General features: G+C 37.5%; 2 protein-coding genes and 1 pseudogene across 8 annotated transcripts in view; all 3 read left to right on the top strand.

The window, feature by feature from the left end:
• The window catches only part of RORA (RAR related orphan receptor A), a 708,798-nt gene extending 653,208 nt beyond the window's left edge, over positions 1-55,590 (top strand). For both annotated transcript variants that reach the window (XM_027569193.2, XM_027569194.2), the window contains 9 exons: positions 12,905-12,990; positions 30,176-30,317; positions 33,509-33,904; positions 39,373-39,494; positions 41,000-41,132; positions 41,793-41,900; positions 43,374-43,484; positions 44,420-44,532; positions 46,161-55,590. In XM_027569193.2, the coding sequence (XP_027424994.1) occupies positions 12,905-12,990; positions 30,176-30,317; positions 33,509-33,904; positions 39,373-39,494; positions 41,000-41,132; positions 41,793-41,900; positions 43,374-43,484; positions 44,420-44,532; positions 46,161-46,325 (1,376 nt within the window). In that variant the 3' untranslated portion in view covers positions 46,326-55,590. The remainder of the gene's footprint in view (positions 1-12,904; positions 12,991-30,175; positions 30,318-33,508; positions 33,905-39,372; positions 39,495-40,999; positions 41,133-41,792; positions 41,901-43,373; positions 43,485-44,419; positions 44,533-46,160) is intronic.
• Positions 55,591-62,364: 6,774 nt separating this feature from the next.
• On the top strand, positions 62,365-126,900 carry ICE2 (interactor of little elongation complex ELL subunit 2). 6 transcript variants are annotated; one of them, XM_027572276.2, is made up of 17 exons: positions 62,365-62,429; positions 63,455-63,589; positions 65,566-65,670; positions 71,686-71,947; positions 73,020-73,139; positions 85,331-85,468; positions 86,057-86,173; positions 86,522-86,681; positions 87,563-87,744; positions 94,188-94,229; positions 95,871-96,864; positions 97,567-97,742; positions 101,997-102,126; positions 117,522-117,606; positions 118,916-118,966; positions 121,802-122,060; positions 125,805-126,900. In XM_027572276.2, exons 2-17 carry the CDS (start codon positions 63,549-63,551, stop codon positions 125,925-125,927), a joined length of 2,985 nt encoding a protein of 994 aa, XP_027428077.1. In that variant the 5' UTR covers positions 62,365-62,429; positions 63,455-63,548; the 3' UTR covers positions 125,928-126,900. The 6 variants fall into 6 exon arrangements, with proteins under 6 accessions (XP_027428077.1, XP_027428081.1, XP_027428076.1 ...); XM_027572275.2 differs by having other exon boundaries at positions 62,427-62,499; XM_027572279.2 differs by lacking the exon at positions 62,365-62,429 and adding an exon at positions 62,520-62,629.
• LOC113910652 lies at positions 91,945-92,027 on the top strand (annotated as a pseudogene).
• Positions 126,901-144,179: the final 17,279 nt, after the last annotated feature.

Here is a 144,179-nt window from a genome sequence, read left to right as displayed (position 1 = left end):
ACATTTCATTATGTTCCCTTTCCTAAGCCAAAAATGAGATGAAATAGACAACTTGGTTGCCACATGGGCTTCTCTTCCCCTTTGGATTACTACTTTCTCCCTGACTAGATGACATCTGTGGGGTCTTGCCATGAAAAAGATGTCCCCACTGTTGGAGAAATGACAGGTCAACTCTCCCGTAATCATCAAATCACAGCGTGGTATAGCAGGACTGAATGGGGAAGACTATCCGGTTCACCAGTGTATCTAAAAACAGATGAGGGGAGGGGAGCCCTGGAGAAAGATGCTGGCAGAGATTCTCAGGGGGGTTGGCAAATCGCACTCACTAACTGGTAGTTTTAGGTCGCTCAGTCTTTTTGCTATCTCACCACACAGCTCTTAGAAGCTTCTCCCACTTCCTCTGCTTACCCACCTCTCCAAGATGCCAGCCTTGCCGTGGGCTTTACCTAGAAAGTGGGTTGCTGACATAATATGCACTGGTGTCTTTCGGTTCTGCTTTTTATCTGTTTAGCGTTACTTCTCATCTTAGGCCTCTGCATTAGAAATAAAGCTCCTAGGGGCTCCTGGGTAGCTCAGTCAGTTAGGCATCCGACTCTTGGTTTCTGCTTGGGTTGTGATCTCAGGGTCGTGAGATGGAGCCCTGTGTCAGCAGAGAGTCTGCTTGAGATTTTCTCTCTCTCCCTTCCTCCCTCTGCCCCTCCCCCCTAAAATAAATCTTCAAAACAAAACAAAACAGAAAGCTGCTAAACTTTACCATGTCTTTATTTAAAAGGAATATGACCTATCCTTCATTCTTTTGCTAGTTCCCTCAACTCCAGTGGCAGACCTTGCCAGATACTACTGTCCTTAAAACGTGCGTGAGGAGGAGAAGGAATGCTAACGTTTATTAAGCACTTACTATGTGCTAGGCGCTGGCTCTACGGACGCTCGACCTGGGTACCCTTTTATAATGCGGTAGGGATCATTTTAAAGGAGAGGAGGAAAATCAGGCACAGAGAGAGTAAGAAAGCTGCCCACATTCAGATGGCTAGTAACAGGGCTGGGATTCAATCCCAGGCTCTAGAACTTGCAGATTTAACCTCTGCACTTCACCTTCAAGGTCATACTCAACTCTTTCCTTTCTTCTCCTTATAAAACAGTTTTCACTTTCATCCTTGGTTTGTACAGAGTGAAGCTAATGCCGTAAGGTGAAGTGTGCTAGTGGGTTCTGTGTATCCTCTTCGCGTCCCCGGTGTCTAACTGTGCAGGTTCCCAGCAAGTAGTGGTAGGACTTGCAGCTGGATGGACCTGTGTGTGAGCATGTGGCATGGGGTGTGTGTGTGTGATGATTTAAGATGGTGGCAGTCATGGGTATTAAAAAGGACCTGCTATTCTGAGCTCAGGCGGTGACAGTAAGATGTGCCCGTAGCAGCTGTTAGCAATCAGAGTGTGTTTCCATCTCATGTGAAATGTGCTGCCATCACTTGTGAAGTGGCTTTCAAAGCCTTGCCACACTGAAGTACCAGAGTGTGTGAATGGTGCACTTTTACTGCAAATTGGAAGAATTCACTTATTCCGATGATAATGTCACACTCACCCAAGCTATCTGAAGTGACAAAAGCATACGTGGCCAAATGCTGGGTAGCTGATAGGAGTCTGTGCAGGACGGTCATAGAATGGCCTCCAAAATGTTTGTCTGCAGGCAAAAGCAGCTCCTTGGACGGTAGGAGCAGAAACCGAAAGTCGAATAAGGACAGTGCCGTGCCCCTTACTGTGATATGGCCACATGGCTGCCGCATTCTTACCTCATCTCTAGTACATGACTCACATAAGAATAGGTAGCTTCAAGATAAACACCCATGGTATACCTTTGCTTTTGTTGGGAAAAATGACATTTATTAGATTATGTCATTAGTCTGTGAAATGATGCTTTGTCTGATGTTCAGACCTTCTTAAAATAAATCTGACAGTGTCTTAGCTTGGTCAGAACAGTCCTTCTCTGCCTCACAACTACTCAGTACCCCCAAGGCTCTGCTGCCTTTTACTGCATCTCCCTTTCCTACAAAGAAATAGCAACCAACTCCTGGTTTCTCCCTGTAGGAATAGACTTGGAAACAACTGTGCTTCAGCTCTCGGCAAATATTGTTAGCCATTCTCTGGTTGATCTTGTATAATTAAGAATGGAAATACTTCTTTAAAAAGCAAGTTTAGAGAGCCTGCAAGTAGAGAGAGAGTCAGAAGACACTCCTCAGGTCATTTGTCTGGTCGTTCCTATGCCCGGCTAAACTGGTTGTCTAAGAAAAGCATCATAAAAGATAATTGTAAAAAAAAATACTATTGAACTGCAATCCAGAAATACATCGGTGATGTATTTGAAGGCTTAGACTTGACATATTGGTTGTTTAGATGTCATTGGCTATGTCCTGGAAATTAGAGGTGGAGAACCCAGCAGAATTTTTCTTCCAGGAGTTGGGCACTAATCCTTCAAGATCTTACAGTCTTAATATGATTAATATGACTTCATCTACACTTCTGCTTCTGGCAAGTCTGAATAATTTGCTTATGACTTTTAATAAAAACCAGACCTTTCCCTGGCTTGTTGTCCAAACCTCCATTCTCCCTATTAATTCTAGGGAGATTTTGTAAAGTGGGAAATAGCACAGAGGTAGAAGGGGGGATCTGGGCTGTGGGATAATCCTTCTTTACCATCCTCACCCTAGGTCCTTGGACGGAGAAAGTTCTCGTATCATCGACCTGTATTCCTGTGGCTATGGATGTATTGTCATTTTAGTCCTCTTTGGCTTACTATGCAGGGATGTAAATGTATTTCCAAGGTTTAAAGTTACAAGTTATTTTCAGTCTTTTGCCATGAATCCAGACTTGATTTGGTTAGAGAATATTTCTTTAAATGACATAATCTACTATTCAATGAATAGTAACTGATCAAAAAAACAATCCAAGCTAATGGAAAGAAGCAGTGGATTCCTTGGCCTGGTAAACTTTGGTGATGTAACCTGGATTCTTGTTATTTTCACCTACTTCTTCATGTCTTCGTTCAGCTGATTTTTGTGGTAGCACCACTGGGGTGGGGGGTGGGGGGGTCATAGAAATTGTACAATCGAAATTTGCAATCAATGACTGACTTTTTAGGCAGGAGATTTTAGCTCTTTAAGGAGTGTTCTGAGGCAAACAGAATGTTTTGATTGATTTATTCAGTAAACTATGATGCCATATGCTAAGCATACAATGGATGAGATTCATATGAAGCCATAGAACAAATAGATTTAAACAAATGTCCTATTTGTTATAAGATCCATTTCTATGTCAATAGGTTGTTCTGTCCATGGACTGGTGGTTGAATCACCAGGTTTGTTTATTTTTATAACACTGTATGTACCTATTAAAAAAATAAATAAAAGCTTCTACATTGAAATACCAAGATTATACAATGAGGCTAGCCTGAGGTGTGCATAAGCAGGTGTGAGATTAAGAGAGCTGCTAAATGGAGGGTTAGGTGTGAGAATTCGGGAGCAATTGTGTAAAGTAAGATTATTTCATAAAATGCAGTAATTCTAATGTTTTGGGTTAAGCAGACACTAGATAAGATCTCCAGATTTGGTTTGGTTTTAAAGATGTTCTTTTCTGTTGTTGTGAAAAACAGACTTCGAATGATGAAAGCAAAGAGCTGACCCCATTGCTCTCAACTGCAAGCAGAGGAAGATTTAACCTAAATGGGGTGCAGTTGTTCTTGTTTAGGGGAAAAAAGGAATTGGTATCTAGAGTGAGGTTGATCACGAGTAAAGATTAGACGCAGTTCTGTTAGTCAGATGACATTTTTTTGGCCTAGTATTATCCAGAAGAATGTAAGGGACACACATCTATTGTTGGAAAAGAAGTTATTAGGGTTTACCTTAATCATAGTCTAACCACTTAGTAAAATAAAATAGATTTTTTCCTTCTGGTAGGAAATGACAGTTAACCCACACTGAGAGATTCAAGAGAAGAATTTTTATTAGATATTTCTGATCTCAAGGTCCTAAAAATCTTCAGGAATTAAATACTGAAAAGAAAAATATAGTTAATTCTAGAATCTTAGAGGAACCTTATCCCAACTGAGAATAATTGGCCAAGTGGCCAGTTACCTTTGTCTTGGTCCCTGATTGCACATAACCCTGCACATTCTCAACAACAAATATGTCTCACTATTTACAAAAGCAATAGAGAGGTTAGATTAGGGAAGACAAAACAGAGAGAAGTATTACTGATACTAATGTATCATCTTTTATTGAGTGAGCATTTATTTATTCAGTGTTTGCCCACTGGATGAGTAAAGAGAAGCTGCTTCTCTTGCCATTCAAGTATTTTATGCAAGGTTGAGGTAGTTACCAAAAGAGGTAAAAAGTCAATTACCTTAAATGTACGTGTTTTGTATGTTACCGTGTAGTAGGAGGGTTCTAGGTAGAACCGGATCTAAAAATCAAAGCCATCCCTATTCCTCTGTATGAAAAATCTGTTTCCTCTCTGGTTGGGCAGAATTTCCCTGTTTGGGGACAGAAGTGCTCATTTGGAGTGGGCTTTCAGCAAAGATATGTATGCATCGGAGAATGTGAGTCAGTTTCTCTGGAAAGCTTAATCTAATAAGGATAGAAGCATATTACAAAGGATTAATATTCAGTTCCCATTGTCAGAACTACCTGCATATTCACAGAAAGCCACATGAGAAGATATGCCTGTCTTCCTTTTTCTTCAGAGATTCCCTGCAAACCCAGCTAAGCTCTTTCTGAATTCATAGAGGGGATTCTGGCCCAGTGTTTTAACTCCTCTGCACTGAAGTCATATGTGTATAAAGTCTGAAGAAAATAGCCGAAGTTCCAAAATTCTACTTTTGACTTATTTTAGATTTAGTTTGCAAATGTTTGTTCTCTTGACTGTTTGAGGTTTGTTTATGTTTATGTGGCAGGTATAGGCACTACTTTTTATTAAAAAATCATTTTTAAAAAAGCTGTTAAGTTTTCAGCAGAAACCACAATCAATTTAAAGAAATGGCTTTAGGGGCACCTGGGTGGCTCAGTCGTTAAGCATCTGCCTTCGGCTCAGGTCATCCCAGGGTCCTGGGATCGAGCCCCGCATCAGGCTCTCTGCTCAGCCAGGAGCCTGCTTCTCCCTCTCCCACTCCCCCCTGCTTGTGTTCCCTCTCTTGCTGTGTCTCTGTCAAATAAATAAATAAAATCTTTAAAAAAAAAAAAAGAAATGGCTTTAAATAGTAGGTGAGATACAGGAGTTTTGTCAAACATGGGCTAGGGCTTTTTTTTTTAATGGCTCTAATTTGACAAGCTCCTTTGAGTCAGACATCGACTTAATACCGAGACTCAGAATGTCACCGTGTGACATGTATGTTTATGGTTTAACATGTGGGAATCCTTCCGTTTCCACAGTGCCTCCTCAAGACTGCACAAGCCCTGGTGAAAGTTTCGTTTCGGTAACTTTGCTTCTGACAGCCATCTATGTGTTCTTTTTCTTCTTGAGACTAACATAGTAACATCTGGACCTATTAGTCCCTCAGGAAGGCATTTTGGGAACCAACAATTAAAAAAAAAAAAAAAAAAACTAAGTCTGGCCAGCAGATGAAAATTACAGTTCTGTGTATTTTTCTTTATTCTCTTTGTGGAGGAGCCTGTTGTGGGTAGTGAGGGCACAGCGTCCTGGTCCTTGCCAAGAATGATATGCCAAGCTTCCTAAAGCTTCCTATTTATATAAGTCTTTTCATCTTCAAAGAGCTTTGCGAGCATTCATTTACCACCACCTGCCTGGGAGGTAAGAATTATTCCCATTTTATAGACGGAGGAAGTGGAGGTGTAAGTGACTTGCTTGAGGCCACCCAGCGAGTTGAGGGTCAGAGAGAGACTTGGAAGGATTGCCGACTCCACTTCTCAGCTGAATCAGCCTGCAGCTCTTTCTCTTGTGTGTCGTTTCCCCTTGGGAGCCCCAGATCGATGCTAGCATAAGTCTAAAGGCATCATATAATCCTGAATAGGGAAGAGACCCCAAGTCTCTCTTACTTGTGGCTGCCTCTACCATTGAAACTCTGGGAAATCCAGCCAGAGAGAAGCCATTTTACCCTCCTGAGATTCACTGTCTGCATCTGTAGATTGGGGGTGATAATACCCAGCGGCCTACTTCAGAGCTGCTGGGAGCACCAAAATCAAAATGTGCTGATGAGAACAAAAACTTTCAAGCCTGTTACAGAACTCTGCAAATATCAGACATTCTTATTGCTGCCAGAAATGACCACGAGGTTGCAGTATCAAAGGGGTAGGGCTTTTCTAATTAGGTGGCTAATTGCTTTGGTGATGTTCAGTGAGGATTAAATACTGTTTTTATGAAAGAATCCACAATCAGTGGAAGGAAAGACTGTATCAGGGAAACATACTAGTATGATAACTAGTATATAGTTAGCAGACAAAATGGCAGAACACACTGATGGTTAGTTGGGACAGTATGCTGCTGGAACTTGGCCTTCGCCACCCCCGAGGATCATCAAACATGCCTGGGCTGCGGAACATAGCCAGGCTGTACCCTGAGCCATGTGTGCAGGACAACTGAAGGTGCCAAACTGGTCAAAGCCCACAGTCTATTCCCCTCCCACCACGGAGATGTAATGAGAGCTCTCTGCAAATCCTCTGGTGGCCTGTGGCTTCCAGCAGCAGCCCTGAGAGAGTGGAGGAGAAGCATTTTGCTCCCTGAATTGTTCACCACTAGTATGCACGGCACCTTCGCACAGTATAAAGAAGGCATCAACCCGGCAAGGATGCTTTGGAAAAGAGGTGCTTCTCTGGGCAGACAAATGAGAGCGAGGCTCCCTTGCTCCGGACTGTTACAGCCTCTCTGTAGCAGCCTCAACAGCCAGGTGAATTTCAGCCCCTACTTTTGTCCCCTCGGCGGGGCCCCATTGTGCAGGGCACAGTGTCCTTGGAATCAGGAGATAGCCAGACCCAGAGGGGCTAGAAAATTCTAGAAGCCGGGAGCTTTGAAAGCTGCTCCAGGTAAGCAGGTGAAGCCTCTGCCATTCTCCCCCAGCCAGCCTTGACATGCAGGCCTGGCCACATCCAGGCAGCTGCAGAAGCCTTTAATACCCCAGCAGTTTTAAACTGGGGATAAAATAAAGTGACTAATCCATAAAGGACTCAAGCCATTTTACTGAAAATAAAATCAAATGCCTTGGGGTTTTTCTTTTTAATCTTTATTGGTTTTTCTGCTTACAAAAGTAATACATGCCGATTGTAAAAAATTCAAACGTTGGAGGAATATGGAACATAGCAAGTGAAAAGCCTTCCATATTCTCAGTCCTCCCGAAGAAAGACTGTCAACAGATTGGTGTAAAAGATAGTTGTTTTTGGGTTTGGGTTGTTTTTTTTTTTTTCTTTTTTTAAGCAGTAGTTCTCTATGGTTTTTGCAAGACACACAAAACTGTGTAACATTCATCTGTGTCACATACTCTCATGGGTGTACCCAAGGTTTGGCTATTTCCTGGCAAGTCAGCAGTAACCCCACCCTGTTCAGTCCAATTCAAGAAAGTATATGGTTATGCATGTGAGCTAGAGTGAAAGATATTATTGGGGTAACCATAGGTCCCTATTAGTTTGTTTTTTATATGAACCAATAAAAAAAATTTTTTTTTTTTTTTACTATTATTAGTAGCACATTCCTTGGGACACATACCACAACTGATTGCAATATACTGCTGGGCTGTAGCAGTTAAGTGCCAGTGTTGTAAAGGATTGCTGTGGTAGCTTGTATGAACTGCCTGTCATATTATTGGGAGGATAAGCAGCTTTTCTCTATCCCCACTTTGGAAAGGGCTTAAAGTCTGGAGAAAAGAATTTCATTTCGCTATAAGGCAGGATTTCTTATCAACAATAACAATAATAATAACTACTATTTATTGAGTGCCAAATATATCTAACAACTGTATGATGTGCATATATATATAGAGAGAATACATATATAAAATAATCATTTATGTGCTACATCATTTATACATTGTATTACCGAATCTTCAAATATAAAACTCAGGCTCAGAGAGGTTAAGTAATTTGCCCAGCCTTAAAAATTGTTAAACATTGGTGTCAGTCGTCTTAAGGTCAAAAACTCCACTCAGAATTTTATAAAATGGAGAAGAATGGTCTAGAAGGTTGGTGATTACTTACAGTTATAAAATACTAATAAGTGAAGTAACTCCCAGGAAGATATCTTGACATCAGTTCTGAGTAGTTATCAAAGTTTAACCAAATTATTTGTGCTTAGTCCTTTGTATCCTTGGTTAATGGTAGCGTACTAATAGCAGTCTGTTCCTGATGTTGTTATTGGAGCAATTTAGCTTGGCTGTGAAGTATGGTGGGAAAAGGGGAAAAAAACTATTGAGTTAAACAAAGACAAAACGTGTCCAAATCCCAAACTTACCTCTTCCGAGCGCTCTGACTTTGTGCAGGTTGTTTAGCCTCTCTGAGCTTCCATTTTCTTACCTGAAAAATGCACATGATGATGATGATGATGATAGCACCCCCTCCCTCATAGGGTATTGGAGGAATGGATATAATGCCTAACACATTATAAGCCTAAATACATGTTGCATATTATTGGTTATTATAAATCCATTAGATTATCATGGCATCACCTTTCACCCATAGAATGGGTACAACTCTTGTACAATTGTACTTTTTAATTCTTCGGGAGAATGGGTATTTTTCTCTGGACCAAGATATCTCCCCAAAAAAAAGGTCCTGAGGAGTCAATGAGGTGTTAAGAATGCCATTGTCCATGTTCTTGTCCCTTTTATAACTAAAAGTAAAAAGCCAACCTTTTACAGAAGTACAATGCTAAATGACAGCCCAGCCCAAGGACCACTTGGCTAATGAGCATACTTGCATTCCAGGATTTCCTGACTCCCCGGTGCCACTTGTTGTCAGCTCCTTGAAGCTGCAGAAATTTGCCTCTGCAGGTGTGGAGAGCGTGCTTGAATTACTTAGGGTGCATGAGAGAGCAAATTATTTAGGCAATAGAGCTGAAAATGTGGGCAAATTAGAATTTTTCATAGCAAGATTGTGCATTGTTAAGCCAATTCATGATTATATGTGTGTGTCTTGCTTCAGATATTCCGCTACACAATAAACCTCTTTGCTGCGATGAATATGTATGGGGACTAATTTAATCAATATACTTGTGACAGTAGTGGTGTCTGACAGAACTCATCCTTTGAAATTCTGGCTGAGTTAATCTGTGCAGTATATATATGGGCCAAGATTCATAATTTGTGTTAAAAGAAGATTATTTTGAAAAGAAACAACGCTGCCTGTTAGAAAATGAAAAAAGCCTGGGGGATAGAAAGCAAAGGGCAAAGGGACTTTTGTCCTTTTCCCTCTTATTGGTCTGAAAACTCAAATTTAAGGAACTAAACTGCTCTTTTTGAAAAAATATGGCAAGGCATTTTTTTTTCTCATTGATACATTTGAATTCTGTTAATTGACTAAAAGGTGGAGGGAAGTAGCTTTTATGCATTGTTGGATTAAATGGAAGATTGAGTAAGTGCCCTGGTCGAATCTGCAAATGTTTGCTTTCTGGAAATATCAACACATGTGATCAGATCACATTCAGAGAGTTTGCTTTTTGGAGCAGGTGGATTTTAATCATTTCCTAAAGAGCACTTGCAACTGAAATTGTCTTCTGAGATAAGAGAGTCAACCCAGAGGGTAAGCTAGTCGAATAGTTGCATCTGACCAATCAGAATACTTGAACTTTGCTTTGGAGAACCCTCCCGTCACCTTACCATGAGATTCCTGGTGAAGCTTTTCTAATTCCCATTCTTTGGCCAACATTGTCCACGGGAGCTAAGCACAAACACAGTGGGGGTTAAAGGTCTAGGCCAATGGCCCCTGCTTGAAAATACAGGTCAGTCTCCAGTGAGTCCATTCATACTAAGCACCTTGGCCTCCATAAATCTTGGGAAATACGTCTCAACTTGAGTGCCCTCCAGATGCGAAGACCCTGGGAGCTGAAGGAAGGATGAGTTTGGAAGCCTGACTCAGGCCAGCAGTCCTATGCAGTATTAGGCACCAAACTCTGGGTCTGTGCTACAGTGACCCTCCTGGCTTCCCCTCCACCACCACCTTCTGCCCCCGCAGCCAGGCCATGAGTCATTCCAAGGGTGGAGATGCCAGGCTAGGATCCCAGGGCCACCGCCATCATGAACAGACCCCTCCATGCCAGATCTCCATATCACTTGTAGGATTGCAGGAAGCCACTGGCAGGCATTTTGGTCCTGTCTTAAACATCATCATTTCACTTCTCATGCATAATCCACTATGAGCCCAGGCAGAATGAACAGCAATACGTTATTCTCCATCCAATCCAGATAGTTTTACTCAGCATTCCCAATATGGTCTGCCCAGGGCCTTCATATCTTATAAAGAACTAAATAGAGGTGCTTGATCTCTCCATTGTTAAGCTGGAAGGAAGGTAAATCTTGAAAGGCCCAAGTTCAGCACTGAGGTTGCTTTAATTGCCTCACATCGTTTTGATGCTGACTTAAACTACAGGGTTTAGCGAAGTTTGTCTGTGTCTGATTTCTGTGATTACGGCTTGAGGTGAGACATAAGCAGAAGCAACTCAGTGTCGGTCTTTTTATTTCACATATAAATTTTGCTTAATAGATGGTCCAAGTACTTTATGTTGCCTAATTATTCTATTCCTTAGGGGTTAGGGTGGGGGAGGCTGCTTCTCATTACAGACTAGTTAATTCCTGTGGGAAAATCCAGGCCATCACTCTCAGCTGATAACACCTTTCAGAATGTCTGTACCACCGCTTGGCTTTTGTGTCTCAGAAGTGTTGGACGTAACTCTTATCTAGAGCTACAGACAATATTTGACACAAAACTTGGCCTTGACTATATTAAAAAATATCAGAGGGGCCATCAATGTGAAGCATTATTAGAGTTCAGATTTCATAAAGAAGTTCCTTGAAGAAATCAAACAAGATACTAAGATGAGGCAGACTTAGAAATTATCATTTTTGTTAAATGTGACCTTATAACACATTAAGCTGCAGAACTCAGAATGGACAGTATACAAAGAAACCATTATTGAGGTATTAGAAACCTACCCATTACGAAAAATATATCTGATGTAAGATTTTGAACAGTCTCTAACTCTGGACAATGAAGCTCACTATGTCAACACTAAAAGTGATTGATGTGAGGGGCGCCTGGGTGGCACGGTCGGTTAAGTGTCTGACTCTTGGTTTCGGCTCAGGTTGTGATCACAGGATCGTGAGATCTAGCCCCGTGTCAGGCTTTGCACTCAGCGTGGAGTCTGCTTAAGACTCTCTCTCCCTTCTTTCCCTCTCCCTCTGCCCCTCCCCTCCCCTCCACGCTCACTCACTCTCTCTCTCTCTCTCTCTCCCCCCACTCTCTAAAATAGATAAATAAATCTTTTTTTAAAAAGTGATAGACATGAAAAGGGACTCTCCTTCTAGAATAGCTTGCACTCCCTAAAAGTCACCACAGTACTTGTACTGGTCCCCTTGAAAGGAAGTTAGCAGGTACACATGGTTTATAATGAGGTTAAATCCAGTAATTTAATGTATACTGTTTCTGAGTATTGAATGCAAACATCACATCAAATCCAAAGTAAGTGGTTGTGGAAATTACTCCAGGATATGGGATTACACCGGAAGAAAGAGCGGGCTGTATGTATGTGTGTGTTACTTACATTGTGCAACATATTCCTTGTTGATAAGTCATTGCTATGTGTAAGGCTTGGGGTTAGGTAGGGGCTATATGAAAATGAAGTATACTTATGCTCTTACAGTTGTGTTTGTGTGTGTGATTAAGTAATCTGACATGATATCCATAGTGAAAACCATGAAAAATAAAACTTAGCGTAATGGAACATTCCGGGTACCCTGGTGAACGTTGCCATCCTGTGTATACAGCTCAGTATTGGTCTTCTTTATTTCACATGTAAATTATATTTAATAGGTGGGCCAAGAACTTTGTTTTGCCTAATTATTCCTGAGGTTATTTTTTTAATCCTTAATTATGTTCTTCCCAACCAACTGTGCCCAAGGTATATTGGGTTTGCTTAGAAATGTGCTTTGTCATATTTGAGAACTTTGGTGTGATATCTGTTAGTTATTGGGTGGTCTTCCAACATGAAGCATCTTCAAATGATCAGTTGGTTAGAAATGTATGCACACTATACCAATCAGTTTCCAACATAAAGAACTGAGAAACTGCATATACTATTCATCAGGATTCACCATTATTAAATTCAGATAGGATATTAACTTTATGGTTGAAAGGTTTTGATCGTACACAAATGGACTGATTTTCAACACATGCCAACTACATTAATTAAAAAAGATAATTAAGGCATTCTTAACTTGCCAGCAAATGTAACTTATTAATATTCTGAATTGAATCATTTTCCTAAGTAGTCTTGACTTTTTGGAGTATATTTTTTCCCCTACCAGTGGAGCTACAATGCTCAGCCAAGACAGATTTATGACCTTTTAAAAATAATGATGGAAAATGAGATCGGAGGAAACATTTTAGTATCTGCTTTGCTCTGAGGCCTAAACTGCGAGCTCTCCAGTTCTTGAAGGCTTTGAAATGCTGATTCCAGTCTTCTTGTGGGTTCTTAAACACCTTCTCAAATGACCCATTTTAATAACCCGAAAGCTATTATATAACGAGCAGCCATAATTTAGTCCAGGGCTCTAGGGGGACCCTCACAGTTCAGCAATGAATAGTTAATGCAGTATAATGTTTAGCAGGTTATTAGTTTTCACTATACAAATGCTGATCAGGGAACGCTTTTATAAGGTGTTTAAAAGAAAATGTAATTAACTGGTTGCGTGCTTCTGTTGCAGCTCAAATTGAAATTATTCCTTGCAAGATCTGTGGAGACAAATCATCAGGAATCCATTATGGTGTCATTACATGTGAAGGCTGCAAGGTAAGCCTTTTTAATTGTTGTTGTTGTTTCTATTAATGTTAGAATGTATCTTTGTGATGTGACTTCTACTATGTCTGAAAATTCAGCTCCTCGGCATTTTGAGTGAAGAGAGATGACAGGACGGTAAATATTTTGGTGTTAAATTACAATTAAGAAAGTCATATATATTTTTATGTCTTCCATCAAAATAACAGGAGGCTAGAGAAGAATATTTGAACATTGCTTGTTTGTCACCTCCAATCCTGGATTTGATGGAACTGATGAACAATCCCTTTGGTTATCTTTTTTAAAAAAGAAATGATTCTAGATTTCTGTAGTGTCGCTATTACAAGCTTTTTGTAAGAAGGTATTTCCAATAGTTTAATCAGAATGTGATTGAAAGTCTTATTGTTGGCACACATATGTTGTTACATCTGGCCAAATTATGGGAAAGCCATTGGAAAGAACTGGGTTCTGGTCCTAGTGCCACCACATGTCCCACTTGTTGGGGGCTTGTCTTAATCTTTTAGTGACTCAGTTTCTTCATCTATAAAGTAGGCGTAACACCTGTTTTTCCTACCTCTTAGAACTATTCCGGGGATAGAATGAAAAACTGTAAATAAAAGTCCTTATAAACGGAAAAGTGCCATTTAAACCTAAGTATTATCCTTCTTACTGCTGTTGATACTATTTTAATTATTACTGATGCTGATCGAGGGCAATGCATTACAGCACATGCGTAATTTGGGAATGGGAATAGAGATGTTTATCCTAATCATTCAAGACCTCCAAGCCCAGATTGCCTCTGTTATTCAAATCTCAATTTATTAAGATTTAAATCCTCCTGCTTATATTGGAAGGGCCTTGAGACAGCTTACAGGATAAAACAGTACAAAATAAACAGGCGAGAAGCTATTTAAACATGCAGGCAGCTTCTGAGACAGCTGATTGCCACTGAACCAGGCCTGAATAAGCCCTAAGGCATTTTGAGGCTGCACCAAAAAAAGTAAGTAAGTAAGTAAGTAAGTAAATAAATAAATAAATAAAATCCACGCATTTGGTTAGCTTTCCTTCGGTGAAATTAGAAAATATAATGTCATAAAATACAAAATCACCACAGACACAAATAACTACTGAGAGACTTCAGGGAAATTTGCCTTGTAGTTTCCTTAAGTCTTTGTTTTACTGTTAATCATCGTAATGTGCGGCTTTGTACATGTACAGATGCTTCATATTGATTCCATCTTGGTGACTTTCTGCACGCCGCCAAACACACTCTTTTTCTTTGTCATTACCTGCCTTTTAGAAATAGGGGGCTTGCCACTTAAAGAGGATTTTGAATTGTTCATCTTATAGCAACCCTCAAGGCCTCAGGTTCTGGATTACCAAGAAAAAAAAAAATGATGTCCTTTTACTTCCTCAGCTTGCCTTCCCTCAAAATTAATCAATTAAGTAAATAAAAGTCCACAAAATGAAATCAGTTGCCTGGCTTATGCCATCCTGGGACAACTGTCATCCCGTTGACTTTCAGAGTTAATTCGGCTGATGTGGCTGGGCACCTGTCACCCACCCTTCCCCCTCACCCGAACCTTCTCGTCCTGGTCCAAGATGGCACAGCCTTTCTTGGTGAAGGGCATACAGACCGCAGTGCCCCTGCCCCCCCTTCCCCAGCAGAAGCTCCAGGCAAACTTGATTCTGTGCATTGCATCTCGCCTAGTTATGTTCTTCAGTGGGCAGGGTCCTGGGCATTCACCACATGTCCTTTCATTCTGTCCTGAGAAACTGACCACTCTCTCTGAGTCTTCTAGGAATGCTACGTGTGGTTTTAGGTGCTGACTAAAGCAAGCACCTCAGATCGGCGTCTGAGGCTGGGCCAGGGTTGGGATGAGGTCTGCTTTGTGCAAAATAACGCACCAGTGCAGAAGATTCATGAATAACATGCTGTTCAGTAAAATCTGGACTGTCTGAGAACTGCTGGGTTCACACACTGCAGAAACAGTGTGTGTTTTCTTTTACCCCCAATGTTTATTTATGACAAAAATTAAAGCCGTAAGAACACAAGGGGCAGCTATTATTTTATCATTGTCATTTTTCTAGATCCCCGCCCCAATCTTGTACAGCCCCGATGCCAAAGTGTATTTTGGTTATCTGTGGCTCTTTCTTCTGTCCTATTGACTTTATACAATGGAAATCACCAGACAATTAAAACTTAATTTTATTGACAGATTGAGCCTAGGCCCAGTCTGGGACCTATACAGTGGTGTGTGTTTATATTTGATGCATATAGTATTTGGTATGCAATTATAGTTTCCCTCTGCTATAATTAATATTTTCACTTCTGGCTGTGGTGAAATCAAGAGACTTCTGCTTTTGCCGTTGATGTTAATGATTTATCATGCTCTAACCAGGTGAGGGTGGTTATAGCATCATAAATTACAAATAATTTATCTCGGTGATAGGATCACTAGACATTTGGAAAATTTCTAATTATATATATGTAAATAGATATCTAATGAAAAGAAAGAAAGTGACTCAGTCATTTTCTGAGCTAATCATTTTATGAATGTATTTTATTTATTTTTTATTTTTAGATTTTATTTATTTATTTGACAGAGAGAGAGAGATAGTGAGAGCAGGAACACAAGCAGGGGGAGTGGGAGAGGGAGAAGCAGGCTTCCCGCGGAGCAGGCAGCCCGATGCGGGGCTCGATCCCAGGACCCTGGGATCATGACCTCAGCTGAAGGCAGACGCTTAACCGACTGAGCCACCCAGGCGCCCCTTTATGAATGTATTTTAAATTGCATTTTAAAGTCAACCACCTGAAACCCTAAGAAACCAAAGAACCTATTTAATTGCTGAAATGATGATTTATTTTACCACATATTTGCTCGGGTAAACATTGCACATAAACCGCAAAAATGATGCCAGTTTGGTAGCTCTTTTCTCTGGTTTCTGGGTATTCCCAGCCCACCCTCTCCAAGTCCCCTTTGCTACCTGTAGAGAGACAGTATTGTGAAATGCTTATGGTCTGACTTTGGAACCAGACTGCCTGGGTTTGAATCCTAGTTCTGCTTTACCAGCCTGAGCACCTGCCCAACCTCTCTGTGCCTCTGTTTCCCCATCTGTAAAATGAGGTGGACATTGTAGTTACTTCCCAGGGTTATCATACATTTAGGTAAAGCACGGAGAAAAGTGCCAGGCATGTAACAATCGTTCAGTAACTGTTGGCTGTTGTTACAGTCATTGCTAGCCAAATTCCATACAGCTTGAGTCATGCTGCTCTAGTCAGATATCATTTCCAGAACATATATGGGTCCAGTCTTGATTTTTTTGTGACCATTTGCTTATTTATCATGTAGACTCTTCTACTAAAAACAAAAATATGAGCACCCCCTTGGGGCCAGGCACTACATAAGCACTGTAAGGGATCCAGAGACATAGAAGACCTGAGCCACCTCAAGCAGTTCATGGTCTAGTTGTAGAGATGAGGTCTGCAAAGGAGCAATGCAAGAACTAAACCCTAGGTTTAATAAACCAGAAAAAAATTTTAAAAGGGAGGGGGTGGTTCAGAAAGAGATCCATGCATTTAAGGTCAATTAAATTTTGACGAAGATGCCAGTTGAATTCAATGAAGAAAAGATAGTTATTTCAAATAATATTGCTGGAACGACTGGACATTCATATGAAAAAAAATGAACTTCACATTTATACCTCTCACTGAAAGTAAATATTAACTTAAAGAATATCCTAAGCATAAAGCGTAACTCTATAATATTTCTAGAGGAAATCATATATTTTTGTAACAATAGACATACAAATATTTCTCAGACCACACACTGAAGTCCTTACTTTATTTTATTTTTTTTTTTTAAGATTTTATTTGACAGAGAGAGATACAGCAAGAGAGGGAACACAAGCAGGGGGAGTGGGAGAGGGAGAAGCAGGCTTCCCGCGGAGCAGGGAGCCCGATGCGGGGCTCGATCCCAGGACTCTGGGATCACGACCCGAGCTGAAGGCAGATGCTTAGCGACTGAGCCACCCAGGTGCCCTTATTTTAAAAAATAACAAATTGGACTTAATCAAAATTAAAAACTTGTACCCTTCAAAAGGTATCATTAGTAAAAAGAAAAGGCAAGCCATATACTGGAAGAAATAAAACAAAAAAATAAATTTTAAAATAAAAGGACAAAAACAATAAAAAGGAACAATAACTTGAACAATCTCGTCACAAAAGCTGGACAAGGAACCAGTGAACATGTGGATATATTCTCAACATCTTTAATCATTAGGGAAATGTAAATAAAACCACAGTGAAATACCATGACATATTCATCTGAAAGGCTAAAATTAAAATAGAACAAAACACGAAGAAGAACAAAAACACTGCCTAGAACAAACATGATGAAGATTCAGAGAAACTGGTGAATTTTTCAGTCTCCTACATTACAGGGGGCGGGGGGGCTGTGACATGGGACAGCCCCTTTGAAAAAAGGTGGAAAATAGGATAAGTTATTAGCCCCACATATGACCTAATGGCCCATCCTAGGTATTTACCCAAAAGAAACAAAGCACCTGTCCTAGAAAGACTTTTATATGAATATTTGTAGTACCTTTATTCATAATGGCCATCAGCTGGAAACAACCCAAATGCCCATCAACTGAAAAATGGATAAAAGTGTGTGGTGGATGGTTGAATAAGATCCATGGAATGGAATGCTGCTTAGCAATAAGAGAGGATGTACTATATGTGCACAAAACAACATGATGATGAATGAAAGAAACCAGAAACAGAAGAATAATTAATGTATAACTGCACTTATATGTCATTCTAGAAGAAGCAAAAATTTTAAAGCTATAATGGCAGAAAGCAGATGTGGTAACCTGGAACCGCGGTAAGGTATCACCATTACTGAGAGGGACACTTTTTGTGGCTTGTGGCAATGTTCCGTCTTGATTGTGGTGGTAGTTCCACAGGTGTACACAGTGTCAAAATTCACGAAGGTGTACTCTTCACAATGGTTCGTTTTTGAATTGAATTTATGCCTCGATGAAGTGTATTTAAAATATATATTAAAAACTAAATCCCGGAGTAAGACTGTAATCTGTGGTGTGGCACAAACAGCACATACCCACGAGGCAGCAAGAACCTAGAGGTGGGGAAGTCTTGGTTGTCTTTTGGGGACAGCATATAACCCGGTGTGACTGGAGCAAAGGGTCACTTTCTGTGGATAATGGAAAATAAGAAGGGTATGCCATTCCCAAACTTTTAAAGGCTCTATTATACCAAGGTTTTTATTAGGAGGGTACTTTGCTTGTTCTTTTTTTTTTTTTAAGATTTTTAAAATTTATTTGAGAGAGAGAATGCACATACAAGCATGGGGGGCAGAGGGGCAGAGGGAGAGAGTCTTTTTTTTTTTTTTTGGATCTCAGGGGTTTTTTTCCATTTTTATTGTTATGTTAATCACCATACATTCCATCATTAGTTTTTGATGTAGTGTTCCATGATTCATTGTTTGTGCATAACACCCAGTGCTCCACGCAGAACGTGCCCTCTTTAATACCCATCACCAGGCTAACCCATCCCCCCACCCCCCTCCCCTCTAGAACCCTCAGTTTGTTTTTCAGAGTCCATCGTCTCTCATGGTTCGTGTCCCCCTCCGACTTACTGAGGGAGAGAGTCTTAAGCAGACTCCATGCTGAGCGCAGAGCTGGGGCTCCATCCCACAACCCTGAGATCACGACCTGGACCAAGAGTCAGAGGCTTAACCGACAGAGTGACCCAAGAGCCTCTACTTGTTCTTTTGAAGTAATGAAGGAACAGTGCACCAGCTTTGGTCATGCCTTGAATATTGCATTTCAGAAAAACATAAAATCTAGGCCTGCAGGGGCTTAGGTCTGTCACTGAAGATGTTTCCGAGCTCTTGGAACAGAATTTAGTCCCAGCTCTGGGTGAGCTGTAGGAGGGTGTGTGGGGTAAGCTGAGGCAGGCCTGCCTGGGAAGTGGGGCCAGGCCATGGAATGGGCAGGCAGAGGAAAGGGCCAGAAATAAAACAAGAGATTGTGGATGTTGGGGGTGAGATTCTGTCTTCAAAGTGAATAACAATGCTGAAGTGTTTATAGAAAAATGACACCGGTTAAGATTTCCTTTGAGAAGTGGTCCTATTTTTCATTCCACCTCCGTTCCTAGCTTCATCATTAAAGATTTTTTTTTTTTAATTCATTAGAGAGAGAGTACAAGCATGAGCGGGGGGGGGGGGGGGGGGGAGGGGCGGGGAGGAGCAGAGGGAGAGGAGAGAAGCAGACTCCCTGCCGAGCAGGGAGCCCGATGCAGGGCTCGATCCCCGGACCCCGGGATCACAACCCGAGCTGAAGGCAGACACTTAACCATCTGAGCCACCCAGATGCCCCCCTAGCTTCATCATTAGATACAGTGATGATGATGATGAAAAATTTATTTCCCGATAGAAACAGTTTTTTATCTTTATCCTTTAGACGTTTTGGATCTACAATTTCAATTATAACTTTTTAAATGATGATGTACAATCAAGTTTTAGGCTTGATAGGATTGATTTCTGATTACATTTAAGACCTTTTGCTCTTAATAGGACAAGAACAGAGTAGCATTCGTTTGTCAAATACTTATTCATCAATTAATTACACTTAAGACGATGTCTTAGGCAAAGTTTCCTTTTCCATCCAGTGAAGGAAGAATTTGGAGTAGTTTCTTTGCATTAACAACATATGAGAGTCTTAACTATAGGGAACAAACTGAGGGTTGCTGGAGGGGAGGTGGGTGGGGGGGGATGGGGTAACTGGGTGACGGACATTAAGGAGGGCACTTGATGTGATGGGTGTTATATGAATCACTAAATTCTACCTCTGAAACTAATAATACACTATGTGTTAACTAAATTGAATTTAAATAAAAACAAAAAAAAAGAAAAAGAAAACCAGTATGCTGTCTGAGATTAACAGTGAAAAGGCTTTTCAAAGATATCCAGAATGCAAAATTGGTACTTTTCCCTTCCCCCGCTTTTTTTTTTTCCTGAAAGAGTTAAAGCAATTTCTGGAGGTTTGTATGTATTAGGCTAAAAAGAAATGTCCATAAATATTCCATTTAGGCTCAAATTGTTTTTTAGAGGATTCTAATATTTTTATTTCAGTCGTGAAATGTCACTAGCTTTGGATCAATTTTAACCGCTTTTCAGCATTGATGTATTCATGCCCAACATTTTTATTTTAATGTTTTATAGCACCTGGCCCCAATATTAGAGCTAGCCATTTAAAATGAAAATTAGACTTGGCTATTACTGCATCCTGTGACATCAGCGTTTCAGTTCTGTTAAATACCAGGTGATAAGAAAAAACTTCCGTTTCACTCACTCTTCCAGTCCTGTGATGAGATGCACAAGTAGTAGAATGTGTGAAACCCCAATGTGCATCAAGATGATTTGGATTTTTTTTTCCCTGTATTTTTTGTTGCTTTGTTGTGGTCTTAATCATGTCTCAGTAACTGCTGTCCTTCCTCAGCTCATAGACAATGCTGGGCTTATGGCCTTGTTGTCAGTAGGGCTCTAACATAGTGTGTGGCTAAGGCAGGGCTCCTCATGCTTGCCTGGGGATCACTGCTGTTGAGTGTGTTCATTTGAATTGAGTCTGAGTGTGGCAGATCACAGTATGGCCAAGCAGACATCTACACTTACCAAATATGACACATGAGGTCAGCTTTAATCAGAGATCATTTGCACATACAATTCTACAGGGAAGCCAGTCATTATTCAAGGGGAAAGTAGTTCAGGAGATCTATGATTCCGTGATTTATTGCGGTATGAGTGTAGCGCTGTACCAGCTAACTTTTGCAAAAGAGGTTGCCTATTCTTTCCTAAAGAACAAATTCCCTTCTTCATTTGCTTCCTTGAGGACTATTATTGCTGTCCCCCCCTTTTTAATTCTATCATTTCTTCTGCTTCTTCCTGTCTCTTGATTTAAATCTATTTATGCCCTCTCCTTACCCCTCAGTAAAATTAAATCGACATTTTTTTCTTAACTTTAAAACTCTCTGCCCATGTTTATCCATAGATATTTCTTCTTCCACCCCAGCCCCATACCTCTGAATGTTCTCAACAGAAAATTCCCCGAGAGAAATAAATTTGTAACAGTTTATCATTTACAGAAGGGATTCTCCGCTGTGAGAAGGAGACATACACCCGCTTCACTGGTCCCCCCAAATTCCAGTTTTTCAGTTGTATTGGAAAATACAATAATTCTGGGTGCCTGGGCGGCTCAGTTGGTTAAGCGACTGCCTTCGGCTCCGGTCGTGATCCTGGAGTCCCAGGATCAAGTCCCACATTGGGCTCCCTGCTCAGCAGGGAGTCTGCTTCTCCCTTTGACCCTCCCCCCTCTCATGCTCTCTCTATCTCATTCTCTCTCTCAAATAAATAAATAAAATCTTTAAAAAAAAAAGAAAATACAATAATTCAGGCAGGCATAGGAACATTCATAATAAATCATAGCGTTATGAATAAATCTTGGTTGTCAAAAGCAAATGTGTAGCCGTTCCAAAGCGTCTGCCATTAGAATTCAGCAAGGCAGCTGTCAGCTGCTTTCTTGTAATTAAACAGCCAATGAACAGCTAATTAAGACATATGTGTATACAGAAGTGGAAGTGGGTATGTTAATGAACTGTAGGAATCAATTCATTAAGTGAAAATTGTCAAAAGACCAAACATCAGATCAGCATTTCAGCCTCTGCCTTACTGAGAAGGAGCCCCAAACAGGAGGGGAGCCCCCTCAGAGCAAGACCCTTAGAGCACTTCCCCAAGCACACCCATCGTTCTCTGTCCAGCCAGCCCTCACTTTTGGGCAAAACTACTAATAACTCTGATAGGAAACGCCACGTATATTTCAAAGCTTCTTATTGAGTAGATCTAGCAAATGACCATGTTTTCCTACCCATATGTAAACATGGTATTCGACACCCTCCGAAGTGTCACCTCCCTCTCCTGTGTCTAAACCATTATATGGAACTTTGACTACAGAACTGAAAAAGTGGTGGCTTTGGGGGTTGTTTGTTTGGTTTTGTTGTTTATCTTGTTCTATTCAACCTGCCCTGCATGTTTGTCTCGATGCTTTTTTGGTACTGTATTAAGAAGTCTATGGCATTTGGAATAAGATGCACCAGCGTTCAGCGATTCAGATCCTGGCTCCTCCCCTTACCTGCTGTGTGACTTCCAACACATGGCTTAACCTCTCTGCACTTGAATTTTCTCATTGTAAAACAGGTAGAGAAATACCTACTTTGCAAGGTTGATGTGAATTGCAGATCAGCAATGTTGCCAAGTGTTCTACACGGTGCCTGGTATTGAATAGGTGTTCAGGATATGATTGCCACCACAGTTTTTAATCAGTACAGTCATTTTTCCCTCTGGTCATTCATTCAGCAGGTATTTGTTGATTTCTCTAAGAACTGGGGTAGCTCCTGGAAACAAAGAAACAAAGAAGCAAAGCAATCAGTGAGGGAGACCTGGCCATAAGGGTACACATGGGAGGGGCCCCTCAACCAACCTTGGGAGGGGCAAAGTCAGAGAAAGTGATTATGTCTGTGAATCCTGAAGAGAAGGGGAGAGCTTCTGGAAGTGGGGGTGGAGTGGGGGAATTGGGGGGTTGCCCTTGGAGGAACCGTGAACACAGCACAGCAGTTCAGGCTTGGCCAAAGTGTGACTTTGAGAAGAGGACTGAACGTAAGAGACAGTTGCCTGGACAGGTGGTCGTAGCCTGGTCATCAGTAGGGAGCCATTGAGGGCTAAGAAGCAGGGAAGTGACCCGATCGGGTTGATGTTTGAAAAAAGGTCCCCAGTAACTGTGTGAAAATGGATTGGAGGGAATGTGAATGGAGGCAGGCTGTATAATAACCAATTTGAGAGATGGTACGCATGTAAACTTGAAAAAATTGCAGTAAAGATGGAGAACAGTAGAAGGATTTGCGAAATAGGAAGATGGTAAGAAACAGCCTAATATGGTGACTGCATGGGTACGGGAGGGCAGGAGGCAAGGATGAAATGAAGCCTATCGTTCTGCCTTGAGTACCTGGGATGAAGTTGGTCCCTCGACTGAGCAAGCAAACATTGGAGGAGACGAGGCCAGGAAATGGGCAGTGGGCTGTGTTCCGTGCTGTTTTGGAATGAAGATAACACCATTCAGTTGAAGTGACTGAAGAATATGTGTGTCTATGTGTGGGGGGGTGATAGGGTTATAGAAAATCAAACCACAACTTTGGGTAGAGGCCCATCTGAAGCAGGGAGGATTCATTCAGATAGCCTGATGGGAACCTGCAAAGGGGCTGTGCCCCGTGCAGTCATGTGCCAGTCAGTTTTTAACAACTGAGTTTGGAAAACAGTGTCTATCTGTATGTACATAATTTCAATGTATTTGTCACTGATGTAATGTCACACAAATAGTAAAATCTACAATATTCTGCACTATAAACTTCACACAGACCAATGATTCTCGCTAAGTGCTCTCAGTAATTTTTGCGCAACTCCTATATCTGTACCTGTGGTTGCAGTTGATGAAAGACTGTGGTGCCAATGTGAATGTTGATATTTTCATTTACATTAATGAACAAGAGGAAAGTGAAATAAGGAAGATGTGTTTTGGAACTTCACTCGTTCACCAGTGATGACATGAACGATCTCTTTCCTGAATCAGATGATCAGATAATGGTTTTTAAATACTGGAAGAATATTTCCTCAGATTTGTCGTGCTGTTCACAATGTGATGGCTATACACATATTATATTTAATACCTTTAACCCTCACTATTGTTTTATCATTTTTTAAATCTAGACAATAAACATAACAAATCAAGCCCCAATCTGTAGCTCTTGCCAGTTTCTGTAATACAGATACTCCCAGCACATGGTCAATTTCAGGCCTCCCGGCATGACCTCTCACTGAATGCAGAGCAGGGAAGACGTAGCACACCGTTATGTAGTATCCCCACCATCCAGATATCATTGATGTAAATATCCTCGGGAACGTGGATAATAGCAAAATAACAAAATCAATAAGTTAATTTTTAATAATGCTTATGTTTAATGATTGGTTCACAAAACTCCTGAAATTTTAACACTAAGCTCTTGCGATCTGGAATGAGCCTTTTCCCATACACCATGGCCTCAGTCCCAGTCCCAGGGAACTCCAAACTAGTAGGAGTGAGGGATAATTTCATAGAGTAAAGTCAAAAATTAGGCATTGGAAGTTTCCAGAGGATGGAAGGCAGAAATTAGAAATAAAACTCAATGAAAGGCACTTGGAAAGGCTAAGGGAGGAAACACTGGAGAGTTCTCTTGGAGTCTGTGGAAATCGATATAGTTGGTGTGTATGAGGAAGTCAGGATTGTGTGATGTCACTTCTCTTAGCCCAACACTTCAGAAGAGATACTTAAGTGAGAGGGGACTGTATTTAAAATTAGGACACTGACTTTGAGTGTCAGCACTAATATATACCAGGCATGGCCACTAACCATTCTGAGCTTTATTTTTGTTATCTACAAAATAAGAATACTAGAGTAGATCTGTGGTTCTTAACATGGGGAAGGCAGTGGAGTCTTCAAAGAAGCTTTGTTAAAATATTTATCATATAAATTGATATCCTTTTTTTTTTTTTTTTTGGCCTGCAAAAATGGCACCTTCATATTGTTCAAACTCTATGTATGTTCAGGACTATATCCCCAAACGTTCTGGTTCAATAGATTTCAGGTGTATTTTTTAAAGCTTCATGGGTGATTAGGATGCACCGTCTGTTTGAGAACGTCTGAACCTGATAATCTCTCAACTTCTTCAGTTCTAAAGACCTGTTTGTATCATTCAAATTAACTATTTGCAGTAGCTGCATGTTGGTATGCTGCCACTAGGTGGTGGTAGTGTGCCACAGTCACACCGAGTTCTGCTACCCTGAAATTCATCATGGTGTCTCTCTGCTCAAGCCCACCATGTTCACAGGGGCACATCTCCATGTATTTTGACATCCATAAAAAGTGAACTTTTAAGAAAGCCAAAGAAGTAATTAATTAGCTCATCTTTTGGCAATAAAGCTCTAAAACTGTGAATTTAATATCTCTTCTAGCTAACTCATAGCTTCAGCAGTTTCTTCTTAATGCCTACCTCTTCAATTCCACCTAAAACTCCATGCACTGGCTTGTGCTGTCCCTGCTTTTTGTGTGGCCTCAGACTCCCCAACCCCTAGAACTTGTATCTGAGCTCACTCATTTCTCACTGGGACCCTTTCCAGGATTGCTCCCCAGTCAGTAGAGATCCTGCTTCTGCATTTATGAGTATATGTTTACCTTTAGGTGGGAAGATACCTACCATATTTTCTACCTTTCTTCCTCATCCTTCTTGCTCCTCTAATCCTCCTCCCTCTTAATGTGTTCATTAGCTTTAAGTATTTTAGTTTAACTTCCCAAATCCTTAAGCCCCTGAGAAATCACCAGGAATGCCGAAATGAAGAGAAAGAACAAAAGAGAGAGAGAGAAGGAAGACCAAGCCCTCATTCTGTCTGAAATGTAAAGTTCAGGGTTTATGTGAGTCACACAGGCTTACCCTCTCTCTCTCTCTCTCCCTTCATAGCTCTCACCTTATAACCCCACTTGACCCATCCCACATGGTATGTGATAACTCTCCTTGTGGGCATGACTCTGTTGCCTCAGTCCAAAAGCAGGATCTCTTCTCTGGATCTTGGCCACTCCCAGAACTTTCAGCAGGCACTTGCTCAGCTGACTCAGTATAGAATAAATGGTGTTGTGAAGAGCAAGGTGTGTCTATTTGCTCACCTACTTTCCCCAAACCCTTCAAAGCTGAGCCATCTAAAGAAGTATAGGTCTCTTCCAAGTTGACAGCATGGAAGCCAGACCTTAGTTCCAGCCTCGGTGCTCAAAGCCCATGTGGAATGCTTCATGGATTTGCCTTGCAATTTATGGCATAATTACTCAGACACCTCTCATGATAGAGGTCTTTAGTGATGCTGTGTCCTTGACGGAAGTTTGTTGTTGTTGTTACTGTTTTATTTGTTTTCCAAGTGAACCCAAATAAATTAGAAATAAGGTGAATAAAAGGAGACCTAATGGCTCTGGTCAGAAATGAGGGAAAACGGTGAGCTCATGAGACTGGTTTTCTCATGTGACTCCAGCCCACATCAGGCTGTAGGAGAAGAATCTGTAAAATATCTGGGCAGTGGCCTTTTAGGCCTGCTAACAGGGCTAACCTGAAGGAAAACAGCAATTTCAGAGCAGATCAGTCTTGCTACTTTATTCATACCTGTCTCTTTGTCTAATTTAATGGTTGCCCTCTCTGAGAACAACCAAGTGGGAATCCTTTTGACACGCAAGGGCAGCAGAAAAATAAAAAGGATAAAAGTGTGCATTCTAGAATTAAGCCCATGAATTCATATCCCGCCTTTACCCCATGCTAGAGGTGGGGCTCTGAGAAGGTCACTGTACCAAAAACCAAGGAAATGGTAGTACCTTCCTCATACTTTAGAATTACAGGATATCATCCACATAAAGCACAGGGGCACCTGACACATAATAAGCACTGTTTTAACGATACCTGGGATTAGTTTTAATCAGGTAGGCAAGACACACAGACACAAAAATGTCATGAAGGAAGAAGGCTTTATGCTCACAGGTCCCTAGAAACAGGAAGGGCCACAGTGGGAAGCAGCAGGATCAGTTAGGTAGAGAGAGAAGGGGAAAATATGCATAGGAGGCTTTGTTGTGATTTCCCTTAGTAAGGAATGGGCAAGGCAGGGTAAGCAGATTTAAGGTTGACTAGTTTTAGCCAGCCCTGGAGTCTAGGGCCATCGTAGTTGTCTGGTACCTGGTCCTGGGATAAATTGGGCAGGGGACAATAGTGGCTCAGAGTGTGAGAGCCTCATAGAGGAGGTAGTTGGGTATATGGATTAGTTGGTTTGCCTGTGAAAAGTGTGCTCCCAGGCAAGTTGTTTGCAATCTCTAAGAATTAGCAAGCCCTGGGAAATATAATCTCTCCTGGGTCACAAGGACCCAAGAGATCAAAGCATCAAAAATATGGAATAAAAATATATGATTAATACAAGCACTAATTAAAAATTTCTCTGTCATCATTATCATCGTCATCATCATGCCTTCTCAGCATTCCCTGGTAGTAGAGCAAACTGACTGGTGTTTGTTTGTTTTTTTTTAAGATTTTGTTTAATTTATTTGCCAGAGAGAGAGAGAGAGAGCGGCAGGCTGAGGGAGAGCAGGCTTCCCGCTGAGCAAGGAGCCCGATGTGGGACTCGATCCCAGAACCCTGGGATCATGACCTGAGCCAAAGGCAGACGCTTAACCGACTGAGCCACCCAGGCATCCCTAAACTGATGATTTTATATGGCTTCTATGCCAGCGTCCTGGAACTCATTAGTGGTGGTTGATGTTATAAGTGGAAACTAAAAAGTAGCATCTTTTTTGTTAATGACCCAGCCATTATTCAAGAGCTGTATCTAGTTCTGGATTTCATATTTTTGAAGGAAGTGGAAAAACCGGAGAGGATTCTGAGAAGAAATTCTTAATGGGGGGAAAGAACCTAGGAGGAAAGGTGACAGATGCTGTGATTTGGTCTACAGGTGAGGGGTCGGGAGATAGCCTGGCAGTCCATTCAAATAAGAGGAGATCACTCAGACATTCCCTATATTTGATAATCATAGAACAAAATGGAGCAAGGTTCATTGTGAAGCAAGCAAAATTCAGCCTCAACTAAAGGAAAAGCAAGTAATTCCTGATCCTTGGCACCTGTAGTGATAGCAAACACGGAGGGTCTGAAGAAAGGTAGAGTCTCAAGAAACAGACACCTTTCAGCTTTGACAGAGATTACATATCTCAGACAAACTGAATACCTAAACCCATGACCTCTTTGTATCTCTTTCTAAGGATTATCTGCCTCTGTTACCATTTTTATCTTCTTGAATTCTCTTCATTAAGCTCCAAAGAAAGCTTTACTTCTTCTCACTTCCATTTCATAGAGGAAAAAAACACACCAAACAAACAAAAAGCCCACAGCTTTAGATATTTTGAGAAAAGTGAGATTGCTTCACAGAAGAGGCCAGACTTAATATAAGGGAGATTCAAAGCACATCACACAGTCTGAGACCCTGGGCCACCAGCCCTGCCCATGTTTAGGCTAGTGAGTAGTTCGACAGACAGCCAAGAGTGTATGATAGGTCAGTGCCCTGCCCCCTCCCATTCTAGGTTGGCTTCCAAAACAAAGAGGTGGAAACTGATGTCATATCCATCATTACCATTGACTTAACCCACAGTCACCAACTCATCACAAAAGAAAGCAGATATACTAGATTGCTCTTCCCATGTAATTCACATTCCTTTCCACCTACATGCTGTAGAAAAATCAGAAAGCACAGATAAACAGAAAGATGTTTATTTTTATCACCTTTTTATGTCAATAATTATATTTCTGAAATACCATTTTTACTGGTTTCTGAATATGTGGATATCCAATATGACTCTTGCAACTCATTAATGTAGGACGTTTAGCATCTTTCCAAATTATTTTTATATTTCAGACTATACTTATGATGAACATCCTTGTAGATAAGTCTTTATAGTCTTATATTCCTTTAAAATATATTCCCTAAAGGATAATTATTGATTCAATAAATAGACATATTTTTAAGGATTTTGATACAACTGCCAAGTTGATCTCCAGAAAAATATTTTGGTGAGAAAGTACCTTTGTCAGGGTGCCTGCTACTCTGTCAGTTCTTCAGGACTTTACTTCTTCTCTCTCCACTGGTGTCCCCTTTACTGGGGTCATGTTACAATCTTTACCATTAAGGATTTGAAGGTAATAATGTTCTTTTGTACCCTTCATGGCCCTGCATCATGCAAAGGACTTTGGTTACCTTCCTTTTCTTCAGCACCTTCCTAGCTTGCAAAACCACTAAGAGATAAGTCAACAATAAGACAATCAACCCCCCATATGTTTGGAAATTAAGAAATGTGCTTCTAAATAATGTATTAAAGAAGAAATCTATTGAAAATTAGAGCATGTTTTCAAATGAATGGTAATGCAAATACTACATAGCAAAACTTATTCTAAAAGATAACCCAAAAGGAAAATGTGCAGCTTTAGGAAAAGAATGAACACAGAAAGTGAATGATGTAGTAAGGATCCAGCTCAAGAAGTTAGCAAGAGTGAATGAATGAATAAGTGGATGAATAAATTAAATTCTTGAAGTCAGTAGCTCCTTAGGCATCTTTGCACACCCTCTCATTCCCAAAACAGTGCTTAACAAGTAAGTGGGGGGCGCCTGGATAGCTCAGTTGGTTAAGCGTCAGACTCTTGGTCTCGCTCAGGTCATGATCTCATGGGTCCTGGGATCGAGCCCCAAGTCGGACTCCATGCTCAGCAGGGAGATTCTCTCTCCCTCTCCCTCTGCCCCTCCCACTCATGCTTGCTCACTCTCTCTTTCTCTCAAATAAATAAATCAATTTTTTAAAAAAGGCAAGTAAATGGAACTCGATGACCATGGGATTGGATTTGTTAAATAAAGGCCATGATTCTGAATACCTGGTATTTCCAAACTCTCAAGGGTTGAGGAGTATTCCCATTCTGACTTCTCTGCCAAGATAATCCATCCAAGTATCATTTAAGTTCTTAGGGCAGGAGATTCTATCTTAGGGAATGCAAGATGCCTGGAGTGTGGTAGAGTTCAGTGGGCTAGCAGAGATAACCCAGGATAGCAGGATTGTAGCTACCATGAGTTACAATGAGACAGCATTTTCCTTGTCTCTGGACATCTCAGAGAAGTGTTTTGTGTTTATTCCACTAAAAATATTTTGGAGATAAAGGTTAAAGATAAGTGCCTTTGTACCGATCCATCAAGCACACAGTTTGGTCATGAGAAGCCAAGAACAGGGCCTGATCACATAGGCAGCCATCTGTTGGAGTTAAAGTTTCACATGTGTAAGGGACAAGGGATTAGGGTCTAGGGATCAATTTTACCCAAGAAAAAGAAGTGACTTTAATGTCATTAATGGTCTCCTAGATGATCTGCTATAACTTTAATTCCCCGTTAAACATTAATGCCGTTCAGTGCTTAGTATACTGTCTTTAGTATCATATGGCTCAAACTGACACTAATCTGTTTTCTGTCTTATAACTGAATCACAGGGCTTTTTCAGGAGAAGTCAGCAAAGCAATGCCACCTACTCCTGTCCTCGTCAGAAGAACTGTTTGATTGATCGAACCAGTAGAAACCGCTGCCAACACTGTCGATTACAGAAATGCCTTGCCGTAGGGATGTCTCGAGATGGTGAGCACTCATAGTTTCAGTTGTACAGTAGCATGGGCTTGTGAAGGGGCCTCCTGAGCCCTGGACCCAGATCTGCCCCTCCCCCACTCCACCCCACCTCCTCTGGAGGCCTTGTGGGTGCCACGAAACCTGTTACTTCCTCCTCCGTAATCCACTGGGGGTCCGCTGGGGGTGAGGGTGACATGGAGGAAAAGCATCTGTGTGGTCAAAACACCTTCCGATTTTAGGCATTCAAGACATTACAGGTTGATGAATTGATTGAAGGTAATTGAAGGTACATGTCATCTGAGGGCCTTAATAAATATACCTCTTATAGGCATTTTCCCCAGTAAGAAGCACAAGCCAGAGCTAATGGTTAAGGCTAATTGCTAGTGCTTTACACTAACTAGTAAAGCTTATTGGCAGTTGGAATGAATTAGCTTTTATATTAACTGGATATTTTGAATCACAAATCCAAAGTCATATATTTGGGGTTTTTTAAAAAATTTTTAATTAAGTTTTTAAATTTTAATTCCAGTGTAGTTAAACATACAGTGTTATATTAATTTCAGGTGTATAATATGGTGATTTAACATTTCCATATACTCCTTGATCCCCATCAACTGTTTCACCCATCCCCCGACCCTCCTCTCTGCTATGCTTTATTTTAAAAGAGTACCCTCAGTTAAAGTTATTATTTCTTTTTCCAACAAGAACATTTTTTACTTAGGGCATACTTCAGAATATATGGTTCTGTAGGATACACATTAAGACATTCCATCCAAGAAAAATAGAATACACATTTTCTTCAAGTACACACAGAAGAATCCCCTGGTTAAGTCACATAAAAAGAGACAAACAAATATCACAAATTTAAATCGCACCAAGTATATTTTCCAACCACAATGGTACAAAACTAAAGATCAACAATAAAACAAAGCTGGAAAATCTATAATGTAAATATTAAATATTTAATACATAAAAACTATACAACACACTACTGCATAAGCAGTAAACCAAATAAGAAATCAAATGGCAAATCAAAATATGTCTCAAAACAAAAGAAAGAGTCATGTATTTGTACATACAGAATGTGTGAAAACAGTGCAAAGCATGGCTCAATGACAAATGTTCTTTTCCTTAAAAGAAGCTGTTTTAAGAAATAGAGTCCATCTATCACTCAATTGCAAAACATTTCAAGATCTTCCTGGAACACTATCTTAAGTGCATTGAATAATCAACACCAGATTTCAAGACAGTTATTCTTATACAAGGAAACTGGGCAGAAAGTATTGCGGGTACATTTTAAGGACTTTTACGAACATACAGGCTGGCTGGCTCTCTTAAGAGATCCCCTTGAAGGAAACATCTCTTCCAATGGAATTCCAGCCTGTGGAAAATATTTCGGAATGCTGGGCAGGCATTCAGAAAGCCTGCCTTCCCCATAATCAGATGTTCTTGGGGCCCGCAGACCAGCCCAGGCATGAGTTGTGGTATACGTCGGTAGCAACGCACAGGATGGCCACTAAGAATACGTAGGCACAAAAATAAAGTTTGGGACATTGGAAGATGCAAGTCACAGAACTTATATACACAGAAATTCCTGTGATATGCAGCTCTGCAGATTTCATCTTTCAGTGACACTAAACTAACAAGGTCAGGTATATCTCTTGTGAACTTGTAAGCTAAAATCACAGGTTGTGTGTGCATTTTCTCAAGAACTGATCCTTTCGTTTCACTTAGAGGATAGTATAATTACTCTTGTTAATATTAAGGCAAAAATTGAAACACAGTTCAGAGTCACAGCAGAATGAGTTTCACCTATGGCTATTAATCCCTTTGGGTGTTCTGGAGTATTCTTTAAAAGAAAATCTATATATATGCCTTCAGTATACCTCTTGGAAATTTTGCACAGAGGTAGCAACACATGTTATGGCCTTGATGTGAATATCGGGGCTTGTACAATGACAGGCCTGAAACCCAGAGCTCAGAGCAGCCTGATTGCTGCCTAACCAACCCCAAGTTTGTTACCTGAGCCATGGAAGCTGGAGATTGACCCGGATCCCACTCACTTGTTTCCTGTGTATGAAGGGACAGCACGTCCTCCTTGGCAGGAAACAAATCTGCCAGCTGACCCAGGTGGTTGTCCCTGGTTCCCAGCTTAACTTCCATGTCTCTTGCTTCCTACCCTTAGACTCATAGAATTACAGTGACGGTCAAATGGCTGACTTCAACCACCCGGTCAGGTATCAGTGTAACCACAATCAGTTAGGAGGTCTTAGTCCCTCCAGCAGAGGCTTTCTCTGCATACCCAGAATCGGGCTGAGAGAAAATGGGTTAGTGGGAGAGTTCGGACCAGGAAATCATAAGGTTCTTTTATCAATTATCCAGTGTTTTAGGAGAGATCATTTGGGATTCTGAATGAACAGGAAAGATACTACACTCATTATTCACTTTAAATATGGGAACACATCCCAGGGAGAAACATTGCAAACACAAATTTGCCCAACAGGGATCTTACACAGTGTTTGCCCTTCTCAAAATTCTGATACTCTTTTTACTTGAGGGTGAATGAGAAGAGCAGAAGGTCACTTAAAGGTGGGCCCAAGGGTTCCGCGGGGGTCACCGTGATCCAGGAGGAGGAGAGGGGGCTTCTTAGGTCAGGTAGACTCAGAGATATAAGTCAGGAAATTGCAAAGAAGCCTCATTGTTGAGGTCTCACAGCAAAGCCCCAGCTTCAGCTGTTTGGGAAGGAATAAGTGAATGAATGAGTGAGATGAATAAAAGTTGAGGTTCAGCTGCTTGTGCCTCGATGTACCCCTGTGAGTCTGCATCCCTGCACATCGGTCTGAACCCTGGGAAGAGAAAGAGGTGGTCGAGGCAAGCGGCATGGGCGGAGAATGAGCAAGCCCATCAAGTCACACATGAGCGATTCCCACTGAGCGTCGGGTTATGTGACAGCAGGAGGACAGACGTGGTCATTGCCCTTCCACCAGTCCCAGGTCTGTTTCTGAAACGTAGCTCCTCTGGGATGTGGAGCAAGCCTGTGTGGGGTGGGACCGTTTTCACCTCTGGATCATGTCCTTATTTTTGTGGCAATGTGGTTTTTGATGGAGATTGTCTGAGACTTAAAAGGAACCCCCAATGCATGCTGGAGAGAATAACAAAGAGAAGCATATTGTCTATGGTGTGGTCTGGCTTTTCTCTTCCAGCTGTAAAATTTGGCCGGATGTCAAAAAAGCAAAGAGACAGCTTGTACGCAGAAGTACAAAAACACCGGATGCAGCAGCAGCAGCGAGACCCCCCACAGCAGCCTGGAGAAGCTGAGCCGCTGACTCCCACCTATAGCATCTCAGCCAACGGGCTCACCGAGCTTCACGAGGACCTCAGCAGCTACATCGACGGGCACACCCCGGAGGGCAGCAAGGCAGACTCGGCCGTCAGCAGCTTCTACCTGGACATACAGCCTTCCCCAGACCAGTCAGGTCTTGATATCAATGGAATCAAACCAGAACCAATATGTGACTACACACCAGCATCAGGCTTCTTTCCCTACTGTTCGTTCACCAACGGAGAGACTTCCCCAACTGTGTCCATGGCAGAATTAGGTAATGGCCTCCGTGTGTCCGTTGCGACGTGTTACTCGTGCCCTTTCAAGTAAATGGGGGGTGTTTGACTTTCCCTTAATGAGTTATGTTCTTAAAATGATACTAGGAGAGCAATTCACCTCTACCATCTGGACCCCTTCGAAGTTCCACCCTGCCCCCTTGCTTTTGATCGTCGACTGTTTCCCTTCGCATATCCAGGAGACACGTTGACCTGTCCGTATCAGAGATGGGGCAGCATTGAAGCTGTCTTTAAATGCCACAGAAACTGTAAACTCGGGGGATGGCCCCATTAACTCTGTTCATCATTTCCTTTAGTTATGATCCAGGTGTTGCTTTACACCTGAAGTCATAAAAATGGAAGCCCACACACTGTGCCTGGGCCATACACGTTTTTTTTTTTTTTGACCTGCACAGAGTTTTAAAAATTTTTGAACTGGTTGCTAAAGTTTTAAACCTAGACAATCCTACCTCAAAGTTCAGATTTTTCAGCTTCTTGTGAGAGGGGAGAAAATGACCTAGTTATACTGGACCAGCGTTGGTGAATGGCAATAACCAGTTGGTACCAGTAAGGCCCTAACACCTTGACATGTTTTCCCATTTTATATCGCTGCCCAGCTCCTGTAGGCATCTAGGTTTTGCAGCCCTGAGGTATTCTATGAATGTTAAAGGGAAATTGGCTTCTTTATTTGCCAAAATGGTTTGGTGATGGATATTGGGGACAAAACTGATACATTTCATAGAAAACTCACCATGCAAAAACAAACAAACTTGTCATCTCCTTAATCCTGTGTGACATTGTTGCTTTTTGGGAGGTGTGACCTAGAAATGTTGAAAACACAGACACTGGAAGACTTGCCATTTCAAGGAAGTTGTGTTAACAACCCCTGTTGTAACATTTAATCGATTTTTAGGTACAACACTATATTAGCGAAACTTGGATAAGAAAGTTTGCAGTTTTAGAATTTGATGTGCTCCTCCCCGTGACTCCTCACACAGGGTTATAATCCTTTGGGATATTTCAATTAGTCGATGTGGAGGTGACTAACTTAACACGAGGAGAGAATGAAGACTTCAGATGGAAAAGAACCAGCAGGTTCTGACTTGAGCACAGACATCCTTAGTTCACAGAAATAACGGTTGTGTTCTTTAGATGGTTTCTCCACCTCTGTACCCCATAAAACATTTTTAAGTGAAATTTATATTTCCAGTAAAATCTTTCTCCAAATAGAACAAATTGAATGTTCTTTACGGTTTTTACACAAGCACCTCTTTATGGGTCTAAATTTAAATCCTCAAGAGCAGGGACATTTTAAGCGTGGTCTTTAACCACTGAACAGCATTAAAGGTGGATTGTAGCTCTTTTGATTAACAGAGGAACCTCTGAACTAGAAGCCAAGCTGAGCAGAGGTAGGTTTGATATTTTTTTCTTGAACTAGAACAAAAACCTTCCGTTTTTGTCGTGAAATCTTGGTTGGCTGCGACTTAAGCAGAACTGTAATGAAAGTAAAATTTTCAGAAATGAGTAAGGATTTGATTGAAAGCTGACATGATATCATGAAAAATGACCTGGCTCACTTTCAGTTTGCTTCCACCTTATCATAAATACTAGCAGATCTGTCCTGTTTGCTTGTCAAACGTTCAGCCCTAAAATAAATCCATGGGGCTTAGCCAAAGTGTTGCCCTTAAATATGGCCCTTCGGCTAAATGTGCACTAATACCTGAATGGGGCCTGAAATGGCGAAACCAGTGCCCCCTGGGCCCCCTGGTCAGTGTCTTCCACAACTGTTACCTCCCGCTACAGTCTGGGAGCCCTGTGCCCTCAAATGTTCTCCATGCTCTCCTAAATTGGGGGCTTTTCACGTGTCTTGTGGCATTTTCCAGGATCAGTAAAATTAATTCATCACTAGGATTAGTCCCAAACCCAAAACTAAATAAGAATTTGTCTGAAAAGAATATAATTGGGCTCTAATTTTCTTTCCCATTTACCTGTACAAAATATTTGGAGGAGCTGAGCAACATAGAAGTGGCCAAAGACTGCTGTTCCTTCTTCAAAGCTATCTGGGGTTCTCTGATATTTCCTTTGGGGCCTCAAATCCTGCTATCTTTTTTTTTTTTTTTTCCAATTCCAGTGTAGTTAACATACAGAGTTTTATTAGTTTCAGGTGTACAATATAGTGATTCCAGTCTTACTATCTTTTTAACTAACACCCTTGACTTCATTTTAGGCAAAATTTTGTCATCAGATTTTAAACCAATGAAACCAGTTATACAGTTGGAAAATAAATTATAAATTGACATATCCTAACCTCAATTTTCTCTTTCAATAATAGTATCTACAATCTATTACGTTTAGTGGAAATACATCTGCATTCCTGGCTAGGAGATTTTGCCCTTGAGGTACAATTAGTACCTGAATTATACATTCCAGATAAACAACCTAGGTTCACTTAAAAAAAAAAAAAACTAACTGCGTGTGTCACTGTAATTGATAACTAAAGCCTTGTGCAGAAGAGTCACCTGATTATTGGACAAAGGACTAGTCAAGAAGACAGCTTATATGTTTTGTGGTCCTAGGTTTGCTATAGGTTGTACAACCCATTTTAAGTCATGTACCTGGCAAGCTTCAGTTTCCCTACTTATAGAATATAATGATTAAGCACAGACTGGCCCCAAATTATGTATGTTTGAATCACTTGCCACTCGTCTGCTATGATACCTTGGAAAAGTCACTTAACCTCACTTGGGTTCATCATCTGTAAAAAGGAGATAATACCAGCGCTTTCCTCCCATGATTGTTATGAAGATGAAGAAAATATACATATTCAGAATATATGTGTATATATAAGTTATATGGGGCTAGCACATAGTAAATGCTATTAAATATTATCATCATTATTAATGGTGTTATTATCTGTAAACTGAGGAGAGGTCGGACCAGATGTCCAAAGGTCCTTCCCACTGTGAAAATCTGTGACTAACTCAGAAGTCAGGATTTTCCATCTGAAGTACCTAGACCTTAGCCGTGTTGAAGAAGCAATCATGGTTGGGAAGGTGAACTGATTTGTCCATCACAAAGTGAATTTATCTGCTGAGTGCAAACCAGAAACCAGGTCTCCTAACTCCTAGTTGCACGGTATTTCACTATTCCAGAGTGTTTCTCTAAGAGACCACGCTAACTTAACTTTTACTCAGTCTGACCGTATTGTCCTTTGCTGAAATGGAGATTTAAAAATAGTAAAGTGTCTGAAATCTTGACACTTGCCAAATCAACTGTGAATTGTAAAGGCAGTTGGTGAGAATGCAGCCACTGCCCTCTACTGGTTCGACATGTACATTACGCCATTCCTTGTCAGACTTCCGAATGCTGGGCTCAAATAGGTAGGGATGGGTGGGAACAATTTTTAGGGTGAGGTAAAGCAAGATGCTGACCCATATTAACGGGAAAAGAAACATGATCTGGAAGGGAATACCATGAGCCTCTTCCCATTCATCACTTCATAGGATTCCCCCAGCTTCCGTGCAAACACTTCATCTTCATTTTTTTCGTATCTGCAAAAATTAGTTTATACAATTTTTTTTTCTTGTTTCTGACTCATTGTTTTTGTCTTTACTCCCCTCTTCCCTTCACAAGCATCACTGATTCTAAGACACATAAATTACTGTCTTCTCCCTCTTTTGGTCATTGTCTCTCTGTTTCTTTCCTTTAATTTTTTCCCTTCTGTTTATGCTTTATTTTCCTGGTATTTATTTATGTTATGTTCATGTCTGTGTGTTGCCAAATAGGCCTGTTAAGATTTATTGTGTTTCAATGTCTCTAAGGAGACTCTTGTTTAAGCTTCATTTAGGTGAACCCACTCTTTTCACACAAACAAGTCTGATGCTGTTTGCTGAAAGCAGTGACAAATTTCCAAACAGACCCTCTTACTACCATTCTTTGAAAAGACTTTCCTGGTATATCATCAAGACCCTGGAAGGAGATCCCTTTGTGGTATGGTTTCATATTCATGGAATCTTGTCAGTTCCCTTAAAATACTTCCATCGTCCTTCCCTGCCATAACGTTTATCACCAACTTACCCAAAGTGCTTAGTCCCGCCCATGTGGATTACAGCGGCCTTTCATTGGTGCCTCCAGCACCGGCCTCTGCTCCAATCCACCAATCACAAGACTGCTTGTTCTGTTTCCCTGGATACAGCCTTCCGCGTGTCAGCTCCCCTGGAGAATTCCACTGACTCCTTTCGTTAAGCAGGTCCAAACCCTTAATCCTAATATTCGTGATTCTCCAGAATGTGGACTCTGACCTACTCATGTTTCTGTCTTGATACTATCACTTTTATCACATCTGCCTGTCCCCTGTAAATGCCATTATTTGCTCCTTCATCTGTCACCCCTCCAATGTGGAACTGGCTCACCTCTTCACACTGCTGGCCTCTGCCTGCCAAATCCTCCCCTTCCTTCAGGGTCCACTTCAAATGTTCCTCTCCTGCCAAAAAGCATCCCCTAATACTCCTCGTCTCTCCCTTCCGTGGCAGGACCCGTTCTTTCTCTCTCTCTCTCGAGATCTTTTTCTCTTCTGATATAATTCAACTTGATGCATTATTGTCTAATGTCTTGAATTGTCCTTTCAACATGTCCATACATGTTCCCCAGATTATAAGTTCCTAGAGAAACTTCTTTGGCATCTATTTGTTTTAAATATCCTCAAACCACCTACACTCCAGTATAATAAGAACAAATGTTTATGTAGTGCATACTAGGTAACCCTCCCTGTTCTAAGTGCTCAACTCATTTAATTCTCACAAGCCCTATGAAGTAGGTACTGTTTTCCTCATTTTGCAAATGAGGAAACCAAAACACAGAGAGGTTAAGTAACTTACCCAAGATCATACAGCTAGTTGATACAAGAGCTGAGTTTCAAACACAGGCCATATAGTGCCAGAGTCCATCTCTTAATCACCACCCTATACAGAGTGACATAGTAGGCCCTCAGTAATGCTTCTTGTGCTATTTGCTGGAAAAATAAAAGAAATAAGTAGTTGTTTTCACAAAAGCATACCATTTCCTAAGTTTTCAAGAGTAATCCTCCCCAAGTCAATGTACACAGCCGGTGTGTCTTCGTCAAAATGCCAAGAAGAGGCTGCGTTGGTCATTTCCCACACCTGCCCAGGCTAATAATTGTTCATTCCCACACATTGGTGTAAAGCCACAGAAGAAGGTCAAGGTCAGGAGGGTCTTTGAAGTCACCAAGACTTAATTCTAAGTATTTGGCTTTGCCTGTCCTTCATCTTCATGTGCCAAAATACAGAATAGTTCCAAATTGCTTATTTAAAAATGTAAAGATAATTAAAACTGGTTCAGCATGTTTCTTTGTACTTGCTACTTTTTAAACCAAAGATTAAGCAGGGAAAACCCTGATTATCCGGAGAAGAGCTTGGCTTTTCATGTTTATGACCTCCTGTTTTCTCCTTAGAACACCTTGCACAGAATATATCTAAATCACACCTGGAAACTTGCCAATACTTGAGAGAAGAGCTCCAGCAGATAACGTGGCAGACCTTTCTGCAGGAGGAGATCGAGAGCTACCAAAACAAGGTACATACTCTGAAGATTTTTACCCAGGATTGAGGCAACAGTGGGAAGGGTGTTTATGCAGGACGTCTGTATTCAGGTATCAGATTTCTGTTTAAAATCTTTCTTCTGGAGATGATCATATACTTGGGGCTTTGTCTTACTGAGGTGCAAGTGTGTGAAATTCCAGCAATACAGTAACAAACAAATTCTCTTGTGCCTGTGATTATATACACGTATCTCCTATCATTTGGCCATGGGGGCTGGAGGAAGCAGTGTCCAAAAGCCTGAATGAATTGAGAGTTGTCCTGATTTCAAGGTCTGGAAGTTGAATGTAAAATAATCTCAGCCTCCTGTTTCCAGAGGTTCAGAGGGTGTGTACAGAAAAAGGTTTGGAAGCTATTATCATAACTCCAGTCTGAACCTAGCAATGCGAGGCTGACAAAGGGTGCCGCTACTTGCCTTTTTCTCTACACGCTGCTCAACAAGCCGTCAGAATGGGAGGGCAGGGCTGGAGAAGGGGAAGTTTCAATTACCTGTTCTGCCTTGGTAAAGGGAAATGCTGTGGTTTTCCCCAATAATTATAAAGATGTAGGCCTAGGAGGGGGGACAGAGATTATGCAGACTAATCCTCCCCTTCATTTTACATATGAGGAAATTAGCATCCCTTGGCGTCTGGCAGGAGAGTGAAAATACCAGGACCAGACCATGACTACTGGCTCCTAACTCAGTGGTTCCTTCACCCCATCATATTGGTGGAAACAGTCTTAAAGGAAGCTTGGGGGAACAAGTGAGCGATGTAACAGATCCGTGTCCCCCTATAACTAAATTAAAGAGTGGGTATATAAAAGCAATTAAGACAGGCTGGGGAATAGCAACACATCACTTTATTTGCCTTTGAGATAGCAGGTAACACCAGCAGCCAGCCAGTGTTGTTAGAAAGGGAAACCAGAAAGCAGTAAGAAACAGCCAGGCACGTGAGATGGGGTTCAGAGTCAGAAATGCTGGGATTTGCATCCCAGCTCCAACACCTCCTAGCTCTGAAACCGCTAAGAGAATTTGTGTCCATTTATGGAAAATGGGAAAATGAAACAAGACAAGGATGTCATACAGCATCTAGCTTGAAGCAGGTGCACAATAAATGTAATTGACTCCCCTTCTTTTCCTTATCCCCAGGAAAGTGGTATTAAATTCCCCAAGGTAAAATAATGGCTCAAAAGAAGATCCTACTTTGCTGCTCTCCGAGGCCCACGGGTAAAGCGGTGGCATGTATTGGTTTTCTGACTCATGTTTTCACCTGCTCGTGACATCTTCCCCTGTCCCTTTGCCACCAAAATGGTAACAGAGGAATCAGAGGAGACGAGAAAGGGACTTGGAAGCAATCATTATAACTCAAACGTTTATTTTTAACCCTCTAGACTTTTTGAATCCATTTCCAAAGGAGGCTTTGCCGGAACAGGGGCAGCTGAGACACCTGTGTTGGGGCTGTGGGTGACCGTGTATGTTGACGTGCGTTTGCTCCTCTACAGCAGCGGGAGGTGATGTGGCAGTTATGTGCCATCAAAATCACAGAAGCTATACAGTACGTGGTGGAGTTTGCCAAACGCATCGACGGATTTATGGAACTGTGTCAAAATGATCAAATTGTGCTTCTCAAAGCAGGTATGTGCTTTGCAAGTGAATTTTGCGATCTCTTCCTAACCTGCTTTCACCCGCCTATTAGAGAAATGCTTGGTAAGGAAGGTGTTGGGAACAGTTTTCCCCCAGTGTTAATCACTCGGGTTTCTTTTAGCAGAAACTGAGTCCTTTTTAAAGGTTTCTGAGCCATCTGCAGGCAACCTTCCCTCCATTTTGCTTCTCCTCTGAGTGAAATGATTAATTTGAAGGACACCCACATTCCCCCATCTTACCATCACCTGAGTTTTGTTTCTATCACTCCAGACCCTCGGGAGGTAACAGTAAGTTGCTAGGAACGTTATTTGTGGAACTCAAAGGGACACCCCTGGTTTCTTGGTTTGTTTTAATAAATATGAATCGATAACGTTTTCCTGGCAACTCTGAGACTCTCTTGCAAGACAGAAGAATGCCAGAGAAGTAATTTGTAACCCCGTCTCTCTTCAGGAATACAGGCCTTAGTTAGCTTCAGCATAAATCTTAAATTACGCTAGTCAACTGTGCCCCTTTAAATATAGAGAGCTGATGTGACTGAGAGCATGCAACCCCACTGTGCTGAATCAGAAAGGGGTCCCTACATTAATGCCTTCACAATAGACAAATATTCACCACGATAAGAAAATCCACACCATTTCTGTCTCCGCTTAGGTTCTCTAGAGGTGGTGTTTATCAGAATGTGCCGTGCCTTCGACTCTCAGAACAACACCGTGTACTTTGATGGGAAATATGCTAGCCCCGATGTCTTCAAATCCTTGGGTAAGGAAATCCGCGTGCTCTGTCTTTGAATCAGGGCCATAGGAAAATATGGGAGCCCCACCAAAGAGCTAACTGAACAGAATGGAAACTGTTATTTGGAAACAAAAACGAAAGGATTTTATGCTTATGTTACTTTATAGTCACTGCAGAAAATTCACAGTTTTTGTCTATAGTACATTGAAAGATTTTAGTGTTTTGTTTTACCTAGTTTGTAATCGAAGAAATTTATATTTATATTTCTTTATATTTATATTATAAAATTATATTGTCTTTCCCTTGCAGATTTTAAGAACCAGATTTTCATAGGATAAATTATTCAGATAAACTAGAGAATGTGATTTGATACATAAAATCAAGCAAAGAGTACTTCTCGAATAACAACCATTAATAAGAATGAAATGTAGATATCAAAGAAGAAAACTATAGCTAACTGAAACTGACATATACTAAAAAAATTATTTTGGATTTCTATAATTTAAATAAAGTGGGATATAATCACTAAGAAGAATGAAACAGTATCCAAGATAAAGTTAAGTGATTTTGAAAACAGTTAAATGACAGAAGGTCTGTATGCTTTAGGAAAGCTCATTGCCATTTAGATACGTACACATAATATGCAAATCTGAAAGAGTAGACGTCAGACTTAACCAATTTTTTTTTAGGATTTTATTTATTTTTTAGAGAGAGAGCGTGTGCGCAGTGGGGAGGAGCAGAGGAAGAGGGAGGAAAAGATGCCCCGCTGAGCAGGGAGCCCAACTTCGGGGCTCGATCCCACAACCCTGAGATCATGACCTGAGCTAGAGGCAGACACTTAACCAACTGAGCCACACAGGCACCCCCAAACTTAACCAGTCTTTTGAGGATGGATTATTATTTTATGGGACTTTCACATTCTATGTTTTCAGTTTTTAATAGCTATAATGATTTTACCACCATACTGTGTCATTGGTTATCATTTTTAAGGGTGGCTTAGATCAAATAGAGTAGAAAACCAAAAATCAGTGAATGTAACATCTCAGTTACATTGTAGATGTTTGACTCTGTTGTTTAAGATTGTAGGTCCTGAAGTCAGGCAGCCTTGCTTTGAATTTCAGGCTGTTTCTTCCTACCTGTCTGAACTTTAGTAATTTTTCTCTCCAAATCTGTTTACTCACCTCTAAAATGATTATAATAATCCCTCCCTCATAGAATTGTTATGAAGCAATAAGGTACCCAAAGGAACCTCTTAGAGTGGTACCTAATAACATGCTACCCTTGCAACAAAAGTTCACTCTCATTATTTTGAATAGTGAGGTTGGTGGTGGTAGCGATGATGGCTAAACAGATTTTTCTTTTAAGATTTCAAATTGTTAAACTGTAGAAATGTTATTCTTATCCCCTTGGATCTTCAAGTACTAGATCCCTCTTCACCTTATTCCATATTTTTCTCCAAGGATAATAACCAAAATCTTAAACTGTCTTTAACTTTGGCAGGTTGTGAAGACTTTATTAGCTTTGTATTTGAATTTGGAAAGAGTTTATGTTCTATGCACCTGACTGAAGATGAAATTGCATTATTTTCTGCATTTGTACTAATGTCAGCAGGTAAGATAACCAAATAACAATGAAATGCTTTAAAAATTGCCCAGGTAAAGAATTCTTATGAGGTACCTAAGTTGTAATGGCCATAGCATATTCGGGTGCCTACTGAGACAGTGCCACCCTTATTGAATCTAATTTTAAGTTTTATCAAACAGCAAGCCCCCCTCAACCCCCAACGCATACATGTACCCATTTAAGAAGACCTCATGCCATTCTGATACAGTCTTAAAAAATGAAAGTTGAGGAAAACCCAGTCCACAATTAACCTCTTGATATCATGAGAAATGCTCTGGGCGAGTAGGGTTGCCCTTCTTAACACAAATCTCCAAGAGAATATGGTTTTTAAGACATCCTACTTTTTCTTAAGATTCATTTGGATGTCATCCACAAGTTTATCTGAATTTAATCTGTTTTCAACTAGTACTGCCTCCTGGGGATAATCTGTTTTGCAAATTTACTGTCTTCTGTTTGGCATTCTTAAAGAAAGACCAAATTCATAACCCTTAAGTCATTTGGAATGATCTTGACAATTTTAGTTGCCTTAGATTATAAGGCAATTTTCATATTTGCCAGAAAGGCTAGCAGGATTGCTATGAGTATTTCATCCAGAAATATACTTATTAGAAAGATTTGAGCGTCCATGGTGGTTTCATTTGCCCTTGTGTATGGCCTTAGATTTAAATTTAAATGTCTATCCTTTTGGAAGGAGAGGACTCTCCCCTCCTTTAAGGATCAGTAAAAATGGAAAGCTTTACCACTCTATCTTAGATCAGTCTTCCACTGCTTTAGGAGCAAATTTTGAACAAGGAATAAAACTGGCCTATTGTTCTCTAATTCTGCATTGTGGCATAATAATCTGTGTCTAAGAGTCCGGAGGAATTGGGGTGTCCCAATAGCACGTAGGAGAAATACTAAGAAGTATCATTTTTAATGTTTAGATCGCTCATGGCTGCAGGAAAAGGTAAAAATTGAAAAACTGCAACAGAAAATTCAGCTAGCTCTTCAACATGTCCTGCAGAAGAATCACCGAGAAGATGGAATTCTAACAAAGGTAAAAGGGAAAGGTGTCTGGTTGGCATGGCCTGAACTATCCCTTGCCACAGGTCTTGCTGCCAGCCACCCTTACAGGTCATCTTACCGGCCCCCAGAGGTATCCGTAAGCAATAGGCTACTGAAGAAATATCTCCATTTCGATAAACTTGGTTGGGCCAAAATTCGGGTTAAGTTCTACTTCCTATGATTGGTTGTGAAGTGTCCTGCAATAATAGGAAAATGGTAGAAATTTTTTTTTAAGCATTAATACGTTCTGGAAATCTTCCTCCTATTCCATCTAAGTTGTGCATAAAGCAGAGTTAATGTTCTGCATTGATATAAATTAGAAAAAGAATCTTCGAATTTAGAAGGAGGAAGTTATAAAGGACTAAAACAAGCAGGATAATCACATATTCTAATATTAGTTCTATTTCCATTACATTCATTAGTAATCAACAGAAAGTGACTTTTGTATTTTCTTCATCAATTTCCCATTACTGCCCCGTATTCAAAGCATAAGGCTTCATTTTTGCTAATTATTACCTTTTGCAATAAAAATATGATTAGGATGTCAATTTAAAGTATGCTAATTTTCTTCAGTGCTAATGCTAGTAGTATGTATTTGGTCCTTGAAAAATCAGCCTTATTCTTTCTTAGACTATTTTATGTGTTTTGTTGTTCAAGAAGATGGATTTGAGAGGTTTGGGTTTCTCTTCCTGCTTTCTTTTCTTTTCTTCTGATAGCTAGATTAGGTCGGAGAGGGGAAGTTGGGCGTTAATTGCTGCTTTGTTTTTATTTTGTACCTGTTCAATGAGAGATTGAGGCAGGAATGGAAAACAGAAGAACTCTCCAGACCCTTACCTTCTTCTTCATCTTCTTGCCCCAGTGCAAGGATACAATTAGGTTCTTTCATTTTGGAGAGCACGTAGCACATGGACAAGATCTGTCAAACATGTTTCTTAGGATTATTTTGGCTGAAATAATACATCATTTGTACAGTGTTTTGGAGTTTAAAAAAGCATTGTTTCAAGCTGTTACTGTCTTCAACTGGTAAATGGTCAATGCTGAGACTTCCGTCCAGGCCTTCTGACTATTCTTTCTTCTGAGCCTTCTACTCAGACCCAGAATTGGTTTGTCCAGGCCAAGGTCTTTCCAAGAAGAAACTCGTTGTCATTGGAGTTGGCTAGTCCTGGTTCTGCATAAAATGTGTAGGGGACGCGCTCATCTGCAGTTGCAGTGACCTCACCTGCCCATGACTGCTTCCTTGTCTTCTTCTCTGTCACCAGACGTCTTCTTCCTCCACAGCAGTGGAGGGCAGGGTTGGGGATGGGAGAGCAGAAAGCATGTTGGAATAGGAGAAGGAGGTGAGAGGCTTGGGTTCTTATCTCACCTCTGCCACGTTTGCTCATGAACATCTTTTCAGATTATTGTATTATTTGTCTTCAAAATTGTATTTAATGTATACCTGGTATCCCATGATATGCCTAAAATTTGTTTTTACCAATCTTCCTTCTGGGAAGAACACGTTAAGCCACTTTGAGCGTGTTTCACCTTTGTAAACAATGTTGTAAAGATCATCCAGATTCCCTGATTTTTGATGCTTATGTCTGTTCTCGCCTCACAACGTGTCCTTTCTTCCACTTACAGTTAATATGCAAGGTGTCTACATTAAGAGCCTTATGTGGACGACATACAGAAAAGCTAATGGCATTTAAAGCAATATACCCAGACATTGTGCGACTTCATTTTCCTCCATTATACAAGGAGTTGTTCACTTCAGAATTTGAGCCAGCAATGCAAATTGATGGGTAAATGTATCACCTAAGCACTTCTAGAATGTCTGAAGTACAAAACATGAAAAACAACCACAACAAAATTAACCGAGACACTTTATATGGCCCTGCACAGACCTGGAGCTCCAACACACTGCACATCTTTTGGTGATCGGGGTCAGGCAAAGGAGGGGAAACAATGAAAACAAATAAAAGTTGAACTTGTTTTTCTCATGCATATGATTTCCATTATGCCTACAGATATGGACCCTTTTTCTGTCTCAACTTCTTGATCATTGACCTCTGTTTACAACTGAAGGAGGGTACTAAAGTCGGAGGATTTCCTTTTCTTTGTAGCTCACTGCCCACAGACTTTCTGCAGAGTCACCAATCTGTTGGTACCAACAGAGAGCCCTGCAATAATCGGTACCTGGTGTGCATAGCGGAGGTGGCGGCATGACTTTGCACAACTTGCTCTTTGTTTCATGAAGGAAGTCTTTATGTTTTTCCACCGATTATTGCCAGTCAGCAGGATGGTATGAAAAGGGTCCATAGCACTAGCAACAATAGCATTATAATATATTACAGGGTAAATGGGCATGAAGACTATATATAGCTAAAAGAGATATTGTTTATATATTGTTTTAATTAATATAAAATGTAGTTACTGGTGTAGCTTTTCCTGTTGAATTGATAAGGCACTTTCATTTTGCACCTTTTTCTTTAAATGAAATGCTAGCGTGTTCACTGTTGTGTCGCATGTGCACCAGAAACACAAGTTTAACTGAGAAGGCTTGGAAGGAACGTCAGGAGGTATTTATGCTGCTGTTTACAAAGGACTTTGAAAAGACTGGCTGGTCATATCTAGAAATCATGATGTGGATTATTATTATTTTTTTTTTTACACTTCATTTGGAATTAGAAATGGAACTCTCCCTAAATTATACTTTGCTTCTTGGTAAGCTTAAGGATAGATGTGTTTATGCTTCATACAAAGTTGAATGATCGATTGGTGCTATGGACTTATACCATCATGCACATTATTTTTTTTAAAAAAGCTTTTTTAAATGCCACCTCATGGAGGCAGGGAGGGAAGGGAGGCTCATTTCACACAATTCAGTACTTATATGGACTCAGTCTCCACTTGGAATTCTTATGCTTTGAGAACAAATCAGTAACCCAAATATTTATTGGAATTCAGCTTTTATTATAAGAAGGACCCAAAGATTATATCTGGAGCAAACACACACTGCCCATGTGAGGACATGAAGCATTTACTTTGTGAATGGTTATGTTCTTGGTATAATCTAGGAACCCTAAGAGTATATCTCAGAGTGAACTAGCTCTAGACTAGCTGCCTCTAGATGCTATAATTCTAGAATATTGCGCTCCATATTTCACAGACAATGGATAGAAGGGTGAGGGAGGTATGTAACACTGAAACAGTTTCTCTTATTTAAATATTAAATATTTTAAGCATTCAAAGTGAAGTTGATGCTAGCCGCAAACATTTACTCTTGTATTTATCTTCATTAGAAAACTGTGGACTATAATTTATTTTATTAAATATTTAGAAGATTGTTTGGCTTTTGTGTTCAGGTGAGAAATATTGAATGTTTTGTTTAATTTCATGTTTTGGAGGGTTTTTTTAATTTTAATAATTCCCAGTGGGGGAAGGGCGAATGAACAGTCTGATATACACGTGTGCATATTTTAAAAATAAGTGCCCTTTGGAAACGTAGGCATTAGAAGATGATTTTAGTCAGTCGGGGTGGGATTCAAACTTCTGGTCTGACATGAGAGACCATGTTTATACAGAAAAGGGAACATCTTCTCATAGCATAAAGGTGGGAGTTTCTAGGCAGCCCTTTATAGCAGACAAAGTGTCTCTACCACCAGGGTCCTTCTGAATCTTCCCTAGGAATTGTGGCTCCTGATGTCGTGTGGATCACAGCACGGGCTTCCCAGAGCCCTTTACTCTGGCTTTAACTCCAGCTGATTTTCTGACTTGTTTCCTGGGGGATTTGGAAAAGAGGAAGGAATTTTTCACACAGAAGTGTGTATGAAGCCTAAATAACATCTTAATTTTTTTTTCAAAAATATACTAAGGGTTTAACCATAAATAGAAGACGAGAGTAATATTTACTTAAATTTCTTACAAGTATATTAAGCTTTATGTGAGTGTTTATATAGAGAGGTTAACTATCAGCATATAGTATTTATATTTGGGCAAGAAGGGTTAAATCAAATTTTTTAATTTAAATAAGCATAGTTCCTTTAAAGATCAATAGTATTTATACTCTGAAAAGAGTACCAAGCTTAGTTCGGTTATTTATTTGTCCATTTTTTTTTTCCTATTGTTTCTCCTGGGGAGGGGGGGGAGATGGTGTGTTTTTATTTTGGTTTGGTTTTTGGTTTTTGTTTTTTGTCATTCTGAGTCACTAAATTTGGGGATGGTTTTATTAGAGTATATTAACTTCTTTTTAACCAAAGCTTTCTGAATATGACCAGCCTCAGGTGCTAGTGCATTAAAGAGCAACTAAACCGAATTCCAGTGTCCATTTGTGAAGTGATAAGAGTTAATTGAACTTCTCTAAGGGTGAGAGAGAGAGCATAATGTTGAGCTTAAAAGAAATTCCTTTTCCCAGAAAGGATTTTGCATGTACCAAATGCAAAAAAAGAAAAAAAAAAAAAAAGATGCTTGATCTCAGTAGTCGTCACGCCATGGTGACATTGCTTTTAAAATAAACCAACATACATTGACATGATGCTGCTACCAGGTCTTTCTGAAAGAAAAGCAAGGTGAGGACTTTAAGAGCAAAATACGTTGCCAGTGTAGGGACAGAGCAGGGGAGGCGTGCTCAGTGAACAGAGGGAACAACCATTATTTGGATCAAAGTTGGGATCTGAAGTTAAACAATAAATTCAGTTTAAAAAAATGACGTATAGAAAAGGATGTGAAAACCTTTGCGTTTTTATTTTCTTCTTATAGAAACACCTGTGTGATGACACAGACTACTTGGTGATACAGAATAATGATTGTTTAAGACTTCTTATAATTAAAGTTTCCTAAACTTAAATATCCAGTAGTCTTTTAAAGATTGGAATCACATTATTGTTATCCCAGTTGCTATGATGCCTTTTATATAGTTTTTTCATAGAGGGTGCATAAGGCTTTTTGTATGAAGTCTGAATACCTTTGGTTACAGTGGTGTCAGATGGTGGCATTATATTCTGAAGAACCTGGCCTTGGTCACAATGAAAACAAAAGTGCAGATGAAAGTGCTTTTTTGGACAGTTTGCAAATTGTGTTAAAGCTATGGATTTTTTTTTAAGTGTTCAGCATCCTAATTTGCGTTAAAGCTATGGATTTTTTAAAAAGTCTTCAGCATCCTAATTCACCCTTCCTAACTTAAGGAAAATGTAACTTAAGACACTGCTTCTAAGTTTGGTTGTTCTTTAGAGTGTGGATACCCAGATCTCTGTGAGCATATGGGGGTGGGCTGAGGGCCAGGTGAGGAGGGAGTGTGTGTGTGTGTGTGTGTGTGTGTGCGTGTGTGTGTGTGGTTTTCGTGTGTATGATGTGCGTGTGTCGGACCGCTTCTAGGCTACTAAGTGTCAATGGAAAAGAAAATGTATTCAAAATACTTAAATCAAAACTAGAAGATGGGGAAAAAAAAGATTTATTCTATACAAAGCCTTGTCTGGACCACTTTAGAGAGACTTCTATTTTTTTAACCCTTCTATAAATATTTGATGGCACTTGAAATATTCCTGCAATAAAATGTGATTTGTGTAAAGAAAAAAAAAGATTTTGTAATGTGAAACAAAGAAAGAAAGTAATGTAATTTTCTAAAAAAAAAAATACAAACAAACAAACTTTGTATTATTTTCTTGATGGAATTTGTCTATCTGTCTTTGGAAAACTTTTTATTTCATTGAATGTGCCATAGTAGAAATATGTGTTTTTAGTTTTAGACTAAGGAATAGCTGTTTGTGTTCCGACATTCCAAAATGCAAAACAACCTAGTAGAATCTTTAATGAAAAGGTTTAAGTAGGATGTAAGCTTCTCTCATTGTTGCTTTTTTGCACATGTTCTTCATTCCTCTCTAGTGCAATATGTACATAGAGCACTTGCGGGTGTACCTTGATCCCTCAGGGAAAAAAATACATATTTGTACAGTTTTGGTTTTTTGGTTGGTTTTTTGTTTTTTTGTTTTTTGTTTTTTTGTTTGTTTTTTGCCTTTTGTTTTTGGCTAAGGAATGTCGATTGAATCACTTGTTATTGTTGAGGGGCAGCCAGATAATAATCCTAAAGCCACTGTTTTCAAACATTGATTGTTTAAATCATGTGTCCTTCCAGTGCTATTATTTTAAGATAATAATAATAATAAAAAGTTATTTTCTGACAGTTCTTTGTGCTGATTGGTGAAAAAAAAAGGGTAAATAAGCACCTTATGATTGACTTACTGTGAATGACAATCCATCTTGATATCAACAATAGAAGCCCTATCACTTTGGAGTTGGGGTTAAGAGTCAGAAACAATGTGCTCAGGGATCTTCTAAAACTCTTCAAACAGGGTGGCCAGTACTACTGGGACAAATTGTGTTTTTTATTATTAATAATAGTGATAATAATACTATCCCTCAAGGCACAAGTGAACTGTATAGAATTGCGTGTGTGTGTGTGTGTGTGTGTGTGTGTGTGTGTATAAACTCTTCACTATAGTCTTATTTTGTTGAGTTCAAAAACGTATGTGTTCTTCAGTCCCATGTGGTTAAAAATGTTGAATAACTTCCAAAGCAGTATAAGGTTATGCCAGTATGTTCACAAGATAAATCAATAGGCAGCATACCAACAGAGAGCATCACTTCAAGTGCAGTCCTACCTACTCCATTTACTTCTAATAATTAAAATATTCATGCTAAATATATTCATAGCATTATATATTAGAAACTTTCCAATTCTACATGGTATGCAAAAAATTGTTTAAACCAGTAATGAGACAAGAGCCCTGCCTATCAGTGCAGTAAAAGAGGTGAAAGTTTGAACACATTTTTTTCAAATGCCAGCAAATAACTTATCTTGATTGTGTTCTCTAGAAGCAAACCAAAAAATCCCTTTATTGAACACAATTCTTCTACACTTAACAGTTTTCGTCTGTTGAATTAATACAAGAGCTAATGTTTAAAGACAAACAAAACCCAACTATGTAACAGCGCCACAAGCCGGCTTTTAGGGTTACATTTGACATTTTTGCAATATAGCTTCGTTCTCATGTTTCCATGTATTTTCATAAGGTCAGTGAACCTCAGTATAATTGTTGGCTTTGATTCTTCCATACCTGGAATACACATTCAGAAGAAGCTTTTACATATATTCTTACTACCATAGCAGAGTATAATTTGGGAAAACTTTCCATGTTGTTTAGATGAAAAAGAAACTTTGACCTTGTTGTTTTTGATAATAAAGACTATGGAAAATGGCAGAAATCTCTCTCTTTTCTCTCTCCACCTATATATATACATGTATACATATATATATACATATATTCATACACACACACAGGTTATTGACATTTTCACATACTGTAGCACGTGATTGCCACATCTTATAAAGATATGCTACAACAGAACCCTATAAAAACAACTTTATACTATGGATCAGATTAACAGAAATATAATTGCAACAGTAAATCTTGATCTATTGCTAATAGTCTATGATACAAGTCTTCATTCTATCCCTAAACACTAGTATTATTAAAGAGGTTCCACCAGATTTGATTAAAGAGGACTTCCTATTATTGTTTATTCTTAAGATATGAGAAGGCTGACGACAATGTCTTTACAAAGCAATCGGTTTCACTTCTGGGTTAGTTGCTTGTTTGTGTAAGGAAGATCAGTTTTGTCAGGCTCTCAGAATAATTTTTAAAGTAATCCAGAAGCCTGGCTTTATACCAAGGAAATATAGATGGAGGGATCTCCATGTTTAACCAGACCCTCAGATCTTAGAGCAATAAATACATTCAGTCATTTACTTACTTATAAATGAATGACAGAATATTCAAAACAAATAAACAATGTTTTTATCAGCAATGCAATATAACATGGAGGAAAGCATGTTAGAAAAGTGAATATGAATATTTTAAATAGATGCCTATAGAATCCGTGTTTGCTGTTTACACTTAGTGTGTCTGCCACATTTTCTTCTACTTTTTTCCTTCTGAGAACTAATGAAAGCTTGCTATTAGCTTTGACACACTGCACACGCCATTATGTTGTTCTCTAAGAGCAACTAAATTCTCTCCAGTGTCCCGTGTGTTTCCTTTCTCACTCATTATTACTTTAACGTGGATGAAAACTATTTCTAGGAACTTGGTTATTATTGAACAGATTGCATATGTAAATGCAGATAATTCTCGAGCAATATAGTGAATATGATTTCACACACAAAAAAATCCGTATGTACTGTACACATCTTCCTGAATCCAAAATTCTCTTATCCACAGTGGTTTGAAATCTCATATAAAACAGTGGTAAATTTTTAAACATTAGGACATTAGCTGGCTGCTTCTTTAAATGTACCTGTATTGTCTTCCTGCTCCTTTTGTGGAGATGTGTTTTTGTATTGGATGTTTGGGCCAATGGGAGGCTTCAAGCTACAACATATTTTCCCAGTTTAAATATATTTAACATATGACAAACCCCAGACAAGGCTTTTAATATGTATAAAGAACTGCAGTGTTAGGTGGTTTATTTGCAAACCGTTTTCAATGTTGTCCATTTTTATGGCACCTTTAACAATATTCTTGTTTCCAAAGTACAAAAAAAAAATAGGTTAAATAATCTAGCCATAACTGAATGTCAAGCAATAAAACAAATGACTTTTGTGCATAGACTTAAAAAAATACAAATCTTAGACATCTGCATGTAAATGCAATCTCTTGTTTACTGCTTTCTTCAACTTGAGCAATTGATTCCTTATTTACTATTAACTTAAGAACTTGTAATGGCCTGTACACATTTTCTCTCTTACTCTTCTTTCAAATTTACCTTCGTCCCTGCTTTTAAGTCATAATATTTAATGTTGTTCTGCACATCTCTATACAGTTAACTTTTGGGCTTTCATTCTGTATAGATAAGAAAATGTTATATTATAAACAGCCTACTCAGTGCAAATATTTATCTGTTTATCAAATCCACAATATGCTGTATAATACTGGTTTTACTATATAATCTATTTTAGACATAGCTGTTTAGAACTAGAGTGTGCTATTTTTGTGTTTTTCTGATGTGTGGTGCTAGATAAGTTACTTTTGTGAACAAAAAAAAGTCCCTTTTATTCCTAGACAATACCACCTTTGGGTCTTGTTAATTTCACTGAGTATAACTCTATATTTGTATATATATATACATAAATATATATCTACCTGTTCCCAACTAGCAGCTGTATCAGAGTGCTGGATTTGGGACATGCTTTTCTCTTTAAATACATAATATCATTATATAAATTATTCTAGAGTGTATTTAATTAGGATAAAATTACTTCCTTAGTATGGATATTTGACATCGATAGGGTGAATTTGTTTATAAATATGGATATATGAAAACTTAGCATTTACTTTATGTTTGCTACTTGGCTTTATACCATATCTCCTGAGCTGAAAAATAATTTGCCAGGCCTTCGAGATCTAAAGAAACACTCTAGTTTAATGGAGTAATATTTTTTTTTTCTTACTAAGGAGTTATATTATTGGCACCTGACAGAGTTGTGTACTTAGCTCCTATTATAGATAATAGGCATTTCTATAAAATATCCTTGGTGGCTTGATGGCAGAATAAACCTTTCCCCTCCTACCTGAGCCATGAGAAGCATGGAGACATCGGCTATCATGGCAGAACACGGGCCATAAAGCAAATTTGACAAGGGACGTTCTGTTTCAATATGACCTCAACCCAGTTCCATGAACTGAGTGAAAGACCTTCGTTTTAAAAGTCATTTAATAATGAGCTTAAAACTCTTTCACCTCTTCTCCCAAGACCTATTGGCATTGTTAAAAATCAAAGTATATCAAATATCTAACTAAGGATGTAGTTAACCTTATTAAATATTGATTAGAATTGTTCTGTAATATTACTGAATTTGTAAGATCTTTAGCAAAGATTTTTGAGCAATTTATAAATATAGAGCAAATGTTTCTGTTTACTGCACTTTTTGTAATTGAAGGTGATAAATTCTCAAGCCATGGTTATTGGCTTCCATGCACTGCATATTTACCCACAATTCTAGACATTTTCCATTTTTATGGAAGAGTTGCTGTTACCTTAGTTATAAATGCAATCATGTGGTTAATGAGAGCGAATGCTAATAGTTAACCTTTTGAAGTGAATTGGCTACAGTTTAGGGAGAAATCTCTTTTACTACAAATCACGTCATTCCTTATTGCTTCACTTAGAGATTGAAACCTATTGGGTTTTTTTTGTTTTGTTTTTTAAGCACCATTTAGTATCCTAAACTTCCTGAGAGTAGAGATTGTATCTCTTTGTGTCTACACAATGGCCAGCACATGTCAGCATTTGATAATTGTTAAATGACAGGTGTGCCCAAATTAAAATTTTTTCCTGGGATTTTTTTTTTTTTGGTAAATTTATAAAGTATGTCAAGCCTTATGGTTGACAGTTTCTTCTACAATCAAGTATTAAAGCCACATTTAAAAAGACCACATGAAATGCTGATTCTAATTGTGTGTAGGTCTTGAAGATTAAGCACACAAATTTCACAAAACTCTGTGAGTAACGAACTCAGCCTTCTGTAAATATACATGCAAGTTTGGAAACAGTAATACTGTACCTATAAATATATGCTGTCTGTTTTGTGTACAGTATGTAAAAACTCCTTTTCTGCCACACTAAAAATGCAAGCCATTTATGGGAATCCTAAAAATAGTATTGTACTAAAACTTTGCTAATGATCTTTATTAGAGGATCATCCAACTTTTCACTTACATTGGGTTTTCTTTTCAATTCACTCTTAACGGTAGTCTGCTTATTTCCAGCTGTTTGTTATTTTATTGAGTCCTCAATTTAAAAAAAAATATTTTGATTCATTTTGTAAATACAAGCTGTAAAAAAAAGAGAGATTTAATGTTGTCTTTTAAATACTCCGATTTTCATTCTAATATGAATGTTGTTATATTGTACTTAGAAACTGTACCTTTAATATTACATTACCTTTATTAAAAGTGCATTGAACACATCAATTTTAGATGTGCTTTATGTACTATTATCCTATAATAAAATTTCAGCTTCTAATGGAACACTTGCCTTGTTTTTATTCTTTTTTCCTGGTTGTTGAGTTGCCTTGTACATAGTTTTCTAGCTCACATTTTGTCTCCAGAAAATGGGCTAGTAGAACCCTGCTACTCAAAGTGTGGTCCACAGATCAGTAGCACCAACATTACCTACAACCTTGACCTTATTTGAAATGCAGAGTTCTTGGTGCGCCTGGGTGGCTCAGTTGTTGGGCGTCTGCCTTCGGCTCAGGTCATGATCCCAGGGTCCTGGGATTGAGCCCCACAGGGGGCTTCCTGCTCGGCGGGAGGCCTGCTTCTCCCTCTCCCACTCCCCCTGCTTCTGTTCCCTCTCTTGCTGTCTCTGTCTCTGTCAAATAGATAAATAAAATCTTAAAAAAAAAAAAAAAGAAATGCAGAATTCTGGACACCTTCCCAGACCTACTAAATCAGAATCTGCATTTTTATAAGATCCCTAAGTGACTGGTTTGCATACTAAAGTTTGGGAAGTACTGGTCTGTAGTACAGTACTTTTTAAAAAATAATTCATTTCCATTTGCTGAGGGAGAAATGTATAGAAGGATCGAACTACCTTTTGGATCAGAGAAGTCAAGGAAAGAAGTTTTAACTTGTGAGATAATATCTATTGATTGGTCATAGCCACCAGAAATGCAGAATTGAGGATTCTTAGGCTGCTTGCTGTCTCAAAGAAGGATGCCATGACTGATTAGTGGTATCTGCCCTGATATATGGGAGGAGAGAAATTCTGAATGCATACCATACTTTGTTATCTTTGCTTTGGAAATCATTAAAATGGAATGTCAGAAATGATGCCAAACACTGTAAAAAATCTGACTTTACCTGAGCTGTCTTTGCCCTACCCCAGCCCAACCACCTCTTGAATAGATTATATAGGCATAAACTAATACATTTTAAATCAGCTAAGTATCACACTGTTTTCATGATGCAAAACACCTCATCATAAATTATTTTGAAAGTAATGTCACGGACATCCAAATTATAAAATATCCTGAAGTCAGAATAAAGACAACTGCATTGGCATTTTCCTCCACATGCGTACTACAATACCTGTGTCTCTTGCACTCAGGAAAATAAATATTTGAACTGATCCCAGAAGTTGCTTCCTGTGACAGTCCCTAATCCTGCTTTTATTTCCAACTGCCTCAGAAAAGAGGAAGAATGAGATTATGCATGTGAAATATTTGTAGACTGTCAAGTTCTATATAATTATAAATATTCACCACATTCCAGTATCTCAGGAAATTGGAAATGAATGAAAATAATGGAGTTCAAGTTATGAAATCCATCACCTCCAGGCCTTTGGCCAAATGCATGCCTAAGCTCCTTCTGATAAAAACAATGGTTTACACTCACTTCTCCATCATGGATTAACTTGCCCAGCTTCAAGAGGGAACTATAACTGGAGCATAAGAGGGATTTCTTACCATTCTGTATATAATGATCTCATGGGAGAATTAGAAAGGAAAACAGATGTCAGGTTAATAACCTCTTGGGGAAAAGCAAAAGCAATAATCATAGTAAGACCTGACCACAGTGTGTCTTGGTTGGTACTGTTACTACTAAGCTTTGTCTCATGAGGCAAGATCAGTCTAGCCCCCCAAAATTAGACTTCTACTTTTAATGTGCCCTTGGATCAAATGGACCAATGCAGAGCAGGCCTTGGCTTCTCATGACAGGTCTGTGAAAAGACCATGTGCTGGGGAAGGTAACTGCTGATGTGCTGAGATGCAGCTCAGCACATTCACTTCCCCTTTTGAACAAGAAACTGGAGTTGGGGCCCAGTACTGTTCAAAGCCATGGTTTAAAAGAGACTGTTAATATCATATAAGTCGCCAGAGACAAGAATAAAAACATTCTTGCCTAGGGGATTTCAGGAACATTGGGAGGAAGGAGGGAATTTTTGTCAAGAGAACACGCCTGGATCCCAGAAGAATCATACTGATGGATCCTCAACTTTTCTTAAGGCAAGCCTAGACTCTCAATATTGGCAGAAGCCTACTGCTAAATTAACAGGCACTCTAATTTCACTGTATCACTAGTTATGAGCTAGAAAAAAGTCCTTTTTTAATTTTCTAGTGTCATTTATCTCTAGCCTTAATACATTGACTTTGTCTCTGGGTTTTTTTTGTTTTGTTTTGTTTTTTTCTCCTCAGGAGGGGGACTACTGTCTCCAGTCAAATATAGTCATGTCTCAGCAATCCATTTATTGCTTATCCACTTGATGGGCTTCTCAAACAACATTTTTAATTCCAGGATGATTTCCTCTTTGTGGGGGAGAAGTTGCTTCAACTATTTATTGCTTAGAGAATAAAAACTAATTTTAAGATTAGCCTCACCCAAAATTATGATAGTAACCTCCTAACAAATCTCACATCCACCTTTTCTACCATTCTTTCTTTATCCCTCCAATAAAATACATACTGTATTCCAAAGACGAATCTAAATAATTGCTTGCTTATCTTACTTGAAATGATCTCTTCAGTCATCAGCCTCTCTCCCTCTCTCTGTGGGAGAGCTAGAGGCTTCCCATAAAAGACCAGCATTCAGCTGAACAATTAGTTCCGGTTTATTTTGGCTTGTTTGTTTTTAATGCAGGGACCATGCAATACAGAACACTATGAAATATACTTCACAAAATATCATCTTCTGAGTGGAAAATTTTGAACATGTTAGCCATTCTCCTCTGAAACAGGATAGCCTGGGCCGGAGCATTATGCTGGTTTTCAGGAGTAATGATAATTCCCTCCCCACTTGAAATACATTTATTGTTGAAAAGCCAGGTTTGAACAAACTGCTTTTGGCAACAGTATTTCCCCCAATAGCTCTGAATCAATTCCTAGATCAAAATCTCTTTCCTAGAGAACTATTTCTGAATTCTCATTTTGAGAGGACCTTATGGATGATTTTAAGTTCATGAAACAATTCCCTGAGTGAAGTAGTTGCCACACAATAAACTCTCCAAGGCTTAGCTCATCCCAAATCAAGCAGAGGAAGCTCATTAGCTGAAGGGTAGGAAAATGACTTGGTACTAATAAAAAATAGATGATCATGGATATTTCTCTGTCTTGGTCCACAAGAAGAAAGACACATCTGGAAGCAACTGTAGTAACTTCATTTAGCCAGGTGGTTGCTGTTTTTAAGAGTTCTTTTTGAAATTTGGTTCAATAAAACATTTTATAAACTCAAAATAAGTACCTACAGTTATAAATTCTTTTAAAATGAAATTGATTTCGGGGCACCTGGGTGGCTCAGTCGTTAAGCGTCTGCCTTCGGCTCAGGTCGTGATCCCAGGGTCCTGGGATCGAGCCCCGCATCGGGCTCCCTGCTCCACGGGAAGCCTGCTTCTCCCTCTCCCACTCCCCCTGCTTATGTTCCCTCTCTCGCTGTCTCTGTCAAATAAGTAAATAAAATCTTTAAAAAAAATAAATAAATAAAATAAAATGAAATTGATTTCTCATTCAACTTCTGAGTTTGTTTTTCAGTTTAGCAAGAATGGAAAACCAAATCTTTCTTCTGCCTAAAAATCCACAGAATAAAATGATACGATCACTTTGGAAAACAGTTACACATAAATTTACATACAGTCGAACAATTCCACTCCTTGGTTTCTGCTCAAGAGAAATGAAAACACAATGTCACACAGAGATTGGTAAACAAATGCTCATAACAACATGATTCATAATAGCCAAAAAGTGGAAACCATCTAATGTCTGTCAACCATTGCATGGATAAACAAAATGAGGCATATCCATAAATGCACTACAATTTAGCAACAAAACTACTAACACCTACCGCAACATGATCTTAAAAAATATTCTGCCAAGAGAAAGAATCCATATTGCATAATTTTATTTATATGAAATGTTCAGAAAAGGTAAATCTATAGAGATGGAAAGCAGATTTGTGTTTGCCTGGGGCTGGAAGGTGGGAAGAGAGATTAACTGCAAAAAGGCACAAAGGATTTTTCAGGGTAATGGAATGTTTTAAGATTTGGCAGTGTTGACTGATGGCTGCAAAACTCCATACATTTACTAAAAATCAGTGAGTGATACAAATAAAATGGATGAATTTTATGATACATAGATTACACCTCAATAAAGCTGTTTTTTAAAAGTATGCACACACACACACACAGAGAGACACACAGACACACACACACACACACACACACACACACACACACACACACACACACACACACACACACACACACACACACACACACACACTGGTTTCTCCAACACACAGAGAGTAAAGTCCGAAGTCCAGATTCTCTAACATAGCATGAAAACTCTATCCCCTTCTCCCTTTCCAGTCCAATGGCCTTCATTTCCCACAAACACAGCAGTGCAATAGATTTTCCCTTCCCCAGAACATGCGGTGCTGTTTCACATTTCTGCACTTGAATTCCCCACCTGAAAACCCACAACCCCTTCTCTACCCAGGGAACTCCTACTCATCTTTCAAGACGCAATGTAAATTAAACTTCTCTGAAGTGGTACCTTAGCTGTCTCAATCAGAATAAGTTCCTTCCTCGTCGTGTTCCCATAGAATCGATGCATGTGTATGTGTGTATGTGTGTGTGGTGTGTGTGTATGTGTGCATGTGTTGTATGCGTGTGTGTGTGTGTACCATTTCTTATTTGTATTATAATCATTTGTTTACAATGCCACCTCCACTGTGGGTTTTTGTGTTTTTCTGGAAGGCAGAAAAAAAAACCCTATATACTAATGGCTATTTTATGTTGAACATTTACTCTTTGCAATGTGCTTTTCACATGTTACTTCTAATCCTCATAACAACCCTGTAGGTGAGAAATTACTGTCTCCATTACCCAAATGAGGAAATCAAGGCTCAAAGAGGAGGCACAACATGTGTAGGATCACACTGGCAGTAAGCAGGAAAACTGAGATAAAATCCATATCAGCTAGACTCCGAAAATCCATGTACTTTTAACTAAAGTGCTTCTGGTTCACAAGTAGAACATAAAGAAGAAAGGATACATATATTCAATGTATCATAATGGCAAGAGTTGTTAAGACCTGATTATTAGTATCCATTCTATCACTGATCATTTAATGTTGGAAAAGTCATTTGACAACCTGGGACTCGGTTTCTTTATCAGGAAAATAAGAAGTTGGACAAGATAATCTCCAAAGTTCCTTCTGGTTCTAAGAGTGCTGATTCTATGTGCCATCTTGCAACCACTGGAAATCAAATATACCAAACCAGCGCATGCTCTTTGATGATAATCTGTAATCTCAACACAGGCCATATCTGGTGATGTTACCATAACACACTACCATGGGCTGATCCCAGCAGCATAAGTGCTTGAACATTTCTTGTGCTATTTCTTAAGCAGCTGTTAAAGAGTAGGACAGGGCTCCCAATTCTCTCTGACTGCATGCCTTATGAGATAGTACCCAACACTTGAAATTCTACACTGCCTTAATGTCCACCTCTGTCCTAGCACAGGCTGTCAACATTACTCACCTAATAAATGCTACCTGCACAGCGCCAGGCATTGCTCCAGCTGATTTGCAAGTATTCACAAGTATTCTCCTAACCTGCCTCTTCCCTACAATTCATTCAATACATTGCCAGATAAAGTTTCCCGAGACGTAGAAACTCTCACTGTGTCATTCCTCTGCTGATAAGCAACCTCCACCCCCCAAGCCCAGCATTTCATTTCTTATAAATAAAGTCAGAATCCTAAGTCTGGCTTATATGTTCTGTGGTTTAGTCCCAATCTATTTTTCAAACCCTTTTCTTCCACCACTCTTTATAGTCCTTGCATTCCAGGCAAAAGAAACTACCTAAGGGTCACTGTATTCAACGGAGATTTTTAATAGAAGTATAATTTCTATGTAAACATAGTTTTAAACAATATCATAAATCACTGTAAAATTTAGAACATGCTTTCCCGCTAGCATACAAACTGGACTCTGTCCATGCAATAGGTTTATGCAGCTTCTTGTGCTTGTCTCTTTCTAGAATGCCCTTTCCCATCATCTACATATTTCAAATTCTTCAAATGAGCTGCCATGTCAAGTGCCCAATGTGGTAACTGACATGTAAGTATTCAATACATATCTTTAGCTATTCAAAGCTGCTTTCTGTCCCTCTCACTAGTAATTTCTCTCCCTCTCTGAACGCATACAATCTCTCTCAAGGAGCTACTTTCTATTTTGTTTTATATTATTGAATATGAATGAGAATCCCAATGATCAAAAGCTCTTGGAGAAGAGGGGTATTGGGCCTTAGTTCTATGTGTACCCAGCACCAAACACAAATTTTAAGTGCTCAATAAATATTTCTTTAATGAATGAAAATAAAAGTGGGAGCCACCAGAGTGGCTGACATTAGGAAATGGAGTGGGGTTGGAGTAGAGGTGCTATTATGTGCCAAGTACCATGCTGAGCACAACTTCATCCATTATTTCATTTACTCCTTTAAAAACCCTAAGTAGGTGCTAATAAAATCTCCATTTTACAGAGGAGGAAACAGGGTTAGGGAAACTAAGACATTTGCCTAGGTCAAACCAAGTCTATTTGGGTCTTCCCAGTACTGTACTTGTCGGCTGTCCCTCTTCTAATCTTTCATCCCCTCAAGGATGTTTCTAGGACAACACAACGCTCCTAGTCCCTTCCGCGGGGCGAGCCCCGCAGCTTCCTGCCGAAATACCCGGAGCGCGAGAATGAAGAGAGCACGGACCCCGCCCGCTGCGTCGCTGGTGACGTCATTACGCAGGGCCGAGGCGGCGCGGCCACGTCCTTTAAATAAGGCCTTCCGAGGGCGCGCGCGAGACAGTGTGAGGAGTGGGGTGGGGCGTGTGTGGAGTGGGGGTCGCGGCCCGGGCCAGAGCCGCCGCGGACCACGAGGTGGGAGGAAAGGATGCTTTGCAGCCGAGACGCGGAAGGGAGGGCGCTGCCTTGCAGGCGGGCACGCTCGTGAGGGTGGGAGGAGGGAACATGGCGGCCCCCTCGGTCGGGCCAGGACCCTACGCTCCAGGTTTTGGCGCGGCCCCCTCCCTCTGGCTTTGCTCGCCTCTTTACTTGCCTTACTGGAACCTTGTTTCTCCTACCGTTCCTTTTCCCTCAGCCGTTCCTTTTGTCTTCATCAACTCTCCCTCCCCAGCCCCAGACGGGGTCATAATGTGAGAGGGGGGACTATGTGGGGGCAGGTCAGAGCCGTCAGGTACCGAGAGACCGACTTCTAGATTTGCTAGTTTCTCACATACCACTTTGTCAAGTATTCAAGGGAGTTTGGGCTGACCAGGGAAGCACAGAACATAGAGTGGTCAAAGCAGATTTGCAGTCCTGGTGATTCCTCTGTATGATTCTGTGAAATGTCATTTAAGTCACCTGGACCTCAGTCTCCTCAAAAGTGAGGTTCTTTTTGAAAGATTCTTGATATCCAGGGAGTTTTTGTCCAGCATTGCTTTGCCAGAATTTGTCCCATAACCATGTATGGTTGGGAAAACGGAAGCAAGATTTATCTGGGCAGTAAGAGAATAGAGGGGAGCTGAGTTAAGACCTAACAGCCCCATGCCCTTAAGTGATCTAGTATGTAAGCAATGAGAACATTCAGTTTTGACTCTTATTTCCACAGTGAGTGTCCTGAAAGTTACGTTACTGGAATAAGTTAAATGGAAAAGGATTCCTACCTCAGCATTGCTGTTCTGGAACCTTGGGAATATTCATCTGTGTGCTGTATTCTGTTTTAGGTGTCCCTGTCAGTTGAGGATAGATGTTACAGGTTCTTCCCCACCTAAGTTAACAGCCCCTGGCCCAGCCAGTCACCTGCTTTTGATCTTGACCTTTTGTTTTTCCTCAGTTGAGTGTAGATTCTGGAGAAATTTTGCCTCCGCTGGAGTCTGCACTGCGAGGCAGCAGAACTGTGAGCTAGAGTGAAGCAGAAATCTAGGAATATGACCTCCATGATGGCCATGGGTGAACCAATGCTGAACTGGTGAGTTATGTCTATTTGAAATCTAAAGAGGAGTGAAGTGGGACTGGCGGCTGGATTAGGAAAGGAGGGTTTCTGGCCTGGAGAGATTTGGAGGAAACAAAAGGAAGATACAAGTTCAGTGGCTCAGAATGTACCCTGGTCTTACCTTCACATACTGAGCACTTTTGAGTCATAGCTGATTGCACTTCCTCTCCTAAAATGACAAAAGTTCATCACTCAGATTACTACTAGGTGTAACTCCATCATGTATTTATTATTTATTGTTGGCCTCTTAGTGAAGGAGAGAGGCTAGAATTCTCTTGCGTCCAAGAACCTTGCCCATTTCTGTACAGCTAACAGAAAGACCCTCTTTTAAGAATAGACAAACTTCATTTTGTTATATGAGAATCTACATCAAGTGATAATATAAATGCATACACTGTGTTTTAGAAGTGTATGAGAACTTCACAAATAGCACACTTGGTAATTGTAGTTTTGTAGGGATCTAATACATGTGCTGCTTTAAATCAATTTAACACAAATTTACTGAGCATCCACTCTCTACTAGACAAAGAGAATACTAAAGTTACAAGAGATTACAAAGATGATTTAAATAGTACCTGACTCATAAGATTCAATCAGTATGAGCTCAATAAGTATTTTTTTTTATATTGCCAACAGTGCTCCCTTACCCCAAGGAGCTCACTGTCTTTGAGTCCATGAATTTGTTTTTGTATGATATGCAAAAATCTTGTAACTTAATGAGCTTTCACAGATACAGTACCATAACAAGTAATAAGAAATTACACTGTTGCATAGCAAGTAAGACATTCTAATTTTTATCATTTATACTTTAACCATAGTTGTGGGGTTTTTTTTTGATAAACACCTTTAAAAACAATGGGTATGGAGCAAATACGCTAAAATTTTCTGTTTTGGGAAGGGGCCAGCCAGAAGTTACCATTTAATAGATTGTTCTGTTGTAAGTTTTAGGAGGTGTATACATTTATGCTCCTTGTCACAAAGAACGTGTTCAGATGCAGCACAGATGCTCTTAAATGCTATTGACATTATGAAACCAAGTGTAGTTTACAGCCCTTGGAAGTACCTTTTCCCACAGAATTTTAATAATTTTTGTCCTTTCTAGGTTATGGTTCTCACTGTTTTTTTTTTTTTAAGATTTTATTTATTTATTTGACAGAGAGAGACATAGTAAGAGAGGGAACACAAGCAAGGAGACTGGTAGAGGGAGAAGCACGCTTCCCGCAGAGCAGGGAGCCTGATGTGGGATTCGATCCCAGCACCTTGGGATCATGACCTGAGCCAAAGGCAGATGCTTAATGACTGAGCCACCCGGGCTTCCCGGTTCTCATTGTTTTTAATTCCTTCAACCAGCATTTATTGGCTCCTTACTATATGGAAACCACTGACTATAATATGTTAGTCTCTAATTATGATGTTATGGAAAATCATATAAGACATTAGAAGTGGTTTTAGCAGAGGCACACCATTTATCACATTTGCCAAGTTCATGAAAATAGGTGGGATATTTAGTCTTTGTAGTGTCTTGTGACCTGGCACAATAATGCCTGAAACAAAACTAAGTGGAGAAGCATTTTCTTTTAGCAACCAAACATCTTAATGTTATACCACAGAGCCTGAGGTGAGCCCTGCCCCTGACAGAATCTTATTGTACCTCAGTCTGTTCTATCTTTAACTCTTAAGTATCTCTGATATTTAATTGGGTATTAATGGAAAAAGCAAGGCTGATTATTTGAAATGGAGAATTTCAGAATTGAGCCTAGGCTAAAAGCTATCCAAGTAAAACATCTAAACTCTTAACATCTGATATATGAGATTAAAATTATTAAGAGGTGATTGTCTAGGAAAGGGGCTATGGAGGCATGTAGTTGTAAACTACAGTTGTATCATTATGCTGCTTAGTCTAGCATGAGATTTTGAATTGTCAAATATAAGTAAGTTACTTTGTTTCACAGGGATGTTTCCTCAAAAAATGGCCTTAAGACATTTTTCTCTCGAGAAAATTATAAAGACCATTCCATGGCTCCAAGTTTAAAAGAACTTTGTGTTTTATCTAACAGGTAATATATTTATTTATTTGGTTGTTTATTTTCATATTTGATTGTTATTTTTCTGGCAATTGAAGTTTTATATCTGTATCCACTATTAAACATTCAGATTATAAAAATGTAAAAATTAGAAAATGGAAGAACCCAGTACCCAAGGATGACTAGTCTTGGGTATATGTGTATTTATATATAGAGGTATAGATGTAGACAGATAGATATAGATATATATGAACAAATCTTTTTGGACCTTTCTCCACATAGATATAAAAACAAAAATGAGATCATACTATAAATAATACAAAATACTATAAAACTGTTTTGCAGTTTGCTTTTTCTTTTAAAATAATATTTCAAGTATCTTTCCATGACTCTCTATATGGCTGAATCTTCTTAATTGTTACATAATACTTCATTATGTAGATATACTTTCAGTTCATTTGCCTAGTCTGATATTGCAAAATGTGTTCCTCTTTTTCTGTTACTATAAACAATACATTGATGAAATTCTTGTAATAATTTTTATAAGATAAATTCATAGAAATTGAATTGTTCAGTCATATGGCATATGCATTTTATATTTTAATAGATACTGCCAAATTCCCAGAGATTTTTTTTCCTCTCAGATATGAACGTGCCTATTGAATGATAATTTTCCCTTTTCACTGTTTGCCTGCCTGTAACTGCTCTTCTTTCCTTTGTGATTGGCTATTTCTATTGTGAATGAGTCTTGAAACCAAGTAATTGGGTTTACTAAAATGGACTGTAAATATGACAGGTGAGGAACTGGGGAGCTTCTCTAGAGGAGCTCAACACTTACTTTCATCCTTCCCCACTCATTTTGCAATTGAGGAAGTATATTTCCAGCCTCTGTTTGGAATGGGTCTCCATCTGTTCCTGCCTTCTCAGTACCCTTTCTGTCAATTAGCACCTCTTCCTACCTGCTATATTTTCATTCTCTCCTGATAGGTGTTTAAAGGTGCTCAAGTTTTTCCTGTCTCAATCCCTGGACTCCATTGTTACTTTCTTACCACTTCTGTTATTTGTACTTAGATTTCTTTAAAAACTTGTATGTTTTTGCTGGGAGGAAACTATAAGACATGCAAAAAATGTTTAACAAAATGGCAATAATAATAAGTCCCTCCCTGTCAATAATTACTTTAAATGAATTAAACTGTCCAGTCAAAAGAGATTGGGAGAATGGATTAATAAAACAGGATAAAACACTTCACTGCACATCTCACTACATTTGCTTTCACTGAACTTCCCACTCTAATCTGGCCTCCACCTCACTAGTCTACTAAAACTGCTCCTCTCAAGATCATCAGTGACCTCTCGACTATGAAGGTATCTCACTTTCCTAGTTTTCTGGTGATGGTGGTATTTCTCAGTCTCTTTTACCATCTTCATTTTCACGCTTGCCATACTGACTCATTATACTCTCTGGAGCTTTTAAGAAATACTGATTTTGTACTCTCAACCCATGCTTTTGAATCTGAACCTTTAAGGATGTCTGTGGAATCAATTGACCCCACTGATAGTCATTTAGGTTGTTTCCATTCCTTTCCTATTAAAACAGTGAGCATCCTTTTATGCTATCCTTATATGCTGATGATGTAAGTAGGATAAATCATATAAGAGGAGGTATGTATATGTTTTTTATTTTGATAGATACTACCAGAGTGCCATTAAAACATTTTTTAAAAAGTGCTTTTTTGATTCATCAGATGAATAAATAAATTCACATAAAAGCAAGTAGATGTTGTAGTAAAGAGGCGATTTTAAAAGCAACATTCTTGCCTAAGTGCATAATTATAATGTCTTTGCTAATACCTGTAGAAGGTTGAGTAGATCCCATATAGATGGATCTATGGATTTTTAAAGCTATTTTTGTTATTCAACTTACACCATTTCTTGATACCAATTTCTTTTTTTAATTTCTTAAAACTTACTATCAAATAAAGAATTGCCTTTGTTTATTTGAATCAAAGAATGCCTACCAATTCTAGTATCCTGGAAGAGGAGGGTAAAAATGTATATCTTTACCTTTTTTAAAGGTAAAAGGAACATGTATCTTAAAACAAAACAAAAACTTTTCACCACTCTATATACTTTTATCTCAGCCTTCATCTTTTCAGACTAAAAATTTTTAATATTAATCTTCATCCTGCCACTGCTTCTTAATTATTTTAATGGTTCTTCTCAAGTTTAGCTCTAGTCAGCATGTTGTAGGTGTGGATTATAGTCTGAATTATGTAAGGGAGATGACATCTTGCTGGCAGTTGGGTACAGCTTCTAAAATATTTTCTTCTTAGAATATGCTTGTTTTTCCTTTAGATTTCTGTACAGCATAAAATAATATATTAGTATAATTTACCTTTTGGCATAGAAAAAAGAAAGATATAAGGCATTGATTACGTATGTTTCTAGTCTTTTTTGCTCACATTAAATTTTATTAAGTTTTGTTAAGGAATGGATTTTCAGACTATTAATTTACGGGTATTTTCTTGATGGAAAAATTAGAAAAAAATGTAAAATTTTTATTAACCCTAATTTTGTGTTTTTTGTGTTCTCTAACATATTTGGGGAAATACTTCTAATTACTCTGCTTTCTGCAATAGGAGGTTTTTATTCAACCCTTCTCCCTCTACTGGAAGGTAAACATTTACCTTTTTCTAAATTAAAATTTTGGTTGTAGACACTTGTAACTGAGTTTTGAGCCAACAATGGGGAAAATAGCTTCAAATAAAAATTATGAAATTTCAACATGTTTAATATAGAAAAGTATAAATCAAATTCAGGAGGTACAGGTAGACTTTAGATGGGGGCTAGAAGCACCATTTCCAAATGCCACTTAAAGAAGCCACCCAAACCAGTAGACTTAAAGCATAGGAGACTAAAAGTTTGAATTCTGCCTTTTTTTTTTTTTTTTAGAAACTTTAAGCAAAAAAGGAGAATGGATGGTTGACAAAATGAAGGGGGAATACTTCAAACCATCAACTAGAATAAAATATAATGCTGTAAATGTGGCTAGACAAACACTGTCAGATGCTTTTGGCTTGCACCCTGATGAAGATTTTGACAGCACTGCACTCGGAAATGATCTTGATGTGCTGCCATTTCATTCTTTGCTGAATGTAGCCAATTTAAACTGCTAGAATTTCTTGACATTCCTACTCTGGCATATCTGAGTCAGCATCTTGTTGCTGCAGCAGCTTAATTAAATTTGCCAGTTTGTGCCACAAGGACAGACATATTCTCATATTCAGAGAGACAGCTGTGAAGCAGTATTATTAAGAGTTGCGGACACAATACTGTTAGGTTTGAATAGCTCTCAAGACATTTTCTAGTGAGAAATCAATTTGCTGTAATACATTTCTCCCAAGATCAGCAGTTAATATTCATTTTGTTAACCTAAAATATGCTTATTTTTATACAGTTATTGGAGAAACTTTAGTAGCTAAGTGTGTCTTCTTTCACCTGTATTATTTTCAGAGCCAATCTAAGCATCCTTATTTTAATTTCCAAAATTCTTTTCCCATTCACTAACCAGCTCTCTTGATTAGTTTTCCATCTTTAGTTTAGCTCTTTAAGGGTGGGGCTGGATCTTTTGCTTAATTTTGGGGCCTTAACCTTTTTTCTAAGACTCTTGGCACTTTTACCGTAATTATTCTAGTATTATAAAGCTGATTTAAAATAAATTATCGGTAGTTTTGGATGGGGTGCAGCCTTTGTCCAGACACAGATCTAGATTGATAATTCTCAGCCTTATCAGACCAACACCCTCCCACTTTTCATTACAAATATGTATGAGAAATAATGTACCTCCTTTGCTAGCCTGAATTAAAATTCGTAGATAATAATATTTAAAAAATGTCTTAGATTATAAATGTGAAATCAAAGGAAATAATTTATATTATTTATTTTAATATGTAAATGCATAGATACTGTACTAGGAGATAAAATGAAGTAGGCAGATGCACCAGCTAAAATGAACAAGGTTGGATTTTTTTTTAAGATTTTATTTATTTGAGAGAGAGAGAGAGAGAGAGCGAGTGCATAAGCAGGGGGAGTGGCAGAGGGAGAGGGAGAAGCCGACTCCCTGCTGAACAGGGACCCAGATGCAGGGCTTGATCCTGATCCTGATCCCCGGGACTCAGATCATGACCTGAGCTGAAGGCAGACACTTAACCAACTGAGCCAGCCAAGCACCCCAACAAGGTTGGATTTAAGAGAAGTTAACATAAACTATGCCACAGAAGAATCATAAAAATAGAATAAAATGTATTGTTAGGATAAGTAATAACAGACCAGATTTGTTTGTATATGATTAAAAGAAAGCCTAAAGGAACCTTTGAAAGTTGTATAGCATACTCTCATACATTACATTACAGGCAGCTAGTATTCCTCACCTCTACGTGCCTTTAATTCTTCCCTTCTTTTTTGACAACCCAGATGCAACCGTGGTCTTCTAAAATTCCCCAAAGAAATTAATACTGTCACAATTGAGCCCTTCCCCATTCTCCCTCTTTTTTTTTTTTTTTTTTTTTTGATTTTATTTATGTGACAGAGAGGACAAGCAGGGGGAACAGCAGGCAGGGGCAGAGGGAAAAGCAGGCTCCCCGCTGAGCTGAGCAAGGAGCCTGATGTGGGACTCCATCTAAGGACCCTGAGATCATGACCCAAGCAGAACGCAGACACTTAACCAACTGAGCCACCCAGCAGCGTTCCCACCCCCCACTTCTCTTCTCCCTCTTAATCCCTGATCATGTTATCCTTAGGATTCTTGGTCACCTATTCAGTAAGTTCAGTTTGGAAACTCGAGATCTCCATAGTTACACTCTATTGATATACATATATACATATTTATTTATCTTTCTTCCCCATTTATTTGTCTGATCCACTTGATTGTAAAGTTTTAGAGAGTAGAGACTGTATTGTTCCCATGTCCGGCATAAGACTGACACAGAGTAGTCACTTAGTAAATATTAATGAATGGGAGGATGAAGAATGAATCAGCAGACCTCCATCATTCTCATTAGTTTCCCTTCTCTTATGTACTGTTGTTGTTTAATTTGGAACTAAATCATAGGGAACAGTTACTGTGGTGGAAATTAGAATTGTGGAGGCTAAGGAAGTGTAGTTGTGTGTGTGTGTGTATGTATTTGTGTACTTAAAACTCTTATTGAAAATGTAGATTGCTACAATTGAATACTAGGAATAGTGACAAATTATGAACAAGATAAGAACTTTGTATTCATGTACCTCACTATTGCAGAAAGGTGATTTTTTTTTTTTTTTAGAAATTGGGGATATCTTTTCATAAATATGGTAACAGGTTCTCTAGTTACTACTTTCTCCTCTAGTGCTTTTCTTTATAGATATGCCACATTTTCTCTTTTGCATTCATTCAAAGCATAAAGACATTTCCATGGACTCAGCCATGTATGAGTGATAGAGGATTGTTCAACTTTTCTAAAACCACTATTGCTTCCATAAAATATGGCACACAGTGTTCAAATTTTCTTTTTAAATCTTGAGATAATTAAAGGAAACTAGAAAATTTAGAATCTCAGTTTGTGAACCTGTGACCTAAGCATATCCTGCTTTTAGTGGCTTTTGTTCACCATATTAACTAATACAGCTTACTGAAGAACTTAAGCTTTTGAAAACAACTTGCATTGTAATAAAGGTGAACATGAAATACTTGCATCTGTAATGGCAAGAGCAGTTTTCCTCTGTTGAATAAAGGGAAAAAAGTTCCAAATTGAATAACTTGTCTAAGGATTTTGCCTCTTCCTCTCTGTCAGATAATTGAAGGTAAACTTGTAGTATGATCCTATCCTGCAGAATACTTAATTTACACCAAATGGCTAAACATCAAAATGCAGGTGGCAGAGTTAGATAATAATCCAGAATTTACTATGTTAATCACGCTATATTCTCCCCGGTGATTGAGAATCATGAAGTTCCATGATAGTAATCTTCATGTGAAAAGCACATATTTGTAAATTGTATTTTTTTTTCCAGACGTATAGGAGAAAATTTGAATGCATCAGCAAGTTCTGTAGAAAATGAGCCGGCAGTTAGTTCAGCAACTCAAGCAAAGGAAAAAGTTAAAACCACAGTTGGAATGGTTCTTCTTCCAAAACCAAGAGTTCCTTATCCTCGTTTCTCTCGTTTCTCACAGAGAGAGCAGAGGAGTTATGTGGACTTGTTGGTTAAATACGCAAAAATTCCTGCAAATTCTAAAGCTGTTGGAATAAATAAAAATGACTACTTGCAGTACTTGGTATGTATTCTATTCTTCAGCTTCAGTAAACAGTATTTAAAAGTTAGGAAGTATTTTAACTTTGCTTTTATGTTTCTGGGTGCAGTTGTATTAACAAAAACGGAAAATTTAAGGAGTTTAATTGACAGAGCATTGGTGCTTTCATTCTTTTGTTGGTTCTATTTTAGTTCAGGCATTTTGCTCTGGTTCTGAGCATATTTCACTCCAGTTCATCTTAAGTACTAGCAGAACAATTTTACATTGCTCATTGAACCAATTTTAAGTTTTTGTTGGATTACTTTAATTAGTAGTTTCAAGTTCTCAATTATATAAATGATGCTGTGTTGAACATCTTGGTTGCAAACTCTTTGTTCATATCTATAATTGTTTCCTTAAGATAAATTCTTAAAAATAAGATTGCCAGATCAAAAACTATACATATTTTTTGAGGCTTAGATCTGCATTTACACATGGGAAAATTGTTATGCAAAAAATTTAAGCCAATTTGTACCACTATTGCATGAAAGTTTTCTTTAAAAAAAAAAAAAAAATCTTCACCAATCCTGGATATTACCTTTTTGCCTCTAATTTGATATGGAAAAAATGGTGATGCCTTGTTTTATATTAATTTACAGTGTTTACTAATGAAAATAAGCCATTTCCATGTGTTTATAAGCCATTTCTATTTCTTTTGTAACTTGCCTATTCATGTTGTTTGCACATTTTTCCATTTGAATGTTTGTCTTTTATGTTAATTAAGAGCATTTTGTGGAGAAGCTTATTAATTCCTAAATAGGTAGTGTGATATTAGTCATTTGCTCTTTTTACGGAGTTAGGTTTTTTTAAAATTGAAGTGTAGTTGATAGGCAATATTGTATTAGTTTCAGGTGTTCCACATAGTGATTCAAGATTTATATACATTTTGGAGTTTTTAATAATAAGTTTGTCATTATTATATAATAGTGTGTACTCTTTCTCTGATTTCTGCTTTGGATAGAGACTTTAATTAGTCTTTAAGTCCAAATTATTAGAGCAGTGATTGTTTTTAATCAAGCTTCTTATTTCATGACATGTCTACTTTTTTAAAAATCAGGATATGAAAAAACATGTGAATGAAGAAGTTACTGAATTCCTAAAGTTTTTGCAGAATTCTGCAAAGAAATGTGCACAGGATTATAACATGCTTTCTGATGATGCTCGTCTCTTCACGGAGGTAAAAAAAAACAATCATTTATTTCAACTGGCAAGTAATAGGCAATAACAGCGTTTTAAAATGTGTGATGATCCTGCCACAATCATATAAAGATATCAGTATTATCAATTTAGAGACCAAATTATGTGTAGGTCTTTTATTCAGCATGTATTTTAATAATGAAAATACTAGCACCTCAAAATCATATACACTAGTAGAATACTCATATTTGTTTTTTTTAATTCTACTGATCCAACTACCAAATTTGAATTATATTTTATTCACATGGATGGTTTGATCTGATTCCCTTGTGAGAGAATGGGTGTTTAAGGAGTTACCTTGGTCCTTAAAAATCTGAATGGTCATTTAGTACTTAGTCATATAAATTTGTATTTGTTATCTTTATGGTAACCAGCTACCAAATGGAAGAATTTCAACTGTGAGTTCATTTTTTGATACTTAGATCATTCATGCAAATGTATTAGCAAAGCATGTAAACCACTATACTTTGTACCCTACCATAATCCAGTAGGCTTAGGAGAAATTCAAAATACACTACTTAAATGGTAACTATTAAAATATATTATTGTATTAGAGTTTATCTACACACACCAAAATCAGTATGAATTTTTTTGAAGTCTTTAAAACTAATCATTCTATATAGCAGTGTGATCCACTTGACACTACTGAACTCTGCATGTAAAATGGTTAAAATAGTAAGTTTCGTATGTATTTTACCACAATTCAAAACAAAACAAAACAAAACTGGTCCTTGTAATTTAGGGGCAGCAGAGGATATTAGTTTTACCATTTTTAAACATATTTTAAGGTGAAATTTTGCTGTTAATATGAACCAGAAGAATGATTCTTCTAAGCAAATGGAAGAATTGCATTTTTATTTTCTCTGAATCTACATGTGATGTGCTCAAACCAAGTGTCCTATTTTTCCATATGGAAAAGGAATTGTAGCTGTTTCTATTTTATAGTGACTTTGAAGGAACCAGAATGATGGTTCTAAAATGTCAGTCACATCCCCTCATGTCACTGGTTTAAAATAGTTTCTCAGTTCACTCAGAAAGAGAGGGTATTTACAAAGTTGTACAATGCCCTACATGATCACCCTCCCTCAACCACCGCCCCCCAAGCCCAGCCTGCTTCATCTTCTACATAGCTCCCTCTCAGTTCTCCTCCAGTCTAGTGGCCTCTTTGTGTTACTTGAATACTCCAAGCATGGTCCTGCTTTAAGACCTTAGGCTCTTCCCATCTTTCTGGCAGGCTGTTCCCCAGATAAGTGCATGGATTAGTTCCTTGATTTAAGTCTCTCACTGTTCAGATGCCGACTATCAATAAGGATATCCCTAATTACCCTGTAACAAATAGCATCACTTTCAGGGTTCCCTTTACCATGTTTTATTCTTTTTTATTGTCTTTCTCCACAACACCTATACATAAGTGCTTTTTTGTGCACTGCTGTGCTCCCAATGACTAAGTAATGCCGGACAAACATTAAGTTCTCAAGTGCTCATTGTAATTATTTAGCGAATATAAAAGTGTTTATTAACAAAGTACATTATTTGATAGGGAGTGTGATAGCTAATCAGCATTAAGTCTTGTTTTTTAGTCAGATTGACTTGGCAGTATATTTTGTCTGATTTATATTTTACATCTCCACCCTAAAGGTTCACTGATATTTTTCTGATTTTTTAGTGTTTTAAAATTTTAATTTTATATTATGAAGTGCAGTATACTTATAGAAAAGTATATAGAACCAATATATACAGCTTAACAAATAATTATCTAATGAACACCTATGTAAATCTCTTACAAGTCAAGAAATAAAACATTACCAGTAACCCAGAAGCTCCCTGTATATCCCTCCTAATAATAATATTCTCCCTTCTTGAAGAAGTAATCACTGTCACAAGTTTGGTGTTGATAATTTCCATGTACTTTTTTTGGTAATTCTTCGAGCTCACTTTTGCCTGTTTTTGAGTTTTATGTGAACAGAATTCTTCCTTCACTCATTATGTTTGGGTGAGATTCATCTGCATGTATGTGTGTAGTTATAGTTCATTCATTTTCATTTCTGTCCATTATTACATTACATAAATAAACTACAATTCTGTTGATCACAGTTTGAGTTGTTTCCTGTTTGGAACTTTTCTAAGCAGTGCTCCTATGAAAATTCTCATACATGTCTCTTGGTGCACATGTGCACACATTTCTACTGGGTATATACCCAGGAATGGAATTGTTGAGTCATAGAGTATACACATATCTTTAACTTTAGTAAGTAATGTCTAACTGTTTTCCAAAGGGTTATGCCACTTTACAGTCTACCTTTGAGAGTTTTGTTGGTCCATATCCTCAAGTTAATACATACATGGCAGTCATTTCAGTTTTAGCCAATCTAGAGGATATGGTATTATATATGTAATAAGACTTTGCATCTTTTCATATGCTGATTGGTTATTTCTTATGAATCAGCTGTTCAAGTTTTGCCCGATATTCTAATGGATTTTCTTTTTGTTGTTGATATGTGGGAGTTCTTTGTATATTTGAAATATACAAATTTTATGGGTTATGTATGTTGGAAATTTTTTCTTTTATTTGATAAAATGGTCTCTTTTAATCTACAAGTTTCCCCTCAATTCCTTTCTTTTCCTTAAACTTTATCTTTTCAAGAACTTGGGTCATTTGACCTGTAAAGTTTCCTGTGGTCTAGATTTTGATGAGTCCTTATTCACAGTGACATTCAACATGTTCCTCTTTTCTCTGTATTTTTTACAAATTGTTGATGGGATCTGGAAGCTTGATCAGAATTAGTCTTGGCCAAATGGATCCAACACATAGATGTTGTATTCTTTAATCAGGTGGCACACATGTCTGGTTGTTTCTTTTTTGTGGTGGTTGCAGCTGTTCACGTTCAATGCCTAGATCTAGTCATTCACTGGGGTTTATAAAATCGTAGGATTCTAGTTGCATCATTTATTTGTATTTATTAGTTGGAATAATTTTATTAAGATATGTTTTCCCTCATCTATGTGGTTTCCCGATTCTTGTAGCAGAAAAAACTGCTAGATTCTTTCCCTTTATATGCCAGTTTTGGGAAAAAATTGATTCCTTCTTCTCCGATGTTGGTCAATGTTTTCTTTTTTAAAAGTATTATGGGTTTTAGTCCACTGTAATTACTCTTTTTGAAGCTCAAATAATACCAGCTTTAGCCAGTGACCGCCCTTCATACTGGCTTTTGAGTCTTTTTGAGTCACTGTGGTAGTCTTTGAGGCTTGTTTTGTACATTTCCTGTCTCAACCCTGGAATCAACAATTCTCCAGAGCCCTTGTTTCTTTCAGTGGCAAGTTTTATTTCAAGACTACAGTCTGTGTCCTGGGGATGCTCATTGCTCCTGGATTGGTCATTGTTTCTGAGAATATTTCAGTAGATGGAGCTAGGAAATAGTTATTTAAAGAAAAAATGCCACATGTATCTCATTTACTTTATACCACATTATACTCACAACAACCTTAGAATAACAGTACTGTCAATCAATAGGATACTGAAAATAGTTTGGAAAAATTTTTTGTATGTTCTCCCTATTCTCCCCTACCTTTTTTTTTTTTTTTTTTTAAGCTTTTATCCACGGGCACCTGGGTGGTTCAGTTGGTTAAGATTTTATCCACTTATTAGAGAGAGAGCATGAGCAGGAGGGGCAGAGGGAGAGGGAGAAGCAGGCTCCCTGCTGAGCAGGGAGCCCGATGTGGGGCTTGATTCCAGGACCCTGGAATCATGACCTGAGCCGAAGGCAGATTCTTAATTGACTGAGCCACCTAGCACCCCTCCTCTACTTTTTTTTTTTAAAAGTTTGTACTTTATCTATGTTGTTAGAGCATATAGTTATTATATACTAAATAAGCTCTTCCTTTTTACCATATTTAATTTTAAATCAATTTTACTGAAGTATATATAATTTACATATAATGATCCATTTTAAGTGCAGTCACTGAGTTTTCACAAATGCATATACCTGTGTAACCATGACCACAATCATGATAGGGTATGTTTCCATCACACTTAAAAGATATCTATGCCTCTTTCTATCTGTGGCCTAGGAAACCACCAGTATGCTTTCTGTTTCCATGGATTAGGTTTGCCTTTTCTAGAGTTTCATAAAAACTGAGTCACACACAATGTATTCTTATGTCTAGCTTCTTTCATTCAGCATTTTTTTTGAGATTCATCCATATTGACACAAATATGCATAATGTGTTCCTTTTTATTCCTTTTTGTTTTATTGTATACACCAAAATTGGTTTATCAGTTCCACTGTTGATGGACATTTGTGTTATTTCCAGTTTGGGGCAATTATGAATAAAGCTACTATGAGCATTCTTATATGAGGTTTCTTGGGAACATATGTTTTCATTCTTCTTGGGTAAAGAACAAGGGGTAGAATTTCCAGATCATATGGCAAGTGTAGTTAAATGTTATTAGAAACTGCCAAACTTTGTCATAATGGATGTACCATTTTACACTCATCACAAATGTTTATTTTTATCTTATTTTCTTTAAAGATTTTATTTATTTATTTGACAGAGAGAGACACAGCGAGAGAGGGAACACAAGCAGGGGGAGTGGGAGAGGGAGAAGCAGGCTTCCTGCCAAGCTGGGAGCCCGATGCGGGGCTCGATCCCAGGACCCTGGGATCATGACCTGAGCTGAAGGCAGACGCTTAACGACTGAGCCACCCAGGTGCCCCTCATCACAAATGTTTAAAAGTTCTAGTTGCCCTGTACTTTTGCTAACACTTAGTATTGGTGGTCTTTTTTTTTTTTTTTTTTTTTAGAAAAGTAAAGTTTTGACCTCAGGTTTCATCTTCTTTCCTGTTGATGACCTTAGTCGCACCCATGAAATTCTTTTTTTTTTTTCTTTTTCAGATTTTTATTTATTTTCTTGTTAGTTAACATAGAGTCTAGTATTGGTTTCAGGAGTAGAATTTAGTGATTCATCACTTACATATAACACCCAGTGCTCATCATTAAAAGTTCCCTCCTTAATATCCATCACGCCTTTAGCCCATCTCCCACCCACCTCCTTCCATCAACCCTGTTTGTTTTCTGTCATTAAGAGTCTCTCATGGTTTGTTTCCCTCTCTCTCTCTTTTTTTCCCCTTCCCTTATGTTTACCTGTTTTGTTTCTTAAATTCCACATATAAGTGAAGTCATATGGTATTTGTCTTTCTCTGACTGACTTATTTCACTCAGCATAATACATTCCAGCTCCATCTGCATTGTTGCAAATGTCAAGATTTCATTCTTTTTGATGGCTGAGTAGTATTCCATTATGTGTGTATTATATATGCTACATATATGTGTGTATATATACGTGTGTGTGTGTGTGTGTGTGTGTATACACACACCACATCTTCTTTATCCATTCATCAGTCGATGGACACTTGGGTTCTTTCCATAGTTTGGCTATTGTTGATAATGCTGCTGTAAACATCAGGGCACATATACCCCTTCCAATATATTTTTTGTATCCTTTGGGTAAATACCTAGTATGTAATTGCTGGATCCTAGGGTAGTTCTATTTTTAACTTTTTGAGGAACCTTCATACTGTTTTCCAGAGTGGCTGCACCAGTTCGTACTGGTAATCTTTTTACATTTTAACAGCCTCGTGGGTGTGTAGTGGTATCTCATTATGTTTCTAGTTTGCATTTCCCTAATGAGCGATGATGTTTTAAAATCTTTGCTGATTTTATTGGTTTTTATTTTTATTGAGTCTTGAAAGTTCTTTATATATTCTGAATACAAGTCTATTATATATGTAGTTTTCTCCAGTTTGTGACATGTTTTTTTAATGTTTTTAAGAGTGTCTCTCAAAGAACAGAATTTTAATTTCAATGAAGGCTCATTTTTCAGAAATGTTTTGTGGTTGGTGCTTTTATGTGTTCTAGCATAGAAATCTTTGCTGACCCCAACTGGTTCTCATCTGGGATCACTTTTACTTCTTTACCCCTGCCCCATGGATTTTAGCAATGTCTGGAGACAATTTTGGTTATCACAAGTGGCAAATCCTACTGGTATCTATTGACTAGAGGCCAGGGATACTACTGAGCATCCTACAATGCACATGTCATCTCCCACAACAAAGAATTATCCAGCCCAAAGTGTCTGTAATGCTTCTGTTGAGAAACCCTGATCAAGAGGGTTTATAGTTTTAACTTTAATGTGAATGTCCATTTCAAGTTTTTATGGTGCAAGATAGGACATTTGGATCAAAGTTCATTCTTCTTTCTTTCTTTTTTTTAAAATTAATTAATTTATTTATTTGTCAGAGAGAGAGCACAAGCCGGGGGAGCAGCAGGCAGAGGGAGAAGCAGACTCCCCGCTGAGGAGGGAGCCCGATGCGGGACTTGATCCCAGAACCCTGGGATCCTGACCTGAGCCGAAGGCAGATGCTTAACTGACTGAGCCACCCAGGTGTCCCAAAGTTCATTCTTCTTTCATATGGATATCTAGTGCAAGCATAGTGATTCTCACCTGAGAGTCATTTTGCCTCCCAGAGGACATTTGGTAGTGTCTGGAGACATTTTTGGTTGTCACAACTGAGGAAGGAGTACTTCTGGCATCTGGTGGGTAGAGTGAAGGATGTCGCTAAATATCCTTCAGTGTATAGGATGACCCCCCCCACCCCAAAGAACTATCTGGTCCCACATGTGGGAAGTGCCAATACTGAGAAACTGCCTAGCACTGTTGTTTGGAAAAGCTATTTTTTCCCTCATTGAATTGCCTTGTCACCAGTGATATGTGTGTGGGTCGATTTCCTGACTATTTTATTTCATTAATCTATAAATCTGTCTTTATGCCACTATCACCTGGTCTTGTAAGTTTTGAAACCATGTGGGGGAAATCCTGCAACTTTGTTCTTTTTAAAAATTATTTTGGTTCTTTTTAGTCCTTTGCATTTCCATGTAAAATTTGGAATCCACTTGTCAATTTCTACAGAAGATTTAGGTGGGATTTCAGTAGGATTTCTTTGCATCTGTAGAACTTGTATTTTACAGATATCTTTTAAAATAGTGTTTAACTGTATTGCCTTTCTTCCTTTTCTTTTTAAATAAAATCTGACATCTCTTGTCTTTTAACTAGAAAGACTAGTTATTTACATTCATTATGATACTTGACATACATGGACTTGTTTGTGATTTCATTTTTTTCTAAAGTTCTTTCTGATTTTACTTCTTTTGAGGGCATTGACTTTTTTTCTCCTTTTCCTCTCCTTATTGATTTGGAATTTATTCTTTGTTTTTCTGTTCTCCTAATGGTTACCCTTGAATTTTTTTTTTTAAGATTTTATTTATTTATTTGAGAGAGAGAGAATGAGAAAGAGAGAGCACATGAGAGGGGGGAGGGTCAGAGGGCGAAACAGACTCCCTGCTGAGCAGGGAGCCTGATGCGGGACTCGATCCAGGGACTCCAGGATCATGACCTGAGCCGAAGGCAGTCGCTTAACCAACTGAGCCACCCAGGCACCCTACCCTTGAATTTTTACAGTGATTTTTTTTCCCTCATCGAATTGCCTTGTCATCATTGATGTGTGGGTCAGTTTCCTGGTTCTATTCTGTTTCTATTAGTCTGTGTATCTACAGAGACCATAGAGCATTTTGACTGATGTTGTTTAATGCTGTCTCTAAAACCTATGTTATTATTTTATATGAACAATGTTTTAGTTTATCTACAAATTCTGACGATTTTTGGCTTTCCATTTCTTCTTCTCAAATATACATTCTGAGATCCTCCTCATTCTTCCTGAAATGCTTTGTGTTCTAGATGTTCCTTTGATGACCATCTCTGGGTGATGAACAATCTTTTGGTTTATCTGAAAATATTTTTGTTTTGTTCTCCTTCTTATATGATAGTTTACTCCATACATAATTCTAAGTTGACTGTTTTGTTTCTCAGTCTGAAGATATAATTCTACTTTTTCTGGCTTCTGTTTTTGAAAAGTGTGTCATCTGTTTGTCCTTTCTTTTAGGGAATCTGTCTTTTCTCTCTGACTGCTCTTTATTTTTGGTATTTTACAGTTTCACTACAATTTGTGTGTGTTTAAGTCATACTTGGTTCATTATGTTTCTTGTATCTGTATATTCCTATCCTTTATCAGTTCTGGAAAATTCTCAGCCATTTTCTATTATTGCTTCTCCTTCATTTTGTCAACTCTGTCTTTCTGGGATTCCCATATTCCCTAGGCTAGACCTCAGTCTATCTTCTCTTCCATCCTCTGCCCCGTCTCCCTCTCCCCCCCTTTTAACTGTGGTAAAATATACATAACATAAATTTTTAACCATTTTTAAGGACAGTTGGATGGCATAAAATACTTTTTATACTGTTGTAAATATAATTCTACCATCCACCTCTAGAACTTTCTCATCTTCCCAAGCTGAAACTCTGTACCCATTAAATAATAACTCATCATTCCCTCTTCTCCCCAGTCCCTGGCAACCACTGTTCTACTTTCTAGCTCTATGTATTTGACTTTTCTAGGTACCTCACATAAGAGGAGTTTTTGTCCTTTTGTGATTTTTATTTCACTTAGCATATTGTATTCTTCAAGGTTCAACCATGTTGTAGGATGTGTCAGAATTTCCCTTTTTTAGAATTTATTTATTTATTTATTTATTTATTTTTTAAAAGATTTTATTTACTTATTTGAGAGGGAGAGAATGAGAGAGAACACGAGAGGGAAGAGGGTCAGAGGGAGAAGCAGACTCCCTGCTGAGCAGGGAGCCCGATGTGGGACTCGATCCTGGGACTCCAGGACCATGACCTGAGCCAAAGGCAATCGCTTAACCAACTGAGCCACCCAGGCGTGGTAAAATACACATAACTTAAAATTTACTATCGTCATTATCTTTAAGTGTGCAGTTCAGTAATATTAAGTACATTCATATTGTTATATAGCCAGTCTCCAGAATTCTTTTCACCTTGCAAAACTGAGACTCTCTACCCATTTCTGAACCGTTTCTGCTAACGACATTTTTGATACCAAATACATGTTTTGTTTTGTTTTTTTCCCCACACCAACCAGTTCTCCAACTCTCCGGAAGGCAGCTATATTCTCACCGCTATCCACCAAAACAAGTTCTCCAACTCTCTGGACAGTAGGCCTAGAGTTCCCATGACGTCCTCCTCTGGTTCAATAATTTGCTACAGAACTCAGGAGAACACTTTACTTACTATTTCTAGTTTATTATAAAGGCTACAACTCAGGAACAGCCAAATGGAAGAGAGAGATGCATAGGGCAAGAAATGGGGGAAGGGGCACAGAGGTTCTCTGCCTTCTCCAGGCATACCACCCTCCCAGCATCTATGTGTTCATCAACCTTGGAGCTCTCTGAACCCCATAGTTTAGGGGGTTTTATGGAGGCTTTGTTTCCTAGGCATGATTGATTAAATTATTGGCTATTGGTGATTAAATCAATCTCCAGCCCTCTAATCATGCCCTGGTCTTTCTGGCAACCATCCCCCATCCTGAAGTTATCTAGGGGCCATGAGTCATTTCATTAGCATACAAAAGACATCCATTCTTGTCACTCAGGAAATTCCTAGGGTGTTAGGAACCAAGGACAAAGACCAAATACGTATTTCTTATTTTATCCATTAAACAATAACTCTCAATTCCCATCCCTCCCAGTTTGTAGCAACCACCATTCTTCTTTCTGTCTCTGAATTTAATCTTCTCTAGGTAACCCCATATAAGAGGAATTTATGGTATTTGTCTTTTTGTGACTTACTTTACTTAGTGTAATGTCAAGATTCACCCATGTTCTAGCACGTTTCTGAATTTCCTTCCTTTTTAAGGCTGAATACATATTCCATTGTATGTATTTGGACATTTTGCTTATCCATTCATCCATTGATGGACACTCTGGTTACTTCTGCCTTTTGGCAGTTGTGAATAATGCTGCTTTGAACATGGGTGTACAAATATCAGTTCAAATCTCTGTTTTGTGAGTCTTAAATGTAAGTCTCATGTTCAGCTCCTCACCTGATCTTCCCACTGGTGGAGGCATTTGACCTCAAGATACTTCATCTTTTATGAGTTTTCTGCTCACTGCTCCTGTTTCTTCTCACTCTAGGTGTCTGAGGTTTATTTATTTACTTTTGGTCCTTGAGATTTTGTTTGCTTTTTACCAAGCCCAGTAAGCATGAAAATTGTTAGTTGTAATTTATCCAATATCTAGTGGGATTTGGATAGAAGTGCTCTCTCTTCAAAGTATACCTACTCTACTACACTGCCCGAAGTAGTGTCCATTATGTTTTTACATTTCAAACATGAATGATAACGTATTTTTCCCCTCTGGCCCAAAATAAAATCTAGGGAGCAGAGTCATTTTCACCTTTCTTTGTAATGATAGGTCTGTATTAAGTACATGCGTGTGCTTTTGGTGTGTTTAGTTTTCAAGATATTTTGAATATTAAATAACATTTGGTGGTTGGGTGATGGGAAACAGCCAGAATCTCTTAACCTTCATAGCTGTTTTTCAAAGACAAATAAATTATTAGTTAAAAACCTTTTAAATATATCAAATAATGATCCTTTAGTTGCTTAATACCTACCAGTTATGAAATATCTCTAATAATATATAGTAATGTATCTGAATATAAGAGTAAAACTATGTTAGATTTTCCTGTGACTTTCTCTTTCCCTAATTACTGAATTAAGTGAAACTAAGAAACACTAACATCCAACAGAGTTTTACCAAGAAAGATGTGTGAGCAAATATCTAACTAGAATAGTCTGTATGTCATATAGTTCTTATATATTGCTTTCTTTTGCATGTATGTTCAAGTTCTTGTAATGACTGCTCTAGGATGGGAATGTTAGGGTAGAAGTTAACTAATATAAATGAGCAAAGATACGCAGATCTGACTGCAGTTGACTGGGATTTTTAAAAACAAAGAGAAGGGCGCCTGGGTGGCTCAGTTGGTTGGGTGACTGCCTTCGGCTCAGGTCATGATTCTGGAGTCCCGGGATCGAGTTCCTGTGTTGGGCTCTCTGCTCGGCGGGGAGTCTGCTTCTCCCTCTGACCCTCCCCCCTCTCATGTGCTCGCTCTCTCTCTCATTCTCTCTCTCAAATGGATAGATGAAATCTTTAAAAAAACACAGATAAAACATTTCCATGTTAACCTATATCTGCCTTAGTTGCAAGTAATATTTGAATAAAATACCAAAGTTAGCATTGAAAAGAGTGGATAGAGGGGGAAAATGTGAAAGACAGCAGGAAGTGAGGATTTAGGAAGGGGAGAAGAGGATATGAAATTAGATGAAAAGAGACTGGAGTAAAGTTATTAATATGTAACTTGACAAATTTTATAAATGTCTGAGGGAAAGAATATAAAGATTACAAAGATACACTTATTGCTAATTTACTTTTGTGATATAAAGTAAATTCTGAAAGCTTCAGATTAGATCCATTGACAGGAAAAGAAAAAATACATTTCTTAGAAGATGATATACATATGTTTTTTAATTATAACCCCACTCCCACCCAAAACCACTGTGCATCTTTGAGTTATTTACATGTTATCACAATGTCATATATTCTGCTTGAGTAAAGCTGTGTATTTTATTTCCTTCTTGATTAGATTTTCTGATAAGTTATTAGTATTTTGAAAAGTTTGGAGAGAAGCAAATACTAAATACTACATCATTTAATTAGTTTTAACATTGTTACTTATTTTTTAGGTTGTAGATTAGAGTGATTTGTAAGATAACTACTTTGTTGATTCATTGTGCTTTGGAATCTTTTTAGTGTATTAAACTTATTTATTTCTAATTAGTCATGTAACTGCTTTTATTGCAAGAAAATGTGTTGAAATTTTCATGTGGCTTTATTTCCTTGACAGTTTCTTAAATAGCACAGAAAATATGATGCATCTTTTCTATTTAATTTTAAATTTTAATACTATTGCTAATTTTAGTATTATGAAATATCAATCTTTTAAGAAATTAGGTTGAAAAGAATTATGAAAATAAGAGATTAACTCAAGTAAGGAATATACATTATGCTTGGATTATTAGAAGTTTGATTAATGAAATGAGGCTAATATTTATAATGAATAATTATATAGTCACATATAACTAAATTATTCTTGTATTATGGAATTATGATACAAATGAATTTCTCTTAATTTTTATTTCCTAGCAAATTTTAAGAGCTTGTATTGAACAAGTGAAAAAGTATCCAGAGTTCTATACTCTTCATGAAGTCACGAGCTTAATGGGATTCTTCCCATTCAGAATAGAGATGGGATTAAAGTTAGAAAAAACTCTTCTCGCATTGGTAAGGTTTACCAGTGAAGGTATAAACTTACTTTTCTCTGAAACATCACCTATATTTCACATAGACAATATTTATGTTTAGGTTTTGAACAATAATGAGATATAACTTTTAAAATATGCAATGCAAATGTGTCTTTTTTTATTTTATGGATACCAATGCTTGATTTTTTTTTTTTAAATGTCACTACTAACTTTATTTCTTGGTTTGCTTTTCTTCATTTCTCATCTTTCTTAGTGTTCCAGAATACAAGCAGAGAACCTTTTTTCTTTTAAATGATTGTACTCACAATCATTGGAAGTAAGTGTGTGTAGAGATGATATTTTAGAGTTTCTGTTATATGTGTACCTCATAAAATGAGAGGTTAGAATGTAAAGTGGTAAGGAAAATGGCATGGCACCCTTGTCTTGGACTGTTTTTGAAAAAAACATATATGTAGGTTGTCAAGCAAAATCATGGAAGTCATGGCTTTAAGAAGGCTCTAAAGTAGAGTGGAGAATTTTAAGTTAAGAGTTTCATCTGATGAAAAGATACTTAGGGGAAAAATACATGTGGTATTTGCAGTAAGATATTCCCTTTTTTCTTACTTAGGGCAGTGTAAAATATGTGAAAACTGTATTTCCCTCAATGCCTGTGAAGTTGCAGCTCTCAAAAGATAACATATCTACCACTGAGACACCAGAAAAAACAGCTGCAGCTATGCATTATGTAAGTAGGAAAGTACTTTGGATTTTCCCAGGTAATCTGCTGTACCTCATAAAGTACATACGATCTTGCTGTTCTAAAGTCCCCTTCTTGGGGCATCTGGGTGGCTTAGTCGTTCTGCCTTCAGCTTGGGTCATGGTCTCAGGGTCCTGGGATCCAGCCCCGCGTCGGGCTCCCTTTTCTGCAGGTAGTCTACCTCTCCCCCAGCTCATGCTCTCTCATTTTCTCTCTCTCTCAAATAAATAAAATCTTAAAAAAAAATAAAGCCCCCTTTTTGAATGTCTCCCTTCTTTTCATCAAAGAAATTTCCAATAAATATAACAAAGTAACAAGTTATATGTTGTTTTTCAGGATATTAGTAAAGATCCAAATGCAGAGAAGCTTGTTTCAAGATATCACCCTCAGATAGCTCTAACCAGTCAATCATTATTTACATTATTAAATAATCATGGACCAAACTACAAGGAACAGTGGGAAATTCCTGTGTGTATTCAAGTAATACCCGTTGCAGGTTTGTGATTTGCCATAACAAGTAATAGTTTCAAAAGAGGAGTTGGAACAATTCTATTTCAGCTGTCTAAACATAAGTGATCATTTGTCAAATAAAAAAATCTTAGGTTTTGATTTAAGAAGGATGTGAATTTTACATTTACATTTAGTAGAATTTTAAATATATAATACTACTATAGAGTTCATACTCACACATGAGTAATTAGATCTACAAAACTTGTATTCATATTGGGGGCGGTGAGAAAGAAATAGTTATGGTTTAGAGTAGCCAAAAATACATGAAATAATGAGGTTCTCTGTCTTTTCATTGAAATGAAAAGAATGCAATACTTTATTAGACAACCTCAAATGAGTGAGTTTCCAAGATATTTACTTGTCTGGTATTAGAGTTCAGAATTAAAATAGATCTATACTTGTAAGCATAGGATAGTTTTTCTTTGGACAGTAAGTTAATATCTTCTAGATTCATTTTATTATATACAACAATTATAGTAAATATAGAACTGTATCTAATGAAATAAAACTACAGATTAGAGTTAAATATAATATATTCTCTGTGGTTGAATTTTATCACTTTTTGAAAGCATAGTTGTATAAGAACTGAGTAATAATGATAGTAAAATTATATGAAATAAAAAGAAAACCTTTTTAAAAATTTATTAGAAAGAGAACATATTTTTCTTGCCAGTTCAAATTCTCTAGCCCTTATATCTGTAAGGGACATTGAAGATCACAAGTTCAAGGGAGGCAAATACATGAGACGTGTTATACTTTCCTATGCTATATTTCTTTGGTGATCTTTCTGTCCTACATCCTGTTTGTTTGTTTTGAAATAGAACTTCTAGAAACTAATCACCCTCTTTCTTCTGTTTTTGTTTTAAGGTTCAAAACCAGTTAAAGTAATTTATATTAATTCACCACTTCCCCAAAAGAAAATGACAATGAGAGAGAGAAATCAAATCTTCCATGAAGTTCCATTAAAATTCATGATGTCCAAAAACACATCTGTTCCAGTCTCTGCAGTATTTATGGACAAACCAGAAGATTATATGTCTGAAATGGAAGTATGTAATGCTTGCTTTTTTTTTTAAGGGAATGTACTTCTTTATCTTTTTGAAGCATAAAGTTTTATTCCAAGCCTTTAAATCTAGTAGTTAGAAATAAAGGCTTTAGATTAAAAATTAAAATTGAACCCCAAGTCAAGCTAGACTTTAAGCAACTGAATTAACCTCCCTCAGCCTCAGTTATCTCCTTTTGTAAAAGAAAGATGATAATACCTACTTCAAAAGACTGTTGTAAGGATTAAGTTTGATATTATATGTAAAATGCTGAGCACAGTCTTTAGTATATATTTAAAAACTTAGTGGTGGTGGTAATCATGATAGTGGTTTTATTTAATTGGCCTCATTCATATTCAAGAGTTTTTAAGTATGAAAAGGAATAGATGAGTTTGATTGGTGCAGAAAGTATTTGGCCAGATTGTTAATCCTTTTCAGTATACTCAATAGCTGCGTGACCTTAGGCAAGCTTCGTAATTTCTCTTTGTCTCTGGTTTGCTTATCTGTAAAATGGGTTTCATGACAGTACCTAACTCAGGATTATTTGGGATTAAATGAGTTAATACAAGTAAAGCATTTAGGACAATGCTTGGCACTCCATAAATACTATTTTTATTATTTTGTGTTTAGACAAAACTTTATCCATTCATTTTACTCGTTTTACAAATATTTATTGAGCAGATACTATCCTGTGCACTGAGGATACAGCAGTGAATAAAAATAAAGTCTCTTTTTCTCTCACAGCTTACATTAGTGATAGAGGATGAGATAATAAAAGCATAGCGAACAAGCAACTAGTGATAAATGCTATGCAGAAAAATAGAGTAGGTTAAGGGTAAAGAGATGGGAATGGGACTGTTTTAAATTGATGATCAAGAAGGCTTTTCCAAGGACAGGAAATATGAACAGCGACTTGAATAAAGTGAAAAAGCCAACAAAATTAGAAAATAGAAAATCTTTCTTTAAAATTTTATTTATACCTATGAGCTCATACTATTTTAAGAATATTAACCTTTTGCGTTTCATAATTGTTTATGTTCTTCTCTGCCATTTGCTTTTAATATATTTATGGTGTAATATCATAAAGCACTTCCAAAGTTTGAGTTTTCTTTTTTTACATTTTTCTTTTTTATTTATTTTATTATTATTTTTTTTTTTTTAAGATTCTTATTTATTTATTTGACAGAGAGAGAGACAGTGAGGGAGGGAACACAGCAGGGAGAGTGGGAGAGGGAGAAGCAGGCTTCCCACCGAGCAGGAAGCCTGATGCAGGGCTCAATCCCAGGACCCTGGGATCATGACCTGAGCTGAAGGCAGACGCTTAATGACTGAGCCACCCAGGTGCCCCTTTTTACATTTTTAAATCTATCTTATACTTGGTGTGAGGTGAATGTCAGGAAGTAACAAGCACTATGAAGAAACATGAAATAGGTTAAAAGGGATAAAAAGCGACAGTAACTTCTTTCTGTAATGGCAGATCAAGTAATATGGACCTTTGCCATTACTGATTACAACTAAAAAAGCTGGACAAAATATAAAAATTTCTTTCTTAGAATCATCAAAGGGCTAACAAGATAGTGAGGAATTACAGGGCTGAGATACTAGAGAAGACCAGAATCCAGAGAGGTAAGTCTTTCACTCAGGGTCATTTTTGCCCTGAATGGTATTTGCCATTTCTGAAGGGGCAGCAAAAAATGAACTATGCTTTTAGCAGCATCATAAGACTAGGGGGATAAAAGTCAAAGTTTGGTTTTCTACCAAGGGCTTGAACCCTACAGGGCTGCACCCCAGGAAGTAAGGGTAAACTGGAAATAAATCCACTTTCTCAGAGATTGTAGCCTGAGTTTTCAGGCCTTGAACTTGGATTGAGATGCTTTTGGATTTCTAGTGTCTCTAGACACCTAGTAAGAACCAATGAAAATAATTCTTAGAGGAACATAATGTCATTTTGAGCCTTAAATTATTTCTACAGTTAACTTTTTAAATAAAGCGTCCAAAAAGCAAAGGATAACTGAACTAGATACTGTGAGCAAGAATCATCAGAAACAATGACCGAAGAAATTGACTCACAGAAACAGATCCTGCAATTATCAGTCACAAACTGTTAGCCAACTCTGTTTAATTACACAGCATTCAAGAAAGTTAAAGCCATGCTTGAAAATTTCAATGAGGAACTAGAAACTTTAAAAGAGATAGTAGATTTGAAAAAGAACTAAAGAAAAAATTTTAAACTGAAAAATATAGCAAGTTAAGGATTTTGTAAATGGGGTTATTAGCACCTTAGATAAAGCTGAAAAGAGAATTGATAAACTGGAAGATGAGTCTGAAAAGACTATCCATAATGAAACACAGACAACAAAAAGATAGAAAATAGGGAGAACAGGGCAAGAGATACAGAGGATATAGTGAGAACATCTAACATAGGTGTAGTTTTATCCAGAAGAATAGTGTAAAAGAGATAATCAGTCCAAAGCAATAGTTGGAAATAAAAAACTCTTAAAAGGCACCAGAAGCCAGGCACCCGGGTGGCACAGTCAGTTAAGCGTCCAGCTCTTGGTTTCAGCTCAGGTAGTGATCTTAGGGTCATGAGATTGAGCCCTGCATTGGGCTCTGCACTCAGCTTGGAGTCAGCTTGAGACTCTCTCTTCCCCTCTCCCTCTGCCCCTCCCTGCTTTCTCTCTCTCAAATAAATAAATAAGTAAATCTTAAAAAAAAAAAAAAATCCACCAGAAAAACAAAAGGCACATTACCATTATAGGACTGAGAGTTAGACTGGCAAGTAATTTGTCAACAGCAACAATGGAACCTAGAAGACACTGAAACAATGTATTGTGCTAAAATGACCGCATACTAAAATTCTTTAACCAGTGAAATATCCTTACATGAGAAATGAAAGATATTTTCAGATAAAAACTGGGTTGGCTACCAGAAGACTGCCTTCATTGGATGTTCTTCAGGCACAAGGAAAATAATCCCGGACAGAAGGAGCATGGTACAGATGCAAGAAGGAATAAAGAAAAACAAGTGAAAAATAATGTGGATAGGCTCTAATTTGTAGATGAGTCCAGGGGAACTCAGGAAATTAAGAGAGTTCTGAGATGACCTGAGCCCTCAAAACCCTAGAAACTAATCAACCAAAGCCCTTTCAAAACAAAAGTATTCACCCAGACTAGTAGTAGAGTTCATATTGAGCAAAACAAGGACATTAAAGGTAAAGAAAAGAGAAGTTTTCATATAACTGAGGTAGAGGGGACTAGAGAAAGCAGATTTCAGAATATACTTAAGATTTTATACACATACACACACAAATTTATATGCATACCTACCTACCTACCTACCTACATACATAAATACATACCTTGTGGTAACAGTGGCAGCATGAACTTAGAGCCATGAAGTTCAGAAAGCTGTCTTGGCATGACCTTACACAGGATTGTCCTCCCGTAGGAGCAGGAGAACCCATCTAATTTGAAGACGAGAAACAGAAGAGGATTGTTGATGGAAGCTCTTACAAAAGTATTAGAGGAAAAAAAAGACAACTGCTATAACATTTCCATAGTCAAGTGAAGAAAGATACACCCACAAAACATGAAATGGGTTCATCTTTGCTCTAGAAATCTCAATTCTAGAAATGTAGTTCAGAAGTACACTAGGGAGGGGGTGCCTTACTGGCTCTAATGGTAGAACATGTGACTCTTGGTCTTGGGGTTGTAACTTCGAACTGTGCTTTGGGTGTAGAGATTACTTAAAAATAAAATCTTACCGGGCTGCCTGGGCAGCTCAGTCGGTTAATTGTCTGTCTTCGGCTCAGGTCATGACCCCAGAGTCCTGGGATTGAGTTCCTAGTTGGGCTCCTTGCTCAAAGGGGAGCCTGCTTCTCCCTCTGCCTGCCGCTCCCCCTGCTTATGCACGCTTTCTCTCTCTCCCTCTCTCTCTGACAAATGAATAAATTCTTTAAAAAAAAACAAACAGAAAAAAAGTACACTAGGAAAAAAGCAAAATGCATGTGCAAGGTATTCATGGCAGCACTGTTAGTAGTAGCCAAAGACTAGAAACAAACCACGTGTCCCTTAATAGGGTATTGATTAAATAACCTGTACATCCTCAGTAGCGTACCATGCAGGTATTAAAAGGAATGAGGAAGGTATAGATAGGCAGCTGTGGAGTGATACCTAGATATACTGTTAAGTGAAAAAGGTAAGGAAGGTGCTCAGTTCGGCAGCACATATACTAAAATTGGAACCCTGCGCAAGGATGACACGCAAATTCATGAAACGTTCCATATTTTTGTAAATCATAATACAAAAGACAAGGAAGAAGACATTTTTTGTAATATCCTACCTTTTATGAAGGGGGAAGTACAAATATATACTACACACATACCCTTATTTGCTTATGTATGCTTATATTAAAAAGAATAAAAACCCTACATAATAAAGAATAAACCTAAAACTAATGAAAATGTTTAACCATGGGGGAAGGAAGAAACAAAGTAGAGGAAGCAGAGATGTCAACTAGATTTCTCTAAATGTATTTTGTTTTACAGTTTTGACTTTTGAGTCATATAAATGTTTTACATGTCTATAAAACAAATTTTTGAAATGTTATAAAAGCCAGCCTAAGCTGAAATGAAACACATTAATCCACTGTATATCAAGTTAGTGGTTTAACCACTCAGTGAATTATTTTAAATGATTAGAGACTTACTAATTTGACTATACATCCCTAAAGATTTATATCCTAAGTACAAAAAGAACTGCCAAAAAATCTTAAACTGCCTTTAGCAACTATATTGTTAGAAATGATATTACTTTTGTTATTTTCAACACATTAGATAATATAACACAAACAAGTAATTATGTGTATAGTAGGAACCAAGAATTTCAGAGATAGAAGAGAGATAAATGCCAATCAAGAAGTTAAGTAAAAGCTCGGGTGCCTGGGTGGCTCATTCAGTTAAGCATCTGCTTTCGACTCAGGTCATGATCCCAGGGTCCTGGGATTGAGTCCCACATCGGGCTCCTTGCTCAGCAGGGAGCCTGCTTCTTCTTCTGTCCCTCGCCCCTGCTCATGCACTCTCTCTCTCTCTCTGACAGATAAATAAAATCTTTAAAGAAGTTAAGTATGAAAGCCCTATAGTAATAACGGAATAGTATCAAAAAGATGCCGGAGCCAATTGGAGGGTTTCCTATTGACCAGAGATGTGTCATTTAGACATGACAAAGAATGACTGCAATGGATTAAAACATATGAAATATGTTAAAACCCCTGAACTCATAATGATACTTAAAAAAAAGTACTAGTCACCTTTGGAGGGTGCTAGTACATAAAGTCATTCTAAAAACTGTTTATAAAAAGAAAAAATACCAGATATTTGTCTTGCCTTTCTAGTACAAACTATATTTTAGGGTAATGATAGAATATGACTGTCACCATTTTGCAGCTCCTAATGAAATAGTGACTCTAAGCAGTAACCATCAGTGTTGGCTATTAAAATCATTAGATCAGTGAGGAATTTCATAATGGATAGATTAAGTTGAGGACATTTGAGGAACCAACAGATCAATTGTAATATCACAAGAAGAAAGATAACCAGACATCATTAGCCTCCTGGTTGAAGTAGGAAGTACACAGTACCACCATATTCAGATTAAAAAACAACAAAAAAAACTGTACCTGAAATCTAATAAAGGTACTAGATTGTTTTAATAGGAAATTTAGGGAATAGAAGAATGTGTTAAATGACATCAGACGGATACAGAATAAGTAACTTGTTTTTTCCTACAAATATCTGGTGATATGGGAGTTGACAGAATATGGGGGCAAGGCATTTGACAAATTAAAGCAAATTGAGAGATATGTCAACCAAATACAGTGTGGGGATCTTGATTAGGTCCTGATTCCAATAAACAATTGTAAAAAGACAATTATCAGACTTGGAAATTTTAACATTGATTAGATATGTTATGACAGAATTATTAATTTTTATTCATATAACTAATAATATGTTTTAGAGAAGAATCCTTTTACAGCTTCATACTTAAGTATTTACAGATGAATGATATTTAAAATTTTATCTGTTCAAGATGAGACCATTGTTTTTTAATTCATTAATTTTTGATTTTATAATTATTAAATTTGTTCATTTCATTATTATAATTATATTAGTATTTTCTTATTTCTTGAAAAGACTTGTGAATGATATTTCTGATCTTTAATGTCTAGTGTTCTATTTTCTGTTGCTTTTTAACTATTCTGCAATTATTTTTAATTTCTTCTTTTATCCAACAATTTGGAGGGTTTTTTAAGGTTCAAGTGCTTGGATTTATTGTTGTTGTTTATATTTTTTCTTAAGATTACTAATTTTATTTCCTTCTAAACAGAGAGTAAGATCTTAGCAGATTCTGCTTTGTGCTATATTGATGTTTTCTTTATATGTTAATTTATAGTCCATCTTTGGAAATACCCCTTGGATTCTTGGGAGGGAAAAGGTATATCTTTGCAGTCTATATATATGTTTTCAGTCATTCATATATATTGGTTTCATTTAATAGTATATGTACTTCCTATATCCCTATTTTATTCAGAGACAGTGTACTGTTGACCAAGTACAATTGTGTTTCTGTCAAATTTTCCTTTTATTTCTCAATTTTGACTACATATTTTAAAGTTATTTGGCATGTCACAATTTATTATCTATTCATGGATTTCATCTTTTTTCAGTATAGGATTCCTTTGATGCTTTTTGCATTGAATTCTGTTTTGTCTAACACTTAATATTGCTCTCTCTTATTTCCATTTCTTGATGTTATGTCCTATTGTTTTGTTTTTAACCTTTCTGTGTAAGAATGCCTCGTGTAAACAGCATATGGTTAACTTTTATTTATTTATTTTTTACTAAATCTGGTGGTCAACTTTGTAAGAGTTACCATTTACTGAGAAGTTTTTTACTATGTGCCAAGGACTATGCCAAGAAACTTTCTATACACAAGTTCTCATTTAATCCTTAGAACAAATCCAAGAAGATGACCCTATTATCACTATTTAGAGATGAAGAAATTGAGGTTCAGAGAGGTTGAATAACTTACATAGATTGTTCTTTCTTACTCTGTGATTGCTGTTAGAATATTCCTCCCTCAGATCCTAAACTGTACGGCTGGTGGGTGTGTATAGTTTGTAACCAGATTTTTATAGTATTTATCCAAATTCCTTTGCTAGATTGGGGAGAGATCTATTGCTGCTTGGGGAGAGGACAGTTTATTCTTGAATAAATTAAAGCTGTCTATAGTTCTTCCATTACCAGAACAGTACATGAAAAACTACAACCTCAATGGCTTCATGTCCCAGAATACAATAAAATCATTTCCTGTCCATATTACTAAGAGTTGTTTTCTCTGAGTAGGTGTAGAAAATCACTGTTGATGTTAGGGATACATCAGAGGCTACATTAGAGAGCAGCTTCTTCACAGTGGCAAAGAGGCTTTCCTCCTGGTCAGCTAAATACAGGTGTCTCTGCGAGAGTGTAATGGAGTGGGTATCAGTGAAAATCTACTGCCTTCCTCTTTGGCCCCACATTTGTTCTTTGTGGTTCTATTTTTTTGATTAGTGGAAATTCCTTTTGGGATATGTGGGTTCACAAGTGTTCCCTATTTCCTGTGCTGTTACAACTTGGCAAATTTGTCTTGTGTTTCATCAGCATTTCAATGGGAAGGCTGGGGGGGAGGGGGATGGGGTAACTGGGTGACGGACATTAAGGAGGGCACGTGATGTAATGAGCACCAGGTGTTATATACAACTGATGAATCACTGAATTCTACCTTGAAACTAATAGTATACTGTATGTCAATTAACTGAATTTAAATTTAAAAAAATAATTTGAAAACAAAAAAAATCAGTGATCCATTAAACTCTTGAATGCAAAAAAAAAAAACATTTCAATGGGAAGATAAGGTTGAATAAATTAGTTGCTAGTAGTTTATCATTATCTTAAGCAAGAACCTTCCAAAGCCATTAGACATTTCTTTCTTCTTTTAAAGAGCATGAACTATCTTTGTGAGGGGTAGGGGCATTAAGAGATAGGTGACGGGTGTCCTGGAATACCTGCTAATAGTTTACCAATATATTTTCTTAAGATGTCTTATGAAGTTAATGAGTGCCGAAAAATTGAGACCCTTGAAAATTTGGACCTGGATTTTGATGGTGACGTCACAGAACTTGAAACTTTTGGAGTAAACACCACCAAACCATCAAAGTCACCGAGTCCAGCAAGCACTTCCACAGTATCCAACACAACAGATACTCCCACAGCTCCCAGCACAGCAGCCACATCTGTGATACCAACCGCACCAGACATTTCTGCTCATTCTAGAAGTTTATCTCAAATTCTGATGGAACAGTTGCAGAAGGAGAAACAGCTGGTGACTGGTATGGATGGTGGCCCTGAAGAGTGCAAAAATAAAGATGATCAGGGATTTGTACCATGTGATGAAAAGGCATCAAATTCTGACAAGTTTTTGATGCAGGATAATGACTTGAAAACATCTGATTCCTTACAGTTAGAAAATTCTACAGAAGTTGAAACCTCTCATAAAAATGATTCGGCTACTGATATGGTATATGCCCCTGAAAAACTAAATGTTCTGGAGAACTCAGACAATTCAAAGGAAAAGACTGTTACCTCAGAAGCAGTAAGAAGTGAAGATGTAATTCTTTGCAATAGTGATACAGATGAAGACTGTTTAATCATTGATACAGAGTGTCAAAATAATAGTAATGGAAAGACAACTGATATGAATTCTAATTTAAGTTCTAAACCAGCAAGCCCCAATTCTTCTTCAGCACAGGCTTCTGTAGGAAACCAGACTAATGCTACTTGTAGTCCTGAAGAGTCATGTGTTTTAAAAAAACCTATCAAACGAGTATATAAAAAATTTGATCCAGTTGGAGAAATTTTAAAAATGCAGGATGAACTCCTAAAGCCAATTTCCAGAAAAATACCTGAATTGCCCTTAATGAATTTGGAAAATTCTAAACAACCTCCTGCTTCTGAGCAATCCTCTGCTCCTTCAGATGCCTCTAGTTGGCCAAAATCTGTATGGCCTTCTGCGTTTCAGAAGCCAAAAGGACGTAAGTAAATATTTATAAGGACCTTTATATTAACTATTTTGCCTCTTCCTTATCCTTAGGTTTTTCTCCTTTATTCCCTCACTTTCTCTTTGTTGTGACCTGTCTTATAATATTTACATGCTCATTGATACTTCATTTTTCAATGTACTGATCAGTGTATCAGCTTCCAAATTCTTTTAAATATGTACACAAAGTTGTATGGATTTTTGTAACCTATGTTTATCCAGCATGTACAGTGGCTACTGTAACTACAGGTAATATGGCTCACTGAACTGATGAAGGGGAAGTGATCAAAAATAATCATAAACCTTTATGAGTCCAAAATTTACTAATTCATGGTGTTGGACTGTAGTTTTAGACTTTTTCATTTTCTGAGATAGATATAAAGCTGTACCCCAGCTCTGCCTAGATTAGAAAAAACATCACTTTTTTAAAACTTTTTTTCTTCTTCATATGTTGTCTCGTAAATTTAAACTTTGTCTAGAATTAGTGAAGGTGGTAGTTAAAGGTTTAACCTTAGCTCTTGGCGGCAGTTCCGGTAAAAGTAAACAGAAATGGTAATAGTTAGATGTTCAACTCAGAGAAAATAGAAAAAGTTGATAGAAACATAAAAATAGATAACTGAATTTTTTTCTTGAATTATGATGGATAAAGTGCTAATGTATTTTAAAATAATAATGAGAAATAAAATTATTTTTAAAGGATTGCCGTATGAACTACAGGACTATGTTGAAGATACATCAGAATATGTAGCTCCTCAGGAAGGAAATTTTGTTTACAAGTTATTTAGCCTACAAGACCTATTGTTACTTGTGCGATGCAGTGTCCAGAGGATAGAGACGAGACCACGTTCTAAAAAACGGAAGAAAATCAGAAGAGTAAGTTGTTACTTGGGGAGTTAGGATGTGGTAGTATAAGTAGATAATCAGCAGATATTTAACATGCCATTGTTATGAAGTTTAATTTTAAATTGTTGACCACTATTGGAATTTTTCCAGGTTGAGCTGGGGCTTTTTGGTTTTTGTGGTTTTTTTTAGTAAAATACTGAAAACATTTTTAATAAAGGGAAGTAGAAAGTGTGTTATATAAAATTCTTGAATGCTGGTAACATTCTTACATGGAATTTATAAACTTAATGAAAAATGGCACCATCATAGATTTGACCTGGACTGGCACATATATTCCTGCTTTCTGTAAATTTGGAATTTCACTGTGACATATTAGCCCCTTTTTCTCTTACTTTGGGGATCTTCTTGACTTATTTTAGAAGTCCCAAGTTTTCAAAGGTGGGCTTTCACATGCATTTGAAGTCTTCCCAGAATTGTTAGAAGACCAAATGTTTTCCTTTCTTTTTCCCCTGTTGTTTTTTGGGGTGGATTGATATAAAAAATATTTTTCAGTTAAGAAGTTCTTGCTACAGTTTGAGTAATTGGTTCTTTATACCAGTTTTCCATATTTGATGTTTGAAGTTCTCATTCAGATTAGTTTGATTTTTGTGTGTGACCACTGAACTCTGGTAAATAAAGAGGAGCCTCTATATTATAATTGATTATACTGATGTCTTTCTTTTCCTTTTTACTTAAGAGAATTTTTTCTGTGGTGTACATTTGTCATTGTGTGTGTGTGTTTATATTTATATTTTTATATTATTATTATTTTTTTAATTTTGGTGTCTCTATCTCTTGCTTTCTAACTTACTACCCGTAAGAATCCTCAATGACTACTTTAGAATAATGTTAGTATGTTTGGGGCTAGGAATCATGTGCTCGAAAGTAGTGGTGTTCCAGCATTAACCCTTGTGGATCAAGTCCCTGACTACTGCTTTGTCATGTTAAGGAATAACTTGGAAAAGAAAGAAAAGAAGGAAGGAAGGAAAGGAGGCAGGGCGGGCTGCCCAGCCTTCCACAGTGGCTAGTAGCAGGGTCTATCATGAAAAAAACTCTAAAGCTAACCCATCAGGATCTAGGATCTTTGTTCACCAGAATCCGGTGGACCTAGAGGATCTTTTGCTTGATGATGTCATTATCCTTTGTCAAATAGAAAGAAGATTGTAAATACATTTTTAAATTCTTAGTTCTCATAATTTGGTTTTTATCTGTGGTTCAAACTTTAAATTTTAGAAACCAAATGGTTTTGAATTAAATGTATGGGGTAGTGTTTTTTATAAGAGAAGGTCAAGGAATAATAAAATACCAAAGATTTTGTATTAATCTGCTCCGAAATAAATGCTAATATTGTCTGAATTAAAAGATTTTACTTTATTTGCTAATTTTTCCCATCTCATTTATATTTAATGATGATCAATTTAATGGCCATTGCATGAACATCTTGAATATATGTAGTGTCAGTGCTATGTATTATATATTCAGTGTTTTATTTCTTTAATTTTTACTTGCTACATCTCTGATTTATTTGGGGGCTAACCTCATTTCTTTCACTTTCTACCTTTTGAACCCATACCACTTTGTATTGATCTGCAGCTCACAGCAGTTAGAAACTATTGATGGCCAGTATCTCTTAAAGAATAGCTTAGGGAAATAACCAGATACTGAATTAATTCTTGAAACAGACAACCTGTTAAGGACATTGTCATTCAGTTCACTAAAATGCAATTTGTAAATGTTGAGATGAAACCTTATAGGAGAGAATTCACTCTTCATCAAAATATATCAAAATAGTTGAACCCCAAAGAATATCTAAATAGGAGCCTTGTGTTTTTCATTATGTCCAACTCAGAGTAAAATTTTAAAATTTTCAGTGGTTATCATATTGTACCTTTTATTATATGTAATTGTTTAGTACACTTGGTTTAAATCCCTTAGTAGAATGCATTTCCTTTGGAATTATGTCCTATTTATCTGTTTCTCCCAAATGTTTTACATCCTAGAAGCAAAATAAACAGGTAATAAGTAAATGAGAGGAACTGGTATTATTAAGGAAGGGAACTTTAGGATAATTTAAGTATTAGTTTGAGAAATTTTAAAGTAGCTCTATTTAAACTCTAGGTAAACAAGCATTCTCTTAATATTTACTACTTAAAAACCAACTTGTTTAGATAAAGCTTTAAAATACTTAGAAGTCTCTTCACTATACTATGATACTAGCTATGAAATATCTATCTAGGGTTGTATGGAAAAGTTTAAAAGGTTTATGTGAAAATTTGGAAGACAGAACCAAGAAAAGTTTTCAGTTAGGGAGAATAGGAGTTACCATTCAAGGGAGAAAGGAATAGTAAACTCAATTTTTATAGTTTGAAACTTTGAATTTAAAATTTCACTTTAATTTTTGAATACTACCATAAAATATTCAGACTTTTCTTTCCCGTGGCTTCCTGGAGGTGGCAGTAGAATACATACAGAAATTAAAAGCAGATTCAGGACTTAGTTTCATAGATATAAGGCAGTATTATCAAGGAAGATCTACTTATGATCCAAAAAGGATATCTTCTTTATCAATTATTCAACTCTGCTATAAACTGGCTCTGTCCCTGAGCAAATTTCTTAACCCTTTTGACCTCCATTTCTTTATCTCTAACTTATAGTTGTTAAATGCAGATTACCAATTGCTGAAGAATTATTATATAATAAAATGCCTTTACCAGTAAAATTATCTTAATCACAATTTAATTTTTTTTAATTGAGAAGACACCGTTAGAGGTCTCATACTCAAGGTTTGGCCCCTGGAACAACAGCTTATCAAATATGCAAAACCTACTGTATAGAATTGTTGAATTATTGTATTGTACTCTTGAAACTAATATAAAGGGGTGCCTGGGTGGCTCAGTTGTTAAGCATCTGCCTTCAGCTCAGGTCCTGATCCCAGGGTCCTGGGATCGAGCCCCGCATCAGGCTTCCTGCTCCGCAGGAAGCCTGCTTCTCCCTCTCCCACGCCCCCTGCTTGTGTTCCCTCTCTCGCTGTCCCTCTCTGTCAAATAAATAAATAAAATCTTAAAAAAAAGAAGAAACTGAAATTAAAAAAAACATATAAAACTGTATGTTAATTATACTTCAATTTAAAAAAAAAGCAAAACCTTGTTCTTCACCTCAGATTCTGCATTTTAACAAAGTTACTCACCAGGTTATTCATATGCACATTGAAATTGAAGAAATACTGCTTTAAAAGAGTTGTACACCATTCACAGGTAACCATATGAACCAAGTTTATGGTTAACAGAAGTTTTACTGGATTTGGATTGTTCTTATCACCATCATTGTTCCAAGCCCACTAAATTTGCCACTTGGTGAAAATCAGGAATTCAGAAACATTTATGAAATATTTTCAAGTATATGAATAGTGGCAACTTCATATAATTTCAGAAGTACAAACTAGCTATATCACTTTGAATAAATTTTTTAAATCATGTATTTCTCCTTCTGCAGCTGGAAATGAAGAGACTACTATTAAGAGTAGAATATTCTTTGACAGAAATGAGATAACATGAGCACAGTGAACATGACTAACATTATTTCACAAGCATGTACTTCCTTGCATATCCTCCTTTACACTAGTGATGGCCACAGTTACTTTACTTAATCTATTTAGTGTCCTGACCAATAAACTCTGATTGGCTACTTTACTAGTGTTTGGAGCAAAGCCTTTGTATTAATCAAGATAAAGACACTCACAGTTGTTAGTGTAAATATTAATGCTTATACCTTCATTCTTAGAATGAAAAAAAGCTGCTCAGAGTATTTGAGCCTGATACCATGTGTCTCATGCTTTAAAAGTGCTAAAAATTCTTACCTTTTTTTATCCTCTGCAAATTACTAATATAACAGTCTTTGCTTTCTAGCATCCAGCTTTGAACCTTTGGGCAATTATGTATCATAGGCTCTGTTCCAAGGATGCTACTGTCAGTTACATTCCCTGATAAAATGTGTGCATATGTAGGGAGGTATGTGAATTTTGGGTGGAGGTGGGAGAGAGCTGTTCGTTCAGGATCTCTTATCTATCCACCTCTTGCCCACATCTAACAAGGGTTCTTTCCATCTTTCTGTCTGAATTCTGCTGTATTTGAAAGGATAAAATAAGATTACCTGAAAGCATTTCAAAGTGGCAAAACTGTAGGCAAATGTATTTTCTACTAAGAGTAAATTAATGGAGCTTTGAAAAAGTGTAACTGTGCATTTCAGCAATTTCCAGTTTATGTACTACCAAAAGTGGAATATCAAGCTTGTTACGGAGTTGAAGCTCTGACTGAAAGTGAACTTTGTCGCTTATGGACTGAAAGTTTATTGCATTCCAACTGTTCATTTTATGTTGGTAAGTTATACAAGAGGATTTGCTCTCCTTTTTAATGCCATTGTAAATATATACTTTTAATCAATTATAAATACTTCCATTCTGTACTTTCTACAGTTCTCTTATTGTGTTAACATTCCTATTAAAACACCATTCCTACTGCAAAGTTAAATGGTGGGGGTGAAACTTGTGAGATCAGATGTTTTCATTTCCCTCTTATTGTTTAGTTGTGCTTGAGGTCAACATAATTGTTTTATTTTTTAAATACTTATTTTATTTTACAGTGTAATAAGCTAAAACTATAGAAGGGTTTTCTAAGAAGCTTCTTTTAAACTATTGGTGTGAACATATTTTGAAATTTTCTTAAAATTTTAATGACATTTAAAATTTTTCAATTTTTCTTTGTTTCGGTTTTCTGTTTTTTTGGGGGGGTTACGGATTTGATTTGTCTTGGGTTCATGTACAGTTAAATACTTCATATGAAGGATTACTTGCCAGTTGTTGCTGATATTGCTCTCTCCCAATGGAATGCCTCATCCCATACTTTTTAATTCATCCCATGTGTCTCAGTCCATCTGCACTATCTCAAGTTGCCCTTCCATGAAGTCACTTTCTTCCTTTGGTCTTTCAATACAGGGTCTTTTTTTTTTTTTAAGATTTATTTATTTTAGAGAGATCACACACTAGCACATGCATTTGCAGGGGAGGGGCAGTTGGGGAGAGGGAGAGAAGCCAACTACCCCAAGTGCAGAGCCTGAAGCATCACGAAGCTTAATCCCAGGAACCTGAGGTTGTGATATGAGCTGAAACCAAGAGTCAGATGCCCAACTGACTGAGCCACCCGGGTGCCCCTGCACAGTTTTTTTTTTTTACCACTCTTACAACTTGTTACTTTCTACTGTAATGTTCTTTTTTTATACCTATCCGATCTTTCCATTAGACAGTAAGTAGTGTAAGGTCAGTGTCCGATGAAACTTTGTATTTTCATAGCAGTTAGCATAATTCCTGGTGTGAAACAGCTGTTAAGAGTATGTTTTTCTTAATCAAAAAGAGGTTATTCGCTTGAAAATTGTTTTTCCATATTTTGGTTAACCAATATGTTGTCTTTATTGTAGAAGAGTATTAATAAGATAATTGATTTGCTCTCTGTGCTTAACTCAAAAAGGAAGTGGTTTTTGTACTTGGTTGGGCGTTAGCCCCCTCCTTCTGTTTCATACTGAATGCTGGAAGTTTTTTGTTGTAGTTTTCGGCCACTAACCGCAATTGCAGTGTTCCTCCAAAAGATCTCTTACCTTGAATCATACCAACAGTCTTCACGTAAGCTCCTCTGAAGCAATTGCTAGCCACATCCATTTTAGGAAAGGACGAAACAAAAGCTTATCACTTAAATCCTTTTTAAAGTACTGAAAGAGAATAGAGACTCAGGACTAAAACAATATGAAGTGTTTTTTTTTTTTTTTTAATGTACACTTTAACAGATAAAACTGCCATCATCTATATGGCTCACTTCATCTAAAGTATTCTTTGAAGTCTTAAGTAATTATTGCTCTGTGTGCTCTTTATCCTCAGTAAATCCTACCCACTTAGAAGCCATTCATTTTAATGTAATAGGATAGTGTATTTGGTTTCTTTCACAGTTGTTTGATGAGAAACTTATGTTGTATGGTTGTGTTTTCTTTGGGTTTGGGAATGGGTTTGGTTTTTTATGTGGGGGTGAATATGTTTTAAAATGCACCTGTCTGGCTCAGTTTAGAGCATACAACTCTTGATTTCAGAATTGTGAGTTCAAGCCCCATATTGGGTGTAGAGATTATTTAAAAATTAAAAAAATATAAAAAAAGTAAAGTATCTATGGGTTAGAGATACTTCCCAGCTTCCCCTCCTTCCAGCCAACTTCCTCTCCTCCCAGCCTCACAAGGTACAACTTATAGAATATTGTTGGGTATTTTTTTTCTCCTTTTTGGTTCGTTATGTATCTACCACTCACAAACCAAGTTATACGATACACTTGAAATGCTCCAAAATTATCCTTGAGAAACTATTAAATATATGTGTGTATGTACGTATATATGTGGGTGTGTATAAAATAATAGAACAGTATTTTTTGGGGGGGTAGAGAGCACACAAGGGGAGGGACAGAGGGAAAGAGAGAGAGAGAAACTTAAGCAGGCTCCACTGGGTGTGGGACCTGACACAGGGCTCGATCTCACTACCTTGAGATCATGACCTGAGCTGAAATTAAGAGTCAGACACTCAACCAAATAAGGCATTTAGGTGCCCCATAGAACAATATTTCTAAGCATGTAATGTGGGACAATGACAATATATCCATTGTTGCTAATCCTCACTATTCCGCAAAGTAGGTGATGTTTATCTTTGTTGTATAGAGGAAGAAACTAAGGTTTTCTAAGTTTAATGCTGAAGAGTATCCATATCTTTTCTGATTCCACATCCTGTGCTTTTTCTATTATAATGGAATGGTGGAAATATGCTGACTGTGGAAGTCAGAAGATATATGTATGATTACTATACATTTTATAATTCTCTTACCTTGGGTAGAATCATTTAACCCCCTAGACTTGAGCTTTTTGACCTATACATAATGAATGTAATAATATTTTGTTCAACCTGCTTCAAGGATTGTATATACAGATCTTTTAAAATTATAATTATTACCTAATATATTGCCCCCAAAGTAGACCTCTTCTTGATGAAAATAGATACCACAAGACAATGAAGTAATATTTTATATATTTTTGTACTGAGGAAAAAGCTATTAATGTAGAACTAGGTGAAAATATGGAAAATCATCTTTATGATAAAGAGTTAAAAGATTTCTCTTTTTTTAATTTTATTTATTTATTTATTTGAAAGAGAGAGAGAGCATGAGTTGGGGGAAGAGCAGAGAAAGAGGGAGAAGCAGACTCCCTGCTGAGCAGGGAGCCCAACCAGGGGCTCAATTCCAGGATCCCGAGATGACCTGAGCGGAAGGGAGACACTTAACCAACTGAACCACCCAGGCACCCCCTATCCATTAAACTTTAGGAACCTGTTTAGGTTGTTTCCATTGTAATGCAACTGAAAATTCTTGTAAATGCCTATTAGTACGCTGCATACATATTGCTATTTGGGCATATACTGAGGAGTGGAATTATTGGGTCATATTTTAGGTATATACTCAAATTTAGTAGATAATTTCAGAAAGTTTTCCAAAGCTATTGAACCAATTCACATTTATAATAGAAATATGTGATAGTTTCAGTTTCTTCACATCCTTACCCACCCTTGGCCTTATCAGTTTACTTAATTTTAGCCATGCTGGTGGGTAGGTATAATTAATATTTCATTATTGTTTTACTTTGCCTTTCTTTGGTGTTAATGAAATTGGGCACTCTTTCATGTGATTAATCATTTGGATATTCAATTTTGTGAATTGCCTATTTAAACCTTTTGCTCATTTTTCTATTGTCAGGGTTTTTTTGTGTGTTTTTGGTTTTTTAAGTAGGCTCCATACCTGGCATGGAGCCCAACATGAACTCACAACCCTGAGATCAAGACCTGAGCTGGGATGAAGAGTAGAATGCTTAACTGACTGAGCCACCCAGGCGCCCCCTTTTGTCAGGTTTTTGTTTGGTCCTTCCTTGTTGGTTTTAAATTTTACAAATATTTTTCTCCCATTCTGTAACTTACCTTCTCAGTCTCTTAATGGTATCTTTTGAACTTACCAGTTTACTAGTCATTTCCTTTCTGATTCATGCTTTCTTTGTCCTATTTTAAAATCCACCCCCCAGCAAGATCATGAAGATATTCTCCTATATTATCTTCTAGAATCTTTATTTTTTTCTAGCCCTTATTTTTAGATACACAGATTATGTGGTATTTAATTTTACATGGAATATCAAGATTTTATTTTCAATAGTGGGCACTGTTAATTTTAAAGACCATACTTTCTCTGCTGCTCTTCAATGCTACTTGTGTTATAAATCATATATGTGACTCTCATTCTAGACTCCCTATGTATCCTTGAGGCAGTATCTGTTTTAATTACTCTAACTGGAGTAATTACTTAATTTTTCTAGGTAATCTAGCTAGACAGTAAACACTGTAAATTACTCTAACTTTATAAAATATTCTACTCTTTTGTAAAGTGAACCTTGTCAACTTTTCTTCAGGAGTGTCTTGGCTATTCTTGGCCCTTTGTGTTTACAAATTTTGGAATCAACTTGTCAGTTTCTATCAACAACAACAAGAAGATTGGGATTTTTGTTAGCAAGTGCAGTGACTCAACGTGGAGCAAACTGATAGCTTCACAATAACATCTTCTAATTTGTGAACTTTACATATTCCTTTATTTATATCTTTAATTTCTCTTAGTATTTTATGATTTTCTATGTAGAGATCTTGTACATCTTTTGTTAAGTGTATTTTGTGATATTTGATATTTTTAAGCTATTATAAATGGTATTTCTGACATTTTATTTTCTTAAGGTTTGTTACTAAAATATAGAATTTATTTACATATTGTTTTTGTATATTAATCTTCTATCTAGCAACTTTGCTAAAGTCACTTACTCATTCTAATAATTTAGGTTTTTTAAGTAACCAATCATGTCTTCTGCAAATAATGGCCATTTTATTTCTTCTTTCCAATCTTTATAACTTTTTTTTCCTTGCCTTCATTGCCTCGCACTTGAATACAAAGTGAATATTGGGCTTTCCCCTATTTCTAATCTTAAAAGGGAATGTTTTCAACAGTTCACCATTGTGTTTGGTATTTTGTATAGGTTTTTGTAGATACTTTTAATTAGAATAAAGAAGTTCCTTTTTATGCCTAATTTAAGAATTTTAATCATGAATGGGCAAAAAAACTTTATCCGATATTTTCTTTGCTTTTACTGATATGATGGTGTGACTTTTCTCTTATTCTGCTAATGTGATGACTCCTGTTGATTCATTTAAAAATGTTAATCCAACCTTGTGTTCCTGCAATAAACCCAGCTTGATCATAATACATTGCTCTTTTTATATATTGGTAAATTTAGTTTAATATTAATGTTAATTTTGTTAATATTAATTCTGCCATCTGTGTTTATGAGTGAGATTGGCCTATAATACCTTGCCTAGGTATTGGTATTAAGGTTATGTTTATACTGTAAAATGAGTTGGGATGTATTCCTTCTTCTTCTATCTGGTAGAATTTCTATAAAACTGGTGTTATTTCACCTACAAATGTTTGGTAAAAGTTACCTAGGAAGCATGTGCACCTAAGTTTTCCTTTTTGAGAAGCTTCTAATTATCAGTTCTGTTTTTAAATTAGTTTTAGAGCCATTCAGATGTTTAATTTCTTGCATCAGTTTTGTAACTTGTATGTTTTTAAGAAATTTGTTCAGTTTAAGTTTTCAAAATTATTGGCATAAAGGTATAATATCCTCTTAAAATCTTTAAATTCCTATAGTACCTGTAGTAATTACTACACATCACTAATAATTTGGGTTTATATCTATCATTTTAATATATGTTTTCTATTTGACTCATTGTTTTAAGGACCTTTTTTTGTCTTAGTGCCTTCTTATGAATTGAACATTTTTTATTGCATTTTTTTCCCTTGATTAACAGGATAGTTCTATATTAACATAATTATATACTCTTTTACTACTCTTTTTTTTTTTTAAAGATTTTATTTATTTATTTGACAGATAGAGACACAGTGAGAGAGGGAACACAAGCAGGGGAGTGGGAGAGGGAGAAGCAGGCTTCCCACTGAGCAGGGAGCCCGATGTGGGACTCGATCCCAGGACCCTGGGATCATGACCTGAGCTGAAGGCAGACACTTAACGACTGAGCCACCCAGGCGCCCCTACTCTTTTACTACTCTTTTAAGGGTTACTCTAGAGGTGTTCTAATACAGTAGCTCCTAGCCACAGGTGACTACTTTAAATTTATTAAAATTAAGTAAAACTTAAAATTCAGTTTCTTAGTCATACTGTGTGTGAGTTTCAAGTGCTTGAAAGCTGCATCTGGTTACCATATTGAACAGTGCAGAGATTTCCAGCATCACAAAAAGTTCAATTGGACAGTGCTACTCTAATCATTATAACATGCATCCCTGACTTATCCCCATTAAATAGTATTTTATATTTTCTATATATTATTATTAGTGTATACATTTGATATTCAGTTACATTTATTCATATATTTACCCTTTTTAATGCTTTTCTTCTCATATCTCTAAGATTCTAACTAGTATCATTTTCCTCTGCCTGAAGAATACCCTTTAGTATTATCTTTATTACAGATAGCTTGGTGACAAAGACTCTCAGTTTTTATTCATCCAAAAGGTTTTTTAATTATTTCACCTTTATTGAAGGATAGATATTTCATTGTCTTCTGGTTTCTTTTGTTTCTGTTGAAAAGTCAGCTGCCCATCTTTTTTTTTTTTTTTTGCTCCTTTGAAAGTAATACAACTCCTTTCTCTGCAGATTTAAAATTTTATCTTTCTCCCTGTTTTTCAAGAATTTTCCTCAGTGTACTTATGTTTTCTTTGTAAATATTTCTTTTGGGGTTTATATTGCTCCTTGGATATGTGACTTGATGACTTCTAAAAATTTTGGAGAATTCTCAGTCATTATGTCACTAAATATCTATCACTTCTTCCTCATTCTCTCTCTTTCTCCTCTGGGATTTTAGGTGCATTATGGTGTGTATCTTACTGTAACCCTAATGTCTTTTCTTTATTTCCTTTCCTTTTGACTCTTCATGTATCATTTTTGGTATTTTTTTCTAGTCCATTAATTCCCTCTTCACCTATCTCTGATACACTATTTAACCCATGACTTGAGTGCTTAATTTCAATTATTGTGTTCTTCAGTTCTAGATTTTCCATTTGGTTCTTTTTTATAGATTATAGTTTTTGACAGAAATTCTCAATCTTTCCTTTAGCATATTAGGCAAAACTCTTTTAAAATCTGTGTCCAGTACATCTGTTATCTGGATTTCCAGTGTGTCTTTTCTATTATCTTGTGTATTCATTTCTTAGGGCTGATGTAACAAAGTATCACAAACTAAGTAGCTTCAAACAACAGAAATTTCTTGTTTCACAGTTCTAGAGATTAGAAATACAAAATCAATGTGTCACTGGGCCATGTTCCCTCTGAAACCTGTAGGAGAGAATCCTTCATTGCCTTTTCTATCTTCTGATATCCGCCAGCAATTTTTGGCGCCTTTGGCTTGTAGATGCATCACCCTCATCTCTGTTTCTCTCGTCGTGTAGCATCTTCTTCCTGTGTGTCTCTCTCCTCTTCTTAGAAGGACACCAGTCATATGGGATTAAGGGCCCACTCTGCTCCAGTATGACCTCATCTTAATCTTTAATTATATTTGCTATGATCCTATTTCCAAGGAAGGTCATGTTCTGAGGTACTGTGGGTTAAGGCTTCAACATATCTTCTGCAGGGGACACAATTCATCTTGTAACATGTTTGTTTTTTTTTTAACATGTTGTATCATTGTATGCCAGAATGTTCTTTATTAAGGGCCAGCTATTGTGTATGAAAAATTGCAGAGATAATGAGAAAGTTAAAATGTTATCTTCCTCTAGACAAGATTACTTTTGATTCACCTTGATTCTGTTACAGGGATTTAGATAACTTGAAGCTTGACTTTGAACCCTAGAAAGATCAGTCTGTTTCCCACTTAATGCTAGTGGGTTGCTATTCATGGTCTCTGCAGATAAGAGTTGATGTAGCCAGACTGACACTGCAAATCATTGAAAAGACCTGTTTGCAAGGCTGGCCCTTAGCTGGTATCTGGGAACTTGGCTAGTAAGTTATCAGTACAGTTCCCTGTACTGTTATAAGACTTTCTTTAGCTGATAAGGATGGCTCATAGTACCTACACTGTACAAATAGTGTGGCTTATTCTATTTTTTTTTAAGATTTTTATTTTTATTTATTCATGAGAGACAGAGAGAGAGGCAGAGGGAGAAGCAGGCTCCCAAGAAGCAGGGAGCCTGATACGGGACTCGATCCCAGGACTCTGGGATCATGACCTGAGCCAAAGGCAGACGCTTAACCATCTGAGCCATCTGCTTTCCTTTTGAGAGTCTTTGGTATGAGCTAGGCAGAAGGCACCTACATGATGAGCCTCCAATTAAAAACCTTGAGTGCTCAGTCTCTAATGAACTTTTCCAGTATACAAAAAAACTGTTGCTAGAAGAACTAAGTGCATCTTATATGACTTCAGTGGGAAGGGACTTTTTTTTAAAATTGTGGTAAAATATACATATTTTAGAGTAACATAGAATTTACCATTTTAGTGTGCAATTCAGCATACATTTTTAATACAACTTAGTGATATTAAGTAGATTCACAGAGTTGTGAAGCCATCACCACTATCTACTTGCAGAACTTTTTTATCATCCCAGACAGAAACTCAGGAAAGACCCAGAGATTTCACCTGGTTTCCTATGGACTTCACTCCATACACCTTTTCCTTTTACTCTTTATTTTTATTTTTTTGCTTTGTATCCTTTTGCTGTAATAAGTCTTATCCATGAGTACAACTGTATGCTGAATCCTATGAGCTCTTTTAGAGAATCACCAAACCCAGGGAGCCCCTTGTTACACAAGGTCCCAACTCAGAGCTTAGGTGTTCAATTCATTGATAGATCCTGAAATCCAGTTTTTGTTCCTCTGATCCTGAGAGACTGTTGAAAGCCCTGGTCCATTTCTTAGCCTTTTGTTGCTTTTTCCAGAGAAAAGCAAGGCCAAGGGCCAGGCTCACATCTCTGGGTTTCTTTCTTCTTCTAGTTGTTGGCTTCTTTACCCTTAACCCACACAAATGTATATCCAATCCCTTTTCCTGGTTGCCACTAACAAATTATATACTTTAATTACTTATGATATCTATTGCCTGTTTTTGTCTTTCTTGTTTCTTGTTTACTTTCAATATCCCAAGGTCCTAGAACAGTATTTGACACACGGAGATACTCAGTTATGTTTAGAATAAGTTAGGTTTCCTTTGATAACTGGTTGAAGGAACAGTAAAAGTCAAGGAGAATAGAAATGGTGGAAACCAAACCATTGAATTTATATACTTTATATAATTGTATGTATATATATATACACACACACAATACACACACATACATACATACTTTATATATTCTTTTTACTATCTCAGGATGTGTGTAAGATAAACCACTGGGATGTAGGAAGAGAATAATATAACTAACTTGTTTTTTCTCTAAATAATAATTAAACATTACTCATATTAAGGATATGGATTGATAAGTGGTACCCTCTCTTTATGTTGTCATATAGTCCTGTCACATATAATACTGAAAGAATCTTCATCATGTCCACATAGCACACCTCTAGGGAGACTGTGCTTAATCCCTTCCATATGAATGGCCACCCCCAGAGTTGTGCCATACAGCATCCTTGGGTCTGTTAAATATGATTTTGTTGCCAAAAATGAAAGATGCCACTGTTTTAAACAAAAACAAACAAAAAACTGTACATCTGTATACTTTAAAAACTTGGAATCAGATTAGGGAGGAAAAAAAAAAAAACTCTTAAAATCTTCCAGAGAGCCTCAAGGATAGGAATGTAGCTCCTGTCTTAACGTTTGTTAAGAAACTGGTTAACATCAGGGAAGATGGCCTTTTACTGGTAGAATTTAGAGGAAAAACCTTTGTGTTATTGGTATATGGTGTTAAAAACTATCAGTGTCACTCTAGTAAGCCCAGCAATAAGGCTTTTATTGCATGTGAATCTTTGTATCATTGTATCTTTTTGGCAGCCACTAAAACCTGCAGAAAATGAATTGAACTTTGAATCCATCCTTCAGATAGCTGTATCACACAGTTTTAAGCCAAGATTTCTCAAAACCATAATTAACTATACATTGTGTATTATTTACGTTTTTCAAAAAAATTTTGGTCTAAGTGCTATTAATGAACAGTTTTTAATGTGTGTAGACCACTGCTATAAGCAATAGAGGAAAGTAAAGTTCAGAATAATTAAGTAACTTATTCATAGTTACAGAGTTTATCAGTTGGCAGGACCAGAATTGAGTCATAGTTTTTAAGTGTCAATAACTTTGCCATAAAACTAAAAAGGGCTAGGGAAGAATTGAGGGAGGGGCGGGGAGGTGTCAGATGTAACAAAAGTAAAGCATTTTGTGTGTGACGGTATTAATCACTGTAAATTAAAACAAATTACTGTTTAGAAACTGGATTCTTACAGTCTTGACCAGAAACTTTCCAAGCGCTTATGTTCTCTTTCTCATGCACTTGTGCACCATAGTCCTTCCTCAACTGTGGCCTGAGTTTTCCTCTCAACCAGTGCTAGCCACTCCTCCATTTATCTTAATCATTTCATTGTCATTTTTCCCTGTCCAGACTATGATCTCAAGATTTCAAGGAAATTTAAGATAATTTCTCCTCAAAAATCAAATTTGTGGGTCCGTACATTAGATCAGTGAGGATAGAGTTTATTTGCATGATTGCATGATTCAGATAAAACATGTCTTACAAGATAAAGTGATATAAGATCTCAATTACTTTCTTTAACTGAAGAGCACATTGGTTTGTATGAAATGAGTTCAGTAATTCTCAGACATGGTGGCTCATCAGAATCACTTGTAGGGCTTGTTAGAGTAGAGATTGCTGGCCCTGACCCTACTGTGTCTGATTCAGTAGGTCTAGATTGGGACCCAAGACTTAGCATTTCTAGCATGTTCTCAGGTGCTGCTGATGCTGCTAGTCTGGGGCCTGCATCTTGAGAACCACTTCTGTAGCTCATAGTCTCTTTTTCAGGTAGAATAACTGTACTTTTTTTTGTTGTTAATGTTTGTCTGCTTCACTTTACTATGAATATGTCCCCTCAGTTGTAGTACTCTTTTTATCCTCAGGTCCCATAAAAACATTAAAAGATACTCCTTAAAGAAAATTCCCAAAGGTGGCTCAGTCGTTAAGCTGCTTCCTTCGGCTCAGGTCCTGATCCCAGGGTCCTGGGTTGGAGCCCCGCATTGGGCTCCCTGCTCCGCGGGGAGTCTGCTTCTCCCTCCCTCTGCCTGCTGCTTCCCCTACTTGTGCGCTCACTCTCTCTTCTGTCAAATAAATAAATAAAATCTTTAAAGAAAAGAAAAGAAAATTCCCAAAGTAATCTTATCACAACTTCTGTATCTACCTCCTAATCCCTTAATATATATCAGTTCTATATAGTTGACGTAAGGCAGGCCTTGCTTTTGCACAGTTCTGAGATAAACCAGTTTCAGTTACTACAGTGTATTGACTACTTCACCGCTGACTCTTCAGTCCACATATCACTACATAAATAACAGATGCACATCATGACTAGTGACCAGTCATGTCCCATCTTCCAAACTCTTGTCAGTGGTCACTTTGCACCTGTTACTGAGTTCATACACAAAAAACAGTGTTTATTTGTGTTCCATCCTTGTCTCCCAGTAATAAACTCATGCATTTTATAAAAGTGGATAATCAAAGAATTGGCCAACAATGATTAAAGCACAGCAAAGAAATAAAAAGTGATACTGCAGGAAGTGAAATTCGAAGTGAACATAACTGGAGTTACAGGAGAAACAGCTGATAGTGGGAATGTTGACACTGCTGATGTTCAAGAGACTCTAGATATGCCGCCACAGGAATTTAGTGAAGGCAAATTTAGGGACATAAATGAGAAAGTGGTTGTGACATAAAGAATGAAAAAGTGATACCTGTATAAGATTTTACATGAAAGGAAGGAGATATTTCCTGACATTTAAAGCACAAAGGAGGGGCTCCCGGGTGGCTCAGTCGGTGAAGCATCTGCCTTCGGTTCAGGTCATGGTCTCGGGGTGCTGGGATCGAACCCCACATTGGGGCTGAGCAGTGGAGCCTGCTTCTTCCTCTCCTGCTGTTCCCCCTGCCTGTGCTCTCTCTGTCAAATAAATAAGATCTTTAAGAAAACATAATAAAACACAAAGGATACAATGTTGGAAGCTGATCCTAACTTAGGGGTATGACAATCCACGGCATAGAAAAGATGCTTGCTTCCTATCATAAGTTGTTCCAGAAGAAGATTTGACAAGCAGTGTTCAAACTGCTCCTGATAAGTTTTTTTTTATAAAAAAAAATAAAATACTTTCAGTGTTTTTAATGTTTTAAATTACAGTATACTAAATAAATATTAGTTTTGCTTTTTTTTTTCATTTCCCTATACAGTTATAATTGAGGGAGAATTCATAATGTTTTGACAAAAAACTTTTTTTAAGATTTATTTATTTATTTTAGAGAGAGAGCATGGGGGTGGGTGGCAGAGGAGAGAGAGTCTTAAGCAGACTCCTCACTGAGTGTGGAGCCCAACAGGGGGCTTGATCTCACAACCCTGAGATCAGGACCTGAACTAAAACTTAAGAGTTGGAGGCTTAACCAATTGCGCCTCCCAGGTGTCCCAACAACAACAACAAAATTTAAGATTTATTTATTTATTTGAGATAGAGAGTACACACACACATGCACAAGTGGGGAGAGTAGCAAAGGGAAAGGGAGAGAGATAATCTCAGTCAGACTCCCCACTGAGTGCAGAACGTGATGTGGAGCTTGATCATGACCCATGAGATCACAACCTGAGCTGAAACGAAGAATTGGATGCTTAACTGACAGAGCCACCCAGGCACCCCTTGCCAAAAATTTTAAAGGTTATGGAACAATTATCATTTTTCACATCATTAAAAAAGCTTGCATGGTTTCAGCTTTTTTTATCATCCCATACTGCATGCAAAGCAAGGACTGCCTGTTCGTGTGTATGTATATATATGTGTGTATGTATGATTGGATGCATGTATATAAAGCCTTTAATTGTATTATATAAAGGCTTTATTTGTACTCTGTAAAGCAGTGCTTCCCAACCTTGACAGACAAAAAATACTTGGATAGTGCTGTGATATACAAAAGAGATTTCTCATGGCTGAAGGGGAGTGCCAGGAAATTTTCCATCCCAAGCCTTGCTCAGCTGCCCCAAGGGCCTGGGAGATAAATATCTCAACCACACATATGAGTCATTTGAGATCCCCAGGTAAAAATGCGCCAATATTGAGAGAATTGTTAACTCCTTGAGGAAGTAGGCCTCCTAGCACTTAATATGGCGTTCTCTATATAGTTATTTTGGGCTGACCATATTTGACATACACTATAATACATATTTTTTATTGAGATTCTTTAAAAAGCAAAGACTTGTTCATCTCAAAGGCATATTTAGTAAATGTCTAAATATGTTTTATCGTATTTAATATTCCCTTTCTACAGTTATTAAAGCATTAAAATGTGTCTTTGTTATTAGAAACGTCACTGTATAATGAGTGTTAGAAATGTAGAGGTGAAACTAAAACTTGGCATAGGAAATAATAAGTAGGAGTGGGAAAAATAGATTCATTGTTTTAAGGAAAAGCATCTGGTAAAAATGTTTCTAATTCTTTTTATGAGCTGAAAGCAAATGAAAGGGGGCTTTATATGAAAATTAGATATTATGTGCATTTTTTTGTTGTCCCAGTGATTGACGTCAGCTTCCCAGGTAATGTGTTTTGATAACTAAATACTACAAGTTCAAAAATAAAAGTAAAAAATGGTATTTTCAGCATTGATGAGTGTTACACTCTTGTCATACTAACTGATGTTTTTAACTCTGGTTTGTATGGACTTGATTATGTAACATTTAACTTAGGGCTGTCTTTTATATCATTCTTCTTGGTACATTTCAGGGCCTAAGTGTCCTGTCTTAACCTATGTTGTTGTAGAACATACACATTACTTTTTAAAATGAAAGTGTCCCCATTTGCTACTTTGTTTCTTGAATTCTGGAATTATGTCATGTTTGTAAGAAAGTAAGACTTTAAGCAGACTATTTTTTTTTAACCATGATGAATCTTGTGTGCTTTAATTAAAAGCCGGATTTTTTTTTTGAGCTTTATTGTAGTATAATTTGACAAATCAAATTGTAAGATATTTAAAGTGTACATCACGATGATTTGATATACATATGCATTGTGAAATTCCTCCCATCCAGTTAATTAATACCTCCATCCCCAAATATTTATATTTTTCCTTTTTTTTTTGATGAGAACATTTAAGTTCTACTCTTCTTAGCAAATTTCAATCATACAATGTAGTGTTATCTGTAGTCACCATATTATACATTAGATTCTCAGACTCTGTATGGCTGAAAGTTTGTACCCTTTTACCACCTCTCTCTATTCTTTCCTCCCCCAGCCTTTGGAAAACACTTTTCTACTGTTTCTGTGAGTTTGACTTTTATTTTTAGATTCCACATATAAGTGATACCGTGTAGTATTTTCTTTCTCTGTCTTATTTTACTTGCATAATGCCCTTAAGTATGTCTATGTTGTTATAAATAGCAGAATTTCCTTCTTTCTCATGGCTGAGTAATATTCTATTGTATATATACACTACATCTTCTTTATCCATTCATCCGTTGTTGGACACTTAGGTTGTTTCCATATCTTGGTTATTATAAATAATTAAACTGGATTTTTATAATCTAATTTTATCTTAAGAACCAGGTGTGGGGTTGCCTGGGTGGCTCAGTTGGTTAAGCGGCCAACTCTTCATTTCAGCTCAGATCATGATCTCGGGGTCCTGGGAATGAGCCCTGCATCAGGCTCCACTCTCAGCAGGGAATCTCCTTCAGGATTCTCTTCCTCTGTCCCCACCCCCCACTTATGCTCTCTCTCCCTCTCACTCTCAAATAAATCTTAAAAAAAAGAACCAAGCGTGTCTTAGATATGTGTAGAGCATGCCCATACTCTAAATTTGACTACCCATTTTCATTGATAATAGGTATGTATTTCTCTAAAAATATCATCTCTATGAAAATGCAATTTAAACTAATAGGAAACAGAAACACCCAATATTTTAACAGTTGTTATTCTTAAATTTGGGTCTTAGAGATTATTTTTTGGTGTACACATGTGTAAACTTTTCTGTATTCAGCAAATATTTTAGAACTAATACTTTTGTGTCATTTTAAAATACAGTTTTGGGGCGCCTGGGTGGCTCAGTCGGTTGAGCATCCAGTTCTTGGTTTCAGCTCAGGTCATGATCGCAGGGTCATGAGATGGAGCCCTGTGTCAGGGTCCACACTCGGCACAAAGTCTGCTTGAAGTTCTCTCCCTCTGCCCTTCCCCCCACTTGTTCTCTCTCTCAAAAATCTTTTAGAAAAATAAATAAAATACAGCTTTACTTAATAAACTTAATAAAATGTATAATTCTCCTCTTTTTAGAATGTATAGTTCCTTTACAGTTGTTACAGTTTTGTAAAAACATCTTTAAGAAGACTGGATAACTTTTTTTTTTAAATACTGCAATTGTTTTTAAGTTTGATATTTTATTTTAGGGCATATCGATGCATTTACTTCAAAACTTTTTCTGTTAGAAGAAATTACCTCAGAAGAATTAAAAGAAAAACTTTCAGCACTCAAGTAAGAAAGTTTACTTTGTGGTGGGATTTTTAAAACGTGTTAATGTAATCACTGATTTTTGTTTATTTCTAAATACTGGTTAGGTTTAAGTCCTTTATTTTCAAGACTTTTAATCCTTTTGTACATTGAGGCTTCCCCTAACCCAGTTTGTGATCCATCTCTGTTAATCATGTCCATTTTCAAGTTAAATACCAGTGGCGCCAGTCTTTCTACTTCAAACAAAGGAGGCTAGAGAACAGTAGTAGCCCACCGTCTGGGAGGTACATGGGAGCACTCCTGTTCAGGGTTGGGAAAGAAGAGGACAGTCATACAGACTCAACTCTGAGGATTTTAGACATCCTAACTTCTAAAAGTTTCCCCGGTGCCACATATTACTGTACATCATATTGAAATGAGTTTATTGTGCTGAGGACTCCAAATACCTAGATGCAAAGGAAAATAACTTACAAACATTATCTAATTTATATCTCACAGCTTTCTAGAAAGGACTGGTGGGAGTATTGTCTCTCTTTTATGTGTGGGGAAACTGGAACTTGGAGTGACTTGCTCCAGAGCACACAGCTGAGCGAGAGTGGCAACCTTGGTAATTAATATGGATTCACCATTAGGATGAGAAATTGTCCTGACTTAGACTGATTGCATAGTTCTAGCTTTGGGGCTTGACACAATTTTTGAAGGATCTCAGGTTCAATCTTGAATAATCTGCTTGTTCTTAAAAATGTCCACTTCTATTTATAAGGACTGCCTCCTTTGAAGAGTAACTTTTTCTTTACATGAATAAAAAAGCTTTTCTGTACATTACTCACTGCCTGCCCCACCTTTCCCAATGAAACCCATTTTTAAATAAATCGTAGGGGGAATGAATTTGGGGCTAGAATAGGTACTAAAGAAATATATTTCATTTCCCTTTAACTATCCTGCTGCCAGTCAGTGGCTTCTCTGGTATCACACATTTAAAATACCTCTCAGATTCTTTGGAAGCTAATTCACCACCATCTCTAAAAGGCAAACTCTTTTGCAGATTAGTTCTGCTAAAGACTTCTTGAACGTTTTTAAAAGTTTATAATTTGAATATAAAATAGTAATCTCTTTACAACTGCTCTGAGTCACACAGGCCAAGGACTTTATGATTTTGAAGAGAAATCGGGAAATGGTAAAAATTAAGTAAACATTAGAATTTAATCAAATGATTTTGGTAGTCTGTGTTTTCTGTTATTATGTTGTTTTTTTTCTTTGTTAGGGGAGCTATAATTGTTAAGAATACCTTTTTTGTCATTTAATTTTTACAAGAATTTCTTCTTTTTAATAGGATTTCAAGTTTATTTAACATCCTCCAACACATTCTAAAGAAATTGAGTAGGTAAGTGTTTTTTGGACATTTTGCATTGATACATGTGATTTTCTTGGGTGAAAATTCATAGAAAATTTGAATATATGCTATTAGGGATCATAGAACGTAACCCAGAAATGCAAGATTTATTCTATTTTGTCAAGGTTGAAATTTTGAAAATATAAATAAGATAATATGATAGTAACTGGCTTGCTTGCAATTAAACATTTTTCTCTAAGGCTCTGTTGTATTGGTTTCCAATTGCCACTGTAACAAATTACCACAAACGTATTGGCTTAAAACAGCACATACTTACTCTTTTACAGTTTTGGAGGTCAGAAATCCAAAATCATTTTCACTGGACTAAATGATTTTGTGTCAGCAGGGCTGATTGTTTTTGGGGACTCTAAGGGACCAGTCATTTCCTTGTCTTGATTTTCACCTTTTAGTGGCTAACCTGTATCCCTTGACTTGTGGCCTCTCTCCATCTTCAAACTGTATCACTCAAATTTCTGCTTCCTTTATCACATTGTACCTTAATCACATTTGGAAAGCCATTAAAGGTAACATCCAAAGTTCTGGAGATTAGGATGTGGCTATCCTGGGTGGGGGCCATTATGGAGCCTAGCATAGCTATTTTGTTTACATTTTCAGGATAAGGAAGCATCACAGAGCTAGTCTTAAAAAATCATTAAGTCCATGAGAAATCTTCGAATATGGATTCTCCACCTGGTAATTTATCAGACTGTTTTATTATGTGAACTTTTATACTCCTTCTCTTATGCCATTACCAAAAGATAAACTAAAAAACAATTCGAGTCTGAAATAAAAGTGAAAAAGTTCAGAGTTCTAACTCTCCTACTTATTATGCAACTATATGTTAGTTTCCTTATTTATAAAATGGTGGTGTTGAGTTCAGTGATTTCCTAAGTACTTTTCAGTTCTGTGATTCTGTGGCAGAAATTCTATTTTGTATATCATCTTCTTCAAGTGAAGCACAGTACTTATTCATGAAATTTGTCAAATGCTTTTTGAGATCTTATTATCAATATCTTAGTTTGTGTGTTCATTTTCTACTGCAACTATAGCAAATTACCAAAAAATTGGTGTTTTAAAACAGCACAAATTTATCATCTTTCAATTCTGTAAGTGTAACAGGTCTTCTGGGTTGAAATCAATGTGTCAGCAGGACTGAATTTTTTTTTCTGTAGGCTTTGGGTATGGTCTCTTTCCTTGACTTCTGTAAAATTCTAGAAGCCACCTTTGTTCCTTGGCTTGTGGCCCTCTTCCTTTTTCCAAAGTTTCAAAGGCAAGTTGAGTCCTCACATCACATTCTTCTGACTCCTTTCATAGTTATATCTCCCCTCTGCTTCCCTCTTCTACATTGAAGGACTTTTATGATTATAGTGGGCCCACTAAGATAATCCAGGAAAATCTTGCCATTTTAAAATCAGCAGGTTAGGAACTCCATCTTAATTCCCTTTTGCCATGTAATGTAACATATCTGTGGGTTCCAGGGTTTAGGATCTAGGCATCTTTGGAAGGTCGTTATTCTGCCCACCAGTGGGTAGTATCCATCCATGTTCATTGCACTGTATGGCACTTCTAAAATACTGTCCTTGAAGTTTTGCCTTCTCCATAAATTCCCTGTAAACCAGAGCTTTCTTCATTTTTAGTGAGGGTAGTTAAAATACATGATCTTCATCAATAAAAGTTCAATCTTTGAAATGTTATTTATTCCTACTACCAAATCAGTTATTACTCATTTCCTTATATGAAAATATGAAAGTGATTGTTTCAAAAAAAACTTCTCCAGAGGATAAGAATAATTCTCTGAACCTCCTTTGTCAGCATCTGTTACTTTTCTCTTGAAAAAATTAATGGAAATGTAACTTATCAGGTTTGTAGGCAGATGGATATAACTAAAGTATGATAAATCCTTATTTTAAATGATATGGGAAAGAACTGAGGTTCTCCTTAGCACCTTTGAGCTGGAGGAATATAAAATCCTAATAAAGCATAAGATATTAATCCTGTCCCTTTAGCTCTTTATGTTGATTCACTGGATGCCTGAAAACTTTATACGGAGGAAGGGAAAATGTAGATCTGATGTTTGACAGAAGTGATTATTGTGGAGGATCATGACTGAGGGTATAGCTGGTAGATTGAACTGCCTGGGTTTATAGCTAAGCCCTGCACTCAGAACTTCAGGCAGATTGCTTAGTATCTCTAATTTCTACTTACCTGGAATATGGGGTGAATTATTAATATGCCTTGAAGATTTGTTGTGGAAGATTTAATAATAAAATGGATATAAGCAGTATAACAGTAGTTAGCTCATGATAAACATTCAATACCTATCAACTGCTATTACTATTATTCTCATAGCACCTCATATTGTATTGTGATTGTTCCATTTTTTTCTTCCACTTTATTTTAAGCTAAGTGTAGTGAATGTGCTACATTCCTTTATATCCTTTAATCTTTGTATTACTGGATACAAAGCAATGTTTGTTGAATGAATTAAATGGTCTGTATAGGAATACTATATATGTGCACTCATGAAATGCTTTTCAGTATATGTTGTACATGGATTAGAGAATGAGGCAGACTGTTTCCCATTAAATTATTGAATACTTAGAAATTGACTGAGGTAACAGTAAAAATAATTATGTATCCTGAACTTTGGAATAACAATTAAAATTAGTTGCCTAAAAATCATGAAAATTGTTAAAAATAAGACTTCTTAAATCTTATTTGGTCATAAAAAATTTTTAGAGGTGGTATTCCATACCCATAATTGTTTTCATGCTGTTGAAATTGACATTGTGAGCCAGTGAGTTGAAATTTCCTTGTATGATTTAGCTTGCAGGAGGGTTCCTACTTGTTGTCTCATGCAGCGGAAGATTCTTCACTCCTGATCTACAAGACCTCTGATGGAAAAGTTACTAGGACAGCCTACAATTTGCATAAAACACATTGCGGCCTTCCTGGTGTGCCTTCTAGTCTCTCAGTTCCCTGGGTCCCTTTAGATCCCAGTCTGTTATTACCGTATCATATCCATCATGGAAGAATACCTTGTACTTTTCCACCTAAATCACTAGGTCCCACACCACAACAAAAGGTAAGATCTTTTTTGCAATTAAATGTTGCATTAGGTTGCTTATTATTCATCTGTGTCATTGACAATACAATATTTCAACTTCATGTCCACATTAATCACAGCATCATCTAAAAACTGTATCATAAGAAGGTTAGGTAAAGTTGTATGCTTTACTGAGTCCAGTCATTGTCGGTGTAAGTTTCTGTAATGTTTATAATTCAACTAAAGAAAAGTCTATCAGCTTACCCAGTGGGAGCATGAGTAATGCATCCACGTAGTTAAATCCCTGTGTTCTTGTGAAAAGCAGTTTTTTGGTGATTCTTATTTATGTGTACTGTTTCATTTCATTAAATACTTGAGGCAATTTGCAGAAGAATACTTACAATAAAATTATGATACAATTAAAAATTGGTAAGTAGGATATAGAAAACTTAAAAAGTAAGTGTTAGTAATTAGTGAATGCAGTACCTTATTAAATGTGCAATAAACTATTAAGGACTAAATTGTATGCTAAGTATTATATAACTCAGTATTTATTGAGTTATAATTAAAATTACTCTCTTTATAGACTCCCCAGAAATACCAATTGAATGGTTTTTCCCTGCCTGAAACTTCTGTAAGGCTGTGGCTAGAGATACTCTTCACCATGTCACTCATTCTTTATATCATGTAAAATATTCCACTTTGGGTTTAGCTGTAGGAGAAGTTTTGTTCTATACAAACGAGACTGAGTGTTCAGGAAATAAAAACAGTGTATTTTCCTTCTGTGCTGCCAAAAATCTTGGGGAGTCAAAAATTGTTGTCTTTCTTCCATAATCTCAACATGTGTGTCCCAGAACATCTATCAATTGTGTATCCTGTGGATATCTTCTGTTCTTTTTTTCTTTCTGTGTTATATTAATCCGTAAATGTTTTCAAGTCCTTTTAGAAATAGCTGGAATGCAAATATTGAGGATTTTTAAAAATAATTTACAGCGAATGAAGTTATATTTTTCACTTCTTTACAACCTAATGTTACTGTTTGGGAGGTTCTTTTTAGAAGAAGAACTCCTTGCACATTCTTAGCTAACTTTGGCCATGAGAATATATAAATGTAGTTAACTAGTTGCTACAAATGAAAGAGTGGATGAAGTTGTTAATATTTTAAACCACCTTATCTGCAGTTCTGGTTGGTTATTTCCAGTTTAATTTTCATTTGAATGGTGATTTTTATAACTTATATTAAGGCAAAATTTTCTTCACTAACTTAAATATAATAATTGAAAACTTCTTTGGAAAGATTTATGTTCTTTCTAGGATAATGATTTTTTAATTTAATTTAGAAATTCTGTGGGGTGCCTGAGTGGCTCAGTTGGTTAAGTGTCTGCCTTCAGCCCAGGTCATGATCCCAGGGTCCTGGGATCGAGTCCTGCATCAGTCTCCCTGCTCAGCTGGGGGCATGCTTCTCCCTCTACCTGCTGCTCCCCCTGCTTGTGCTCTCTCTCATTCTCTCTCTTTCTCTGTCAAATAAATAAAAATCTTTAAAAAAAATTTTCTGGTTATGGTCTATTACCTGTGACATATAATTCTGTATGGGGATGACTTATTCTTTTTTTGTTTAATACTTTGATACAATGCCATATGTTCAGGGTTTGGCCACATAAATTCAGAATTAAACAGTTCAGTTATATGTATGCCACTGAGCAGTTGCTGATTTGTATTTTTTAAGACACTTCACGCATTCAGTGCCAGGGACAAATCCTTAATGAAATTATCTAAAACCCAGCTGTTAGGTCGAGTAGACAGGTAGATAATTAATGCTTGGTTTGGTATGTTTTTAAGCCCTTGTAAGTTTTCGGTGATCTCTTGCACATCTCCCTACAATCTAGCCCTATGTTTGATGAGAATTACCCAACCTTCCTCCCTTACTTCCTCCTAGCCAGGCCATGGGAATGGGACTTTCTAGTCCAGTCAAGGTAAGCACAGATAGGGTTTCTAGCCTTAGCAGCACTAGGAAAAGACTGAAGTTTCAGGAAACCTGAGGAAGTAAGACCCTGTATGAAACAAAAATCATCCACATATTTCATGGTGTAAAAACTCATATAACAAATGTTTCTGCCTCTGATACAATCCTTTAGTCCCTGTCCGCTTGAACTCAGTTCTCATCTTTGTGTAGTGCCTTGGGTACTAACCCTGAGAAATACCCCACTAGAGTCTGTCTACCTCCTGCTGCATGTAGAAGAGATGAATAGGGGAATCCCATTTGCTTCCCATGCTACCCCTGACTTCTTCCACTTCCAGTCCTGTTGCAAAGGCTCTGTGCCCATCCCTTTCTCCTTCTGCAACTTCTGTAACAAACATTCATTTTACACACACACACACACACACACACACACACACTCACAATCTTACAGTGGAAGTTTCAAAATGCTTTCCTCAGCGATATAGTAGATACAATCAGGATGGTTAGTATAGTCTTATAGTAAATACCAGCTGAGTGGGCAGTAGTATAGATAATTTAAAAATCACAGCTCTTTTCTAATTGTGTTAGAAAAGTTCATCAGATTCAGACAAACACACTGGCACACTCAAATCCCAACTGGAATTTTTCCTTTCTGGTCACCTGATCGTACACCAAAAAATGCCCCTGAAGAGATAACATATTAGCTTAGGGAAGCTAGAGTCTGATTCATTCTTAGTGAGTCAGTAGCCCCTTGGAGCAATGCTAATATGTCTGATATATTAGGAAATATGAGTGTGTTTGGAGTAACAATATCACCCATCATCACCATGTCTGTAATTCACTGTTTCTTGTGAAGAAACAAAGGGTGCAAGGTGGCCAGGGGAAATAGAGGCAGAAATGGACAGGTTCTGGGCAAATGATTTTAGGCTGGACAGCTTTGGCCCTTCTCTCCAAGGGCTGACTTTCTCCATTCCCCCTTTTAAATAAAACTATGCTCTCTCAGTGGCCAAGGAGATGACAGAATTTCCAGATCTCATCTTCAGCAGGACTATAGTTAGCAAGGGATTGTATCCTAAGAATACGCCTTCTCATTTCTGTAGTCTGTGTTGGCTAGAAAGTAAGGGTGGGCAGCTACTTGTACTGAGGAGGAGTTGATATTAAGGTAGAACCAGCACCCCAACAAACCTTCTTCCTCCCACTTCCCTTCTTCCTTTTTTCCTCTGTAGCCTCCTTCCAGTTTTTTCTTCCCCTTTCTTTTCTTTCTTGCAAGAATCTTCTCTTAGTCCCTCAACTTTTCCTTTTTACTTAGGTTATTGTCTCTTTTGCCTTCCTGTTTTTCAACATTTATTATTCCCCCTTTTTCTCTGTAGACTTGTCTTTCTTAGTCTTTGTCTCTTTCTCCATTTTGTAATTTTTTTCTCCCCCTTTACCACCTCCAACCTGTTTCTTGTATTTCCTTTCTCTCCCTTCGTATTTTTCATTTCTTCCTTCTGCCCTTCAGCGTCATTATTGCAAACGCATTGCTCAAAAGTCCTGTCCTTCCATCATCTTAACATTTCAGCCTCTTCCAGGTTTAATGCAGAGTGGTTTTCCCCTTCACTTCTCTCCATCTGCCCTGACCGATTCCTTCCCTGATTGCTATTTGAAAGTTTAGTACCTTAAACTATGTCAGACTAAAGCTTGTTTAGAAGCAGCCAGGTAGCTGGAGATTAAAAACATAAAGGACAATTTGCAAGGTAATTAGTATAAATAATACAGAGCAGAGTTGACCATATATAAATATTTTGTAAACATGTTAAACTATTCTTTGCTTCATCTCTTAGGTTGGTGGAACAAGAGTGCCTACACGCAGCCGTAGGAATCCAGTTTCCATGGAAACAAAAAGTCTGCCTGCTCAGCAAGTTGAAAATGAAGGAGAAGCTCCCAATAAAAGAAAAATAACTTAAGGACTCTACTATGGAAAATGAGGAAAAACTAGTTGTAACAACGTTCAATTTAGAAAAGTTTGAGAGGAAATATGCCTAGAAGATCAGTGGACAAGATGAACATTTTAGTGTCCTTGAGAGTTCTTAGAGTGCCTTGAAAAAATATATTGGCTATGTGAAGGAATGTTTCAGCTAAAATGGAGTGTTATACTCTTAACACTTGATGTTTGAGGAGAATCCAGTTATGTTTTAACATTATCATGGCAGGGAAACATAGAGAAGAGAAATATTTTTATAGTAGACCTTTTCCAAAAACTGTTAAATAGGAAAATAATTTGCTTTTTTCAAGAGCAATATTTATCATTGTGTATTATGTTAGCAATTTGAATTATATCACCAGTCTGTTGAGATTGGCTCAAAAGGTTGAATCTTGCCACTATCAGAGATAATTTTGAGCCAATGTAAACCTTGCTTCTGACCCATTGTGACAGTTTTTATATACTATTTTAAAACGATGATTGTTGGAAGTTAATAAAGTTAACATCTTTTAAAACTTGATGAAATTCCATTGCACAAGCCAAAAATTAAAATTAAAAATAAAAAAGTTCATGCTCCTGAAAAGCCACAAGTTAACAATTTCTTGTTGGTCAACCATCAGTTTTTTAAAAAAACAAACCTTCTGCGGTGTTACAGGTTTGGTGATAGATCCCTCTATCTCTTGGCACAAATTTCAGCTGAGTGTTGAAATAATGCTACTGAAAGCAGATGTGTTTTCCAGAAAAATCTCATCATTTCAACTGACAAGGTTAACGTGTTAAAAAATAAGCTATTTTTTTCTCATCTGTACTGATTAAATTTCCTAGGACCACATAGCTGAATTTGGAAAGCTTATCATCACCTGATGTTACTGTAGCCAATTTGGACTTAAGAAGGAATGGACTTATTTAATTTTTGTGTCTTTGTCCTTTAATGTGCATTAAAAGTTTCAGAAATATGTGCATCATTTGTTTGTTTTTTTTTTAAAGATTTTATTTATTTATTTTGACAGAAAGAGAGACAGCAAGACAGTGAGAGAGGGAACACAAGCAGGGGGAGCGGGGAGAGGGAGAAGCAGGCCTCCCGCCAAGCAGGGAGCCTGATGCGGGGCTCGATCCCAGGACCCCGTGTCATGACCTGAGCTGAAGGCAGAAGCTTAACGACTGAGCCACCCAGGCGCCCTGTATGCATCATTTGTAAAATACAAGTTTTGTAATCTGCTTTGTTTTTGGAACTTTTTAATGTGTTTTATATTAATGTTTAAGAAACTAGTCCAAGAAATCTTCTCAACTATTATCAGTAACAGTTGAGTATTTTTATCTTCAACTACCAAGTTTTGTTTTCAATTATTTTATATTTTTAAATTAATTTATATTAATTTTAAATGAAGTAATTATTAATTTTTATATTTTTAAATTAAGTAATTATTAAAACTATTTTATATTTTTAATATGTAATTTCCTCTGCCTTCCATTCCCTTTTTAAAACAATGCTTTTTTTTTTAATGGACATGATCTTTTTTTTTTTTAACTTTGTCCCGTATTCCCATATCCTAGAAATATTTTAGTTGTGAATCATTTGGCAGTGAACCAAGGGAGAGGCAGGGATTCTCTTGGAATTTGCTCTTTTAAAAAAGCTAGAAAGTGATTTCTTCAGACTTCTGAATACGAGAAAGACTTGGCTTTTGATCTTTAATATTACTTTTTACCTAGTAAAATGTGTGGTCTTGCAAGTAATTATTTTGAAATTATCTTAGCCATATATTTAAGTAACCCTGATAATATATATAAATCTAGTCTTGGTTTTTCACTTGTGCTTAATCAAGCCTCTTTTATAACATGTATTTGATCATGTTTGTGTTTTTTCCCTTGATTTTTAGTACAGGCATACCTCATTTTATTGCACTTTGCAGATACTACATTTTTCACAAATTGAAGGTTTGTGGCAACCCTGTGTTAAGCAGAGTCAGTGTTGGCAAGGATGTGATGGTGAAGGTATAATTTATACATACCTCTTGGAAGACGTTGAGTTCAATAAATGTTTGCATTTGCATGCCTCACAGTCCAAAGTAGGTCCGCATTGTTACTCACACAATATTCCTTTTTCACATATCGCAGTATTTGTTTATTTGACTTACTGTCTTTCTTCTTAATTAGACTATAAGCTCTGCAAAGGCCAGGAACATATTTGTTTTGTTCACAATTATATAACAAACACCTAACTTGGTCTTTTAGTTGCTTAGTAAATATAAGTTGGATGTATGACTAAATGAATGTCTAGGTATCAAAGATAGATTTTATTTTTTCCAGGAGCTCACATTCTAATGGAGGACACAATACTGATCTATGGGTAAGTGCTCTGATAAAGTAATATAAGAAAGCCGTATAACCTGAACCTGATAATTAAGGAAAGTTGAGATGAAGGTTGAGGTGAGTCTTTTCAAAGTGTGTAAGAGGGGCACCTGGGTGGCTCAGTCGGTTAAGCGTCTGCTTTTGGCTCAGGTCATGGTCCCAGGGTCCTGGGATCGAGCCCTGCATCGGGCTCCCTGCTCACATGGGGAGCCTGCTTCTCCCTCTCCCTCTGTTGCTCCTCCTGCTTGTTCTCTCTCTCTCTCTCTCTCTGTCAAATAAATAAATAAATAAAATCTTTTTTAAAAAGTGTAAGAATTACAAGGAAAGAATGAAAGGTCTTCAACATAGAAAGAAAGAAGCATATGCAAAGGTGGAAGTTGGCCAGATTGTAGGCTCTGAACTTGGATTTGAGAGAAAAAGCTGTAGGACAGGGACAGACATTCCATGCTATGACATTTGAATGTTGTCCTGTGCAATGTGGGAATCAGTAGTGAATTTAAATTAAAAAAAAAACATGATCAGTAGGCTTTTTAAAAAGCTCTTGTAAGCATTAATCTAAAGAATGAAATAGAGCTGGGAAAGATTGTAGGGAAGGAGAAAAGTTGGAAAGCTGTGTTATAATAATTGAAAAATGGTAAAGGCCTGGAATTAAAGCAGTAAGAGAGATGGGCTCAAGTAACAGGAGAAAAAAATGATAACTTAGTGAAACAGTTGGTAGGAAGAGTTAAATAAGGCTTCCAGAGAAATCCCAATTTCTTATTTCGGATATGGGGTAAATAGTGGTGTTACTCATTGAGAAAGTAGGAGGATGAGTGTGGATAGAGTGGGAAGAGTTAAGTTAAAATGTTCATTTCCTGGGCGCCTGGGAGGCCCCGTCAGTTAAGGGTCTGCCTTTGGCGCAGGTCATGATCCCAGGGTCCAGGGATCTAACTCTGCATCACACTCCTGGCGCAGCAAGGAGTCTTGCTTCACCCTCTCCCTCTGCCCCTACCCCTGCTTGTTCTCTCTCTGTCTCAAATAAGTAAAATCTTTTTAAAAAAATAAATAAAATGTTCATTTCCTTTCACCATATTTGTTCCTTGGATTCTAGGTTTGGATGCAATATTGGTTATATATTGCTGCATAATAAATTACCCCAAAATTTAGTTAAAACAACAGACATTTATTATCTTAGAGTCTCTGCATCAGAAAATGCAGCTTAGCTGGGTGTCTCTTGCTCAGGGTCTTTCACAAAGTTACAGTCAACCTGTTGGCTGAGGCTGCATTCCTCTCAAGGTTTGACCGGCTGGAGCATCTCCTTTCAAAAAGGTGGTGCCAGTCTTTCACTGGTTGTTGGCAGGAAGCCTAAACCTCACTGTATGTACCTCTTCATGGGTCTGCTTGAGTATCCTCATGACATAGCAGCTGGCTTACCCCAAAGTGAGCTAGTCAAGAGAAAGAGCAAAGAGGAAACCACAATGTCTTTTTGTGGGAAGTCAAATACTGTCACTTCTGCCATATTTCCCTCATTAGATATAAATTAGTAAGTGCACACTCAAGCTCCACCTCTTGAAAGGAGGAATAAAGGAAGAATTTGTGAACATTTTTTAACTACCACAAATGCCATGAACATTTTAAGGATATAGAAAAAGAATTAGGTTTAGGGTGGAGAGAAGAGAAAGGACACCCTGTTTAATGTCTTATTACCAATATGCTGAATCTGATAGAGATGGTTGATAATTTGAATTTTGAACTCAGAAGAGAAGCCTGATCTCATCAGTACAGATTTGGGAATTGTTGGTATGTGGTGATTGAGAGAAATGGATAAGGTAACATAGCAGAAATTAGTAGAATGAGAGAAGGATCATGAATGGAGCCCCAGAGAAAATGTTTCATTTAAGTGGCCAGTATGGAAATCAGGTTTATAAACATTAAGGAGTAAGTAGAAGGTGAGGTGGAAACAATGAAATTCTTCATTGCCAATTGATTAGCAAAACTTGGAAATAGTTTCACTATTTGGATCTTCTTTTGCAATTGCAAAGGAAGTTAACCTGTTCCTTTCCATTCTACTTGGATTCTAGCTTTGGACACTGTAAACATTTTAGACATTACAAGGAAGTATGGGTTTAGGGTGGAGAGGGGAGAAAACACTTGAATATTTTATTATGAACATGCTAAATCTGAAGTTTCTGATACACATATTAAGATGCTTGTTATGTGTTACAGGTACCTTTTAATCAAGCCATAAGTATTTGATATCAAGATTTATTAAGTTTCTCCTTGAGATGTAGGAATAAAGATGTATTTCACTGGTCCTTCCACTCTTGCCATGTTCCCCTTGGGTGATGTCTAGACTTATCAAGGTATGTAGGGGCAGACACACAAAGCATCTATCTGAGGATTGGGTCTTATCTGCCAGGTAAATCTTACTGAAGGAGTTGAGGCTCAGACGTCTATTTCTAGGATGGGAATTTTAGATTGCCTCGTCAAAAAGGAAGATAAAACAGTACAGGCATAATGTACTATTGCCTTGGCATACATGCTTGCTTCTAACATATGAACTACTTTAGAAAGTGATCAAGCAAGAAGCTACAAAAGGGTTGTGTTTTATTGCTGTACATCCATGGTATAGTCCGGCTAATTCTCTAAGGAATGGGAGGAAAAGCCACAGTGTGAATTACTTACTGTTTTGAAAGTGAAGAAACCTAAAGAGTCTGTGATTAGTGGGTTGAATTCCTCCTTCCCTTTTCTTGAGAATATGCATTTCTTGGAGGGGAAAAGGAGGAAATCTTTTCTGTAGTCCCTATCCTAGGTTTGGCTTGTCCAAAAATGTACAGCACAGGAGAGTATGTGCATGTTAATCTTAAGAGTCATTGTAACAAGGCAATGCTACACTGATTCCATGGGTTTTACCTCTCTTCCGAGCACTGCATTAATACAACATCTGCTTCAGCCAGGTTTTACCAACACACAGATGAGCCATTCTAGGCCCTACCTGCATGCTTTTGCTCATAAAGCTATATCTGCTTGGATTTACCATCACCTATAGAAGTTTCATTAAAGTAGCTGGTATAGAAATCAGATTTATAAACATCAAGGACTAAGAAGGTAAGGTGGAAACAATGAAATGCTTCATTGCCAATTGATCTGCAAAACATGGAAATGAATTGACAATGCTTTTTTGAGCATCTACTGGGTATATAGTACATTATGCCAATTTCTTGGGATGTAAAGATAAATAATACTGGTTTCTGTCTTAAGGGTATTCTCTAATCTAGTTGGAGAGATGGATATATGCAATAGAGCTATAATACAGAGCGGAATTTAAGTGGCACAGTATTGCATAGGAGTAAGAAAAGGGGGTGCTTGGAAATAAGAGAAACTCATGGTAAAAATGACCTTTAAGCTTGTTCTGAAAGGCAAGTAAAATATTAATATGGACGAAAAGGCAGAGCATTATAGCATTAGGGAAAATCTTATGGAAAGTGCTGCTTTTAAAAAATAGCAAATAGGCTCTTGTAACAAGCATGAGGGTAAAAGAAGATAAATGGGACATAAAGTGAAGAGGTAAGTTAGAGCTTGATAGTGGAAGGTATTGATTATTATTCCCAGATAGTTTAATTTGATTCTAAAAGCAGGGAGAGGTCTACGGCCATACCACCCTGAACGCGCCCAATCTCGTCTAAAAGCAGTGAGGAGACATTGGAGGCTTTTCAAGTAAAATGACATCAATTTTAGGAAACTTAAAATATAAAGGATTATTTAGAGAGAGGAAAGACTTCCGGCAAGGAGGTGGTAACTCTATAAAATAGCAGGTGGATGGAAAGGTGTAAATTGGAAAGCTATTTAGTTAGCAGCTATGAGATTTGATCCTGTCCACCAAATGAATGTTTACCTCCTGTAACATAGAGTCACAAGTAGTTTATAGGCACTAGGTCTTGGGAATACAAAGAAGAACTAAAGGTCATGGCACATGAAGTAGCTTGTGTGTTGGAATTATGAAGTAGAGGTTTCAAAGACAACTGAAATTTTTAGCCCGAGTGCTGCCACTGACTTAAATGAAAATATTAGAGGAAGAATATAGATGGCATAAAAAGACAACTACTTATATTTTCAACCAAATGTCAACAGTACAATTAAGGTGATAATGTCCTATGGAATCTGGAATATGAAAATGTGGGTCTACAACTTAGAGGAGAGAAATAGACAGGAAGATTGGGTCCCACCTTTGGGCTGATAAACCAGGAAATCGGGGCTGGCATGCCTTGGACCACACTGGCCTTTTCTTTCTTCTACTTCCTCTTTACTAGGGCCAAGGGACAGGGAGTTTGGTTATATACTAGATTAACTGAGCAAATAAATACATTGAGAATAATGGGAAAGAGGGAGGCAAGAATAAACCCCATAGTATTGGATTGGAATTGGAAGTATCAGAGTGAATTTGTGGCACTTAATATATATAAAGAGAGAGATGGAGAAACATATACAGCTGTCTGTTATGTGTACATATGCATACATATTTCCTAATTCTGCTGATAGTGCCTAGAAGCAGTAACACTCACATAGCAATGAACACACTTAGCACCCAGATCTTGGTTTCTAAATTTTGTCCTTCACTAAAAGAAATCAGTGTTCTTTGGAGATATTATCCCAAGACTGGGGCAGGGAAAATACAAGATGAACCTGGAACATTGTCTTGCACCAGAAAGTAAGAAGGTGCTCAAAGAGTAATGGATGAATGTTAAAAGAACATAGGAACTAGCTTAAAGGAGTTCTTGGGTCTGGGAAAATTTGAGCATGAAAGAATGATAGTAACATTATAATGCTTTAAGTAAAATAGTAATCTACAAGCTCATGCTGGCATAAATGAATAAATAAATGGAGAAGAAGGAAATACTCTGTTCTACAGTAGTTTGCCAACCAATAAATCCAGAGGGAATGATGGAATTAGAAAAACCAACTTGCAATCATTATAGAGATAATTACTTAGCTAAGAATCCTCAAAGGATGCTAAATACGGTGGGTGAAAATTTGATGGCAAAGAAGAAAATTAACATAGGCTTTTTAAAAAAATTTTATTTATTTGAGAGAGAATGAGAAGGGGGAGGGGTAGAGGGAGAAGCAGACTCCCCACTGAGCAGGGACTCCATCCCAGGGTCATGACCTGAGCTGAAGGCAGGCACTTAACCGACTGAGCCACCCAGGAGCCCAAGAATATTCATGTAGTCTTAAAGAATCTTCCCAGAAGATGGTTATTATTAGGTATAGCATACTTATTTGTTTACTTAATCTAGAAGAAATCTGGCAGAAACTATCTTAACTAAGTGATTAAATTAGTATCAGCAGTAATGAGACAAATCAACAATGTGTGTTTCTTGCTATGCACCAGGAAGAGCACATTACTTAGGTGGTATATTACCGTCTGACTCACCCAGTGTTACTCTATTTCATTTTAGAACAACAAAGGACATACAAATTCATATTAAACAATTTTAAAGATACCATATTTCAAAACCTTCTGAAAACATTCTGCCTGGCAGCCAAAACTTGTCTGGACAAACCTGTTTTTCCTGATGTGGCCAAAAAAAAAAAAAAAAAAAAGCCTTTTCTTTCACACAACTTTTGAGGTCTCATCATCTGCAGGTAATGTTCTCCAATGCCAAGTAAACGTAAACCGTCCACAGTTTCTCAAGTTGCTCTTTCAACAAACCTCTACCCAACTTAGGCTCCAGAAATAAACTGTAGGGTTTTTTGGTTTAACCTGTTAGAGAGACTCCAACTAAATAAAGAGGCTATTGTGCCCAGAGACAGTCTTACTGACTGCATTATTATCCATGAGATAATATTTAAATTTGCTCCTGAAGTTTTCAACCCAAAGTGAGAAATGAGTCCAGAATAAATAATCAAGTGATTGCAGTCTGTTTAAAGTTAACATTGCTAGACGACTAAGATATAGAATGTATTTTACAGAGTTTGTGTTTTATTTTTAACTATCTAGTCATGGATCCTAACAATATGCAAGCAGCAGTTTTACTAATGTGAAAAATAAATAATGGAATACATTTTGCAAGTATAATGTCTGCCCTCTGTCCCACGAAAAGTGATGCAGATTATAGTTTCCCAAGTGCCACAATGGGCAGCTGGAAGTGGTCTCTGTCCAGCTCCAAAATGCAGTCTCATAGAATTGCACAATGAGTTCGTTTGAGTTCAGGAAGAGAGTGAGGGAAACTGAAATCACAGTGCATGAGGCTTGAATATCTCTGTATATTGTGCATGTTCGGAGGCTAATAAAGTGGTGGGTCAGTCCCTAATTCAGTTTGGCTTTTTTTAATGCTACACTCTAGTGCCTGAAAACTTTTACTCTCCTTAAGAGAGTAAGTAAGTGCTTAGGCACTTACCACTACTCTCTAAGTGCCTAAGGCCAAAATGTCATTTTGAATATAAGGGAGTGCTGAGTTTGCTGTCTGCCAAGCCTTCTGCCTCCCAGGAGCCTGTGCTAGAGTTAATTCACATCCAGCATTTGGGGATGTCTTTAGAATGTTAAGACTGTCTGCTACAACTTGGAGAGAAGTATGCGAAGTTGAGTCTCAGAAGTAGGCAGCCCAGATTTGGAGTTTGATGGAAGAAGCATGAGTTTGGGAAGGGGGTAGGAAGTGTGGAGTACGGAGTTAGAGTCTCAGCTCCTCCATTTGCTAAGGCTGTATTTCTCCCCTCTTTGCTCTTCTGTCTTTTCATCTGTGAAATCCAGATATTTATACCTTGCCAGCATATTCTATAGGCTTTAGTGGCCTTCCAGTAGATAATGGATATAAAAGTTCTTTTTAAACTGCAAGTCCCTGTGTAAATGTGAATTATTGTCAGATCAAATCAATGAGCAATGTCATCTGACCTAAAACTTGAAAGGAGTTTGCCAGGCTGGAAGGGAAATTTCAAACTCAGGGACAAAGTATAGTTAATGTTCAGAGGTACAAACATGCATAGCATGTTGGAAGGGCAGGCCATCCGTGTGGCTAAGACATGACCACTGTGCCTGTGGTGAAGGGACCCAAAGGATCTAAGACAGTGTGCTGGGGAGAACTTAGCACTAAAAAGCTGTGATTGACTTAGAGACTGTGGCATTGTCTTGAGGTGGGGAATAAGGAGAAGCTTCTTAATGGGGGGTGGCACTAGAGATGGGCAACAAGGTTAAACTTCCATAATGGAAACTATGGTAATATATAATATGTAGGCTGGATTGGGGGGGCAGAATGGAAACTAAGGAAGTCTGAAAGCAGGGAGATCAGGGGAGGCTATTTTTCAATCCAAACCAAAACTTCTAGTGATCCATCTTACTTGGCCATCTGTCACCTCTGTTCTTGCAATTCCAAATAATGCCTGCCACATTTGTGAGAATGTGGTCAAGCCCATGAGATAGAAGTTGCTGATCTTAAATCTGTTGGAGTTAGACAAGTCAGAAATGGAGTGATAAGTGCTGCAGACCCTCACACAAACTGGGTCAGGTGCCTCTCCTCCAAAGCCCAGAGTTAAACGGAGTAAGGGTTCCCTTGCAAAAATTATTCTTCGGGGAATTAAACTCTGTATCATTTGGAAGTACACTCTAAATCTGGAAAAAAGTTTGGTATCCTCCCAAGTAAGTCACTTTAAAAAGGATGGTTAACTCTTTAAGTGTCACTTTTACCTAGTTGGATTCTTTTCTAACCTTTTAAAACTTAGACTCTGGGGTATAAGAAGGAAAAATAAAATGAGCCAAGTAGCTGAGCCCAGAAGCCCAAACTGAAACCTAAGTTGCCTCCCTTCAGAAACTTGAGGGTCAGAGTAAGTCATGCATGAGCTCCTCCCCAGAATATTTTAATGTTTGTGTGATAATTATGTTAATGTTTAAAAGTTTAAAATGAATACTACAGCTTCGAATGAGAAAATTGGCTTACCCAGTTAAAACGAAATATGTAGACCAGCATTGCCAGTCCATGTGGGTCTCAGGCCATGCCTTCTGCCCCTCAAACCTTTTCAGTTTGATATCTGAAAAGGGTATGAAGGCTTCATGTATTTTTTTTTCCACAGTACAGTGCAGGTAATTTTATTATGTACACAACTTACTAACAGACTAATTTGTTAAGAGACTAACAGAAGCAAAGTTAATGACTCTGAGAAAGGATTTCTTTTTATGAAGGAAGAGTAACTGCCACACCAGGAGAGTGGTCAGCCTTTGTGAGGAGTGATTGGCAAGGGTCTCTAGACACACTCTGCATCCACTAACTCTGTGCTTTTTCTTCTTTCCTCTTCAGCTGTGTGAGGTCATGTCGAAGTTTGTTCTAGCTATCCAGAATACTCAACAATGCCACTGGCTCTGAAAAGGGACTGATGATGTTAATCCATTTTGATAGAGACCTATGTGATGCCAATGTCATTCATTGGAAACTGTAACCAACTTGGTTGGCTATTTCCTTGGCCATGGAGAATTGTTTTTTGAAATTCTTTTTGATGTATAAGTACCTCATCCATAGGTATGTCATTATTGAAGATTCCATTTCAGCCCACTATATTTTTGGGTATTTTCACCCAAAAAAAGTACCTTTAAATTGGATTACATGATTTTGAATATTTAGTATCTTAAGAACTCCAAAAACTTTATTGGACTGATAGATATCCACTTCAGACATCATATCAAAATGATCAAATTTCCTTAAAACCAGAAAATTAATACCATTGATTCCATCAAACAATGTAATCAAATGAGGTCCTATTCATGGCTTCATGTATTTTTAACCCCAGTTGAAACTCCTGCTATCCTCTGCACACTTAGTCATGAGCCTTGGCTCAGAATGACCTTTAGCTATTGCTTAGAACTCCTCTCAGTTGACCAAGATTTGCCTTAGGCTCTGAGGGAATTAAGTAGAGGAGTTCCAAAAATATTCTCAAGTTTTCACATGAGTGGAATTAACCAAATAATATATCTTCTCCAGTGACTCTTCCTCTTTACCTGTTTTTATACTGGAATGGTTTGTTTAAAAAAAAAAAAAAAAGTCACACCTCTACATTGACACTGTCCACGGATATAGAATACATTGGTGTATGTTACATTTCCTCTCCTATGGTTTCACAATTACTTCAAATAGCTTTGAGTAACTAAATGCATTGGCCAAGACAGAATGTCTTACTTCCTTTCTCTATTGGTTAACTGCCCTTGACAGAATTAGTCATTCTTTTATTGGGTTCCCCTGCACTTTGATTTCATTTCTGATACATTTGTCAAATAAGAATTACTTATTTACCTCTACTAGACCTTGAGGTCAGAGTTACCATGTTTTTGCCTATTAGGCATCTGCTATGCAGTCCTGCCCTAGTGCCTGGCATATGGTGAATACTCAGTGTTTGTTAAATTGAGTGCATTTGTCTTGGGAGTTCCTTGATTTTTATAGTTAGATACTGGCAGCTTTTTCAGAGACATGGTGCTCAAAACCAACTAGGCATTTATCTGTACTACATTAAGCATTTTACCAATTTCATAGAAAAAGATGTGTAGAACATTTGATGAACAAAAATGTTCATGTAATTGATATTTTAAAGAGGTGAGATCAGGGCACTGAATGTAGTGACACCTCCTGGGAACAATTTCTGAGGAGTATTATGAGTTATATTTTTTTCATTCTCTTACAATCTTAATAGTTTTTCTTAGATTCCTTCCTTTTGAGCTACAACATAACTGAATATTAGAATTGTTTTCTTTACCCCACCCTGGTTGCTATAGCTGATGAATCATAGAAACCAGAGAAGGGAAAGACCAGTGAAATCATCTGGTTCATCTCCAAATTAGGGAGTGGAGCCTTGGGATTTGGGGAAGACTAACCTCTCATTTAAAAAGAGAAAAGAAAAAACTGCAACTAGCACTGCTCAGAGCAGCTCACCCATCTGTTTGCCTTTTGCTTCTAACAGCATCCTGAGCTCTATCTACCCTATTAGAACACAATCAGCAATTCTTCTCAAGGATCCTAGGAACACCAGATGCCAAAGTGTTAAGGAGCTGAACTAGAATTGTACTGCCTGAGTAATAAAGTTGGATTAGGAATCTTCCAAAGATTGTTTTAGCAGAGTCTTAAAGAATTTGAAACTCTGTTTTAGCAAGACCTTACAAATGTAAGAGCTAGTAAAGAACTTACAGATGATCTGGGCTAAAATGTGGAGTTCCCAGATGCAGAAACTAGGATGGAGACGGTAAGAGATTACAGATATGCCGGGGTCAGGAAGATAGGCCTCTCGATCTGCTTCTCTCTGTGTCACAATCGCCCAGTGTCCTCCCTTGTAATGCTCTGCTCTGCTCTGCCGTCTTCCTCTCCTCCTCCTGCTCTTTTGTGGTGTTGTTTGAAGAAATGGCACAAATGATTTACCATTGGTGGCTGCTTTTCATGTCAAGCAAGCCTGACCCTCAGGTATCACTGTCGTTGGGCTGTCCTCCCATACATCCTGATGCACCACTGGTCTCTTGGGTTACAAAACCGGCTCCTGCTTGCTCTTTGCTAATGTCCTCTTACATAGTGGGGAGGAATATGGTACCCTCTCCATAGTGACAGCATCTGCATACATGTGTCCCCCGTGTAGATCCCCTTATCTAGTTACCTGTGCATATCACAGGTTCCCAGTATTAGAAATCTAAATTCCTCTGCAGCATTAGAAATATTCAACAGTTTTCCTGTAGTTTTTATTTTGATAATATTCTACACAGATTCATTTACTTTATTTTTTATTTAAATTTTGTTAAACATACAGTGCATTATTGGTTCCTGGAAGAGAATTCAGTGATCCATCACTTACATACACCACCCAGTGCTCATCTCAAGTGTCCACTTTAATCCCCATCACCCGTCTAGCCCCTCCCTCACCTACCACCTTCCATCAACCCTGAGTTTGTTCTCTGTTATTAAGAGTCCCTTATATCTTGTTTCTCCTCTCTCCTCTTTTTCTTTTCCCCCTTCCCATATGTTCATATGTTTTCTCTCTTAAATCCTCATATGAATAAATTCATATGGTATTTGTCTTTCTCTGACTGATTTTTTTCACTTAGCATAATACACTCTAGCTCCATCCATGATGCTGCAAATGGCAAGATTTCATTCTTTTTGGTGACTAAATAATATTCCATTGTGTGCGTGTGTGTGTGTGTGTGTGTATACACACACACATACACACCACATCTTCTTTATCCATTCATCGGTCAATGGACATTTGGGCTCTCTCCATAGTTTTGGCTATTGTGGACATTGCTGCTATAAACATTGGGGTGCATGTGCCCCTTCAAATCTGTATTTTTGTATCCTTTGGGTAAATACCTAGTACTGCAATTGCTGGATCATAGGGTAGTTCTATTTTTAACTTTTTGAGGAACCTCCATACTGTTTTCCGGAGCAGCTGCACCAGTTTGCATTCCCACCAACCGTGTAAGAGGGTTCCCCTCTCTCTGCATCCCCGCCAACACCTGTTGTTTCTTGTGTTGTTAATTTTAACCATTCTGACAGGTGTGAGATGATATCTCATTGTGGTTTTGATTTGTATTTCCCTGATGATGACTGATGTTGAGCATCTTTTCATGTGTCTGTTAGCCATCTGGATGTCTTTGGAAAAGTGTCTATTCATGTCTTCTGCCCATTTCATAATTGGATTATTTATTTTTTTGGGTGTTGAGTTTGGTAAGTTCTTTATAGATTTTGGATACTAATCCTTTATCAGATGTGTCATTTGCAAATATCTTCTCCCATTCCATACATTGCCTTTTAGTTTTGTTGATGGTTTCCTTTGCTCTGCAGAAGCTTTTTATCTTGATGAAGTCTCAGTAGTTCATTTTTGCTTTTGTTTCCCTTGTCTCCAGTGACATGTCTAATAAGAAGTTGCTATGGCCGAGGTCAATGACAAGTGTTCTTAGAAGAGGAGAAGGCACAGAAACAGAGAAGAAGGCCACGTGAAGATGGGGAAGGATCGGAGTGATGCAGCCACAAGGAACACTGACAGCCCCCAGAAGCTGGAAGGGACAAGGAAGGGTTTTTTCTTGGAGCTTCCAGAGGGAGCACAGCCTTGCTGATTTGTTGATTTCATACTTTTGGCCTCTAGAATTGTAAGAGAATACATTTCTGTTGTTTTAAATCATGAGGATTGTGGTAATTTGTTATGGCAGCCTTAGCAAATTAACACAGGGTACATGAACATAAACAGCATTTTTGAAAAATGTTTATTATGTTTTTATCCTTGATTTATAATTTGGATGGATATGGAATTCTAGTAGCAAAATAGTGACTTTATATTTCTTTCCTGATAGATTTATAAGTTGGCATTCCTCTATAAATAAGAGCTTTCCTTATCCCACCTTTTTTTTTTTTTTTTTCTTTTTTGGTCATAAAGCGCGCATGCACAAGCAGGGAGAGCGGCAGGCTGAGGGAGAAGCAGACTCTCCGCTGAGCAAGGAGCCCCATGCGGGACTTGATCCTGGAACCCTGGGATCATGACCTGAGCCAAAGGCAGATGCTTAACTGACTGAGCCACCCAGGCGTCCCCTTATCCCATCTTTTGTGTACTTTTTCAAACTACCAGTTTAGACAATTCAATGTAATGTAATCAATTCCTCTCATTCAGTGTGATGCTCAGATTACCCCAGTTTTAACCAGGAGAGGCTCCTTCTAATTGGCTTTGTGTCTTCTTCATAAGTTGTTTAGCACAAAGCTCACCATGTATTTTCTCTGCCCCATTTCTGGAACCAACCCTTTCTCCTAGGCGAACTCTCATTTATTGGAGAATGGTATTTAGAAACTAAGATCTGAGTGTTGAGTATAATGCCATTCTTATTTCTTATCCTTCATGTATGACCTTTTAAAATCTCTGGAATCTTTTAGGAATTTCTCTCTGTTTGCATCCAGTGTTCTGAAATTTCATGGTGACGTGCCTTGGGTTTGTTTGGTTGGTTGGTTGGTTCTATTTATTATGGCTTTTCAGTATAAAAACTCATGGCCATCCGTTCTAGAAAATGGTCTTCAGTTATTTCTTGATGATTTTCTTCCCTTAGTTTTGCCTATTTTTTCTTTCTAGAACTCCTATTATTTGGATGTTGGATTTTACAAATAGTTCTTTTTCCTTTTCTGGCCAAGTCTTCAAATACAAGACATTATTATATACTGATTGTATATAACAAGGCTCAAAGATATAACAGCTATACAGCTAGAGAGAGCCTAAACCATATAATGTAGAGGACTTGGGACCAGCCTGTGTCTCACCAAAGCAATGGTAGTATATGGAAAATATGGCATGATGGAAAAAGCAGTGATTTGAAAAGCAGAAAAAAATATATTCTAGCCTCAGGTCTGCCACTTGCTGGTCTAAGCGTTATGGTAGATTGCACAAGTGGTTGCCAACCATTCCTTCCATATCAACACATGTCACTTCTGTGGAGGAAGTGGTGGAATCTATTTCCCCTTCTCTTGAATCTATGTTAAATGACTGGCTTTGACCAGTGCAATACAGAGGAAGCATTCTGGGCCTGGCAGCTTCCACTTCTATTCCTGAACACTATCAACCACCTTGCTGCAGAGAGGACCTTTTGGATCTTCCAGACTCTATTTGGGTCTCCTAGCCAATGCTAAATAAAACCAGAGATGAGCTGACCCAGTGAACTCTGCCCTTTGCAGAATCATGAACAAATGGTGGTGGTTGTTTTATGCCTGTAAGATGTGGAGGTAGTTTATTTCCTAATAATAGTAAGTGAAGCAAATTAGTACCCTGATGTGGAGTATTGCTATAACAAAAACCTAAAATATGTGACAGTGACCCTCACTGCCAGGCAGTAACCAGAGAGTAGACAGTTGGTGGAGGTTGAAAGGGTGGTGAGGAAATCGCAGTAGGAGGTTGAAGTGGCAGCCTAGGTTATGAATTGGGAGAATGTTTAACATTACCATTGCCTGTGGTCACATGAATGATAGATGATAGAAAATATGCCCAGTGAACTCTGAATCTAGCCAAGGAGATTGCTAGGCAGAATCCTGAAAATGCCAATGGTCTTCTTTTAGCTGCTTATGATAAAGTATAATAGAAAAATGCACTAAAGAAAGATGTTTGGTTTTCAAGCAGAATTGCTAGCCAGTAAAAGATGTGAGAAATGGCCTCAGGATAAAGATCAAATCATGTGGGGCTACAAAACCTTTTTTTATTTTTAAGATTCCACAGAGGGGCGCCAGGGTGGCTCAGTCAGATAAGAGTCAGACTCTTGATTTCTGTTTGGGTAGTGATCTTATGGGGTCCTGAGGTCCAGCCCAGCGTTGTTGGTCTCCACACTCAGTGGGAAGTCTGCTAGAGATTCTCTCTTTCCCTTTCCCTCTGCCCCTCCCCCCCACTTGTGAGCTCTCTCTCTCTCTCCATAAAATCAATAAATAAATCTTAAAAAAAAAATAGATTCTAGGGAGATTTAATATGGTATGTTGAAGACCATCTCAGGTCTTCTGGGAATCTTAAGTGCATTGCTCTAATCTGACAAGCACAAAGTAGAGAGGTCTGTTTTTAGGAAGAATAATACATGTGAATTTTGGAGCATGCAGTTAAACCTCATTAAGATTTACAGAAAACCCGTAATGTTTTTGAGAAAATGGTATTGGTTATAAATTTTTGGAGCATAGAATGAACTTCAATAAGATTTATAGAAAATCCACTTAGTTTTAAAGATAATTGTATTTTTTTTAAATAATTGTGTTAATGAAAGAATTGCCAGCTTTTTTGGACACAAAAACAGGACAAAATGAGAAGTTTCTGGACCTTTGGGTTTCTATTGGTATGAAGCAGACTGAGAGAGCTAATCGGCTACAAATGTGGGCTATTCTTAAGGAAAAGGAGATATTTCGGACAGTGTAGTGAAGAGGTCAGTGTGTAAAGCCCAAAACTGATCAGACCGGAAGCAAGGATCAGCAAACCATGACCCATAATGCCAATCCAGCCTGTTGCTGTTTTTGTATAATCTACAAGCTAAGAGTCTTGGTAGGTTCAGCTTTTCTTCTTGAAAAGCCACACCATTACTACCCTGGTATAGAGATGAAGAACTTGAGGATGAGAGACCAAGGGACGGAGAGACCTAGCCTGCTCTCAGACATTCTAGCAGCCCAGCTGAGGCACTACACAAATGGGTTAAACCACTTTTGATCCTCCAACCCCATTTGAGCTGCCCCACCCAACATCATGTGGAACTGTCAGGCTGTCCCCACTGAATTCTGTCCAGATTGCAAAACCACAAGCAAATAAACGGTTATGTATATTTTAACCACTAAGTACTGGTAGTAACTTGTTACACTGCAACAAGTAACTTGAGTGCATTATTTAATCTCTGGACTGGGCAGAAGAATTTATTTGGGTTCCAGCTTCATCTATAAAAATTAAGGATCAGACAAGTTAGTCTGAAAACCTCAGTGTGCTCTAGCATTCTATTACTCTGCGAATGATTCTATTATTTAATTTTTGTGAGTGCCTATCATTGCTAGCTATTAGCAGTGTTCAGATATGGCAGACAAAGTGTGAATAAAATAGAGGCTTTAGAGGACAGTATGCACAATAGTAGACATAATCTGAGATCCATTGTAGTAAACATTCTCCCCAGCTATGGGGGAAAAAGAAGGGAAAAAGAGAATCTTTGCACAAAGAGATAAAAAAGTTCTTTTATACTGGCAGAATTGGCCCCACATTCCTCGGATAGCAAACCATGACTTCTAATAGCTTCATTTTTATAACATCAGTGTAAAGTTCTGGAGCTTGAAGCAAAACAGGCTGTTGCACAGATCTGTATGTCTGAATTTGCTAGAGTCCCAAGATAAACAAAAAAACATTCTTTTGGAGACTTGGTGGCTTTTATGCATTCCATAGGATTTGAATTAAATCTTATCTTCTGTAGAGG

Source organism: Zalophus californianus, chromosome 6 (genome assembly GCF_009762305.2).
Source record: "Zalophus californianus isolate mZalCal1 chromosome 6, mZalCal1.pri.v2, whole genome shotgun sequence".
Classification (NCBI taxonomy): Eukaryota; Metazoa; Chordata; class Mammalia; order Carnivora; family Otariidae; genus Zalophus; species Zalophus californianus.
Note: the sequence above shows the minus strand (reverse complement) of the source record. Positions and strands in the feature narration are given on the sequence as shown.

Excerpts from the sequence above, each read along its gene's own strand:
- ICE2 (XM_027572276.2), top strand. The coding sequence starts at position 63,549 with ATGACCTCCATGATGGCCATGGGTGAACCAATGCTGAACTG. Across the intron at positions 71,948-73,019 it reads ATGACTACTTGCAGTACTTG|GATATGAAAAAACATGTGAA; the intron begins GTATGTATTCTA and ends TTTAAAAATCAG. Across the intron at positions 86,682-87,562 it reads TCAAGTAATACCCGTTGCAG|GTTCAAAACCAGTTAAAGTA; the intron begins GTTTGTGATTTG and ends TTTTGTTTTAAG.